Here is a 110,498-nt window from a genome sequence, read left to right on the forward strand (position 1 = left end):
AGTGTTCTGATTGTTTATTCTTATTATCAATGACAGTGGATTAATCTACGTTCTTTTAGCTTCAATATGAATGCTTGATCAAGACGTAACTTATCCATAGAACGTTGGAAGAGCTATTTAAAGTGAACTAAACGGGGTACGCATCGCGAGATGGAGTGTCAGCCGTTGCAAACAATTGAGATTTTAGCAATGTTCTTGTAATTACTGGTACCCAGCCGCTAGAAGGTACTAATGTACGTTCTTTAAACTTTAAATCTAATGCGTGACGAGAAAAAATGATGTCCGTTCAGCGGTGTATATGCGATCGAATTCTGTTAGGGTTGTCGCTCCATGAGGTAGCTGCGGTATTACGTTACAGGCATAATTAATTTTACTAATTCAGGGGTCCTGTACTATTGCGTCCATGCATTAAGTCCTGAGGAACATTTTGAGACTAATGACGTGCATTTTGAATTCTTAATTACTGAGATATTCGCATTTTTCTAACATTAAGAATTTTCACTCACCTGTCGGTATGATTTGGCTAGCAGTTTGAGCGATATGCCACGGGTGGCGCCACCGGTCCAAAAAAAAGTGGTACTCCGCAATTAAATGGGTTTTTACCAGTGTTTTGGGCGTTTATTGTTATTTTCAGTGACAGGGGATTATTCTACGTTCTTTAAGCTACACGTCGAGTGCTTTGTCGAGACGAATGCTGTCCATATAACGCCGTGAGACCTGTTCAACTATGAAGGAAACGAGGTGTGCTTGACGGGACCCAGTGACCTTCACGATCAACCTCGGCTTTTACGCACATAGATCAAATATAGAATTCCTACAAACAATCAACAAAGTATCCCACAACATTATTTTGAAGATGCGTGTATCCTAAAAAATTATGCAACAATGCATGGAATATTGAATGTACGTTAATAACACTTCCAAATACGTAACCGAAATAAAGATATGCAACAGTGCTGCGAAGACTAAATTGCCTTCCTTCAACTTCCTTGATAGGGCCCGAAATAAACGTATCTCTTAAATAATATTTATTCTTATGTTAAAATATATGCACAATAGATTAGGTGTTATTCACAATTAGGTATTTCTTTCTTCTTCTTTTTTCTTTTTCTTTCTTTTTGTTTTTTTGATTTACAAGTATGTATACGTAACGTGTATCTTTACAATTCGCAATGAGGTAAATCTAAATTATCAAAGACATTACGACTGAATAAGTTCGTAAGAATTGAATTCGAAATTGTCTAACTAATCGGCCTTGTCCCAGTTTTTACCGTCAAGAATCTGACACGAGTGATCACAGATCGCAGAACGTTGATTTGAATTCGCGTCAACGGATATAGAGAAAGATCTCTAGCGATAATAATATTCCGTTTACACCGTTAAGTCGTTTGACATCCGTTTAAATTACACTCTAGTACACGATTTACTCTCACCACTACGCGTACAAATTGGATATGAGACGGTCGATTCGCAGAAGCAAACGTGTGATTGCTTATTTTCTTTACATACAATTATTTAACGATCGCTCGCACGTTATCAAGGATTCCCTTTCGTTCAGTTATACTCGTAAAATATAGATTTACACCCCTCAGTTTCTCGCCTGTATCGTTTTTTGTGCATAGCCGTTTCTCTTCGGTTAGGTCCCCCGTCAACGAGTGGTCCGTGGTAACAGGCAAAACATCGTAAGCTTGGCGAACACAGATCGAAATGCCGGTTCCATTTTATCATTTAATAATCAACGTGCACAAACCGACTATGATTACGGATAGATCCAAGTGATTGTTGATTTCGATCTCTGTTAGAAAAGAATACTATATATATATTAACATGGACTGACAGTAGCGTGTATCAACAGAGGTTATTCTCAGAATGTCACTTGACGCCTTCTGGACAAATGTAAAACAGAAAAATGTCCAAAGATCGATTACCATATTTTAGGCCGGCTCGATAAAAACTATCAACGTGTAGATTCATAGAAGACCGATCTGAACCGGTTTTGTGAGTTGTTTGGAACGTAAGTTACGTGATGTAACCTTATACGACTTGTCCACTGACAAATGTGTCTTCTATTCACTATATACAAACACTGTTTGTATCCGGAATGTGGAAATTTCTGAATTCCTTCACCCTATGACACATTCCTCCCTTCTTTTTCACAGTAACCTTCTCGATATAATCGCGACTCTATAGACAAAAAATATCCATGGCAATGATTAAAAACCGTGACGATGGGGATGAGGATATAAAAACCAAAGTGTATATATAGGATTCCTGATTGTATATTATAATTTCTGAGTGGAGTTTGGGGACAAACCACGGAACACACTTCCAAAGAACGATCACGTTGTTGCCGACTACAATATCCCAATGATCGATCCACGATTTTACAAATTCAAGGGAGACGATGGTCTCCATGAACACTTACGAGAGCCTGAAAACGAACAGAGAAGCTGAATGTCGAGTACAACAGTCTTTTTTCGAATATTTGCGTTCGCCGATCGCACACAGATATGTACACCAGGCTAATTATATTAGATATACAAACGTAAGTATGTACACTGAACTTGATGATCAGGATGATTGAATTCCTATCTTGGGCCTGAACCAGTGACGGGCGATACACACTTTTCAATTCAAATATCGATATTTAATGTGACGATGTATTCCAGTATCGATACTTCATCCATAAATGTCAAAATTTCAATAAAATCGCTGTAACAGGTTGTAAGGTAAATGGACCGATCGCGAGCTTCCCATAAAGTTTGCGATCAATCGTTTTCGTTTCCATGCCTGTTATCTGAGAATCTGTCTCAGTAAATATCTGTTTAAATAAATGATTTAATTTAATGTTTGGATTTTCATTCATTCTAATTTAATTGCAAGTATCGATACTGATAATATCCATATTTTCGATACCAAATATCGGTACAATTCAAATGTATCGCCCACTTGATTTATGTACACGATCAACCCTTTCTGTCGTTCACAGAGAAAATACACATTTCTAATCGCAAATATATAATCGGCCCTCATCTCCTGTTTCTCCGTTTGTCGCCCCGCTTATTACGAAAATATATATCGACTATTTCGTATTTGAATATTGGCGACGTGTCAGATATCACGGGGATAATACTTAGTCGCTGATATAACAATAATCGCCGGAATTTTCGTTTCTCTGTCGCGGACTCGAAGTGTTTATTCGGTACCGTGAATCGTAGATTATAACCGATCGATCAGAATGACACAAAGTTGCCTCTGACTCGTGGTGATCCATGAAATGCTCGTCACAAGCGACCTGAATATACGTTTTTACCCTACAGTAAATCGTGACTTTTAAGGGTCATGACACTAAATGTTACGACTGTTACCGTAAAATGTGAAAACGTGCCTTAACTCACAGCAAGTCGAGTAGCGGTGTTATTTCCGTTATCGTATTTCGTATAAATAGTAAATATCGAACTGCGGGAGGGAGCGTTTACATGAGTTTTTTTTCTCGACGAAAAAACCACCGAGATTATTGGTCGTTCCGATCGTCGGGTAATGCAGGAAACATCATTTCTACGGATGAAATCAATCCTATTCCCTTTTGTAATCATGAATTTCGATCTGGACTGCATAGAACTTCGGTGTTCGTAAAGTGTTCACAGAGATGAACAATTACGTTGGATCATTCTTCGAGCATTTCCGACGATCGACTGGATTAATTCATATTGGTACCCACGGTTCGAGATAAAAACAGCTCCATCTCGAAGGACGGAGGATCCAGTCCTCGTTACACGTCTCGAGCTGATATATAATTTTTTATCTACAAATAGATCTCGATCTACTTTCTCGTGGATGAACGCAGAAGTGGACGAAAAGCGTCACGCAAAAAAGAATATCTTGAACGGAATATTGAAAGATCGTGGGTTCTCTTGGAACGTTGGCGAAACTTTTCGACGTAACGCGAATGGCAACCGCGACTAGAAGAATAGGGAAACAGAATTATGGAAACGAGCCGTAAATCCTAAAGAACATTGTTTCTTAAGACCGACTCAGAGGCTGGAGAGAACGCAAGCTATCTCCGGGGCGGTATACATAACCTACAAATAACAAATAGTCGAACCCTTACAAACAAGCATGTTCGTTTTCAAAATAAACAACGTTTCTAATCCTTTCGATTTGAATTCGAAGGGATCAGTGTCCGTCTCACCTTTTGCGCCCGTTTATATAGTTTCCTTTCCGTTAAAGAGTACCACGGAAGCGAAGAATTGTGTGGCTTGAAACGGTGCAATTACCGAGGGAAATATTAGTGGGATCTGGTGCAAACGGTGAAACGCAATGTCGCGGGGTGGACAGTGTGTATGACAAGAATGTTCTGCTTCTTCGCGTTGCCAATCGATTCGAGTTCTACGCGCGTGATCGGTAAGCGTTGAACGGGCAATTAAGAAACGTTAGTTCGATAGTGTCTTTAGGCTAAACTCCTGTACCGGTGTCGCCCCTCCAAGGCGAACCACGAAGAGCTTGTGCGCGTTGAATTTCCGCCCTTGAATGTCCTCAGAAAGGAGTGCTAAATTTGTTACTACTTTGTTTCCTTGATCCAGGCTGGATGTCGCGATGGTTCTCAAGATTCCTTTGGATTATAATAACTCTCTTGGATCTCCCCTGTCGTCCACTTTCGCCGGAGTTTCTTTTTCATTCGAGACTCTCTGATTGAAGGACTATAGGATACGCGATGTCGTTGGTGCTTCCCAGGGTGAATTCGAGCCTAGATTCGTCAGGTCGATCAACGGCTCGAAGAGGACACGGATGACGATTGACTCGGTTTGTCGTGATTCTATTGGAGCCTCGTGCTTCTTTCGGTTTTTTTACCCTAACAACGGTGATATTCGCTACAAGCTTTATTTCTCCGGTTGCTGACCGACACTGCCCGCCTGGAACCTGGGCAGGCAGAGACCGAATTTCGTTTCTATACCCGTGAAAATCGGCAGGGCTATCTGGTAGCCGCCTATGTGATCCGGATTCGTTGATCGTATCTCCTGCGCCACTCCAGTCGCTGGTATCTTTAGCTCTGATCCGGCAGGTCGTCTATAAACGACACATATTCCGTTATTATGCGTGTTCAACTTTATTTCGCGGAAACGTGAAGTACTTACGATCCTCCAAAGTCGACCACGAAGAGCCTCTGTAAGAGTTCGTAGGTGAAAAGTGTGACACCGAACTGGGGCGACGATCTAAAGACTCGTGCTGCAAAACGAGAAAAAAAGGATGGAATTTAGAACCCTTTCGATAATCGGCCGATATCCACACACATATTCGTGTTCTTTGTCCGAATAAAGATTTACGCGATGATACCATTTAAGAAATAAAACTTTGTTCGATGAGATGTTAATGGAGTTCACTGAACAATTCGGGGCACTGAGAACTTCCAAACACGATGACTGAGAGCAAATCACATGAGGAAAACGGAACACTGTTGGCGTGAAAAAAATCTCGTCGGGGGTTGAAAATTAGGAGGATAATGAGAGAAGGGGTGAGAGAACGAGAAAAACGAGAGAAAACATAGATGTCGACGTGGGAAACTGAAAATAGAAAAAACATACAAAACCACGAGAGAGACACTGGCAGGCAGAGAGAAAAAGAATGTACTCACTTAGAAGCAAGTTGTCAGGTCATATTGGAGGGGAAGAATAGTCGAAAGATGCGGCAGGGAGCCAATCCCCGCGCATGCAATCGACCAAATCAAAATATATTACTAACTCTCTTTGTATACAACTTAAAATATATTGTCCTGCATTTCTAATATCATATCTACCGCGAAGATACTCAAGAGAACGTATTCTCGGTCACCGAATATAATAGAATCTCATACCTGAAGCTCCCTTCCAGAACGCCCTGGCTCCTTCCTCTCTGTAAATTTTCTTCGCGCAGTCCAGCAGCCCGTTGTACGTCGTTTGGCCCTCTCTGGCTACCACCTGTGAGAATAAAAAAAAATACGTGAGTATAAATTAGGCGCATAGGTAGAATCTTTTGCTATTATTCGAATAGAATGGGCAAGTAGTCAAATGGGGAGGCAACGTACTTGCAATCTGGTTTTTATCACGTCCGCAGGAGTGACCATCGCTGCTGCAGGCACACCAGCGAGTGCACCAGCAACGAGAAGCGAAAGTGGTGTATTGTATCCTCCCTCGTCCGCCAATCGGGACTTCGTGTGAGCGTACATGGGGAAATAGATGGCGCTAAAGGGAATGTCTCGGAGGAAACAAGCCCTGGAACCCTGTAAAACGAGAGATATCATTTTATTGAATTTTAAGCCTTCAGTCCGTTACAATTAGACGGTTGTGTTCTTATATCTAGCTTTGGTATACTTTTCGCATAGAGAAATATAATATGCTCATCAAAATCGATGATTTGTCTTTGACAAGCTTACCTTGTACAACCCAAAAAGGCCAAGTTCTCTAACAACGGACCAAGCTCTGACTTTTTGGGCCCCGGCTATTTCACCGGCCACCTGCAACCGGATCTTAACGATCTCCAAGGGATTCGTGAATATCACCTGAGACCCTCCAGCCTGAAATATAACAAACGATGCTTGTCAGAAACTGTCTGACTTTTTGTATAGAGGTTAGAGAGGATAAAGGTGGTCCAGGGATCATGGGAATAAATTGTCTCGTCGATCACTTACACAGGCACCGGATATAATTTCCCCGAATAGAGGCAAATTTCCATTCTTATCCATGAACTTATCTCTAACGAAGTCGTTCACGGTCAGCTTGATCGCTTTCTCCGGCGCGACACCCATCAGCTGCGGCAGCAGACCTCTGTAAAGACCGAAGAAACCCTCGTGCCGGATTACCTGTCAAACGCAATACCACAGCTTCATGATTAACAATGCAGACGGTGTGTCGTGGCGAGACTTTTCGATTCCAACCTTTTTCAAGCAATCGAAGCTGTTTCGGTACATCAGCTCGCCGACCAGGGATCCGGTCCTCTGGTTCTGCATCCGCGTCTTCACCAGGTCGATCGGATAGACAGCTGTCGCGCCCACCGCTGAACAGAATATTCCTCTTGTCTAGTTCTTATATCGTATATACCTCTACCTTAATCGAGCCCTCCCTCTCCGCGAGGAGTTGCTCTATTTATGGGTACAAAGAGTGGGCCTAACCGTGCAGGGTGACTCGCGAAATTGGGGGAAGTCATGACCTTTTCGTTCGGTTACAGGTGAAATAGCGAAGAATACGTTTCTTTCTACTTGTTAATCCTGTTTGCAGTTCTAATAACACCCTAATTCTGAATGAGAAACCCTAGGCTAGAGGCATCAATGAAACAAAACGAGAAGGAAGCAACGTTTCTTCTTCAACAATTTCGCCCTGTCTACATCGTGTCACCCAATCGCGCGAATCCCTGCCGTGCAATGAATCTGCGATCCTAGAACTGTTTTCACGGCTGCAAAGGGTAAATGGTCGAATCAAGATCCCAAGGGGACGTACCTCCTCCGATAGAGCCGAGCACGAACCGATATCCGCTCTCGAGTATTTGCACGATCACACCTCGCTCGTCCGGACTCTGAAATAGATATAACAATGACTTTATCGAGGAACGGATATAAACACCGAATTGGTAACATTGTTTCCCCTATTGGGGAGGGTCTAAACTCTGGGATCCGACCGGCGTGAACCGTAGGTCTTCTCTCATTACCGATACCGCCTTGATCTCGGCTAGGCGTTTTGTAATTTGCTTGAAATACTGCTCAGGTGTCATAGCCACGAGATCATTGTATACAATTTTCCTGAAACCCGAGAAAATGCCTGCTGAATATAGGTGGATCGTGACGCGTCCGTGTGGGCATGAAAGCGTTGACGCGAAATTCGAGAGAGAAAATATGAATATATATGTATTATATGAAAAAATTAATATATATATATATGTTTCTTTTTTTTTTCATTGTCTCTTTGTATCCTATAAGAACGGGGAGAGGTTGAGTGTCTAGGGATGTTCGTTTAGTGGAACACGTCGATGGCACTGCGTCGAGCGATACTAAAAATACATCCTGGCGAACAAAGATCCTTAAAAACGTGTCCTTAAAGTCTGTCATAGCCGTTGAACATGGGGGTGAGTGAGTGAGTGATAGGGAGAAAATGAAACGGGGTGAATCGTTAGTGCCCACGGTGTGCAAATGTTTGCAAAATACCATCGTCCTACGATCGATTGTATACTGAAGAAAGTAGGTGAAGACAAAAATGGTGTTATCGATATATATATATATATACATATATGTACATACAAATACATTGAATTTGCAAAAGGAATGGGAATCGTTGAGTCTCTAAGGATCGACGGCAAACCATCGGAATTTAGAACAGAATCGTTTACAGGTGTTTCCTATTATATGGATACACACTGCTGATGCGAGGGTTTTATAGACAATTTTCTAAATTCGTTGTGCTCCGTGCGCTACGGAGACCCACGATATTCCCGTTGCTTTCGCGCGAGGCCAACAATATATATGCGGTTAGAACAAGAGTTATAGCACGTGAGGATTATTCTGGTAATACAAAGACGCACCCAAGCCGCGAATCTGCCTCGTCATCTTCCGTAGATCTGATCATATCCAGGCAGCGTAAACACGTAAACAAATACATTCAATGATGGGAACCTCGAGTGTCGCTCACTGAAGATCGGAAATAGTAATATGGAAAGCTTTTTTGTTTTCGGCGGGCGATTTAGACGATTAGAATTGATTTTGTCGCTCGTGTAATGGATGATGACGACGTGCTTGCTGGTGCAACGATAGCATTATTTACTCTGACTTTATATACATATCATTTGTTCGTATGTTTGCTTCTCGTTGACCAGGCCAGCGTGGACACACACAATTGCTTTTTATGAATTTCTTTTTCCGCTTGTCCGGGCAGGGGTTTTCTCGGCCCCGTTCCACGCGACCCTTTTCCCTCTGATCGATCGACGCTGAAGAGAACGAACTCGGTCTCGGAATCGGCGATACTCACCCAGTCTGATGCAGAAGGTCGCAAAGTTGAAAGAGAATGTCCACCTCTAGCGGCGTGATCTGCGACATCATTTGTGCGGAATGAAGGAACCTCTCTGAAAGCAGCATTACACACACACACACACACTGGTTATTACCCCTTCGAACTTTCATTTAACTTTCCCTAGAACTCTTCAAATATATACCTTTGGTGACTTCGTCGTATCTGTGACCATTCGTCGCGTTCAGGTAAATACGTTTTATCAGTTCCATATTATTCAGAAGGGAATTGAACGCCATGAAATACGGAAAGCTGACTTTCCTCCCGGACTGACCGATACTTGCCGCCTGTAACAACGTTATTCAATGCGCCATTCTCCTTAATAATGATCCCCCAGATAGTACATGATGCCTAATAACGCCTTAAACCTAAAATAGCCGTGAAATAGGCGTCTTTAAGGTGTCGTGTGCTATCTGGGTTTTATTTCAAACGGACGACACTTACAGCGACCAGGTTGTCCTTAACGTTCGGGGTCAATAGATGGCTCTTGATGCTTAGCATGATATCCTGGAAGTCTAAGGCGGAGATGAAACCCTGTCCTTCTTTATCGAACTTCTTAAAAGCCTCCGTCGCGTATTCTTCGTGGAAATCCTGAGCAATACAACAACGTCGAACGTTGATCAAAGAAGAATGCAAAGAGTGTCTGAAGGCACTTACGTGTAAGAACTGACTGAACTCGGCGTAGCTGATCAGCCTCTGCTTATCCTTCCCGAAATATAGTTTAATGAAACTACTGTCCATGTTGAAGGGCATCCTCTGATGAAGCTCCGTCTTCCGCATCACCTCAGCGAACTCCTCTGTAAACTCAAATACGGAATCAGACTGGTGTCTCCATCTCCGATTGTTTCACCATCTTTCCGTCGATGTAAACTCACCAAATGCAACCATTCCGTTTCCATTAGTGTCGAACAGCTGGAAGGCTGTCTTGTACAGGGCGTCCGGAACGCAGAGCAGCCCCTCGAATGCCTGGAACTCGGCGAACGATATGAGCCTGCAAGTTTACAATGGACGCAAGGTTAAGAATCATTTTTCAAGCGGTTAAAGATTAGGATTACTACTAACCCATCTTTGCTGGTGTCAACGATACCGGCGAGCAGGTTAACGGAGTCAGGATTATAGTCTGCATCGATGTAGAGGCCAAGATAGATTCGCACGAAGTCGGACGGGGTCATGAACCTCTCGCCATTCTTCTCTTGCGACGCGTACTGCAATTACCCGGGAAATTCGATTATACCAAAGCAAATAACGAGCGCACATAATTACGATCTTGTCGATGTTATAGTTATATATAGGACTGTTTACCTGATTAAATATTTCATGGAGGCGGTCAGTATTCGCACGCTTTAGATATCCGGAACCCTGGAAGCAGAAAACGAATGGTTGGTGTGTTGGAAAATGGCACAGTTGCGAGGGAAATAAATTGAAAATTTAAATTGAAACAAAATAAAATTATTTTTATACTGTTCCAGATTCCAATTCGAAAAATCGATCATTTGATTCGATTTTCTGCTGTTCGATTTTTCTGAGAATCGAGAATTGATATTTCTAAATGCCTTCCCTATTTAATAAGGATATGATCGATTAATGATTTTTCACGATTTTTCGATCGATTATTTGGTTTCAATTTTTTAAGATTCGACAATTGATTCGAGAATCGATTTCTTGAAGTAAATTGAACGTCCCTACTCCAGGCAAGTTCATAATTGGAGGGATCATAAGTTGTCGCAATAACGGTTGTGCTGTGCATTAGCACGGTGTGTGATATACAGTCCCGTCGTCGTGTCGAGGCGATTTTAATTTACGCCTATGAACCGCAGGGTTATCTGCGATACCGGTTTATCAGCCGCATGATACAAAAAATAAAAGGTTGCATCTACGTGCAGATATATTGCGCAATACATACTATGCGACAGAGATCGCTGGCAGAGAATTTCAACGAGCAATGAAATCAGCGCGTTGACGTGGCCAGCGCAGAATTGATACGAGCGTGCAATTACCGAGGAGGGGTCGCGCAGTTCAAAGTTCGAAGGCGCAGAGCGATTTAATCGAAGCCCCTGAACTTAACATTATAATTTCTCCAGGCATCTCTGACCGAGAGTCAATCAGGAACGATCAATCGAATTCATCAGGAATTAATCACTGCCTCACAGCTAAACGAAGTTACTCTTCCTTCGAGCACGTATCGAATACCACGTGCCCCGCTCACGTGATTCTCTCTCCCCGTTACAGGGAACATTTTCGCGGTCGCCAGTCGAGAGCGCAGAAAATAATACGAGAATGGTTACCGGGAGTACGATGCCAGCTTCACGAAGCCGATAACCCGTTACGCAAAAATAAAATCTTCCTCGAGCGAACTCGTCGATGAAGTCAGAGCGTGCAACGGCTTTACAACCTTGTCCGTTAAGTAGTGATGGTCCATACAGTATAGATATTCTGAGTATCGATACTTTTCAATTCTACCTATTATGCTTATATACTTAACCCATAAATATCGACATTTTGATACAATCGCTGCACTTGCTGTAACATAACAGGTCCTAAAGAAAAGTGGCCCAATCGCGAGCTTCCTATATGGTTGGTCGATTTTTTTTCCACACTATTACCTAAGAATACCCGCTTACATAAATGATTTATGTTCACTACTCCTTCTGTAATTGCAAGTATCGATACTCTGGGTCTGAATACGTATCGATACAATTCAAATGTATCGCCAACACTATCTGTCGAGGTCGAACGATACGTGTGCGCGAAATATTCGGGCGGAATATTGTTCCCCGACAATGTACTTTTACAGTGATAACCTCCGAGGTCACTTGATACGACCATGAAACGCGGAGAGACATGCACATACGTGGGTCGAGCCAGTAAATGGCGGCCCTCTTCTTATCGTGGAACGGGAGGCACGACGAGCTCTCGAAAAACGCACGAGACGGACATACCATCGCGGGATCCGTGCGATCCTGGTGTCACAGGGACGAGAGAAGAGGCGGCTGGGGTCCCAGGGGAATGGCAAAGGCCAAAGAGAACACAGTGGCGCGCGGTGGAATTCTTCCAGCGGGACACGGCGGCGTGGTGTCACGTGCTCCCGGAAGTAGGCATGCCGTGACAGCGGTCGCGTGCGTGCGGAATATGGGGGGACGAAGGGGAAGGTCGACCGAATGGCCTGAAATAAGGCGGTACGGTATGCGCGCGACGCACGTGTCCAATCGCGCGGTGGGAGGGGAGAGGGCAGTGCGGAGCGCGAGCCGTGTTACACGCGCGCGACACTCACCAGCGGACTGAATCGCGAGCTTACGCGAAAAAGAGGACGCTCCACCCCCCCGATGCCCCCAACTCCACCCCCCCGATGCCTCCAACTCCACCCCCCGCCCACCCCTCACCGACGCATCGCGGCGCGTCTGTCCCGAAACACTCGACGTTTTTCGCCCACTTTCTGCCGTCACTGGCGACACGACCGGTTTCCACCGCCGCTAACAAGAAGAATCCACAAAGTGTGTGCTGAGTTTCTTTCTTATCGGGAGATTAAAATTTAATCTTGAAGTTCTACCTTTTATTGGATTGAAATTTTTTTATTTATTTGTAAAAAAACTTAGGTCGCTTTTGTGAATGCCTGAAATTTGTACAATGCTTAGGGCGCAACCAGATGTACTATCCCCATTCGGAATGGAATATATGTATACATGTGTCAAGTGTTTCATAACGAAAGAAGTTTTTAACCTTCTAACGACAGCGTCTGGATCAATTTTCACCCAGAAGTTTCGAACTTCTGTTTAATAATCTTACAGGGAGAAATGCGTCAGTCCCTCGTAAAAGCGGAGGAGCAATAAAATATGCGCTTGACAGGTTTCACGCCCCCCTCTCCCTCCCAGTGGTGGGGATAACACCTGGACAATAATCGTGTAGAACAAGCCAGTTTATAATCGAGAGGTGTCTGCACACCCACATTATTCTTTCTCTCTGTTCTCCACATCAATCCAGTCGTCCATCTTCCCTTTCATCGATTCTGCTTCCAAAGAACTTTTATCTCGAGGCCTTTCGTGGACCCTGTACGTGTCTCCGTTTTCTCACTCCCCCCGCCCCTGTCGACTAGCTTTCATTTCCCCCGCAGAGTGGTCTTGCTCATTGTCAAGAGCAGGTATTTTTACGTATTTACCAGCGCGTGCCTTGGCGGCAGAGATGGCCAACCGGTTCAGACGCATAGCTTCCTGCATACGACGTTCATTTTGCAATAGGGGTTGTTACATAATCGGCGACAGTTACGAGCTCGAGACAGCTCGTTCCGATCGTGGATACACACGTGCCTGGTTATTTATCGATGATGGTTCGTTAGGCTCGACTCGCGCCGGCGTTCCCAATTAACACGCCGATACGAATCCATTGATCGAACTGACACGACTCGAGACTACGATGTTGCCTCGAAAGCCTGAGATTCACCACTTACAAATTCAGAGATTAGGTATTTATTTTGCAATCGTTTTGTACGAATATTTTGCACAAAAATATCTGAATTTCATAAAACGTTCGTTTCTTGCTCAGTGTCAGATAAGACAACAAACGCACGATTCACATTAATTTTGTTTAATTAGTGTGGCTGCTGGTGTCTCGTAACAAACAACCTATCTGTATTCAGCGATAATTAAAAGGAACGGTTGCGTAAGCCAACCAAGATGGAGGAAAAGCACTCCAAGGGAATTAAATTCCTTCTTCGAACGAGAAATTGCAAGGAGGAAGCAATTCCCTGTCCTCGTGGATTACAGCAGTGAGACTCATAATAACAATTGTTCCGCTCACGTGGTTAGCTGTTCCTTACATCAACTATTTATAAATATCTTAACCGACTAGGGCTTCGATAAACGGACTCGCGGGTGAGTGTCAAGGCTGTACGATGCAGAACATATCCCTTAAGTTCATGGATGCACTCTGTTTAAGTATCACTAAATTTGGAAAAACATTACACAATTATTCATAGTATAAAATATTAATGTCAAATAGTTCATCATCTAATGTTCTCATCTCATCTAAAATCTGATACTTATGGACGAGACTGTACATACGGGCCGTTTATTTTCAAACTGATATAATTCTACTTTTTCTTGTTCGTGTACGTTTTGCAATATTACTCACATGACTGGCACATTATCATTTTCTCGAAATTGAACTTTACACCACTTTCAAAACGAAGTGGTTATACATCAATGTCAATTAGTACGCTGAGCTAAATAACTGAATAATTTACACGTTAACGATATTTAACACATTCGTGACCCGCCATTTTGTTTGGACGCGGTTCTTCTCACATTTTTCAGAGTGCAATAGGTTCATCTTCTCATTTAACCACTAAAGAATTTATAAACGAGATAAATAATAATATAATCAGACATAAAATAAGTGAATATTTTGACGCTAGAACTATCAACGATAACCTATATCGATTTCTATTGGTTCGATATACATAACAAACTTCTGAAATTCTGTCTAAATATCGTACACAACTCGATGAAATCCAATTCGGCCAGGAGGCGCGAAACGAGCGAAAAGAAGAAGCAACAGGTGTCCTTTAGAGGTTAGGAAAGGAACAAAAGCGGCAGCGGATCATTCGACCCGAGTACGCAACCAAGGTTTGTCGAGACACGTCGAATTGGGTGGGAGAAACTTAAAAGGCATCCCGACGGCGGGTCTAATGCGGTTAAGGTACGTTTTCACGTGACAGTGAAAGTCATGACTTTCGTTGTTGTGGATTAGGGAAGAACCGATCCAAGTAAATACAAGTAAATCGATTTTTCCGTTTCGATATCTACTATTTTTATTATCGATAATTTGTTACGATATGTACTCGGTATCGAAACAAAGTACTCGTATCGAATGGAGCGAGGAATCGATATGAAAGCTAATGAATGTGAACAGGTGGTTGGCGTCCAAGTACAGGTTATATTACTTTGTTAATAAATGTCTGTATATTCATTTTCCTTCGATACAAGCAGGTATCGATACAATTCGAGATTGACGGTATCGATTTATCCCTAGACACGTGACACTGTACGGCAATGTAAACCAACACCATAACTCATAACATTTAGTGTCACGACCGTAAAAGTCACGACTTACTGTCACGTGAAAACGTACCTTTAAGGAGTTCCCTGGTTCGTAATCACGACGTATCCGATAGGATAATCCCGGCAACAACAAGATCACACGTTTACGTAATACCACCACGCGCGACCACGATCTACAAGCTCAATTAACATACACGCATACACACGTCGCTGCACGACGGATAATCTCTGTTCAGTTTTGTTATAACAATGCTCCAGTAACGTATATATTCGACAGACTAGCAGGCGATTAATGTTAATCAGGTACACTATCACTCAAAAATATTTCATCTAGGATGGATCGATATGGTACCATTAGCTTCACGTATTCAAATATATTCTAATATTTGTAATGTATTTCAATGAACAAACATCACTAGAATATTCATGGACATCCACTATCTTCACTGGGACAATAAATTTCCTCCGCGCGTAATTTTTAACATGGTTCGATAATACTATAAATCACTAGTGTGTATAGTAATCAGATGCAACGTATATCTGTGTCAATTTCTGCCTGGAGATACGAGAATCTACTGCACATCCGACTGGGTATATAGATACACCCAGCAATCAAACGCATTCCGGTCCCTCTTCCTCTAGATCACCGTTCCCCGCCTGTATCAAGTACTCCCCGCGAATCAAGACAATATTCCTCGACACTAAACTCCAACCAGGCCGTTAATTTAAATCACAGTGGACTCTTGACATATTGCCGCAGCTGTAGAAGAGTCAAATTCGCAGATGTGGCAATATATCGAGAGCCCCCTCTGTACTAAGTTCTCACGTCGTAGCCACCAACGCGTACGCAAGAGCTGGATCGTGGTGGTGGCGACGGCGTACGCAACGTGGTGGGAAATCGAATTTCTCTGTGCGTGAAAGTACGTGTGAAAGAGAAGTGTTTCACGTGGCAATATACAAACTCATCGTATTCCCCGTTGCGATGCATTCTCTTATCCGGTCTGTTTGACGATAACGTCACCACTCGATTCACGATACACACAGTAAAATAACGTTGCAACAAAAGGCATTAATATCACACAGAGAACAAGATCCTCGGCGACATGATCGATGGTGAAACGGGTAGAGAGGGCGCGGATCGTCTCCAGACACGGTGGAGTTGCCTCGGGGACGATCCAGACGTAACTGAGCGGCGCCACCGCACACCGACCGTTCTCCACACGCAACTGGTGCAAGTTCACGCGCGTCCTACGGAAGAGGAGGGGTAGAACCCGGAGAGGTCCCCGACCCGCTCTGCTCGCCAAAGGGAACCGTGTTACAGGAAGCCAAGAATCGCCTCTGAACAACAGAGATCCCTGGATCTCGAGCTGTTTGGACCGCCAAAATCGATAGTTCAACTCCAGATCAATCACGGGACCACTCTAGCTCGACCATAGGTACTGTCTTGTTCATTGGAGCGTCTGTAATACGGTTTTTCCACTCCAAATTCAACTTTTTCGAAATCATATCCAACCTTCTGCAATATTTGACATAAAAGAGTAATGGAGGAACATTTTAGAAAGATGCCTACAAAACGGGAAATTACGAATCACAACTTATCATAAATTATCCGTCCAACAATCAACGATCTAATTGCCCTTGTGATAATTTGAGTAGGTGATATCTACTGTTATTTGTGTAAGCAACGCTTAGATAGGAATTCATAGTAGAACTCTCATTTATTAAATATCTACAGTTTTCAAATATAAATCCCATACAAAATAAATTTGTGCATTACTATTACATGAATGTTTTATGTACACCTTTGTGTTACGAACAATAAAATTTTGAATTTCTTTACGATAAATTTACGTTTGATTTTATTCATTATTCCGAAAGCTGAAGTAAAACAATTTTAAAACTAACTCTATAGAAATACTTGATTTACCAAAGGGTGAATTTTACTTGCAAACGGGTGATTTTGATCCACGAAAAGTGAGCTTGGAGAGCAAAAACTGTATACAACGATGACTGGGTTAAGGCGAGTTTACACGGTGTTCACTTTTTTTGATCGATTCGATATAAAATTGAAAGGAATGGGAACGAGCGTGAATTACCATTTCTAGTTTGAGCACTGTGACAACGTTTTTCGTTGAATCAACCAACGTGAACACCGTTTACAGCGGAGAAGCTTCAAGATCCGGCAGCCAGACACCGCTGTACATACACTGCGGTGGTCGAATCGGTTCTACAACGGATTCCGGACGCGTTCGACCTGATTCTGGGACCGAGACACGACACTGCATCCGTGGGCTACGAAATCTCCCGATGGTAACCCAGATTTATAACTGCAGCTAGGCCAACAACTCCGATCCAACAAAATACTCAGGCCTAAATGATAACACTAAACTGCTGGACGAGAATTCATTTTAAATAATTCACTATATGGGTTACGTGACTTCTGGATCACTCTGTATATATTAGTCAAATGAATTACATTAATATGTGCGTTTTTTAAAATCAGTAGAAAGAAAAAGAGATTATAAAAGAATGACTTGCCATAATGATACAACATATATCGTAAATTTATTCATTATCCTTCATTTTTCCTCATTATTCCTTTACCTTATACCATGTAACTTGCATTTTTTTTTAATGTCGTTAATATAAAATGTACACAGGTTATATGAAGCGTGCAAAGAACTGTTATGTTCTCCACACCAATCAGAAACGATCACGATAAAATCACGAATCACTGTGAAAAATCACCGTGACAGAGAATCACTCGTGATTTACAAGTAACAGTTCACGCCATCTCTAAATTGATGATTTATCCCGTAGGCACCGCATGAGCAAATCGCCTTCACCGATTATTCATTTCTTTTCAGACGCAAGCATCGCGTATTATCAGTTAGGGTCTTTAATAATTCACCTGTTAATGTTTCTCCTGGCCGTTATCGAAAAACAAATCGTGATCCCTCGAAGCAAGCCTCGTGAAACGCAGAATATCGTATGGGTTCAACCGGAGAATAATGGCGTCGCTGAGATAATAATATCCGTATCCAGGCCTCGCGTACACGCCCGCGGAATTGGGTCAATGCGAAGGGAACACAGTCGGGATCGGGCTCGAGTCGTGCGGAAATCTCTCGTTATTTCGAAAATAAAAAAACAAACATACAAGAAGAAAATTATGACGCGCATACCCCACGTGGGTCAAGGTGAGAGTCCTCGATCCTCTGACGAGACCGACCGAGCGGAGACACGGTCCTAAGAACCACTGCACGGGTGATCAAACTATTTGATACATGTTTGGACACCTGACGAGATATTTGGGGCTATGCAAATAGAAATTGTGACGAAACGTTTGAACTGCCCAAACCGAGTTTGATCGTGACGACACGTCTGGACTGTCCAAACAGAGTTTACTCGCGGCGAGGTGACCAGACATTTTTCAAACGTTCGAAGCAGTTCAAACGCCCGGTCGACAACGGGTTTGAAGTCTTTGAACTCTTTAAAAAGTGTTTGGACGGTTCGAAAGATGTTTGGCTTCCTTAATCACGACCAAACGCTCTCTATATAGACTGTCCAAACTTCTCTTTCGATCGAATGAGGTCCAAACACGTTTGGACCTATCGTTACCAAGAGAACTGGGTTACCGTCAAACGGCACGCGGTGCGGTTTCGCACCGCAAAAGCGGCACAGACACGGTGTGCACTCGGAACGTGTATACCTTCCGGAAAGGACTGCGCGGTGGTTATCATAGGGGGGAGGTGGGCGAAATTGCGACTGAAATTCACCAGCGTCGAAGTCGAGATATGAAGTAGCGCCTTTAGGCACGTATCCAACGTAAACGTAATAATACGCGGCTGTGTCTTGCGCATAGAGAGTAAGAGGGGGACATGGAGCAAGTATTTATACTGATCCTGGTATAAATTCGGCTCTAGACTTCGATTACTGTCCCACATTTTTAACGAGACATCGATCGATACAGTGTTCCCTTAACCATAGGATACGTAACGTGGGTATTTTAATACCCACTTGAATATTTATTCTTAGACTTCTGTCTTGTGTAATGAAATAATCGTACGCGGCTTTGTGTACTTTTTCCTTGCGAATTCGTATCTACAGACTCCACTCGATTATCGTCCCGAACTCTGGTCCGCCCCAGGACAATAATCTTATAGGGGGAAATGCTTCAGACCCTCATAAATTCGTTTTTTTTTGCCCGAAGCCACAAAAGCGCAGGGGCAACAAAGTGTTGGGACCGTGGTGTTGATAACCCCCCTGGACAATAATCGTGTAGAACAAGCCTGACGATAATCAAGAGCAGTCTGTATTTGTAAGCTACTGTGGAACTTTTTCACCCACGATAGGTGAATCTGATTCATACGTATTAGGGTTAATTTCCAGTGCAACTGTACCTAACAAAAAGCAATCGAATGTTTTCAGGTTATATCTTTATCCGTCACTATCAATTGAATCCAAAATGGATTCTTACGACAAAACGTTGATCATCGTGAAATCGGAGGAAGTATCTTATGACGTCTCTCTCTCGTGGTTTCACCGAATTTCGGAGGAGCACAGAATTAGCTCGGCCCGAAAATCTCGCTGTATATTTTCAGGTCCACGCACATCGTTCTGGTAAATCGTGTCTTCACGGATTTCGCAACGTGCTTTCGGCTCTGGGGCCATTGACATCTAAGGCTCGCGATTAACACATCGAATTCACTCGAATATCTTCGAAATTATCAGTCTTTTATCGTGTGGTTGTCGATAACCACGATCTGGCCAATTCGAGACTTTTGCTCGGCTAACTATTAACGCGATTGTAATATTCGCTCGACGATTATACATCGATCGTGTTCGCAAGTGACGCATAGTGGTTTGGAAACTTTGTCAATTTTTCAAGTTTAATACTTTGAAAGACCGGTATTTTTCTATGAATTGATAACCCTCCGAGGCTTCGAAATCCACAGATATTTCTCCTTTCACGTGATTCATGTATACATGGTATTCAGATGATTTACTGTATGCATTTTGTATTACACTGTCATATAATATCAAGTCAAAGTTTATACAAATTTGAATCATGAAAAAACTGTTTAAAAGTAATAGACATCGGGGTTTTCTTTCATATGAAAGCTTACACGATTGTGAACAGGAGCATGTGTAAATTGCAAGTGCCAACCTCCTGTGCGACGTGCCAGGATGTGCAACTCGACACGAGATCGTCGTGAAAGAAACCGAATCGTTATCGTTACGCAGTCATGAACACGCTTATCTAAGGAAATATGTACGTAGGTATTCAGCTTGCGCAGCGAACATCTAACTACGGCAATGCGGTCGACTCTCGGCGACCTTGTCGAGTATTTCATTCTCTCTACCGAATCGATACACAACTTTTTCTCTACTTAAAATTACACACGGAATCTTGTCCACGATGATCCGTTGTCGCCGATTATCTTCGCTTGTTTCCCAAGAACTCCAAGCTACGACAACGTCCAGTTAGAAATTATCGGTAATCGGTGCGCAAATAGACGTTCGATCGTCGATCATATCAGTAGTTTACAGAAACATGCCGTGATTCGCGGAACTACATACGTAACCTCGAGTGGAAACAACGCGAAGAAACCGTTTGTTTGCTCGTAACCATCGATTCATCGGAAAATTGTATAGATCCTCTGGGGGCTTATCAGTCGACACGACGTTATTTCACGGTTCTGTTGGTCGTGAATGTCTCTCGGGGCCAAGAGAAATAAAGTAAAGGGGAACAACACGAAGGTCGTGGACACAGTTTTTCAATAGCGACTCGTGGACCGAGCTGTTTCGTCAGAGTGGAACTTGTTCTTTCTACGATAAGCTCACCGAGAATTGCAAAATCATGGACGATAGATAAGAACAGTGTTCGTTGGGGGCTCGAGAACATAATAAAAATCGGTAATGTAACAATCCAGTGAAGAAATATACGTAGGAAACCGGAACAAACTAATTTCCATCGCGTGTTGTTGTCCTCTACCGATTAGAAACTGTTTAACGTCTGATAAGGCCGCGGACCTGAACTGTTCGAAATATTTGTCGTGGAAAATTCCACGATCACGCCAATTAAGAGTACATTTTCATGTAAAATATGCCAGCAAGAATTTTTACTCCAAGTATTATAGTTTTTTTTTTAATCCAGGAAAATATTTACATGAAAGTGTGCCCTTAATGCAGTCGTCGACAGTTTTTTCCATTCCCATTTCACGCGTCTCGTCCGTATCGATCGGCAAACATACCGGTAATTCGATCTTAAAATTGGATTCGTTCAGGCAACGGGAATCGATTGGGTTATACTGGCCAGTATATTAATTGAAATTAATTATCTCCCCACTAAAGCGACACGCGTCCAAAGAGAGGCGTGGACTGAAAAGCAACAACTCGGTCTTCGAGAGTCAAGGTGCATTGAATAATAAGAGAGCATTAAGTCCTATTAAAGATGGAACTGGGTACAGGAAATTTGTTTACATCAATTTGTTGTTAATCTTCATTTCTCAAGCTGAAAAATAATAATTGAACTGAAGATTGGTCCTACCGCCACAGAAGTGTTTAGTTTAAAAGGAGGGTCTTCCCTCTCTCCCTCTTGTGACTCCAGCACCTTCCATTGGACATCGAGGGGCGGGAATGGGATTTGAAAATTACGACACACACGGACGGATTACCAGGTTCACATCACGGTCAAGGTGATCGTAAGTGGCTCCGTGGTCGGGTTGCGATTCCGATCGAACGTCTGCATTCGGCCCCTCTAAAATTAGGACACAGTTCAAACGATGATTCCGTGTTGTCATTTATATAACTTATGCGCCAAAATTCACGTAATTCTTGGCTCGATCCTCCTCCGAGTCTGGAATTCTTCTGTGAAATTCGAAAGTGCTTCACTGTATACACTTTCGAGCTAGGAAGAAAAGTTTCGAAGATCCCTACAAAATCGTACGATCGTTCAGGTTCAAAATCACCCCGATAAAGTCGAAGCAGGACCATAAATAACCTATCGAGACCCAAGGGAAAATCCTCTATCGACGATATACAGACAAATCAGTCCTAGTTCGTTTTGGATCATCGTGTAGATCCTAGACACAATTCCTGGTTACATAGAGGTATACATAGTATACATCGTGACGGACTTCCGGTGTAATCGGGGCCCACGTAGATAAATACATACATTCGCGAGAAAAGGGAGATCGAAGATATCGAGATCGAGAGTGGAGGGTTGGCGGTTCGAGTCCCGGTGACCTCGAAACGAAGACGCGGCCTCGGTTGGCCGGACGACATCGGGATCGATAGTCGCACACCGCCATTCGTGGGACACGTCCAACGCGATGATGCAAATGTTACTCGGCCAGTACCGTTCAGAGTCCTTCGAGATCAGGACGATACACGAGAAAAACCAGTTTCTCGATCCTGTCGTGATCTCGATCGACGGAACAGAAACATCTATACAATCTACAAGAGGGGAGGGGATAAGAAACAGTAAAACTTACCCACCTCTTGGCAGGATGCTCGAACGAGAAGCGAGTCCTTCAACATTCCCAGTGGCAGGAAGTTCAAACCAAAATCACTCCTGCACGAGTCAAAAACACGTCGTAACCGTGACGGTAGGGTTTTTTTGACCGTTCGTTCGTTCGTATGACGGAGTAAACGCCAACCTCACGGCGTCGCACTCCCTGCCCCCACACACACTCACACACCCACGCACGCACACACACACGCACACACGCATACACACAAGACCCCACAAACGCGCGCACCAAAAGAAAAACCGATGACACGAGATTCTTCGTTGTTGTTGATTCCAACGAACTTGGTGCAGCCGGCGCGACTCGACCTCACGAAACCGCGGTGTTCACTTGTGCACTTTGAAAACACTCTGCGGAACGGAAGCTGCCATGCCACTGTGCGCAAAACCGACGACTAACGCCATCTCGACGGGCGGCCGAGGAACATTGCAACCCGCCGCTCCGTGGTGGCGCCACCGACGCTTTGAACTGCGCGCCACATTTGATTTATCGATTGCATCGTTTCGAAGGTAAAAATGAATTTTTAATCGCGTGGACACCCGTTGTCTTGTTCGTTTCTTCCCATCGATAACATATCTCCCCCGTTACCTTGTTCGTGATCGGTAGTTTGAATCGGGTATGAGATTCGATAGTGACACGGTGAAAAGTGAATTCTTCGGAGTGTTAAATATTGTTGGCAAAAGAAATCGTTAAATTTCCAAGTTACGGATGAGTATTCAGGCATAATAATCACGGATAATTCACTCAATGGCTATTTCTTCTTATTATATTTGATAAGCTGCTTCGAAAATTGATATTATCAGTCTAGCCACTCTCGTTCGTAGACGCGAACGAACGTTGCGGTAGAATTCGAAAGGCTTTCTCTCTGAATCACGCTCAGGCCTTTACGTAGAGACGTAACGATGACAATTGTATGAATATTAAAAAGCGATCGTTCAAGAAGCCACGGTTGAATTGAAACCACGTTGAAATTGAATTTAACCGATCGATAAAGGGTTAATGGTAACGGTACTCTAGAAAAATCGAAACGGTCGGACATCTTGGATCTCGCGAGAGCTTTGTTTGCGCCAACTTCACATCACACGTCGCATTTCTCTGCTTTTTCGCGAGATTGTCGCTTCTCGTTCACTGTGTCTGTCCTGGATCCGAAACGAAAACAACGGTGTTCGCTTTTCCCTGGGGAAATTCGTTGCCGAGCGTAATTGGCGTGGACGAAACAGGAGCCACTTTTCGGTGAGTCAAATTCGTTGTACCGTGATTTTTTCCGGAATATTTCGCAGGAAACTGCGTCGTCGAGGAAACTGTCCTTAAACATGACTAACGTGTCCCGCATAGAAATTTCATGAACAGCACGGTTCTGTCGTTCTGTTATCACGCGATTAGACATTCTCGTGGTTGGCAAAGGACTTAGAAGCTATGACAACGCGTTTTTTCCAACGGTCTCTCGACGAGTTACGTCGAGAGCAACTTTACAAAGCTTTCCACGAAACTACTCTTGTCATCTCCACTTAGTGTAAATCATGTTTTCGAACATTGTTGCTAAGTAGGAGGAGTTGAGGTTGCTAATAGGAGAACGAAAAATGCTGAGATTCTTATCAGAAAAATTGCGGACGCAACGTACTATGTTTGCACGTTATTACCGAGGGTTCGGATGCATAGAGGCTGTTGAATTTTTGTCCCTGAATGATTGTTTTGTTCATAGAAGGGAACTCTAAAAGATTATTCACACTGTTCCTGTGGGATGAGTTATTGTTTTGATGAGAATTTCTTGGAATCATTAATATATTGGCTGGCTGTGGTACAGTCATCTTTGGTGTCTTATCTGAATGTGTGGATGTTGTGCAGTTGATTAATTCCTTGTGTATTTAAGTACTGAAAGTTCACAGATTAACAATATTCTATTGCATTGTATTGCAGAATATTTTTATTGTGCAGAGTGTACAATGCAATGATTGATACTTCGGTGGCAACTTCTAAAGGTCAATAGTTTCTCTCTGACCCTTGGAAAGCTTCTGTAGTTCTTGTCTTGCTTACCCTTGAGTACATTCTTTTCAATTTGGAATAAGTACCTTCCATTCTCAAATATTAACCCATTACATATAACATTAATTACGGGTATTCTTGTCTACCTTGTGTAATCACAATTCTTCACCGAGAAACAGTCAAACAGAGGTTAAATTCTAACATACAGAGAATCAGTTTCCCAGTTTTCTGTGATTCTGTGAAATATATTCTAACTCTGTAAAATTTCTTATTACAGAGTCTTGCATATGGTTTATGTATCATTAATTATGGCAGAAACTAAAGAATTCTATGATGACCTTGTTCCCTTTATGGGAAGACACGAGCTGTAGAATATAGATGAAAGCTGAACTGTTCGTCAAATACAGCAGATCCCACCAAGAACTACATTAAAATCAATCTCTAAGTAGACTACAAGACTTCTAATTGTTTCCCATTACTTAATTGCTCGAGTTCGTTCGTAGTACTTTCTAAAACATCATTCCATAAGATTCAGCTCTGGAAGGCTCTCCAGTAGCCAATGTGCGAGTTGCGATAATTTCATAACAGCCAGCGTTTTTTCATTACCAAACAGAACGTCAACGTTCCTTCTATATGGAGTTCGATTATGCGCGAGGAACAATGGTGTTCACCGAGCAATTAACATCGTCAACAGGGAACATCTAATTATATAAAGATTCACACAAAACAGATATCAATCATCTGATAATTGATGGGTCTTCTGGTGTTGAAAACACCCCAATCTTCGTACACAGTGTGTGTATAGTATAAATAGATTCCACTAGTCATTACGGACACATGTCGCGCAACATTGCGCAATAATCACTCAAAATTCCGTCCTTTTGCGCCACCGCGACGGTTCAATCCACCCCGAGAGTTCTTCGTGCCACACGCTCACGCCGCGTGTATATCTTTAGGAAGACAATGCGCAACACACACACGTGTTGCGGTAGGTCGGGGCTAGAAAATGTCGGTTAAAAGGCCAATGAAAGGGTCTAGGACAGCTTCGACGGCCATGGTTAATTTTAGAGACGCATATCGCTGCTGTTGGGTCCCTCCGCGCTCTGAACCCAACAAACTCGGAGGCGTTACTCCGAGTCATTTCGACTCGATCGCGTGTGATCCCTAGTCCACTGATGGATCCATGCTCGCTGATGAATTAATACGATAAATATAGATCTATAGGACGTTCGTGCATGGGACAAAGGGACAAAGAGGAACAATGGGCCCAAATTCTGACTCGTGAAGCGACAAAGGAACATTCCGTTTCATTTCAAACCAACAAGAATACTGGAGGGGGGCGGTTGTCCTTCTGTCGTGGACACAAACACACTGGGCGAAATCCTTTTTCCTCGATACATAAGTACATCGCTCACACTGCCCGAATATGTAAAACTGACGTCACACACCTCGCGAGAGCGCAAAAGGACGCCCACATTTTCTCTCTCTGTCCCTCCCTTTCTTCCCCCCACCTTCTCGTGTTCTTTTTCTGCGGAAAACTAAATCTACCAGGTATTGTTCGATGATCCTTAAACAGTTTTCGTGGAAAAAATACGATGAAAGGGAACTTTGTCGTCGATTTTTGGGGATCGAAGGACGAAGGACCAATTCTTTTGGAACAGTTTTGCGTGCATATACACGTTGGTCTACTGCGTAGGTCGGGGAGTTTTGTAAACGCGTTTGTCTCTCTTTCTCTCCGCGACTAATTCGCTAAAGACTGTACATTGGTCGCCCACGCGTTCTCGTTGGATTTTCCTTGACAAAAAAACTTCGTATGGACGCTATATGGATCGTTTGTGAAACGATTGGATCATCGTGGGTATCCATAGTTCTTCGTGCAATGGGTCAGTTTTGCCCTGATTTCGAAATATTTCGTCTAATCTAAACTGACCATAGCACTTGTATCGAAAGACTTATGAACAGGGCAACTGGGGTCCAAATGGTCCCAGCCAGTCTGTACGAATATTAACCCTTAATTGCGGTCAAATGAAAATCTTATATTACTTATTATATAACTGAATAGCTGTTTTGCAATAAAATATTCAAGGGGTATCGAACATCCCCAGTTCACTCTAACCCCGCCTGATTAATTTCTAGGTTAACAATTTCCTAATGGTTACAGAAAGTTACGAATGGTTAGTTTCCCTGGGTGAGAGAGAGAGTGGATGTTACACAAGAGGCTTCGTTTATCGACGCTGATAAACCAGATACGGCGTGACTAACTGTTTTAGTCATATTGATCGGTGGTGAGCCACCACGATCCGCAATCACCACATCGCACAGTGTGGTATAATCCCAATCCAGTTAGATTTCATTTTACAAAAAGTTGATACATATACATGTACATATTCTTTGTTTATACCAAATTTTAAGCAGTCTAGAATAAAAAATTGAAAACAAAAAAGTTCTGTGGAATAAGAAGACTAAACGTTTTTGTCTGAAACTTTAGTTTAGCTATATATGTAACATTTACAAATTACCACACTATGCGTTGCGAACCACGTATTTGCGTGTGTGGTGGAGCCTAGAAAGTCGCTCGGGAACCGTATCTGGCGGGTTTTGTTTAATCGATTGTAGACGTTGGCCCCCGCCTGTGTGACCATCGCGTTTCTTCCGCGGTTTCCGGCAGAAATCCGCCCAGCGGTTTCGTGACTAAATAAATCGCCTGGCGAGATGACGATGATGATGATGCGTCGTACTGGCAAACGGGAAGTGTCACGCTCGTGATACGTGTGCTGTGTGTCTCTGCACACGCCACCGCGGGAATTAATCATCGAGAAATACTCTAGGGATCGCGACGGCGAGACATAACCTCAAATTCTCCTCGCGATTTTCAACCTTCCGCAAGGCCTTCGATCGTGGACCCTTACTAAAACAAGACTCTAGTTTCCAGACGCTGTTCCTTCGGGAAATTGCTTAAAGTTGACATTGCATGTTTCCTGGGCTCTGGTGATCGAAACCGGAAGAATTTCGAGGTGTCCAAGTGCCTTGAATTTCTAGCTTATCCATAGGCCGTATCCATGACCTTCCAACTTATCCAACTTGTATACATATAGCTGGTCACGTTCGGTATCTATGATAAAGAGTATAGAATGAAACTTCGCTATTTTTCTCATCGATTAAACGTAGAATTTCTAATGTTTGTAATAATACTTCCTTTTCAATGAGTAGACACTTTTGTCAAACGATTATTAAGCTAGGATGACGCTACTAGGTACCGTTGGTTTTTCATTATTCGAATAAAGTTCTGCCCAACTCTGTCTTCCAAAGATACTTCTGACTTTATTCCTCTTATTCGATATCGATTGTTCCTTTTTTTCGTCTCAGAGCAGGAAGGTTCTTGGAATCCCTCGAGAAGCCCTTGTTCGCGATTTTCCAAGATATGTCGTTAAGGACAACGGTCTCGGGGGGAACAACACACGGATTCCCATAGTAGAACTGTTGGAAAACCGCCCACAACGACCCACGTCGCGATGATGACTGTGTGCTCCCGTCGCGCCTTTACCTGGGACATCGAAGAGCCGCGTGTAGGCTGCAAGCCAAAATCACCTCCGAAAGCTGCGTGACTCACCGATCTCGCGATCCTCCTCGCAATGAACGCACCGATTTATTATAAGCTACAGAGTGCTTCCTAATCCGTGGACCGACTGAACTTCGTTCAGTTCTATTAGTATACATGGTGTCCTTTTTGAACTCTGGAACAATGATGGAACTGTGGAATAAAGATGGAATATCTTCTAACTTAGGAGATATTCCTACTATAGCGATAGAATATTGAGAGATATCCCTAATATTCTAACTTAGGAAATATTCCATCGTTTCCAGTTAAGAAGGTACACCCCGTATAACTTATTGGTTCGGTTCCTAAAAAATTACTACATGTATACTAAATTATACCAGTATGTACATAAATACAGAAGGTAAGATTGGTTTATATACCAAACAAAACTAACAAAAGTACATTCTACACGATTCTTTAACCGTGTTATATGGGGTGTCGCCAGTATTTCGAGGTTAGGAAGTGGAGCGGTGGACTTGACGGAAGCCGGATTGCGGCATCGGTAGAACGTATCCTCGACCCGATCGAACGGAGGTGTTCCCGATCCGTGTCGTGTCGAGTATGGACATGATCGGTGTTCGCCTAGCAGGTCCTGTTCACCCAGTAACACAGAGTCGACGCGAACAGGTTCAGTTCGGACACAGTAACGAACTGAAATATCGTGACGAAACATAGGAATCCCTGACGTCTGTTCTTCTGCGGTTGTAATAGTCTCCAGAATGAGTCAAGGATCCATCGTGATTTTCTTCGAATTCGACGCAGATTATGATTCCTCAGGCCATAAATCTTCTGCTTTGGAAACGAACCTTAAAAAATATATATACAATTATAATCATTCAGTTCTTTCAATTAATTCTGGAGAAGTAATCTTGGGAACTGATCACTTTCCAAGTATTCGGGGAATCCTCTTCTTTATAATCATTCAGTTCCACTACTTAATCCTAGATATCGACGATTTTCTCTCAAGAGGGAAGGGAACTTGTGAACTATGTTTTCCACTCGAGGATTCAGGTATTGTTTCGGTGCAAGTGATTCAATGCATTCTATAGTTCCGTTGGAATGGAACGAGGCAGAATGCAAGCAAATTACTGCTGCTGTCCACTAGCGAGAGTGAGAGAGGGAGACGTAGAGCTAGGCTGAGGTGGGATAACGTAATGACCTCCACCTCCGTGTTTCGAACTATTTTCGATACACCGTCGCAGCTAACTTTAGCGTTTTCGGTTAGTCCAGTCTTTGACTTTCAGTTTTCCACCGTCGGACCACAGTCGCTCGTTGGCGCTCCTCCTCCGTTGTGTCTCATCGGCGAAAGATCTGCGCCAGTAAACGCGCAACCGGTTCCTACGCCGCGTGTTGTGTAGTTTGTACGCTTCCCCTGCTGGACCACACGATCATGCGTCGTTTCTGGATGGGTTTTCACGTTTCTGCCAGGTGGTGACTGCGACGATATGGCGAACAAGTTAGTGGTGTTTGCTGATCGGTGAATGGTTGAGAAAGATTCTTTCGTGAATGTGAGACACGTTATGGCGGTGTGTGTAAGTTTTGAGATTGGCGGAGTGAATAATTTGATATAATGAAAAATTCCATTTTCCCTCGATGGCAATTGATACACACGGGCACTCGATTGCGGCGCAGTTGAGAGCCTCCGAGAGATTCACGAGTGTTCCGCTATTTATACGCGATGCCGCGCGACTATTTTGAAAACAGAGGGTAAAATTAACCCGGTGGAATATATTTCTGACGTTCGCTGGAATTACTACATAGTGTGTACGGGGGCTATTTCGGAGGGCTGGCAACTAGTTCTTTTTGTCTTTTTTGCTGAAGCGTTGAATGGAGTGCAACGTGTTTTCGGGAGAACCTTTGGCGGTCTCCGTGTCTGTGGAAATACCTGGTGACACTGTGATACAGAATATTCGAGTATACTTCCTTAGTTAATTATAGTCGAATCCCTGTCGTAATTTCATCGCGAAGTCTATGATTGAAAGCTCCCTCGAGAAGTCTTCCAAGCAACAGGTGAGGGTCAGAGAAGTTTCGTCGACGGAGCTTTCGGTGAAAGTTCGTTCGGACATAGGTTCTGTCACCCTTCAGTTCTCCGAAGCGCATGGATGACATCACACACGCATGTTGTCTGTTCTTTGTGGGGAATGGCAAAACAAAGTCCTCTGTATCATGGTTCTTAACAACATCGATATTCAAGACGTTGTCGATGACTCACGATTACCCAGATGTGACAACCACGAAGGGCGCTAAAGGCTCGGAAGATTCGAATTAGTGATGGCGATACATTTGATTTCTATTGGTAATTGGTATCGATACGCATTGATACAATTGAAATGTAACCCCATCACTAATCGTCACATTAAATATCAATAGAAAATGTCGATATTTGAATTGAAAAGTATTGGTATTCGAAATATCGATACTGTATCGTTCATCACTAGTTCGAATGTTCAATCGAAACAAGCAAGCCAGATAGTTCTCAGAGGGGGAGCGCGTCGTCTGCGCTGCTGGCCTCTGCCAACCGAACGAAACTGGGCCTAGCCTCTTTGTAGTATTTTTCCCGCGTTTGTTCTATCGACTCGTTGTGGTCGTAGCGTGCCTGCCAATTGGCTCGCTAATTACGATAACTGTTCTCTCGCCATTGTTCGACAGGTGGTTGCCTAAGCCCTGAGATCCGAGAGCATAGTGTGTGTGAACGATATGGTGGACTACTACAAGGTACTCGAGGTGCAACGAACCGCCTCCAGCGGTGACATCAAAAAAGCGTAAGTGTCCATCGTCCACCCTGAAATAAGAAATAGAGGCTCTTTATAAAATCATTTCCCTTATTATTTTTCAATAATCGACAAAACTATTCGAAGTACTGGGAGAAATAGGCTTGATTATTTAGTTTCTAAACGGTGTGTCGAGGAAGGATTGAATGAATGGATTTTTAGTTCCCTACTTTGAACGACACTTCTGGCATCGTGCCAGAAAGCAAAACCTCTTCCTCCATCTCCACGCGTGTCACCACGGAGAGCCCATTTTTTCAGAAGTATTATATCCCATAAGTAGACTGCGGATGTTTATGCAAATATAGGATAAAAGACCCAATTACTGACACTTTAAGAAATAACACTGACATTATTGCATAATTTTTGTATTAACTGATCAAACACATAAGCTTTTATTTGTAATTATTATTTTTTAATACGTTTAATTGATAAAACAAATTTGACGTAACTTTCCGAACCTCTACTTTTGTTTAAAAATTCATTTATAAAATCCGCAGTCTACCCATAAGTGTTTCATATTGACCAGTCTGGATGTGCTCTCTGGTTCACAGGTACAGAAAATTGGCATTAAAATGGCATCCGGACAAGAACCCGGAGAACCTGGAAGAAGCGAACAAGAGGTTCAAAGAGATCTCCGAGGCGTACGAAGTGCTCTGCGATGGTAAGCTCCACCTTATGATGATGATGTCCTTCTCTTCGATACCGTCACGAACAAAGTTCCTGATCAGAACCATACAATAAGTTTATTATAATAAAGATTATTTTCGAAAAAGGTAGTAATAATTATTAACTATTTTGTAATTTATACGTAAAATTCAGTGGCTCAGGATGAGATACAGACATATGATTTAGGTCCGAAATTCCATCAGAAATTCCTCCCTTCGCACTTCTTACCTTAGAAGTTAAGCTCTAATTTAATTGTATTATTATTTCTGTATTTTTGTCAATACCAAATTAAAGATAAAACATAGACTTAATCGATAATACGTTGAAGAAATGGTGGTAGTTACTCTTAAGTGATCAAGATTTGTGTTCGTGACGGTACTCTCTGTGTGAGTGTGATCTCCTCCATCGGCGAGGCGTCACACGCGCATCACTCTAGGGTTAATTCGATACATCTTGGTCGTTTGGCGGGAGATCCTTACCCCCGATGCCAACATGAGATGAACGGACGGGGGAGAGCCTCCTCTGTGCTTGTCAGCAAAGCCGAATTTCGCATGAGCCTTTTCTTTCCACATGGTGGTCTCCAACTAGTACGACTTATTCTTGGACCGAGCAACGCGTGACTCGTGATCAAGCAGTTCGACCACCGAGATCTAGAACAGGGAATCGATCAGTTTTGTAATTTGGTGGTCGTGTTTCAAGGCCACGTACACAGAGGAGCTGCGAAGCAACAATGATTGGCACATTTTTAAATACATGTGCTTGTATATACTTGGTACTTTTTAAAATTAATGTTGAAAAATGATAGTGCAATTTGAGCGTTGTAAATGCGACTACGTAAGTAGGAAGTGATTGCGAAATCATACTCACAAAATTTTACTACTGCACCTATATCCAGTGTACAAAACTATTTTTAAAATATATAGGAATTAATAATAAGTTACGCTATAATCTTGAGGTGGCACTAATTGGGACATTTACCCTACGTCGTATGTGTCAAGTTTGTGAAAAAAAATATTGTACAAGTATATGGGGGCCTCAGTAAGGGTCTAAAAGAGCCTGCGGCTCGTGAATTGGCCACCCTGGGTATATTCTGTAACTGTAACAATATCAATTTAAAAACTACCATAAAAATAATAATGGTCGTTCGTACAGTAGAATGACTCGCAGCTCCCCATAGTGTCCTCAATTCTTGAGTTTCCTGTTTCAACGTCATCCGCTTGACAAGTTACCATTACCAGGGTGTAGTCGGAACTTGGTCAGCCATTCTTCTGTGCTCTCTCTCTGTATAGAGTCACGCGACAAAAAAAAACAGGAAACTAGAGAAGCAACCTAAACGGTGCGGTCTCAGCCGAGAGAGAGCATCGCTGTGTGTGATGATTAACGACAACGAACGACGACGACGACGAGTCGAGCTGTGGTGTGGGACCTGAAAAATAAATTCAATCAGAAATCTTTGTTTTTTCCGGACGATCTCTCAATGACCGTGTGTGTGCTCGGTGTCCAGATGCGAAGAGACGAACCTACGACCAACGATTGTATCAGAAGGCGTCGTCGAGGCCCGGCCGTGGATTCACCTGCCGGAATTACTTTGACTCTGCTTTCCATCGATTTTTCGGTACCATACAAAGAAAAAAAGAAAGACTTTGAGAGAGAGTGGCCACAGACGTTGTTTTCTATCATCTACCTATACTCTTTTTTTTTTTGGTTTTTCTTTATCCATTCTCACCATATCGGTTTGTTTCTTCTTTCTTTTTTTTTTCTTTTTTTTTCTTCCTGACCCCGGGAACACTTTAATCACGACTGCCTTCGATAATGTGGTTTCGATCAAACAGAGGATTAAGGAAGATTCTGATGGAGTTTCTCCGATGGTCATTCGCCCACGCGTCATTCCTCCATGGAAAAGACACATTTTTTTTTGTTTGCTTCTCTCTTTCACACGGTGTATGAGGCGCCCTTAATTTGCGAATAATAGTTGCCTGTACCTTGCTGCATACTTCTAACAATTGGCTTGATTGACTGACACACAGAAGGAGAGAACGACTTAGAGGAACACCCTGGAACTCCATCTGAAAAAATATTTCCAAAATTATTAGACGAGTCAATTAGATTTCCAAAATATATAAGAAGAAACCTAACCTGTACATAGTACTCGAATATAGTTCTGGATGATACTTCAAGGAATTGTGTAGGAGTATCCTAGTTTATATCCACAGTTGTTCTCTCTGCTATAAGGATTTTACTTGTTACGGTGAAGAATCATCGACTGACATTAGATACAGATCCATTCAGCAGTTACTCCACTAACAAATGGCAAGCCTTGCAGTACCTGCTTCTTGGAGTTTGGAGCATTCTAAAACATACCAAGCAAAAGAGCATTTCTCTTTCCCCTGTTGCATGAAAGACAATAACAACCGCAATGATATTTTTCTTGTACGTCTTACAGAAAAGAAGAGGCGAGTTTACGATCAGTATGGAAAGGAGGGTCTTCAAATGCCTGGCGGCAAGAGGCGACACCATGACGACTTTGATACACACTACACCAGCACCTTCGTATTCAGAGATCCAGCGGAAGTGTTCAGAGAATTCTTCGCCGATGCACCTTTCGCGGATTTATACAAAATGTCCAGTGGTAAGTAAACCCCAGAAGATTTACTACCAGGACACACACCTCCATTGAAGTGTGCACACCTTGTAGAGTAACAAAGCAACCAATGAATGTTTCCGTACGAATACAATATGATCCCGAGAAAAAAAAGAAACTTGTCGAGTGATTAACTGTGTGATAATAATAAAGATCGTTTTTTGTGTTGATCGAGAGAGATACATGTTGTGATTAACGGGGTGTTATTAATTTGTCCCAAAAGACCTCAATGGAGGATTCCACAGGCATAGCCATCCAAGCAGTAACAGCATCAGTACGTCCTTCCTCGATCCGTTTGGCATCGGTTTTTCACCGTTCAACAACCTTTTCGAAGGTGCACCGGGCCACTTCACCTCGTTCAACACGTTCACGACCTTCGGCGGGACCAGCGGCAGCGGCGGTGGTGGTTTCGGTGGCGGCGGCGCTGTAAAGAAAACAAGCACCTCGACTAGATTCATCAACGGCAAAAAGATCACCACCAAGAAGTGAGTGGAGTAGTGAGATGGCGATACATTCGAATTGTATCGATATTCGAAATATCAGTTTTGAAACAGCAGCGCATTGTGGCTGGCTTGTAACAGAGAATACAAAACTAATTGGAGAACGTATTTGTGTGATTTTTGTCAACAGGGTTTTCGAGAACGGCAAGGAGATCATAATGTCCTACGAGAACGATGTGCTGAAGTCGAAGACTGTGAACGGCGTGCCACAATCAATAACGTACAGTTAAATCAGATCTCTACAAAAAAAACCAAGACTCGCCCCGATCTACGCTCAGCAAATTGAGAAATATTCCTGTCGTCGTTCACGTCTGCGAGTAATATCTCTACGATTCTACAAAGACGTTGTTCCTGCTATTATCTACCTGACACACACACACACGCGCACACACACACACGCGCGCGCACACACACACACACACACACACACACACACACACACACACACACACACACACAGAGAGAGAGAGAGAGAGAGAGAGAGAGAGAGAGAGAGAGAGAGAGAGAATATAGAGAGAAAAGCGTGATCCGTTTATTCGACGAGTCGTCTCCGCGGCTATATTCTATGACACACCCTTTCTCGTCTTGTTCGTCCACTTTTCGTTCGAATTCCGTCCCAATGTTTCTGTTCCCTTTTTGTAAACTTCAGTGCCGCAAGTCGAAGCACACTCCTCCATGATCTATGTACACACATGATCATCCAGAGAGAGAAAATAATAATTAGACTGCGGAATTTATGCATTTATTACACACACACAACTTAGTGTGTTAAAAAGTTTAATAAATCCTGGTGGAAGTTTTCATATTGTTTGGAACGCGATCGAATCTTTCAGAAGATGAATACGAATCTGTTTCTATAAATATGTATCTGCATAGATTTCCACAGTCTAATGATAATACATGTTCCTTTATGCACACCATACACATATTCTTCTCATACCATACAGCAACGACAATAGAGTCAGCGATTACTCCGGCGCAATTCGATGACAGTGGATTATGGATCTCTTAGCTCGAGCGATCGAGGCAGTTGCAAACAAAAAAAAACACGAATTAACAGTTTCGAACAACCGAGCTTCCGTGTTCCCGTCACCGTTTCTCTCTCTGTTTTCACCACAGGTTTGACGAGTCGGCATCGACCAGTCGCCCGCGGACCGACAATTCCAGCAGCTCGACGATCGGTCACCAGAACACAAGAACGGTCCACGACGATCATCTGAAGGCTAGCCGAATAAAGACCCACCATCATCCGATTCTCACTAAGAAGCACACGGACAAGAGTAAGAGAAAATAGAGGCCCACCATATCTCTTGCAGCCTTTTTCTCTACGTTCATTTCTCTCTTCCGTTAAATCTTTTTTATTTCTTTCCGTTGGTCTCTTCATCTTTCCAATCAAACACACACATATACACCCAAGCACACGTTACATGCATATACATATGTGTACACCACTGCGAAGCCGATGTAAATTTCCGTTTCTTTTCCTGATTAACGTTGCTCTGCTTATTACTACTACGCTGTCGTTCAGAATAAGGGAACGTGTGTACGGTGTTGTGGTTCCCCACTCCCCCTCTCAGGAAGAAAAAGGCGAGCCTGCGCGAAGAAACGAAGTCCTCTGTTTTGTTAATTTAGCTATCGCAATCTGGTCAATTATATTTTCGGTTCCTTTCGATCAATAAAAACCGAGAAAAATTCGTTGTGAAGTTGTACTTGTTCGAGAAAAAAACTCTTGACAACACACTGTTTTCTTGGAGAGCGTCAAAATTAAACGAAGAGACTGTGCACCGTCATTTTTGTTTCTCTCCCAAGATAAACACCGCTTTTTCTCGTTTCTTAATCGAAAATTTGACACCGTTGAACATTTTGTATACGGTAAGTTTCGGTTTGTCCTAGTTTTATAGACGGCTAATCAGTTCATTATCTCATAAGTTATGTAATATTTGTATAAGTCGCGTCGAGAGAACTTTGGAAACATGCTGGGACTGAATGAATCGGACCTGTGGAAAGACCAATCATCACAGAGACGCGGATATAATTATATAATTATTTTAAAAACGTATCAATCGCAGCCATAACCAGTGCTCCTTTAAATTGTATGTCTCTTCGTGTACAATTTGTAACCGCGGTTGTTGTGTAGATTTAATTACTCGAATAAACACTCGACCATCCGATGGTGGACACTTTCCTTCCTCGTCATGATCGAACGTTCCACACGATATATGGATGATGAATTGATGATAAATGTGTTCCTCTTCTTTTTAGTCGAACCCCGGTAAAAGAAGGATACAGAGGGCTAAGGAGTTTTTCTGTTCTGTCGCGGAAACGTTTCCCTAAAAAACACATTTAAGTGTCGTAATCCTATTGTTTCTCTTAGGTAGTCTCTTGCGTATGTGTATATAATGATAAGAAAGAAATGTTAAACTTACGTGGAAAAAAAATACATGATTAATACACACTAACATCATCTCATTATTCTTGTGTTGATTCCAAAACCACCAGTGTACAGGTCGACATTGTTTTTTAAGACAGAGGAACGGGTCATGGGACCGGTTTCAGGACACGTGTGTACTGGTTTTATTTTAAGAAGTTTCTGTTTATTCTTCTTTTATTGAAAAAGCTTGTAATCCATGCAATGGATTCGCCTAATTCATTTGCAACTACAAACAAGTGACGCGAAAAAAATAGAAGAAAAAAGGAACGGTTGTTTTTTTTTATTACTTTTGTCATTATGCGCCGTGAAAAAGTATAAAAAAAGGTATCCTAAAGTGTATATATATCAAACCAACAACAGTGTAGTTGGAAACGATGAATCCACGATAACAGAATAAATTTAATTGTCATGGTATGAGATCTCTGGTTGATTTAACTGAATCATCAATTCCTCTGAGCATTGCTGGTTTTCAATACGTATTTGAATCGGTATAAAAAAAAGCATTTAAACGTTTTTCGCAATCATTGCAGTTTCATGTATGCAAAACGGATATGCATAATAATTGTACACCTCTGTGAAGTACACACACACACTTGGTAAGAAATTTCACCTTAAAAAAATACGGTAAAATATCTGTGGAAGGAGTACATAGTGCCCACACAACACGTTGGTGCAAAAAAAATCTTGTGCAAATGAGTTATTTCTTCCCGATTACGGCGATTACCTCATCCATCTTCTGAATGTACAGTTCCTTCGCGGTATCTTGACCCATGCCCGTCTTGCGATCCCAAGCATCCCATTTGGCTTTTGCTTTAAATTCTAACAAGCCCGGCCTCGCTGGAAAAAAATCAGTAGATACTAAAAAAGATTGAAACTATCTAAAAATACATGGAAATACTATCTTACCACAGGAACCATATTATTATTAGCTTTAAGTTATGTTTATGCATGGTCGTTAGTATTCATTTGTAATTAGAATTGCAAATAAAGATTTATTGCCTGCTATATTCGTACACATTGAAGTCAGTGCAAAGGTCAAACAGTTGAATGATGAATTCTATGCTTAATTCGATAATGTTTGAACACTTTCTACAATACAGGAACAAAACTAAACAGGACATATCAAGAGGATTAAGACTTATTTTACATACGTGTGTTACAATCCCCAACAATAGCCTGTTTATATAACGAGTACAGTTCAAGCAGGTCACTGTCCGAAGGTTGAGATTTCAGCTCCTTAGCTTCCTCTGCTGCTTTGTTGAATCTCTAGAGAACGAAGCAATAAATACCATGCATACATTGTCTTAGGTAAAATTATTAAATATAAATGAATAAACAAAGATAATACAGCTCCAATAAAGTCATTGATTGAGGAATACACTAAGTACAAAGGTCAAACTTACTTCGTCCAGAGACATTTTGCCAGATTTGTACAGAGATTCGTAGGACACACAGAAATTCACGTTGACCTCGAGGTGTTTTACACGAGACTGCTAAAATTTCGTCGGAATATCGTCGTTTAAATATCTCCCACTCTTCGCCTTCTTACCACGCGACGATGACTACGGATAACTTTAGGATACGAAGACCTTTCACAAATGAAAAAATCTATAATCGTTGTCTTATCATGGTGTGCATCGATAATTCCGTTAAAGTAATAATAAAAGCAACTACTACTGAGAGGAAGAAGTGCTATAAATCTATATAAATAAATTCAAAACGGTTGTCTATTTATTGCATTGAAGAACATAAAACGAACTGTTTTTTAGTGTCCTTCACTCATATACGACGCTTGGACAGTAATTACAGCAAAAGTTTAGATAATCTGTCTGTAAAACATGTAAATTTATAAGAAATATAGACATTTATCAAGAGGCCGAGAAAAGGCGATAGTTGATGACGTCATCACAAATTGTCACAAATTCGCGGCGTTAGGCACGTAATAAAAGGGTATCTGTATAAATCTTATTCATTTTCAAATTTGTTCTGAAATAATTTCAATATTAAGGATATACTTTGAAAAGAATTAACAAAAAATTAACCGTGATTATAACGAAACTTACAGAAATTCGAAGTAAGTCTATTATTTGTTCACGTTAGATTCCCTTAGCTTGGAATACAGCCATGGCGACTCAGACTGTTGCCATTGGCTGATTTTGAGACAAACAGGACTGTACCTTCTTCCAATAAATTTGAGCACAAAGCCCTTCTTTCCTATTCTTTAAAATAAAACATAATACTGAATCACCGTACCATAAAATTGGTGAACAATTCATTGAATTTCTTTAGTTCTCGATGAATAGCACAATAGTAGAGCAAACTTTCCCATAGCTCCATTTTTGATGCGACATGAATAAGTTTTATTTTTTAGCACTGTGGCTTTATTGTATATTTGAGGCCATCTCGAATACGAATAAACCTTAACAATTACTATACTATGGATTTTATGCTTTTAATTTTAATGGTGTTTAATAAAATTGACCAATCTGGGTGACTGCTGTGAAACCTGACTTACGTTAAGCTAAATTAATATAATCACGTCAAGTACCGTATTCGAAAGTATATATAATAAAATTGATATTCAACTGATTTCCCATTGCTATGACATTTAATAATTAATCGAAACCTTTTCCTATAAGTTGATAGTCCTCACAATCCAGGAAAATTAAGAACCCCTGCTCCAAACTGCCATTTTGTGATAGCTACCAAAGAATACCGATAGATGACAGTGGCAGCGGCGTAATCACTTCCACGTAAAAAATGGCGGACTGCAAGGGTGCGTTTTGTGATTCTTTTCCAAGTAAATAATAAACTGTTGATAAACCGTGCAGAATTACATGAAATATTAATAAATAACGATTTGTAAGGTGTTCTCGGTATCGAGTTTCCCTAAAAGTACCAGTGTTTCTCGAACCGTTTTAATATTTATTTGCATTGGTGTTGTTCGACAGATTGGCTAGCCAACATTGTTTGACAATCGTTCTAATTGTTTGTTTCGTGTTTTCTCTAGAGAGCAACGAAGAGACGAACAGGCCGTCTTATATTTTAAAGGTAGATCCACCGCAGGAACCGTCGACGGAATCGTCTAAAAATGCAACCAGCGGTAAATACATTCCGATGCTTTTTGCTTCAAATGTGTAACTGTTTTTTTTTGTAGCTTGTTGTACAGTGGTTTTGTTTTTTGTACGTGCTACGTAAATTAGGCTTACTTTATCTATCATTCACATCATTTCTTACCCGATACATAGGTTATAGTGTAGGAACTTGAATTCAGATTAAACTGTTGAATTGTTTCAGAAAAAATGGATATTCCTCCAACAGATAACGACACAGAGGAGTCATCATCCAGTTCTAACAAATCTCCCACGAAACCACATTGTAAGTTAATCTTTAACACTACTAAAATATATACATTGCAATCACAAATCATCAAAGTAACTCGTACACTTCGGTTGTAGACCCTATGTTAGCTGCTTCAAAGTTTGGCAATCAGTTCGGAAGCAATGATTTTACCAAATCCTTTGCTAATAAGAGAAAGACATCGATACTGAGGCCCTCTCAACTGGGAGCAGTGACAAACAGTCAACCCGCGAACAAATCATTTCTACAGCCAGCGAAATTCCAAAATCCGTTCGCAAAGGTCGCAGACAATTCCCCAGAGGAGAAGAACGAAACTACAGACGAGAACAAGAAGGTGGAAGATGCGGAGAAGGATCAGCAAATGGAAAAAGAAAAGGAGAAAGTAAAAGTGAACGAGAAAGAGACAGAAAAGGAGACAAAGACCGAAGAGAAACCTGCAGAAGATACACAGTGCAGGTTTCTGCCACTGGGTGTTAGCACAAAGGATAACGAAAGTAATAATGTAGATAACGCGGTAGGACCGTGTACCTCAGCACCCAGCTTCGTCTTCGGTCAGAACTTGAAGGAACGCGTGGTAGTGGCCAACGACACAGAGAGCTCGACGAATCCGGAGAGCGAAGAGAAGAACGAGGAGAGCACCAACGAGAACGGTTGTTCTTCTGAACTGTTGTTCTCGAACGCACCGGCAACGTGTCGTCCGACGACCAGACCGGGACTGACGTTAACTCAAGCTGCGCAGGAGTTAGAGGAGGCAAACCGCGCGAACAAACGGAAATACAGTGAGGTGACACCGTTGACCGGCGAGGAGGGGGAGACAAATGTTTTGCAGATAAACTGCAAACTGTTCGCGTTCGATAAGGCCAGCGGCGGTTGGCAGGAAAGGGGACGGGGCACGTTGCGATTGAACGACCGCGACGACGAGGAGTCCCGTTTGGTGGGCCGTACCGCGGGCACCCAGAGATTAATATTGAACACAAAAGTATGGCCTGGCATGACGGCGGAACGACCAGCGCCCAAGTCGTTGAGACTGACGGCGATGGACGTGCACGGGGACATACGGATCTTCATCGTTCAAGCGGCACCGAAGGAGATCGAGCAGCTGCACAATCTGTTGCAGCAACGACTGAAACGCGCGCAGGAACGCCAACCGAAGAAGGTCGCGGCCGATCACTGACGATCGTTCAATCATCCCCAGACAACCTTTGCTCTTTGTTACCGAGCACGGTCGCTGACGCGTGAGAAGAGTCGATGAAACGTTTCAAGCTATCAGGCCCTATCTAGTACACCGTGCGCAATAGAATGGCTATGATTTGTGCCTTCCCTTGAAAGTTTTTTTAGATCTTGATTCCGTGGGCAGAGGTGTGCCTGGGGTTTTTGTTTTTTTTCTAAGGCAGCAAGCAGAACGAAAACGAAATCGTAGCTCTTCTTTCACCCTTTATCTCGTACAGACGCATCGATGATCATTAATTCTGATTTTGCGGTTACGGAATATATACATATATAATATATATATGTATGCCTCTTCTAATCATTCCCAATTGATACAAGTTTTCTTTTTACATGGAATTTCGAGGCGTTTTTTCTTTTTCTTTTTTAATGAATGCGTTGGTCTACACGCGAGTCACTAGTTAGAGATTTTTGATAATAGCATAATATAGTTGATACCGACGAATCATGGAGGAAATAACACCGTAAAGGGGGAGGGGGGACTAATAGGAATCAGGAAAGCAGAGTAGCGTCTTACTTTTAACAGATTCTCTGCAAACGGGATTATCAGCAACATTTTGTCATAGCGATACTCGCGTTGATCTAGATTTCCATTTTTCCGATCGCGGTCATAGGAATAAAACGATATCTTTGTAAGAAAGCGTTGTTGTTAGTCTACCTTTATTTAACGCGCGTAGTTTGAAAACGACGAGGAGCTCGATGCACGTTACCCCTACCCGACCCGCCCACGTCAACGAGGAAAATCGATTCTGTTGCACACGCCCGTGAATCTTGTTCAACATTCTTGCGAGCACAACTAAAGAAATATAGAAACGAACGCGAACCACCCCGTGTCATCGCACGAACGAATATTGTGTAACTACTTGTACTTTAATTTGTAAATAGCGCCGGCAAAAAAGGACCGTAAGTAGGGGGTCTGGTTTTACTCGTCGGTGGGCAAACTTGAAAGGCTGTGTGTGTGTGCGTGAGTGTGTGTGTGTGTGTTCGGGGCCGCTCTCCTCTCTAACGATTTTGCTTAGCAATATTTATCAACATGCTACCCCGCGTGCGTACCGTGTGTCTCTTTATACGAGTTACCACCGCCTGTCAGGAGGGGGGCCACAGTCATGATAATCGTGATGACACGCAGGGAACTGAAGAAGAAAGAAAGAAAAACATTACTTAACGCTCTATCCACAGATACGATCCAGAGGTGACTACTCGTTTCTCTGTGTACCTTGCTACATACAGAACAGAACTACACTGTACACATCGTTAATTACAGAAAAATACAGACGTTTGCATAAAAATATTTACAATCAGCATTCATCCTTTTTTATAATTCCCTTTCAATCCAGGTTGCACTACGGTTGATATTCTGATTCGTCGTAAGATAATTTAACTAAAAAAAAAATGATAAATAGGTAAATTAAGATCCTATGTCGAATTCCTCCAGGCTGGAGGCCGCGCATCGACACCACCAGGCGATCTAGAATATTTTCCGCGCGCGGCGCTAGGGGGATCGATGGCGGGCGGCATTCAACAGGCTGATATTTATAGATTCGAGAGTTTCGCGCAAACCTACAACGTTTTAGGCGTCAAAATCCAGTTCCTGTGTCCGACAACACCGTTCCGATGATCCATGGGCCTCGATTCGCGTCCTGTGTGACCGGTACGCGCGCGATATCGCCGTGTCTGGAAGTCCCCGGTGAATCGAACAGAATATACTTATGTGTGTCCTCTATCCAAGAGACGTGCCGAGCTTGGCTGACGTTTACCAGCTACATTTGGTCGTGATACATCATCATCCCGTCGGGAGTAAAGACAATGAAACCGCGTCCACGAACGACGAAGATCGTCACGGATCTCAGACCACACGGGATTCCAAAAGGGGAGCGCAGTTTTCGTCGTACCGTCGTCCAAGTGGCCCCACCGTGTTGTTTCGACAACGTAACGTTTTCCACCTCCGCGAATTAGTCACCCTTCCGATTTGTCAAAGCCCGTGAGGGGAAGAGCGAGAGGGGAATACCAGTGTCGAGGCAGCAGCAGCGTGGATTTTTGATAGTCTACACCTTTTTTTAGATTGTCATCAAGGACAGGAGGGACAGGGGCCCTCTGTGTGTCTTCGAAAAGGCCGGTTGCCAACTTTCCGACTCGATGCTGATAGTTGTCCATCGCTCGCGAGGATTGCCAATGTTTTCTTCTACCTACTCCCCGGACGCTCCGTGTGTGTCGTACCTTTGAAAATATTCAACCGTTAATTCCTAGTTGACTGTTGTTTCTTTTTTTTTTTTTTATAAAAAGAGGGAACATGTGAATCGGAAATCAACGTGACCTGATCGAACGATGCCTATCGAGGTGTCCAAGCGAAGATGCTGCTGGCCGAATTCGAGCGTCGCGCGCCGGAAACTTGAAAAGTTAGGTTAGGCGGAACTTTTGAACGGTAGAAGGCATCGTACGCGTGTTAATGGACGACCAGGCGGTTTCAATGACAACGAACAAAGATTTATTGGCGTTGAAACCACGAGAGGAGTGAATATCAGAGTGCAAGATGATGTTCACCGGTGGCTCACACGCGAAGAGACGGAACGCAGGCGGCGGCTCCACCTCGAACCGGAAGTCCTCCGCGGCGGACCGTAGGAGCCCGCAAGCTCGCGTGGCCGCGGAAGGATACACATACAGGTGAGCCGCTCGGTACGTAAAGTCGAAGGGAATCGCAGTCATTTAAACAGAGGACAGAATAGAACATGTTTCCATTCGTAAACACGTTCACGAACACTACTGTCATTCAGGATGTGATGTCCTAATTACTGCCACCTTAAAATAGTAGCCTAACTTTATTTATTTATTGCACGCGTTGTTTAACTCAAAAATCGTCACAGTTTGGAAGATAATATTATTTAACATCGCTTTCGTTAACAAAAAATGTCTGACGCTCAAATCAAGTGTCCCAATTTAATAATAAAATTTTTTCTATGAAATTCTTTATAGGTCGTTATGTTTTTAGTAAATGAAATAAATGTAGTGACAATAATTGGGACATTTACTCCAGGTGTACCCATAAGTAATCGTTAACCCTCTAATGGTAAGGTGGGTTTTAAGGCCGTACTGAGTAAGGTGGGGTCGGATACGACCTGGACCTTACACTTTACAATTACAGGGTTAATGATAAAGAGAGAAAATAATTTTCCGCATCTAATATTCTCCTGTTATTCAGGACAACAACCCAGATAGCATATAACGCCTTGAAGACGTCCATTTTACGGCCATTTTAGGTTTAAGGCACCTTTAGCTGTCTTCAAGGCGTTATTGCGTGTCATGCGCTATCTGGGACTTTTCAACGCCTAAATAAGGAGGTTATACACGTTTTTAAGCCGAATCGTTCAATTTCAGGACACGGATTCCGATTCTGAACCCGGCAGACCTGCCGCCGTCTACGTCCAGCGGCAGGACATATGTGTACAAGACAAGGGTGCCTAGAAGGGACGTGACCTCGGCGCCACCGTCGCTGACACACGAGAACAACTTTAAGGGAGCGATCACAAGGCGAAGGGGCGCTGTGAAGCACAACAAGGTGCACGTTGTCAGGGGCCACAAACTGGTCGCAAAGTTCTTCCGGACGCCGACCTTCTGCGCCTTTTGCAAGGATTTTCTCTGGTAACTCTAACATTTGCTCTGGAAAAAATTCATTAACTTTTAAGCTATACTCAATAGATTATAATCTATCGTATCCGATCTCGAGAGTTTACTTATCTCTATAAATCCATTGGCGAACGAAGCTTGCGAAGACTCCCCCTAGTAAACACGCGAGTTTATCAAAATGTGGTCGGTGTCTAACGGCGCAGTTGGCCGCAGTTAACAGCGCACAGCCCATATATCCCGATTTATCATAAAACAGAGCGTCGGAACGGCGGTTCGATACAGAGACGTCTAAAAATAGTCGAGCATTATTCAAGTATCGGCCACTTCGCTCGCGAGTGTGTGTCCGTCGATTAATCTGTCTAAAGTGTGCCGTTTTTCTGTCGCAGGGGATTCGGGAAACAGGGCTACCAGTGCCAAGGTAAATATATACCTATACGTTCGAATGGTCCTTATGGCGGGAAAACTACCCTCCGAGACGACCGTTTGAAATCTAGTTAAAACTGGAAGGGTATGATATCCTGGGAACAAAAATTATTCCAATTAAATTTCGGAACATATGTGGGGCATTGTAAAATCGAGAAATCTCGGTTAAACTGGAAGAGTCTGATATCCTGAGACCAATTGATTAAAATTAAATTAAAAAAATTGTACCGAATACTGTAGAACCATAAAAGAAGTCTTGCTAGAGATATTAGAATCTATATGGTATTTTCTAGATCCACCAATCAAGTACAGCGTCTATATCAGCTTTCATAAAGAACATTAATTTAAAATCTCACTTTACGTGTCTGTTAATATATGTAATCTCACGTTTCAGCCTGTCAGACCGCGGTGCATAAGAAGTGCCACGACAAATTGTTAACCAAGTGTCCAGAGAGTGGCAGGGAATCCGAGAACACGATAGTAAGTATCCAATTGATCATAGATTCGTCCGCTGCAGTGGACCAACCATTTCCCTGTGGATATCCCGGCGGGAGGATCTCCGTCTTCCATTGGATTTAATCGAATATCGAGCAAAGGTTCCTCGAACGCGGCCGATCTACGCGGAAAGCGTAAAAGCCAGCGAATTCCGCTGGTGAGATTTGTTTATTTGCACAGCGTTGCAGCTCGTGCATCTCCGCGGGGTATAACGAGGGAGAAAGAGAGATCTAACACGGCTTCTGGATCGTTAGACGGTTCAAGATTTATATGAAACGCGTTAGCCTTCTATTTCCATTCACGATCCTCGAGTATCCACGTGGACGTGTTTGCTCTAGCGGAATTCTACCGGATTCTCAGTGTCCAGCTGGTCGAGGTCGTCGACGTTCAATTAGGAATTCTTCGACAGCAATTTTAGGCACCAGAAAAAGCCTGTAATTTATCAAAAGTTTCTGTAACTGTTCGAGTGAGCGTTTATCGTAGTGGTATTACTGGAAGATCGTCTCCTTAATATTGTCGATAATGTCACAGACCATGCTGGTTCTCTGATGGATCCTTCCAATTTGCCACTGTTTCTTCAACATTTTAATTCTTACCGATGCGTGTGTTCAATGGCAGTACTTGCGGGAGCGTTTCAAGGTAGATGTGCCTCACAGGTTTCGCACTCACACCTTCATGTCGCCAACATTCTGCGACCATTGCGGATCCATGTTGTACGGGCTGTTCCGTCAGGGTCTGAAATGCGACGGTAAGTCCAGAAAAGCTTGTCAATTATCTTGACGCGTTTTGAATAACGGGTAATTTTCGTTGATCTCGAGTTTCGTCGATAGACTTCCGAAAAATGTTGTAAATATTTCAAGCCAGACACGATTTAGCTACAATAAAAGATACCCAAAAGGTGTCAGTGTGAAATTCACTCGTTTCTCAAATGTGTGTATACAGTTACCGAAATATGAAATATTACTTAAACTCATTTGGTATTTCATCGAGACAATAAATTCACTCATCCCCTTCGTCTCGTCGCGTCGACTCGAATTTCAGACCAAAAAGTCACATGTCCATTTCTATATTAAATTGTCTATTCGTCCGAGAATAGAAACAGCGGTTTGTTCGACCGGCTATTTCCAAGTTTCTCTGTACAAGCAACAATAGAGAAAGAAGAATTTTGGCGCGGGGAACCACGAGTCCAACGCGAAACAACGCGAAACGATTCGTCAGCGTGCTTGCTATACGTATGTTTGTGTGTGTTTCGCATAAATTTCGCGTTTTACACGACCCGACTAGACAACACAACGCGAAACAGTACACAGTCTGGGCGTTTTCAGCTTGCTTATTTGTGTGAACGCTTCTGCATGCTGTATGAGGTTTTCAAACATTGGGAAAAATCAAACGCATCTTCTACAACACTAATTTCCATTCCAATGATTTGAAGAACACTGTCTACGACAATAGAAGAATACCGCTACAGTCCACTGAAAGTTCTGCCAATAATCAGAATTTCAAAATACCTCTAATGACTCCCCCTCTATTTGCTAAACAGAAACAATGTCTCTGTGTTCTTTCATTCGCGGATTTACGTAATCATGAGTAAACTGTCTTCCAGATATTTTAAAATAATTTTACAGGTGACAATTGTGGCACTCCCCTTGGACAATCCTAAATCTGCAACAGTCCTTTATACAGGCGTTTACGATCACAAGGTCCCTACGCAAATTCTACGATAATTACAATGTTCTTGGAGGCCTGACACCGTACACCCTACGTTAATGCATATGCACATATTCGTTTCGCAGAGACTGTACGGGTTATTAGAGTCCAGCTAGTATAGTTAGAGACGCTAGGAAGCCTCGTACACTAGACTTCTATTATTACACTGGGTCGCTGGCTTAGACTCAGTCGATGCTGGCTCCCTGAACCGCGGAGAACGTCTGCGCGAACACCTGAGAACGCGCGTTTCGCCGGCGGCGACTTCCAACGCGATTCAGTCGTCCTCGAGAACGGCGAACAGCCGTCCACCCGCGGTTCTGCTGTGTCCCCTAACACGTCGACTCACGACACACATACGTTTTTTTTTCCACACACGTGAGCACCAAATTGGATTGACACGATGCCCTACTACGGAGAGAGTCTGCCCTATTATTATGGCGGAGCCTTCGCCAACCACAGTTCGTTAATGACTGGAACACCTCGGTAAGCGACTCTTTAAATCCCCGTTCCCCCCTTTTTCTTCTTCTGCCCCTTCAATACCGCTATCCGATGCATCCCCTATGTCCTGGTCGGAGCAGAATACCTGAAAAAAGATCCTACTTAGTTTATCTTGTAAAATAATAGTAGGTAGAATAATGTATTTCTGTTTGGGGCACATAGGTTTGCCCCTTTCAGTTTTAATTCTGGCCTTTTCTTTTGTACCTTTCATTCCAGCAGAATATAGTACATATAGTTTTTATTTATCCTTATTGGCCATCCAGATTTAATTCTGGAATGTTCTTTTGTTACACTTCTGTATCTTTCATTTCATTAGAATATAGTATTGATAGTTCTCTTCATCCCTCTCCGTGGAATTATCCTGAAAAGGAAAATGTTTGTTGAAACATTCATCAGTCTCTTTGAAAGACATACCTTTAGTGCAGTACCTATGACATAATCCCAGAGGATGTCGTGTTAATTTATTTTCGTATTCTCTGTCAGACGTTCCAATTTGTTTTTCTTTCGGTGTGATACACACAACCTTAGAGCTCTGAATATTTCTTGAAACACTTCCACTAGCCGCTGTCAAGTGTCCCATGTATCTCTCGTTTAAGTAGAGTGTGTACAGTACTCGTTGTTCGGATACCAGGACCGACAGGCTTCTTGCCTTTGAAACATCGGTCTTTTCTTTGAATCCATACGAGTATCCTTCGTTTCGATCACTAAAACGCTAAACCATTCTTTTCCTCCATAAAGCTTCTATTTCCGTCCCTTTGTGCCGCGTACACCGAAATAACGTTCCAAGAACCGAGAAACATGCTTCCTTTCCTGATTTCTTTCGCTGTACATGGAAACTTCTCTCTTTCGTTCTATGTTGACGTTATGGGGCGGTAAAAAACTAGCGATGGCGATACATTCGAATTTGTATAGATATTATCGGTGTCGATACTTGCAATTAAATTAGAAGTAATGAAAATTCAAAAATGAAAATACTTGAATCATTTACGTATCAAAATTTCGATACTTATGGGTTAAGTATTGATACTGGAATGTATATCGTCACATTGAATATAATAGTAAAAACGTAATGAAAATAGTAGCTCTTGCGACAATGCAGGTTGGTCCACAATGTCCCTATTTATTCTATAGAAATTATTGAGAACAAAGCACAATTTGAGATATGCAGTTAAGTTTTGGAGAAGACAATTCCTCGAATATTCTATAATAAAACGTCCCTCCTTGGAATTTCTTGTTCTCCATCAATTTCTACAGAACAAACAGGTACGTTGGGGACACTCTGTATCATGATCTCGCAGTCTGGCCCGAGTCGAGGAGAAATTAGCGATCTTTCCTACAATTAGAATAACTCTGCTTGCTCGTTTACCAAGCAGTTCCGCGAGAGGTTTCCCCACACCGAGACATTTTGGCAAGCCGCGAATATGACATACGGTCCGTCAAATCGGGTAACTAATTAACGGAGAATGTAACCGCGGAGCGATTAATTCGGATAAATCACAGAGATTACACGGAACGTGGCGACGACGGTGGTGAATAGTCGTGAAAATCTGTATAATATTTAAAAATAGCCGCCCGAAGTCTGGACGAAAATGCAATCACCGCGTGATAAAAGCTTCGCCGCCTCCTAAACGCGTTGCTCTGCCAGAAAATATTCTGCGGAACACCGCAATTACGCGTCTGTGTAACTCTCCAAGCAGCCCGAGGAAGATTGATTGCGAACGAACAGTTTCTGCGCGACTGGCAGACAGGCCATTGAGACTGTTACACATGAAAAAAAGGGCAGAAACTGCCCCCCTCTTGAATATCATCGTCTCAATGGTAATTTTGTGCAACTGCAATGTTTTCATTGTTGTGAAATGTTTGTGACTCTACAATAGACTGACAAAGGGGATTCCTTTGTTTTCTGAGAAATTCAATTCTTGCAGTTTCACGACTTTATCGTTGGAACAACAATATCTTGCTTGCCATATTAAAAAGAAGTTAATAATTAAATAACCTCTTTTCTTACAATTTTGGACTAGCAGAAATACAAATTACAAAATTACTATTGACCACAGAGAAACGATGTTACGTTAGAATTAGTTTCTCCGAGCTTTCTTTTCATTCAAGGTATCTAGCCTATTGGCAGTAAAGGGTTGAAGCATTTCTGCAATGGTTCCTCTGTGTCAATACGCGCCACGTGTACCCATTAGTCGTCCGTGTTGTCATCGTGCATACATACACGTAGAATGACTCCATGAATCGAAGCCTGTCAATCATTCGTGACCATGACCGGGCCAGATCGAGAGCCATCGAGCACAGTCATACGTGTAACAAGTGTTCATTCTCGTTCTGCAACGTAATGCACCGCGAAAACAATCCTCTGGCATTGAAACAACGCGCGGACGGCTTATCAGAGGTAGTCCAAGTCCATTGCGTTCGCTATTGCGTCACTTAACAATGATTCTGTATCGTCGAATGACTTGCAACTACTTCTGAAAGGCTTGCTTGGTGAGCTCACGAGTTGACTGGCCGCAGAAACCGGATCGATCCTCAGACTTTCTTAAGAAAGAATAGATTCTTTAGTCTCTATAGATTAAATTGGGACGAAGTATCGCTTAAATTCGTTGAGAGAGAAGTTTCCACCAGTGATGGCGATATTAAGCTCGCGAATGGTACATTTTCGAATCAGGTGTATCGAAATTTCGATGGTTCTAGGTTGAGTATCGATACTGGAATGTATCGTTACATTAAATATTGATACGACACATTGATAATATGAATTGAAAAGTGTCGACATTCGAAATATCGATACTCTATCGACCATAACCAGTTTCCATGCGATTCAACGATAGAAATTGATTCACGAACTTCGCGTAGATCCTTTCATACACCATTGTCACGGTTCTCCCCGCATCTGTCGACGATCTCCGAGTCGCCGTTGAGCACTCTACGCCGTTACTCGCCGGTGACGGTGCCGACACGACCCAGACGTGTGATCGACACCGCGGACATCGATGTCTCGACGCCCAGGATCTCGTCCGGGGACGGTACCCATCAGCGTAACCGTTTGCGTCGCGATCGGCCGACCATCAAGATCAGATCGCAGGCTCTCAAGGACAATCCAGCGTTACGGGAGCACAACGAGAGACACGAGAAATCGGTGGGTGAATTACTGGTGGAGAAGTTCCTGATCAAGGACAAGAAGCTGGACGAGGCGGAGAAAGGTTTGCAGCTGTTCCATCAGGTCAGCCTGGCGCGTGACGAGGCGGTGCAGGAGCAGGAGCAACAGCAGCAGCAGCAGGATCCACAGCAGGTGAGCAACAAGATCACAAGACGGTTCACCAGACGACGATCCTCCGCTGATATCCAGTTGGATCCTGAACAGTTGGAGAGAGAGGTGGCCTACGCTCAGGTGCAGGCGAAGGTGCTGGACACACTGGTGGCGGAGGAACAGGCGGAGATCGAGAACGAGGTTCGTCGTGGGACACTGATCAAAAAAGGGACGATCGGCGGGCATAAGTCTGTTCCTGGTTTCTTCAGAACCGTGGACTCGGTGTCCCAGGTAGAGGAGGAGGATTCCACCGCGCAGAAGATGAGGAAGAGCCTGAAGAAGGTGAAGAAAAAGAAGAGGGGAACCGAGAAACCGCCTGACAATGATAACGAGAACGAAAGGGAACGCAGGTCCAGTACCTCCAGCGACGTTTCCGTTGATCTTCAGAGCAACGAGGAGAACAGGGAGAGAAAGCTTTCCAGGCCACAGGCGTATAAGATAGAGGCCAGCAACAGTGTCGGTGATTTCTCCACCGTTTGGGTGACCGCGGAACCGAGCATCAGCATCGAGCAGTTCAGGGAGAGCGTCAAGATACCGGTACCTAGGAAAATAAATGTCCATAAGACTGACAGCGCGGACGAGTCCGAGACCGAGGTCGTACTACCTGTGAAGAGGCCATATGTCAAGGACACCTCGAGGAACAGCGTGCACTACACGGTCAGAACTCCAACGGAGAACTTGAGGAACGATCCGATGAAGAGCCTGAAAACGGTGAGAAACGGTGTTACGGTGGAGAAGATGGAAGATAAACCTGAGAGTTCAGTTACCAAGGATGCTTCCAAAGATACGGTTCCAGAGCCAACGATGGAACCGAAAAGTCCTGAATTGAAACAGATCAAGACTGAACTTCCAAGCTCCCCAAAGTCTAAGACTCCATCGAAACTCAAACTAGATCAACCTGAGAGTCCAATTTACAAGGATCCTCCCAAATATAGGATCCCAGAGGGAACAAAGGAAGCAAAGAGTCCTGAAGTGAAACAGACCAAGACTGAACTTCCAAGCTCTCCAAAGTCTAAGACTCCATCGAAACTCAAACTAGATCAACCTGAGAGTCCAGTTTACAAGGATCCTCCCAAATATAGGATCCCAGAGGGAACAAAGGAAGCAAAGAGTCCTGAAGTGAAACAGACCAAGACTGAACTTCCAAGCTCCCCAAAGTCTAAGACTCCATCGAAACTCAAACTAGATCAACCTGAGAGTCCAGTTTACAAGGATCCTCCCAAATATAGGATCCCAGAGGGAACAAAGGAAGCAAAGAGTCCTGAAGTGAAACAGACCAAGACTGAACTTCCAAGCTCCCCAAAGTCTAAAACTCCATCAAAGGTCAAACAAGATAAACCCGAGAGTCCAGTTGCCAAAGAAACTCCCAAAAATAGGGTCCCAGAAGAAAAGAGTCCCGAAGTGAAACAGACACAAACTGAGCGAGACAAGAGCGTCCCAAGCTCTCCAAAGTCACCTTCCACGCCGAAGAAAGAGGACACCAGAGACGTTCCTAAATTAACCAAGAAAGATGCGCCCGATAAAGAAGTCACGGAGTCGACGACAGCCCCGACGATGAAGAAAGAAGAAGCAGCAGCCGCGCAAAAGAGGCCAGAGCTCTCGAGACCCAGAAAGCTCGGTGTCTCGGCCCCCGAGGAGTCCTCCCCGAAGACTAGCGTGCCGTCGAACGGCGTGACGCTAGCTGTTGACCCGTTCACGAGTGAAAACAGCGCCAACGTTACTACGACGACGTTGGTTCGTCTTCCATTGGCCGGGGACGGGCTGCCAAAACAGTCTAAAATTACTACGGATGAAAATAATGCCGTAGAAGCGCCAAAGCAAGCGTTACGCGAACCGGAGTACCTGGCAAACACGACGAAAACCGAGCGTGACGGGGACGACGTTGGTTCTCCGTTACCGGGAAATAGGGCGAACAAAGCCGTGACCTTGACTGCTGCCTCCGCCTCCCACAACGACGTGACTGGCGAGCCAGGTAATCGGGGAATCACCGAGGAAAATCGATCAGGAAAGAGTCCGCTCGATGACGCAACCGCGACGACCAAGAAGGTAACGAAGTCGACCTTGTTCACGGGTCCCAAGTGCGACACACAGACGAAAGAGGACATTGAAAAGACTTCTGAGGATGTTAAAGGTAAGAAGGGCTTGAGTGCTGTTAAGAACAATGATGGTTTTCGACTCCCCTTCAAGATCGCCAAGAAGACTGACACCGATAAAGGAGAGGAGAAAGTGTTGAAAAACGAAGAAGCTACACCGGGGAAGGAGTCTAAAATCCCTTGGAGGAACAAAGTGTCGAATAGTTCTACAGAAAGTGGGCCACGTCCGAATAGGAGTATCAGTGTGGATTCTAAAGCCAATGCCTTGAAGCAGACCACTTCCGTGGACGAGGCCAGGAAGATGCCGGTGGACAAGCAACAGTCGGTGAAGATGTTCGAGGGCTTGAACGGCGAGAGTGGAACGCTGTCGAAGAGCACATCGACGGAGTCGATCGACTTCTGGAGCGAGATCAAGGGCCCAGAAAGTCCACAGGTGGCGAAGGTGGCCAAGGGATTCAATTTCGTCGGTTCGAAGACTCTGGAATCGCGGCAGTCGGTCGAGGACCCCGGCGAGAAAGAAATGGACAAGAAAAAAGACTGGGATCCGAAAATAAGCGTCGCCGGTTCGCTGGTGCTCAGTAACATCTCCGTGATCGAGGAGGAGCAGAAAGCGGAGGAGGAGTCGTGCAAGTCCACCGCGGAGGAGAAAATGTCCAGCATAGAGTCTCCCAGGAAGGCACCTAAAAAGAAGAGAAATCTGTCAATAGCGATCAATCAAACGCCAAAGGACGCAACAGTGAAGAGGACTCCCCTGAGCAGAGAAGATTCCACAGCATCGACCATCTCCGCCAGATCGGTCGGCAGCACTCCAGACACCTCTGTGCCCGCCTCCGAAGTCTCCACCCCGGTCTTCGACGTTTCCCTGCCGTTGATCAACATCGTAGCGGCGACCACGCCAATCAGGACAGATTCTGAGTTCCTGGAAGAGGACGAGGATCAAAAAACTCCTACGAACGAGTGGCCAGGTAGTCTGCACAGAATCTCCAAGTGGACCAATCAAAGTGACCTCTCGAACGTCGACGACACGGAGAAGGACGTTACTCCAGTCCCGTCCAAGACTGTCAGCGTGGCCGCCACTCCGGAAGGTAGTCCGGAATCCTCTAAAAAGAAGAAAGTCGTCAGAAAAAAAAAATCCTCGACAACGAAGAAGAATTCCTCCAGTAAGAAGGACTCCAAGAAAGAGACCAAGGAGTCGAAGAAGAGCTCCACTAAGTCCCAGGACAGCCTGAAACCGCCAGAGTCCAAGACGTCCTCGAAGACCGCGGCGAAGAGCGCACCCACGCCGAAACCGATAGATCTCATCAGGATGTTCTATACCACGCCTACGGCACTGCTGACCGCGACGCCCAGAGATCTGTCCAAGGTTCGTCGAGCCAAGATAAAGAGACGGAAGCACCACTCGAGGACGCCCTCGGTAAGCAGCGACAGTACCGGAAGCACAACCAGCACCGCAACCACGGAGAGCAGCGGGTCCACCTGCACGGAGCTGGACGACGACCCGGACAAGAGGATGAACTCGACGAGGAGCAACGACTCCGGGTTCGACGGTTCGCCGAGGATATCGAGTACATACTTGTCCCGTCTTATATTTTTAGATACAGAATTCCTGCTTCTTTGTGTGTCTATGTGCCACGTTGCGTAACGTTTGGGGGCCTGCTTTTTGCGATTTCTGTTCGAATTCTGTTTACCACACTGGCAAATTCTGCAGAGATTTACCGCTGCCCGGTTATTCAAAACATACTTGCGCGAAATTGAGAGACAGACGATTCCAACGTCTCTTTGGTTGTTTGGAAAGATCTTGGTATTGATGTGGCCTGAAAGAATCGACGATTTCTATATTTTGTGGCTACGGGATTAGATGGAGATTTCTATCGTGTAACACAACCCTGTACCGTTTTTCTCTGTTTGCATGGTTTCGAGAGTAATGCTTGCATGTCTGCCTTGCCGACTTTAACGCGTACTCGAGATAATAATTCGACGGCTGACGTTCTTAACGAAGAGAAAAAAATGTTCAGTTGGACAGCACCCAATAACAACTTGTGTAATTGCACTGTACGGACGATATGATATGTTGGTTTGCTGATGGACTCGTGGTATGCTACCTGAAAAGTAATAATATATATGATTAGAAAATGGTAAAACCGTTGATCCATTTTGTTTTATTCTCACGGAAATTGCTGCCACAGTGTCAACGACACTGCGTTCGCCAATTTACTTACAGGCAGCGATTCGAGAATTCAAAGTACCTTTTCTCGGTCTTCTTGGCTTCGACACCTCGAGGGTCACACTTAGCGATAATTGGTGTTCAGTTCGAGTGGTATTTCCACACCAGAAACGGTCGAATTGTTTGTTTGCAACCGGCTAGATCAAGGACTGACGCACATGGTTCGGACAACGTGGCCCTATTTATAAGACGTGGCGCAGTTTCGTAACAATATATTCAAGGCTTTTCATAACGCCACTGACAGTGCAGAAACACGAATTTTCGAGACTAAATTTACCTGTTAGTAAAAAAACAACAAAACGCGATCGGCCAAAATAGAGACTGTTCCGATGGGAGACCGTTGTAGATTGGTCAAGAGTGCCATTTTGAATTTCTCGTGTAAATTGTATCGCGTGAAAGTTGTAATCTTTCCAAGTAACACCGCGGTTCCGCGTCAGTATCCAAGAAGCTCCGAGAGACGACAGTTACCCGTGATTCAAGGCGTGTCACAGAAGTAACGAAAACTGACAGAGAAGAGAAAATGACAAATCAATTGATCACGGTTCGAACAGATTGCGACATGGCGTGTCATAAGAAGTGCGAAAAGCTCACCGGGAATCTTTGCGGTTTGAATCAAAAGCTCGTGGCGGAGGCTTTGCAGTCGCTAAAGAGGGGTGAGTGAGCATTGAAAATCCACCGAGAGACGTTTGAAAATCTCTATTTGAAAGCTGCCCTAATCCAGTTGGAGACTCGAGGGGAATTTCAGGTTGTCTTGCGACTAGACAGCTTTACCATCTCGAATTTCTGTCATTGACTCACCTTCGTTTGTCAGTTTCCATTGACACTGTTGCTCCACACCACCTATTTACCAATTAAACGAATCGAATTACAGTGGACTCTTGACTACTTTGTAAAATTCTCGAAAGCGGCACTATACCGAGAGCCCCCTCTATGTCAAGTTATGCCGCCGTTGTTCCAAAACAACATGAATTTGTTGGATCGTGTTGCGTGCGCAACGTGGCGGGAAAGCGAGTTTCTGTGTCCGTGAAAGTGCATAAAAGAAGTGGTTGGCGCGGCAATATAGCAAGCCGCAGTATATCAAGAGTCCACTGTAATTATATTTTTGACAAAAGTAATTTTTCGTGGAAACGTACCTGTTTGGAACCGCGAAACTTTGGCTGGGACGGACGGCAGACTTGGCTAACGATTGTCGTGCGCGAGTGCATTCATCTATGACTACGGTAATCCTCCACGTGGCTGTCATAAATCCGTTCACGGGCCAGTAAATAATCTCCGCGGCCGATACACCTACCGTGGTGTACCCGCTGCGAAATCAGATTACCTCACTGTTAAATCGGTAACCGACGCTGCAAGCCGGCGATTCCTACCTGTCCCCCGATCGATCAATTATGTCAAGCTCTCTCCCAGAGTCCTCTGCGCGCGTCACACAGACGATCAGCTCTATTTTCGAAAAGTGTCAACCGGCCAAAATCACGCGCCCGGTGGAGTTGTTTTCTTCGTGCGCTGTAAACGACGATTAACGAGCTTATTAATTGAGGTTTTTGTGCGCAGGAACCGAAGTTCTCGTTAACACTGAAATATTAGGTGTGGGAAATTCATTCGGTGCGTTCGCGTAGGACCAGTTACGTGTCTCGATTTTGAATTCAAATACTTTCTACTCATTTCGCGGTTCTCGACCTTAACCGTCTCGAAACGTCACGTACTTTGGTAAAACACACGTTATGAGATAAACAAAAATTATAAAACACAACAGAACACACTCAACTTATCCACTGGGAACCGACATCTTCTTTTGAAAGAATCTTCCTGTCACGCCATTGAAAATAATGAATTCATTTGTAGATAAATATTGAATTCTGTGAAAAAAGGCACCGAATTAATTTTTACACCTAATATACATAAGGTTATTCCTTACATACTAATAAACAATGCATACCTTTCTACTAATGGTAACATAGTTTAAAGTGTAACGTGTTCGAGTACTACATAACAAAGTTTTCTGCGTGGAAAGTATTTAACGGATGAATTTCATGAACTAACGGTTTGATGTATAATTCACAGCACCCTCGCAATCGTCAGACACCCAGAGGAACTCCGACTCGTCAGACCATTTCCCAAGCGGTCGGATCACACCGCCAGCGACGAATCTGCCAAGATTCAAGAAATACGCCGTCACAGACTTCAATTTCCTCAAAGTAAGTCCATTGTAGCGAGGTTAGAGCTCGTTAACGGGTTTTACACGTGTAACGCTCATCTCTCTGCTAGCCAAAATGTTAAAAATGTCGCATGACAAGATGCTTTTACGACTGTTCCCAGTAGCGATGGCAATACACTTGAATTGCATCGATATTGGATGTCCAAATTTCGATTGTATCGAATTCAAATTCGATTCTATCGAAATGTCGATATTTATGGGTTATGTATTGATATTGGAATGTATATCGTCGCATTAAATATTGATAATTGAATTGAAAAGTATCAATATTAGAAATATCGATACTGTATCGCTATGAGTAGTTTCCAGAAGGCTGGAAAGAGCTTTCCTTGTTCCCCTGACTTTTCTCCGCATGTGGAAGGTTATTGTGTTCCGGGAAACTCGCGCCTTTAAAAAAAAAAAACGTTTTTAACTCGGTCGGTACCAAGAACCGGAGGAAAGTCAAAGAAACTACCGCTCTCGAGGGAGCGTCTTATCGCGAGAATCGCGCATCTCTAACTACCTGTAAATATAGTTTCCGGAAAATTTACGAGTCGCTTCCTGAAACTCGTTGGCTCGGCCCTCGACGAAAGCTAATACGGATCACATGCGTTCAGCATCGCGTGAATTAGCGATGGCGATACATTTGAATTGTGGATCGATATTTGGTATCGATACGCATTAATACCCAGAGTATGCACAGCGATTGTATAAAAATTTCGATATTTATGGGTTAAGTGTCGATACTGGAATATATCGTCACATTAAATATCGATATTTGAATTGAAATTTATCGATATTCGAAACATCGATTCGCAAACGATTCTCGCGGAATCAACGGGCTAACGTTCAATTTTCAAGTTTATGATAGAAAGGGAAGAATGACAGTGCCAGGAAGAAAATTCTCGCCCTCTTTCGTATTCGACAGACCGCGCCCGGTACAACATTTAAATCCAAATAACGATACTGGAAAATACGTTGTCTCGTTGTGTTCGAGCCAACGAGCGAAAATATTCGCGGGAATGTTTAAAAGTGACTAAATTTTGTACCGGTCCACCACCGCAAATAGATCACCCGAATTAGCACCACGCAACGGCATTATTTTTAACGGCCGGAGATAGTCTCACGTGTGCGGCACTCTCTCGCTTTAGACACATGAACTTTCCACCGTGTGCCGTTTCGGGCCCTTTCAGACCTGAATTTCCCTCCTCGTTGATAAAATCAGCTTCCCCGCGTGACGACTTTTGTTTTGACCAATATCATTCCTGAAAAATGCATAAAACTGTACGAAATGTCTGCAGGTTTTGGGAAAAGGCAGCTTTGGCAAGGTGCTGCTAGCCGAGCTACGAGGAACAGAATGCGTTTACGCGGTGAAATGCCTGAAGAAGGACGTGGTGCTCGAGGACGACGACGTGGAGTGCACGCTGATCGAGAGGAAAGTGCTGACGCTGGCCACCAGGCATCCGTACCTTTGCCACCTGTTCTGCACCTTCCAAACGGACTCCCACCTGTTCTTCGTGATGGAGTACCTAAACGGCGGCGATCTGATGTTCCACATTCAAAAGTCGGGCCGATTCTCCGAGACACGGGCTCGTTTCTACGCAGCGGAGATTTGGTCCGGCTTGAACTTTTTGCACAAGAAAGGCATAGTCTACAGAGACTTGAAATTGGACAATGTCCTCCTGGACTTCGAGGGCCACATCAGGATCGCGGACTTTGGCATGTGCAAGCTTCAGATATTCCTGGACAGGACAGCGGACACATTTTGCGGGACACCTGATTACATGGCTCCCGAGGTAGTTGAGATTATAGCACTCTTTCGTTACATAATCTCTTAGCTACGGTACCTTGATGTCATCCTCTTGAACTATCGTGGCTTACTTGTTTATCTGACGTTTAAAACCTTGTGCATTATGTATATTTATTAAATTTATGGCATCTGAAGCCATCAGCATGTAGACCATCGTACCGGCTTCGACACCAATTTCAACTTAGCGGATAAGTTTGATATAATGAGTACACGATATCTATACAAACTCATGGTCCACAGTATTAATGTAAGGAGGCAAACACTATTCTATGAACTGCAAGATAAGCCTAAAAAAAGAAGAAAACACAGCGAGAGAATTAACCAGTCCACGACAATCATTTCGGTGTTGTTCAAGGGGGTGGGGGTCAAAATACCTACATTCTAAATTTACGCAGCGCCGTTTGGCCAGGGTCTTGTTGTGCAAGGGTGTTGAGTCAACACGCGCGCGCACACACAGCGTATCAAAATAACAAAAATCCGTCGTTCTCCTCGAGTATTTATCCGTCGTGCACGGCGTTTCCGCATTGCAGATCATAAAGGGACTGAAATACAATCAGGCGGTTGACTGGTGGTCGTACGGCGTGCTGCTCTACGAGATGCTCACGGGACAGTCTCCGTTCTCCGGCTGCGACGAGGACGAGCTATTTTGGAGTATATGCAACGAACGGCCGTTCATACCCCGCTACCTGAGCCAAGACGCGACGGACATGCTTGTCTGCCTTTTGGAGAAAGACTCTGGGAAGAGGTTGCCCGGCCACGATATTGCCTATCACGCCTTCTTCCAGGTACAACCCTGCAAAACATTCACCGTTCTGTAATTGACCTTGTAACACAGATCTGTCCTTGTAATATAGATCTATCCTAGTACCATAGAGGTTTCCATTTATTCTGATACTTCTTTTGTTCCCCTCCAGTCGTTACCGTGGGACCGCCTGGAGAGGAGGCAGCTGGAGCCACCGTTCAAGCCAGCCCTGGAGCACACACTGGACACCAAGTACTTCGACACAGCGTTCACCGCTGAGAGGCCACGGTTGACACCTGTACCCGACCAGATCCTCACGTCCATGGACCAGGGTGTCTTCCGAGGATTCTCGTACACCAATCCGAACGCGACAGACTGAAACGTCGCGCGAATCGACTATACAAACTGTACAGTTCCACGCGTTGATAAAGCGTAATTCGACGTCGTGCTTTTCCAGTGATATCTACCAAAGGTTACCAGTCCCTCGGGACGCTGGACCACCTTGTTCCCCTGTCCTGGAACAGGAGCAGGAAGAGTTCAGTCGCCCCTTTTGCAGGGAAACGAGCGAACACAGTGTGTGAGTCGATAATGCTCTCGACACGACTTCATATGTCCCTCCGGAGCGGAAAAAAGCGATTGTGACACTCGTCACACGGCCCCTACGCGAGTAAAATGAAGCTGGTACACGAGACAATGTTCCTGAATCGCTTGTACTCGCGAGGCGTGAGCCGACACCGACGACATTGCTAGGTTTTTATAACGTAGAGCCCGCGTTTACGACGATAGAGCGCAGTTAGGCTATAGTGTCCCATGGAACATACAAGGGGAATCCAGTACTAGGAGCCTCCGAGCTCTGTACCTTCTTTTGTATGCGAATCTTCGCCAGGTATTGGACTTCCCTTGATGTTCCGTGGATTTTTTTCTTTTTTGTAAAACCTCGTTCACACCACGGAATCAATGTTCTGGGGGTAACAATGATCTTTGTTTCGAAATAAAAGTATGGACAATCTTTGGCACAGAGTACGGAATTATTCGCGATCCAGCTGGACACCCAGAGATCAAAGAAGAAGGGTCATAGGTGTAGGGATCGCGGAAGACACCCGAGACACGGCGTGTAAATTTCAAAGACGCATAATTACTCCGTCGGTTTATACTCGTGGCACACCGTCGCAACGCCGCGGTCAAGTTATTAATACTCGAGGAGGATAATTATTTCCGTCGCGATAGACACTGGTACTCGAGGGTCTTCCACCCGCGGACGACACCTTCTTCCTGTCTTCTCGCTGCTCCTTTTCCTCCAAGAGCAGCACGCGTTTAGTATGTGTGTTCTCGACTTTTTTTCTATTTCCATCGTGCGAACTCTCCTCCTACTTCTCCATCTCTTTCCATCCATCCGTTTCTCCTCTCCTCGGCCACACGGTTGGCTATCCCCGCTGCTGACTGCACGCTAACTTTAGCACACCGAGAAATTGGCAAACCACCACGTAAGTACGGCTGGCGGAGAGATGAAAGTGGCGGGCGCGCACGTCGAAACGCTTCTCCAGACTTTCCATGATTATTCTCACTAGTAACGGCGATGATACATTTGAACTGTATATCGATATTTACCCAGGAAAGTATAGATATTCGAAATACAATACTGTATCGCCCACGACTAATTCTGATCATCGAATGCGATGATAACGTGATCCAAAATTAAACGATCAATGGCTTCTTATCGACACCTGAAAGTGACGTGACTAGATTAGTACAAATCCAATTAAAGTAGACGGTATTATATATCATAAATTAAGGGGAAAAAAGAGATATCTAAAGTGGTAGTTAATGAGATAATTAACCGAGTAATTGATCCAATTGATTCACTTCGACACGGTTCAGTCATAGCGGGAAATTAATTGCCTCCCTCCCCAAGAGCATCGTAAGATCCCCTCCTAAAGCTCCTTAAACACAAATTGTTTATCTGTCTCTCATCTCGCGTGTTCCCCGTCAGAGACTATTTGAACATTAAACAGTTTTCTTTGAAACGTCGGCAGTCGGGAGAGCAAAGACGCTCTCGCGCGTCGCAGTGAAAGGTCAAAGGATGGAGAACGATGAAAGGTGGGCTTCTGCGAACCACAGAGATCGGATCTTGCCGGGGGGGGGGGGACTAAGAACGAGTGAGAAGATCCTAAGAGCGCGGCTAAACGGCTTGAAATTGAAACGACGAAGATTCAGATAGACGGAGAGCGAACACACGGTTGCAAAAAACCGCGAGTTAAGAGGTTCGGTCAATGGACCCTGAATCCGCTGCGTCTTCTTGCTCAATCCGCTACATTAACTTACTATTACTAACTACGATTCTGAAAAACTGACAGCAGACCACGGACCTGCGTAACATTCAGCCGATAAAAAGTTCACCCAACGTGAGTCTTTCAGAGCCGTTCTTTTGATACAGTGTACCATAAAAGGATTATCACTATAAATTCCCAGCTTAATTAGAAAATGTACAGAAGTGACAATTTCGCCTGTTACTAGTCACGTATGCCCAAAGAGATTGGGGACGCGAAAAAGATCCCCACTAGTTATCTACTCCACCCTGTATAATAGGCGGTAACTATAACATTAAATATCTCATAAACGAATGGTCATACGCGGCTGAAATAAATATCATTGGCTTCAGAATTCCCAGCACTATCACTCAGTGCTAAACCTTATTAACCCTAGATTACTAAACGATCGATAAAAATTACGACCTCGAACGTTGTTACGGTGTGTGCCAGTTGTGCTGAATAATTGCTGTCTTGATTTTCGCATTATTTTTACACCTGACTATCATAAATATTTACACCATAGGTTTCTATCTCAATAAAAATAATATTTCTCCAAAATATCACGTGTTTTCTTCCCCCTCGTAATTTTAATTACAATTATTAAATTAGTAACAATGTAAGTCACCGGATATTTTAATAATCCAGGGTTAAACAGTCAGCGTTACACCTGCGGGACCTCTCCTTTGTGAGCTACTGGAGAAAAAGAAACGAGTCGGTTCTACCACGTATCAACGGGCCGCGGACGTTCCAAGTCGCCGATCTGGCGACCTAAAAATAATAAGAGAATAACATGCAATCTTCGTCGCCTCGTTAAAATTAAGCGCGGCGGTCTCCGAACGTCTTACGCCCGCCGAACCCCTTCCCCGCAAGGAGACGTTTTACAGGATTCAAGAAGAGGGACAACACCGCAGCCGCGTAAAATCGTCGTCGAGACATTTAACGAGAAAACTGCAGAGTTGACTCCGACGGTAGAGCGTGCAACGGCTGTGCCTTACGCCCGCAGGGCCGCAACCGTCTGTGCGAGGGTGTCCCCCCGGTATAAATAGATATCCGCGTACGCACGTCGAGGATGCGGCCCTACATCGGCGAGCTATTTTCGACAGACGTCTCGCGTGCGCGCGCTTTACTCGTCACAGTTCTCCGTGCGCTCGTCAGTTTCAACGAGCTTCGTCCCGCCGCTCCTCACGACCCGTTCGAACAAAGACAGTGTGTGTTTACACCGCGAGCAAAAAGAGCCGGTGGTCGTCGTCGATTGTCACGGTTCACCGCTGCCAGCTGCTCCTCCAGCCATCCTCCTCCGTAGTGCACCCCCTGCGAAAATAGTTACCGATTAGTGCGACAAAGTAGAGCGTGCGTGTTCCAAAAAAATCAAAGCGATACCACACTCGACGAAAACTCGACCGGTGGAGAACCTCTTGAATCACGGTCGGTTCTCGAGATTATATACCATCTTAAAATAAATATACCCGATGCGCCAGTCGCTCTCTCGATTCCCGACACAGTGTTACGGACGGTGTGCCCGACATCTAGCACAGTCTCCGAAAAGGGATGCAAATTTGGTAGACCAACCGAGTTGCGAAGTCTCTCAGCGATGCGAATCAGTGTGACCGTGGACCCTAGAATATAGACAAAGTTAGAAGAGCAGTCTGCTGGCGCTCGAGAATGTTCAGCTCGTTGAGACTGACTACCATGCGATCGCACAAGAACAACCGTGCCAGGCCCGGAAGCGTGGCCACGTCCGCCAGTTCCGATTCGACCCGTGCCGCCGACGAGATCACACAGCAGTCCTATCATCCGCCCAGTTTCCTTCTGTTGGACGACCAAGATGGTCCTGTGTCACCTCCGTCGAGCGTGTCCTCGAAGGTCGCCCAGGTCAGGGTCGAACGCGAAGGCGGCAGCCTCGGGGTCACCCTCAGAGGCGGAGTCTCGAGGGCGTTGGTGGTCACCGGGGTGAAATCCGACGGGCCAGCGGCGAAAGAGGGGAGAGTCAGGCCCGGCGACAGGCTACTGGCGGTGGACGACACTGAACTTAGGGGTCTGACCCTGGCGGAGGCGCAGAGAGCGCTCAGGAGGAGCTCGGACGCGCCGGTTGCCTCCTTGACCATCGAGTACGATGTGGCCAACATGGAGGAGGCACGGGCCGCCACGTCTGGACCCCTACTGGTACAATTAGAGCGTGGTCTTTCAGGTAATACAATCCTGGATCGTACAATTAACATCCGTCGGTTCGACACAATCGAACGAACCCGGCTCGGTTACTCTATTAAAGACGCGAATACAATATTGCCGGCGGATAATTATAGATATATCCTGGGGTAACTAAATAAAGATTGTGGGCCAGAACTTCTGTAACTGTTTACTACGGTGTACACACTTCCATGAATCCGGTGCGCAAAGGGTTGGAGAGTCTATTTCTGACCCCCTCCCCCCCCCCCCCCAATTACACCCAGAGCTGCTTCGTGGCTCGTTAAAGCCGGCTGGAGCCAATAAAATCCCATCCGGTCGCAGTAAACACTGCGAAAACCGTTAAAGGGACCGCGTGGGCTCTGAGTCAATCGTACATTCGGTTAATATATCATGTACAATTCACAGGAGAGCTAGGATTGACAGTCAGAGAAACACCGAACGGAGTCTACATCGAGAGTCTACGGCCAGCCAGCACGGCGGACCGGTGTGGCGCATTGCAACCGGGGGACAAACTATTGGCCGTGGACGAGACCCCTGTTCAGGATGCTGTGACCGCGGCGAAGCTGCTGCGCAGTAACTTTGACAGTTCCCGAATCGCCAGGCTGCAGATCCTGCCCAGGCCACCGAGCGCCTCTCAGCGAACGGTCAAGAGGCGGGCCCAGCCTCAGGCCCAGCAAGTCACCAGTCAGACCCTTCAGACAAAAGAGAGCCTGACCGTTGTGCTGAGACCCGATCACAAGGGTTTTGGTCTGGCCTTGAAACCCGCGGAGGATCGTCTGAATTACGTGGTGAGCTTGTTGGAGGCTGGAGGACCGGCAGAGCGTAGCGGGGTTTTGCTACCCGGTGACAAAGTGTTGACCATCAATCGTAGGTTCCTGAGGGACCTGCAACCGCAGGAAGTGAACGGCATACTGGAGAACTCTCAAGTCGTGAGCATCAGATTTTCTTCGCGTGTGATGATCGTTATTAAGGATCGTAATCGTTGTTTCTTCTGTTCCCGTTGGTAGATCGAAATGGTGATCGAGTACAAGGCCGGTGGACCAGTCGTGCCCAGCTCAGGTGTGTTCACTGTCCGAGTAGCAAGACCAGTCGGCGGTCAGCCGGACGTTGGGCTGACGGTTAATGAAGACTTGATCATCACGGAGGTTCGTAAGGGGTCTCTGGCTTACAGGACCGGTAGCCTCGCGCCTGGCGACAGGTTACTAGCGATAGACGGACAGAAACTGGATCCGGGGGATCTTCGGCAAGCTGCGCAACTGTTACATCGACCGGGGAGCTCGGTGGTTGCTTTGACCGTCAGGAAACCGGATCCTGTCTCAGAGAACAGGTATTTACCATGATAACTCGCTGACGACATCGGTAGCGTTTAAGTAGACCGTGGATGTTCATCTCTTAACTTCGTTTCAATAAAGTTTAACACTATTGTTGTGTTATTCTTGACGTAGTAAATCTTCAGCTACAGAATTCCAAAGTCTGCTTCATTTTCATTTTTGTACATCAGTAACATTTTGATTTTCACGTAAACTTCTGTAGTCTACTAATAAGTGACACTTTCACACCTGAGTTATATGGACATTGTATACTTATAAAGCATAAAAGCTATTATTACCCTACACGGTCTTCTTCTGTGGTGCTTTATATGGTACTCAGGAGTTAATCGAGTGAGAAGTAGCGAGTATCGTAGAGAACTGTTATAGGGATTCTAGTATAGGAAGCGACACAACACAACAGTATTCCAGTGGGATTCTACGGCCAGCAAGAGGGAGTCTTCCAAGTGTGGATAGCGCTGTGGATTCCTGGGGAGAATTGGGCGAGAACAGTGGAACAGGTCCGGAGATTTTGAGACTGTGGGATACCGCTTCTGTAGACAGCGGCCAGCTGGATCTACCTATGCCGCCTTATCCTGGGTAACAGAAACATACATACAGTGGATCGGTCCAGGAGATATACATATACCTTCACGGACCGAATTCCTGATCAGAACCCAATTCCTGATCAGTTTAGTATATAAATATCATATAATAAGTTTATTACAATTAAAGTTTGTTTCCCAAAAAATTACTAAATAATTATTAACAATTTGAAATTTATAATTGGGTCCGTAACGGTACACAGGAAATAGTTGTGGTTGATTTCAAGTAATTCACACTTTGTTATTGTCTTTCAGGTCACAGGAACGTAACAGTACGGACAGACAGCAGCAGATAGTTCACGTGTCGCTGCACAAGGATCCGGTGTACGAGGACTTTGGATTTTCAGTGTCGGATGGACTGTACGAGCGTGGAGTTTACATAAACCGTCTGCGACCTGGTGGACCCTGTGACGGTGTTCTGCGACCATACGACAGGATTCTGCGAGTGAACGAGGCCAACACCGAGGACTGTGACTGTTGTCTGGCCGTTCCACTGATCGCCGCAGCCGGTCCACGTTTAGATCTGACCATTGCTAGACCAGTCTCTCCTAATATCATAAAAACTCTGTAAGTCAAGGGATTAGGGCGGCATTCTGGTACGATGGGTACTAAGTAGTGATGAGCGATACAGTATAGATACTTTTCAATTGAGATCACAAGCTTCTCAGAAAGTTTACGATTAATCTGTATCGATACAATTCAAATGTATCGCCATCACTAGTACCGAGAGGAATAGTGGACGATGTATCTAGTATATATTTTTGTACACACCTGTATTTTATTTATAAAAATAAATGTATAGATTGCTTTCAGCTAGAACATTTTCTCCTGAATATACACACAGTCCCAGCACACACTTGATTAAAAACATATTTCTAACCCTTTAACGGATATACACTGAGTGGACGTCGCAACGGAACGGTAATTTTTTTAACAGATACTTGTTCGTGTGATTGGTTACCGTAAACCTCGGAGCATTGCAAAGTAAAGTATTCTCTCACACAAGCGGTTACTGTATCTCGTGTTACCTTACAAGAACAGTAGGGCTCGCGAAACCGGATCGCGACACTCTATAGCGGAATAACTTCGTGTTGTCTCAATCGTATTTTCTTTTCACGTAACAGGCTACATGAAGCTAAGATAGTAAAATGTAATACCTAATCAATACTATGCAAATTCGATCACTGGCTCGATATCGAATAGACACGAGCACTGAAACCGGACTAATCCATTTCGCTTTTGTTATCGGGGCATGTAATAGGAATGTCATCGGATCAGCCTGAATGCTAATTGACCCAGCAATTAGCTGTAAACAGAGTTAAATAATTTTCCCACCTTACCAGCAGGTCTACTATTCTTGCGAGAAGCAAGAGCAATGTCAATGTAATACTAGAAAAAAATACAAAAACAGAAACAGGCTAACCAGGCAAATTACAGCTTTGTGCAGAATAATTAATAAAATATATGTACTTATGTGTATATATGTATATACACATATATAAATATTTTGTCATCATACGAGCTTTCATCTGTACATCCCTCGTAACGTGTTATATAGTATGTTCTAGACAACGCATTAACCCTTTCCAATTTCTACAATCGGTATAAATAAACAACCGATTACATTGCCATGACTGAAACGTCATGTTCTGGAAGAAAAAGAAGGAACTAGCATTGCCGTTACGATTTTTATCGTAATATGACGGAAGAGATGTATCGCTCTCTTTTTCCAACCGTTGATCGTACTTTGCTTTATTGTAGCATAATACCCCGGAAATAGCCAGTGTCATACCCAACACGTTCACCCACGTCACTGGGTTCGCGAGCACGAACAACGTCACCGCGATGACAAATATACGCTTACTTGCGCTGGCCACCGCGTAAGTTAAAGGAGTAACGATAGACAGTACCGAGAACGCAATGATATTTTGAAGCCAGTTCAACACACCGTCTAAGAATAACAGGCCTAATATGTAGTAACTTAAATTTGGAGACCCGTGTATAACCGGGTCGTATATTAGCCTTCTCAGATCATATATTATCCAAATGGGAGAGAATAGAATTAACGCTAGACGACCTAGAACATGTAGAAGCCTCAAGTGGTGTATTCCTGTATCGTGCAACACCTGAAAACAACAATACAGATTTATACATGCGAAAAGTTAATACAACAATATTATACATTCGAAATATACTGCTATTACCTTCTTGGAATAAATATTTTGCAAAGAGAATGCCATGGTAGATGCTAAGGCACTCAGAAGACCTATCATGTTGAAACTCAGTTCTGTTAGGGTAGCAACAGCCACACCGACGACAATTGGAACCAAGCTAAGGTACACCTTCCATGTTTGTTTCTCCTTCAGTATTATTCTTGACAGGAAGACCGTGAAGAAGGGCATTGTAGCCTTTACTGGGACAGAGCCAAACTTCAGTTAACATATGAGATTAATAAATCTAAAAATAAGTAACACGACTCTTCAAACATTACATAGTAATTACTGTGCCATTATCACTGAAATCTATTAATTAACAAATCTTATCATTATCAACTCAACTGTCAGTCAATGGGGTCTTTACTTAAATCCTTCTCTAATGATCTTTATCACAGTTATATATCAGATAAAATCTTGATCCAAATGCGCAATAATGCATCTGCCAAATATCATGACAAACGGAACATTCTCTCTATAGGACGAAACACAGTGGGAAGAAACGAAAACAGATGTGTCATCGGATCATTGTTATCGTAGTCGAACTTAAAAGCAGACGCGACTAACAAACGAAGCTCCGAGAATTTTATTTTCAAAACGCGGGCAACCGTACACGTGACCGTCAAAGTAACGTTCGTTCGTTCCTTGTTGTTGTTGTTTCATACCAGTATGGGCATACGAGACGGGCACTTTCCAGATGCTGACGTGGCTGAACACGTTTGCCACAAATTTTCCCAGCGCGAGCGGCACGATCAGTCGCAGGTAATAGCCCCATGGAATATCGGACGAGTACTTTCGGACGCCCCACAGGTTGAACAACGGACCGGAGTAAATGGTGATGGAGGTTAACTGGACCATGGTCACTGTCAACGGGTAGGGGAACTCCGAGAGCAGCATTTTGCCCACTACGTTGCTGGTGCTCGAGATTATGTACCATAGCGCGCACAAAAACAACACCGTTAACACCTCCCGCCTGTTTCGACGGTCGTTCATGATTGCACAAACAAACCTCTGAGAAACTTTTCCGTTTCTCGCTTTCTCACTCCATACGTGTGTTAACCGCCGGTCGAAACAGCACTCAAAACTCACACCACCGAGTACTATATATCAACGGCCACTCCGATCCGACCTGCTCCGACCGATAGAATTCGAATAACCTCTGGTATTCCCCCTTTCCACTAGCGCCATCGCCTTCCTCAAGCGATCGTGAAGACTTGACGGATTTCTCAGAGATTAACCTACAAACCGACAGTGTCCAGCTGCAATGGATGTTCTTAATTATGCCGTAGTATTTAATGATATATAAACATATCGAAAACCGAATAACCGTGAAACATTGGTATTATAAAATTGATTCGAACGTAATGAAGGTTTCAAAAAAATACGTGGTGCCATCTACGATAGAAAGGTAAAGCTACTACCCAATTAGTACCATACAGTTAATGTTAGATGTCACTGCTGTATCATCTCTGGGCGCATGATTTAAAAATTGGAATATTAATTAAAGAATTATGCTAAACGCTTGGTTCATTGGTGTTAAATGATTCACTGAAAATTGCTGCAGTGATATTATTCAACTGTAACAGCAATTTATGAAGTTTTTGTAATGAACAATGGCATGGTGGAGCTATCTAATGATAAAATAAGGCATTAATTGGTCAATAAGTTGAATCTTTCATTGTGGATATCGCCATAACTATGATACAGTTTCTATATTTGCAATGCAAATGCACCAGAATAAAGGCAGTACAATTTCCATTATTCACCTAGAGAAGCTAATAATAAAACAGTTAATAAGAAAACTGATAACAGTTTGTTTAAAAATATATTATTCGCAGAATATATGATAAATAAATATTTACATTTGGTTTACCTTTGATAGTGATGCGTGCGAAGCACCATCGAAGGTTTTCCATCAATGCTGCAAACTTTAGAAATTAATTATTTGCAAACATTTATAATGTGAATTATGGCAATATCGGGATGTATCTTGGAAAATCTACGTAACTTATACATAAAAAATAATTGTCCTATCTTGGAACTGGCTACAGTAATTATTCAATGAAAGTTAATTTTAGATTCTTCTAGGGATAAGAACTATGTTTAAGTATTTCACTTTGCTATATAGGCAGCAATGTATTCCCCACATAGGGATGTCCCGTTTCGCAAAACATTTCGCGGTGATTCCTATTGTGATTTTGAAACAATATTGGTTCACGTTTCTAATTTTCAAACGAATCATGATTTCAATGGTTTGAAATACTACTATTATTTATAATACGCGCAAAGATAGATATGTAACGCGTACATGGAATATATAAACTGATAATAAATTGTTCACTTGGTTGCAGGTTACAGACACAATACTCCAAAATATAGCAACGTGAATTCTGTGATTCCCTACCTTTCCGCGGCCCCACAAGTTTTATCATTTGATTGTGAGGTTTTGGAGGAGTGCCATTCTCAAATGGATTCAGTGTCTCCACCCCCAGCTAAGAAGTTGCGCAAATTAACAGTTAAGGACATTGACATTCCACTGTTAGAATGCAGACGGGAATTTACATTGCCACAACAATTTCCCAGCAAGGTGATGTATATGAAACCAATATGTAATTTGTTTGCACCTAAGAATTTAAATAGTGTATCAAGCAGGGAAATGTTAATGACAAACAATGTAAAAAAAATAAGGATAATGACACAGAATGGCAAAGATCTAGGGGAAGTTAAGCTGAAACTTTTGTCTCCAGACTTATTAGACAAAACTGTTGCTTATAAAAAATTGAATGTAAACAATAAAGTGAACATGCCTGTAACACTTTCATTTGAATCTTCGAGAAAAGCAGATAAATCACCACAGACACAGGAAATTCCATTTTCTTCCAAGAAGATACTTCTCGATATTAATAATGAGAAATGTAATGCAGAAAATTTAAGAAAGAAACTAGTCCAGAATCCATCTACTTTAACTATACCTTTAAATAATATTAGCTTGAATGATAATGCACAGGATAAAAAAGTATTTGTATCAAGCAAGAATCATTGCGATTGTGTACACAATATTCAAGCAACAAATAATGGTATTCCAAAGTATGTGAAAGTACAGAAGAATAAGATCATAATACCACCAAACATGGTAAACAGTTCAAATTTACTGACAAAGAAGAATGGCGATTTTAATGGTGCAAAGGAGTCTGTACCAAAAGAGAGTGCATTAGAAACATCGACAGCAAACGTCAGTGTCTTAAAGAGACCTACACTGAAAATTAACACATTAGAAATACCTATAAGAAAAGTGAATCCATTATCATTGAAACTCACCAAACTAGAAAATAGGCCAGAAGAACCGGTGTTGAAGACTGCATTGAATAGCAATAAGTTTAAGGAGCATTTGCCTTTAGTACAATCGAAATTTCCTGTAATAAAGTGTGAAAAGCTTACACTACCGAACAACAGAGTTAATATTAACAACATAGATAAAGGTGTTGCTGTAATGGACAGTAACAAACAAAATTCTGTTTCTGACAGCAAGATCATTGAGGGGAGTGATGAAAGTAACAAAAATTTAAACACTACAAGACTTTCCAGTAGTACAGATCTAAACGAAAATACTCCAATGAATACAAGAGATTTTGGAGTGCAAGTAGCACGCGAGACAATTACTCAGATTAATCATCGAAACAAACTGAATTTGGAGAATACAATTCATGGTGAAGACATTGATCATTCTCAGGGAAAAGACTGCAATTCATTGTCTACATTTAATAATGTATATCCGACCTCTGAAAGTACGGTTAGTAGTACAAATAATGGTAAAGACATAGACAGTAATGAGGCGAAACAACAGAAACAGGACAACTGGAATATAATCAAAGAAGCGTTAATCAGCGTGAAAGACGAAGAACTTCGAGCTAAGGCATTACAAGCTCTCGCGGATTGTGGTATAGGCATAGCAAAGCATATTCCGATTACTCCGCCTGAAATCTTGAAAACGGTACATGATTCTCAGATTCAAACTGATGTTTTTGGGCTTCTAGATTCAAAAAGTTTCGTTCTAGTAAAGGAAGACATGCCTACTTTACAAAGAATAAAACAAACGGAGCAGTCTGCGGCAAATCCGATGATTAACATAAACACATCGCCAAAACCTACCGTAACATACTATAATAATATCGATAACGATTACCTTTTACCAGAAATGTGTTCACTGCCTTTCGAAGATGATCTCAGCGAAATCGAGGATAACCTAAGTAAGTTGTTCAATGGAAACGAAGATGCCAATAGAGTCAAACAAATGTTAGCAACGCCACATCCATTGTTCAAAAAAGTTAGTTCGCAGTTAAAAAATGATTTTGAATCAATGCATCGGTGGGACAGTGATGGAATGCTTAGTATACATAGAGCGGTGGTGGATGATAATCTTCACGAAGTACAAAGACTATTATTTGTGTTAAAAGCATCTAAAATGAGCATTGATGTATTAACTAACGATGGAATGGTAAGCTCGTTAAATTTATTTAATCTACCACAATGAGAATTCAATAACTAAAGTGTAATTTTTATTCCAGACATGTTTGGAGTTAGCAGTCAAGTCTAATGCATCTAAAGAAATAGTGCAGCTGTTATTGGAAACTGGAGCAAAGCCAGTTTCATTAGAACCCATACACGAATCTGCAATAATCATAGCTAGTAAATTGTCCTCTCCTTTATTGCCTATGCTGTTACAACATGTTGAAAATTGTGTCCTATTGAATAAGGTAGACTCTATAGGTGAGTATCGAATATAGATTCGTGATGTAAAAAAATCGGTTCGTATTAATTAATTTATTAACTCATTTTCTAATATGTTTACATAGGTTTCGCTCCGTTACACTATTGTGCACTGTACGATAATTTGGAGGGAGTCAACGCTTTATTGAAAACTAGTGTCAACGTAAACTTAAAAGATAATCGTTCGGGAAGAACCGCCTTCTTTCATGCTCTCGAACAAAATCACATATCGGTGGCGCAAGTACTGTTGGCACACGGCGCTATCGCGGGTATACCGAATTTCTCGGGACAGTCTGTACTGACTTTAGTAGAGGAAATGAACAACTTTTCGTTGAAAGTAGCATTAAAAAAAATACTTTAATTCTATTTAATTTTTAAATTTATTATTACTAGGTACTTTAGATTATTTGGGTAAATAATAAGTATGACCTGAAACATCACAACAGCTAGTCTCTCGAGTATTGATACGTTTCTCTAAATCAGTTGATTTCTCTGTACTTATCTGAGTAAAATTCGTGCAGCAGAGAAGAGAATGTTTAGCATAATAGAGTTATTGAAATTGCAAATATCGAAAAAAAAAAAACTACTGACCGCTATAATGACAGAACTTTCTGTACAAATTGTATAAACCAGTCTCATAGTTACAACAGAATAGTATTTCGATTACTACAGAATTTATAACTAAAATCACGTAATCGTAATATGTTCTGTATTGTACTAATTTAAAAATGGTAAATATTGCATTTAAAATGTACAGCTGCGTTGATACACGGCTATATATTATGTTTTTTGTGTATTTGTGATATCTGTTTTTTGTTTATTTTGTCACAATTCTGTTGGAACTGTCCAGATAGTATATCACGCCTTGAAAACACCCATTTTACAGCTACTTTAGGTGTAAGGCACCTTCTGTATCCCAAAATGGTATTTCTTGACAACGAAAGCAACACAGCATGGACATCACCATAGCTAATCGTTACAAGTATTATAATTATTTTTTATTTTATCACGGAGGACATCAATCTGTTCTTAACACGATCAATCATTGAGATCATTTTTAAACTACAAACTTACTGCTGAGCCTGAGTGTCGGCAAGTTTGTGTTAATAAACACACCATACAATGGTAAATTGTACATAAAATTACGTAATTATAAGTACGTAAGATTAAACTAATTAAATCAATAATATTTTGTATACAGTAACGTTCTTTTCTTTCACACATCGCATGTGTATGTTGAAATAAATATTATACACAAAACGAAATTAAGCAATTGTAAATTCTTCCCATAATCTCTTTTATTTTTCATACTGTCTTAGCGTCAATTTTTCTTTTCCTTTCATAAATAAGAGAATAAAATCGTTTGAATTAGATATCACAGGTACATAATGGAGGGGGAAAGACAATAGAAATGTTTATTAGCGCCCTCTACGGCAAAACACTCAAGCTACTAGCCAATTAGTATCAATTTTTGACGCTAGATGGTGAGACCATCGAGTAGGTCCACTTACCTGTCGGTAATATGTGTTTACCAGTTTGAGCGTTTTGTCACGGATGGTGCCACCTGTGCGTGAGAAAGTGAGGTCATAGAATCCCCGGGCATACGTAAGAGACCCTATGTGTGTGAGATCGACGTACGTGGAATCGAATCTTTAATAAGAATATACTTTATAAAAAAACATAATTCGAATTTTAACATGAACTTTTGACACATAAATACACACTTGAAAGTATGTAGGATTGAAAAGTTTGAATACAATCTCTGGCCTTGAATTACATTTAACGAGGTAGACGTCATCGTTCGAAGGCGTTAGCGCATCTATGTGTTTTTCACTCTTCGGTTATGCACCTGTTACAAAATGTCCGCGAGTTTTGTAGACTGAAAGCTCATATGCGTGCGGAGGTTAAAATCGAGCTCAGTTTCGCCTATCGGAGCTTTACGGTTGCATCGGGTTCTCATGGATCTAGAGAGCAGACGGAAGAGTTCCGATAAAAGGTCAGTCTTTTCGGAACAATTATCCGCACCAATGAAACGCACGCTTTTATTCCGTTAAATTTTGTTTTGTTTGGTTGCGCAGCTTCGACACGGACGATGATTCTGATTATGCCATGATAAAACGCATCAAAATGGAACCCGAAGCTATGTTGTCGCAGGAAGATGATATAATGGCTCAACTGCAACAGGAGAGCTCCGATTTGGAAGTAGAACCTAGCTTTGCCTTAGAAGGCACCGCAAACGGAGACGATTGCAATGAGGGTGTTCTAATGCAACACATGGACATACGAGAGCCTCTATCTACACTGAGAAACTTGTTGGAACAAAGATTAGGAGTTGAATTAACAGACTATTCATTTTGGTTGCAAGATGCTCAGATGGTAAACAAATGCACAATGTATGTTTTATGTTTGATGATATTATTGTTCTACTCGTACATGTTCCCCTAGTTAGAGAGTCATAAAAATTTGGTGGATCAATGTGTGCAAGGGGAAGGACTGGTCCAAGTGAATGTCCAAATAAAAGCAACACAAAGACGTATCAACATAGTGGATGTTCTGAAGCCTGCAGAAGATTACATTGAATTGGCAGAGAATAGCAGTACGTATTAATATATATTATATTCTATTGTTTGAATTTAATTACGACAGATTTGGTTTGTCAGCAGCTACACCAGTTAATGAAGACAGTAAAAGAAATGTTATAAGATGGATGGTTGATCCACAATACAAGAAAGAACAGGTAAATTCTTTGACAAGAACAGGTTTAGATAGTTTCAACCGAAATCTTATGCAGAAATGAATTACAGGAACGTTTAAAAATCCCCGCCGATCCGAAGGAATGGACACAGACCCATGTAAGACATTGGCTTCAGTGGGCGGTTAGACAGTTTAATTTGGCTTCTGTGAGACTAGCTGACTGGAATATTACAGGCCAACAGTTGTGTAATCTTACGCTCGAGGAGTTTCAGACTAAAGTGCCTCTTGATCCAGGAGAGGTATTCTGGACTCATTTAGAATTGCTTCGGAAATGTAAATTCGTTGGTATGTTTTTAACTCGTTGCACGAATCTATTCATCAGTCATTTATTTCACGAATAATCTTACTGAATACGTTCTCGCAGCTGTCGTGCAGAAAGATCCACCAGAGTCTCCAACAGAGAATAACGTAGACAAGTCCATGAAAGTTCGAAGTCAGAAAGCTACGAAAACAAGACCTGTGGTGAATCAGCAGGCGCGTGTGGTCACAGTCCCTATCGACACTATCGATACCACGCCGATTGCGATAGCAACCTCCAGCCGTTCGGTCAACAGCGGCCAAATACAATTGTGGCAATTTCTATTAGAGCTGTTGACCGATCGAGAACACAGAGGAGCTATTCAGTGGGTGGGAGCCGAGGGGGAGTTCAAGTTAAACCAACCAGAAGCCGTTGCTCAGCTCTGGGGAGCTAGAAAGAATAAACCTTCTATGAATTATGAAAAACTGAGCAGGGCACTACGTTATTACTACGACGGGGACATGATCTCCAAAGTTCATGGAAAGAGATTCGTGTACAAATTTGTGTGTGATCTGAAGCAAGTTTTAGGCTATTCAGCCGCTGAGTTGAGTCGGTTGGTAGAGGAGGGCAGAAGATATTTCTGATCCGATATTTTTCTATTGTTGCTGCGATCTTTATCGTACTTCCAGAGTATTTTGCATCGACCATTGTATATATCCAGTGGAAATTATACGGTTACTGTTGAGACAATCGAATGTACATCGAAATATACAGGTTAATACAAAAATCAGTTATATTTCCTTTAATTATTTATCCTTTCTCCCGTTCAAGTGTATGTACTAAATTGTTCTTTCTTTCTACGAGAAGTAACGTCGATAAAGTGACAATTTTTGTTACCGTTTCCGATACGTATGTATGTAGTTCCGAAATCTGTCGCTAGGGAAACACGTGACAAAACACAGGTAAATTGTTTTATGCTCGATCGTAATGTATTTGTAATTATTTGCTCAGAATATAGAGAGTAAAATAGGGACACACCGCAGATTTTCAGGTTTGAATCATTCTGTATTCTTTTCGTGAAACTTTATAATTTTTCCAAGATGCAGTGCACGCGCAGCGGAGGAAAGAACCTTCGAAATATATCGAGTCTCCTCGACTTCGTCGTCGTTTAAAGGGAGCGTCGACGTATCCGGCCGTTCTTTTATTTTTTTTATCTCTGATGGTAGGACTGACTTTTGATCGGCAAAAGGCAGCACTTATCGCCAATACCAGAGAATCTAGCCTGTGAGATATCGGTCGCGACGTCACAAGTTAGGGTCTCAGGGGACCGGCGACGCGGCAGGCTTTACAATCAGCCCGCCCGCCATTGCCTTTTTTTCTTTCATTTTCATTTGCTCCCGTTCACCCTCTCATCACCAACCAGACACACACACACGCACACACCGATTCGTGCACGCAATCTTACATTCTCGATCGTTTTTTCTGTCATTCTCCCTAAGAGGATCCACCACCGTGTACCCTCCTTTTTGCGATCTCATAACCAGAGCCTTTTCGTGGTTTTAAAACGTTACATCTTGCATCGAACATGTATTCGACCCGTCATCGTTCTGCGATCGCGATACTAACAAGGAAAATTCGTGATTGGAACCAAAGCTTTTTCTTTTTTCTTTTCAGGGCATTATGTAAATAGCCCTAGTGAGGGATGAATTTGGATTTAGAAGATCATTCGAACCACAAAAGGTATGATTTTACGAGATAGCATTAGTGTTTGGCGATACAGTAACAATATTTCGAATATCGATACTTTTCAATTCAAATATTGATATTTTGTATCGATACTTAATGTCAAGATATACATTCCAATATCGATACTTAACCCATAAATATCGACAATTTCGATACAATCACTGCGCATTTACCGTAAGGAAAATAGACCAATCGCGAGCTTCCCATAAAGATTACGATTGATCGATTTCTTGCGTACACTGTTACCCAAGAGGAATTTGTCTTAGTAAATATCTGCTTAAATAAATGATTTATTTTCATTTTTGGATTTTCATTACTTCTAATTTAATTGCAAGTATCGTTATCCCGATAATATCAATACTTTATTGCCGATATACATGCGTGTATCGATACTCTGTGTATCAATACGTATCGATAGCAAATATCGATACAATTCAAATGTATCGCCATCACTATCAGATCTCGTGTGTCCGCAGCTTAGTGTACGATTTACATGGACGAATGACAAAACACTCAACAGTTTCGAGACTCAAGTGTGAACCAAAGAAGATTTATGGTGGTAGATCACCTTAATTCTTCCTTTCAACCGTTTCCACGCTATCACATCTCGCGAGATCACGTCGACATAACGGGCCGTTTCTCCGTGTCTTCTCGATGACAATCATCCTCGGGACGATGAACCGTTGAGGCGTCGACGACCGGGAAAGTTAGCAAGTTGTACAGTGGACTTCGTATCTCGCGAATTTCTATTCCCTACTATACAACCTACTACCTCACCCAGGCGTCGTCGCTAATATCCTCTTCTTCGTACTAATCGTTTCGGGCCATGTACGCAGTATGCTTTTAACGCTCTGAACAACGAGCATTTAGGTTAGCCGCGTTACAAAACTGGTATCACTTGCCAAGTATCACAGTAGAACTCCATTTTACTTGAACTCATAAAGCAACAAGATGATCACCAGGGTTGGTGGTGGGAGAAAATTTCATTTAAATGGAGCTCTACTGTTCTATTATATTATGCCATAATTAGACCATGGATTGTTTGCAACAGAAGCAATGAAATTATTAATTAGAAGAATCCTCAATAGCCATCTCCAGTCATATGGAATTCGAGGTCGCGTAGAGGAGGACACAGATCACTCTCTGAAAAATGGAAAGACCTGAACGAGAAGAGCTCTAGATCCGTCGATAAACCGGAAGTGGCCGTCGCGGGTATTCAGGAGGGCAGAGAGGTTTTTCAAGGAGAAGGAAGAGGTTCCGTCGAGAAAGCTTAAATGCTGGCCTGACTACATGTACCGGTAGATAGGAGCTTGCGGTATACATATAAGAAAGCCCACAAGTTCGGATCTACGGGTTAGTATCATCAAGTATAGCTGATATAACCGCTATCTCTCTGGCTAAGTCCACGATGCTCTTCCGCTTCTTCTTCTTCTTCTTCTCCAGGTACGAAGACTACATAGAATCACTGTATCTGAAACTGAACAAAAGACAATTTCAGACATCATCAACTTTTGCACAATTAGAGTAGTATACTACGTGTATGTAGTGATGGCGATACATTTGAATTGTATCGAAATTTCGATATTTATAGGTTAAGTATCGATAATCGAATTGAAAAGTATCGATGCTCAAAATATCGATATTCAAAATATTGATACTGTATTGCCCATCACTATGTTTATGTGTTTTTTTTATTCTTCCAGTTACTGCACCCTCATTGTGTCCCATACCCCACCATGGTACCATCAGACAGACGGATTGAGATGTAATCCTGATCAGGGAGTATAGCCCTAGTTCAAGGTATACACCAGAGGGCCGACATTCTTCATCAATGAGAAAGTTTCGGTTCTGATTCGCAAGGGTTGCCCACGGTGGAGAGTTTCTCACGCATGGTCCCTGGCTGGCCACGCCGCTGCCGGTGTAGAGATCAGAAGGGCACAGAAAAAGAGGGATCCAGCAAGAAACAAGAAGACCACGACGACGACGACGAGGAGGAGAAAGAGGAGGAGGAGGAGGAAGAAGAAGAAGAAGAAGAGCAAGAAGAGTACAAGAGTGCGGGGATAGAGTAGGTAGACTCCGGGCGTTGTAAAAATCCCCTTGGCTGCTCGCTCGCTCGCTTGCTCTGTAGACAGTTGAATGGCCTCAGTGTGCGCGCGGCTATTCTCGCGCCGGCGGCCCTAAGGGATGTTAGGCACCGTTTCCAACTGACCGATTACGGCACGCAGCCTAGACCTTTCCTCCCCTGTACGTTCCAATTATCTTCGCTTGACTTTTGAGCCATCAGCACCTGAAGCGTGCCATATATTAACGCTATTGAACATCATTTTTACTGTGGTCGATCTCTCGCCGGTATCGATCGTGGGCCTTAATGGACAGTGATCACAGCAATGTTTTCTATTTTTCTGTCTGTACTAGCCATGGTGACACATTTGAATTCTATCGATACGTATTGATACCCAGAGTATCGGTACACACATGTGCATCGGGAATAAAATATCCATATTATCGGTATCGATACTTTAACTTAAATTAGAACTAACGAAAATCGGAAAAATGAAAATGAATCATTTATTTAAGTTAATATTTACTAGGGACAAATATTCTCAGGTAACAGTGTGCAGAAGAAATCGACCAATCGCAAATTTTATGGAAAGCTCGCGATTGGTCTATTTTTCTTGCGCAACCTGTTACGTTAGGGCAAATGCAGAAATTGTATCGAAATTTCGATATTTATCTGTCAAGTACCGATACTGGAATGTATATCGTTACATTAAATACCGATAGACAATATCAATACTTGAATTGAAAAGTATCGATATTCGAAATATCGATACTGCATCATCCATTACTACTCTGCACAGACGGTGAGAACGATTCTAATGTTTCATCGAGAGGATCGCTCGCTCGCTGTGAACGAGTCTTAAAGGTCTGGACACGAGGCAGCAGCAGCAGCACCGAGAAGCTCCAGTCTTCCCCCCGGCTCGATTAGCCGGCGATTGTCCCCCTGGCCTCTCCACCTACGACAAGAAACAAAGGATAACTTTAGTTACTGGTCAAGTAAAACTTCATACATCGAGTCGTACGAGTTTCCACCTAGCTGGACGCAATTAAGTGATACATCCGACAGTTCTTTCAGACCTGCACGATTGTGTGCACATTGGACAAAGACAATACCGAGCGTATGGGGCCAAGAGGGTGGATGAGTTACACAGGGAGTAAGAGTCACGAGAACTGTAAAAATAGGAAAGATAAGAGGATCTCGCCGCTGGCCTGCCCCCCTCTCTTCTAGCTCCGTTTTTCTTCCCAGTAGAATAGAAAACTGCAAGAGAAAGAGACACGGAGAAGGAAAAAAAAGGCAGGAAGTTGAGCGAACCGAAGAGAAAGGAAGAGAAGGGAATAGATGTGAAGTGGAAGGAAGGGAAGCAGCTATAACCTGGACAGGGAGACGCGCGGGGGCAGAGACGTAATCACAGGGGCGTTGAATTAGGGAAGCATCCGAGGGAGTAGTGGGGAATCGAGGGACCTCAGGGGCAGGGGGGAGTCGACGGTGGAGGACTGGGGTCACCGCCATATTATATTTAGCAAGACACACAGCCGTGTGAATGAACTGCATACATATCCCAGGGACACGAACGGTTTCGCGGGATATTTTCGAAAATTGTATTCCAAAAAAAAAAACACGATTGTGTTTTTGATAAACCAAATAGAGGCTAACTGTCTTCAGCACACTACTATTCATAAGTATTAGGACACACTTGTCGAATATCCGGTAAATGTCACAATGAAGTACGAAATTACTGACTAAATTGACATTTCTCATAAAAAATAAGTGGACATTTTTGACAGAAACATTTGTGTACAAATATACACATATAAAAGGGGTACCTTTGGGAGTCTAAAGGTTGAAGCTCGATGGATAACGTTTATGAAGTAATAAACGTGGCCCAAGATATATAACCTCTACGAAACATCACATTCTCTTCATACAGACCAGGTGTCCTAATACTTATGTCCAGAGTTCAACCACTGAGGTCCACCAAAGTGGAATATCCTCTTGCTAGGGCAGACCAATCTTTCTCGAGTCTTCGAAATCCCACAGTTTCTACTGTTTCAGTGATCTAAACCACCAGGGTGCTTTTTCATTTCCAAATGTATGTACTTGGCAGAGTTGGACATAATTCTGTTCGAATAATACATAGTGACAAGCAGCAGTATCTAAGGACGTCATTCTAAACTTCAAACAGTTAATGACATTAAATAATTGTTTGCAAAATGTCGACTCCTTCAAGAAGAAATATTACTTTATCATAAAAGTTGAAATTTCCTCGTCTGAACGATTAAAAATGACTCTAGATAATGAATTTTCCATCTTTGGGAGAATAACCTCTCAAAATGGCGTACCTCGTGTGCCTTGGAACTTTAAACATGTGATATAAAATAATTTATCTACGATGATGCTGATCAAGAATATATCGCCTAAGAGTTAATACGTATTTTTCTACATTCAAGCATGCACTGCAAAATCCAGATTGGCAGTTAACTGACGCGGACAGAGCACGGGGTCGTGACGTGACACGTCCGGTGAATGCAAGCCGCGACACATGTTCCGATAAATGTCCATTGTTCCTGGCGTGCGTTACCCCATAAACAATGCGGCCCGTTCCGGGAGGAACTCCAAGCGACGGGGCAATTTCAGTGGGCCCTGATGCTAATTTTACGGATCGTGTAGAAATTCCGGACACGCGTGTGCGTCCAGAAAATTCATCGAAATTATCGTTAAAATTTTTACAGAATCGCTGAATTGGCCGTCACCTTGAGCCACTGTAGAAGGATCGACAAACAGAAATGTTTCATACGAGAGAATCCAGAAACTCGACCGTGATTCGCGCAAGGAATGCGTATCGCGGCGCTTCACGACACGCACCGGACACGTCACGGTCCGGCTCGCCGAAAGATGAACCACCACCGCCCGCCATGACTAGTTTTTCCTTTTTCTTTTTCATTCGCAAACGCGTGTCGCAGGCTCTGGGTTAAATTCCGATTATCACTGTTTAACAAATTTTACCTCTTTCTCGTTTTTGTTACCTCCAATAGGCGTTCTAGATAGAAACACAACACATCTCCAAAGTTGAAAATTTTCAAGTTGTTTTTTTCAAAAACTGGACGTGCTGGGGAAAAACGGTTTGCAGATACGAATTCGGCTTGTAAATATTTATCGGAGCGGCCCATTAACGGTTACGAGGTGGGAAAAAAGTTAAATTGTATTAGGCGCGTATTTTCGAACCAGAATTTTAATGGCGATTTCGTTCCCATTATCCTAGGGACCATCGGAAGACACGGGGTATATCGCCATGGTTACACACAAGACACAGAGAGAGAAAGAGAGGATGGATTTTCTCCGTGGACCGTAAGAAGTCCGGGAAGAAAGAAAGACCGCCGGAGGAATCGGGCCGAAGAAAGGAAGAGAAACGTCCCCATAGCAACACGGGAGAGAACCGAGGCTCGGTTGCCCGTAAAACCGACTGCACGCGTGTAGTATACATGGTGTAGCGGAAATATGGGGGAAAGAGAATCTGGTCATCTTTGAGGATAGAAACTGTCGCAATAGAAGACAGTACCTAGTTAAACTGTACTTTGTACTTGGGCTCAAATAATGCTGATGGCGAACTTTGGTCATCGTAGTTTCGAGGATAGAAGTGGTAACAATAGAATAGAGTACTTGTATTCGTTTCGTCTGAAACTGTATTCTAGACCTGGGTCCGAAGTAAGGTTGTACTACCGATCGACCAGCCATGAAAATTCTCAGGGACCATGAACATTTCCAGGAGGTAGGTACACCATGTATACGCTGTGAAGGTAACACGAAACCTGGTTTCGGATAGCGTATACTCTGTACACATGAGCCTTAATGGACACAGAAGCTAATTGCAACGGAGGTGCGCACAAAATAGGGTCACGACGATCAATTCGACCCGATTGAAAATGTATTGTGATGCTCGGGTGCCTCACGGAACAGGTGGACCAGGCCTCCATCTTGGATCCCTCTGGTGCGGGTTTCTCGCGGAGAATGTTTCCATCGAGATGGGCCGAAACACGGCGAAAGAGGGTTCCTTTCCGAAAAACTACGAAGGAGACGAAGGGAAGAACCGGAGGATCGAAGGGAAGCCAGAGGGACATTACCATGGTCCATTTGAATATCCTGGCGATGCTTGTGCGTCGGCAGACAAACTGGTCAATCCTGTCCTGCGGGGACGAGAACCGCGAACCGAAGGAAAAAGGACTAGGCTTGGAGGTGTATATTCGCCTTTGCATCGTGGTGCCTGGAGATGCCTCGGGTTGGACCAATGGCGATGCATTTGGCTGTACAGTTCGCAGGCGTGAGCAGACTGCTGAGATTCAACGAAACATAAATCTTCGTGGATCGATGTATAGAAGTGTGGGGTCCTGGGGAAGATTGATTCTATACCCTACCAAGGAGTATACACATAGGAATCCCTAGATCCTATTAGGGGAGCAAACCATTTCTACTAGACTATAGTAGCAGTCATTTGTACTAGATTATATAAAAAGGAAATAACTGTTGGATGTATACCCTCCAATAGTCTTTCATTTTTATATTTTCATTTACCTACCGATGATCTCCGAGTGTACTTTTATCAGTACTAGAGTTACATCCTACTTGGGGGCATCAGATTGTTTTAATCTGTGATTCTGTTATGGGTTCCTAACACTGGCAAGTCTGTCGGACCATCTAGCAGTAGTTTAAACCGACGGTAAATCTACAGGTACAGCCCAGGTGTGATAAGTCTTGGTCTGCTCTGAGTTGGGTACCAAAGAGATAAAATATCCCTAAAATCAACCAGGTCGTGGCTGAACAGCATTCCAAACGCGAGTATACACTTGAATAATGTTGCGTAGAATAAATAATAACGGTGAAATCGAACCAGAAGTAAAACTTGAACATTTTCAGGTCGAAATGACAGGAGAGCTCGTGGACCAGAGGGAACTGTACACGCTTTGCGGCTAAACACAGAGAAGAGAGACGCAGCGAGAGAGGGGAAGGGCTGAATGAAAGCAGGAGGGTGGGGAGAGAGAGAGAGAAGGGGGCTGAGAAGAGGATAGAAAAAAGGGACACCATAGCTCGATTTAGTACTCCCATACGACTATTCCCCGCCCACCACATAGAGCAAACCGGCCAATCGCCGACACGCGTTCTACTAGAGACCGCCGGCTAGATCGAACGCACGCTGTGCTGCACTCTCTCTCTCCCTCTCCACCTCACTGCTCACGAATTGCAGGCCTGGGTTCACTGGGATGGGGATGGAGCTCTCTCTCTCCCTCTCCCGCCGTTGTGTATGTGTGTATATGTATACCAGCGGCGGTGCCCTCTCGCGAGGAGAACCTAGGCCAGCCCGCCGGTTCGATACCCCCTGTGTGACTTTTTAAACTGACCCACGGTTTCGCGCGCTTTTTCAACCGATCGAATACGCGTCGCCTGTCGTTCATGGCTACACCGTGGTTAACAGAGACTGAAGGTACGTGTACACGTTTATCATGTGACAGTAAATCGTGACTTTTCACAGTCATGATTAGACTGCGAAAGTTTATGTAAACGCATATTTTGGAGAAATGGATTTAAGAAACGTTGACGGAAGTATGTTTCATTATTAGAGGATTTCAAAAACATATTCTTTTATTTGGTATACTTTTGCATACTTTTGGTCGTACAGTGTCAAAATTGTTCTGTCTCAAAATCGGCGAAAAACAGTTTTGCTTGTTGTTTCAGAATGAACGTTAAACAACAGAAAGAATTGCGAATATAGAAAGGGAAAAGAATTGTGATCGGAAGTCTAATCTTGCTATTTTTGTTTTGTTTTTTCAATCATACGTTAACTCGATGAACGTCGATGGAGAGAGCGACGGTGACCCACGGCCGGCCGATATTGAATTATCTCGCGGTGAAACGACGGGGATCACACCGATAGACGGAAGTTTATCAGGGAAAGAAGACCATGGTATAAACCGTTCCACGTTGTTATCTTTTGCTCGGTTACTTTCGTATCCTGTGCGGACGGTCGCGTCGAAAAGTCGCCGTGAACCTAAGGTTCACCGGCGAATTTTCCACTCCATTAAGTGCACTAATCAGTGTACATACACCATCGTTTTCTTTTTCGAAGACAAAACAATACATATAACTCTGCACGGAGTTAAAAGAATATTAGGTATTCTAGTAGTATTTTATACCCACTTGAATATTCATTCCTAGATTTTTTTCTTGTAAAATCAAAATAATTGCGCGTAGCTTTGTGTATTTCTTCCTTAAGAATTCGTATGTGTAATAATGACTTCTCAAGCTTAATAATAGAATAGAGTGAACTATCCAGTAATTGATTGCATGCCAGTGAATTACCATTAGGCAAAGAAATGCAAATTATAAATTTAAAAATTGTTAAATATTTATAAATGAGGCGTAGATGCACTTTTAATATCCCCTACTTACTTTAATAACCCCTTTCGTAGGGTTAAGTGATAACTAGTCAGCGGATTTTATGCATTTATAGCAGATAGGTTTCTCTAAAATACAGTAAAAGACAAAACAAAGTTTCTGTTTCATTCTTAACCTAGTGCAATATTTAAGGGAAGAAAGAAATTCCTACTTTTATTCTTGTCTTCGTGAACTACTTCAGAAAATATCATTTTGCATAAAAATTCGCAATTTAGTGATCACAAATTGATTTCCCTCGAAACTCGTAAAGTTTCCTTGTATTTCATCCCCGCCCCCCCTCCCCCGATGGCATGTTTGCGGGCGCTTGTTTCTATCTCTGTTTTTCGCGTCACGTGGCTGGTTAGATCGATCGAATCGACGGGCGCCGACCGAAAGGAGAGGAGAGGAGAGAAAACAAAACAGAGGAAAAAATTCAAGCTCGTCTGGAAGACTGATAAATGCGCGGGAATCGGAGATTTATCGGCGTGCTCTTGGCCATATTCCGGCGCATTGTCGTTTAGCGAGCGATAACTTCTTATCGGTGTATCCCGAAAAGAAGCAATCGTCATGATGCAGGTCCCTAACTAGATGATTCTGTAACAAACTTTCGCATAGTGGAACGAAATTCGATCCTGGAAATTCCTTTCACTATCTGGTCTTGTCGATTACGAAAGCCTGAACGGGGTTAAAAACTGAACCTCGTGGTTACGTTCTCGGTCCCTCTTCCGTAACCAAGATGGCGGCTGTACCGTTTGGGTTTGAATGTTTGTCCCAGGAGAAATTTATAATTTAATATAATAGTAATTTAATATAATATTATAATATAATAGTTGATATGCATTGGAGTCTAGAAAGCTGGGAACCAGTTCGTGAGATTGTTACAAGCGAATTGCTACCAGAAAATGGTACTCAAACTCTTCTGCAGTAGAACTAATTCGACCTAAACCGAACTTTAATAATCATTTGTACTTTTTCTTACAGGAATTCAAAGTATAACCCAAATAGTCCGAAGAAACATTGAACTGGTTCCAGAAAATGGTCGACAAGGGTTCCTTCGCAACGGAAATTCTCCACGTTTCCGGAGTTTCTCACGGGTCGAACGTAAGAAAGAACGTAGGAGAGCTTGCTATGTAGAGCGACGAAAACTTTAAGGGAGGACGGTTCAAGGAAGGGACAGCGAACCGAAAAAAAAACACACACACACGAGCGACTGAGATCAATACCTCAGCGGTGCAATGCACTCGCGCGGGGCGCTCCTCGTTGCAGCCCGCGCGATTGTTCACCGGCAAAAAACGTGCGCGGCTGCCATTCGAAAACAATGGTAACACCTCTACGACGACCTGTCTGTACGTAGCAGAAATATTGGCAAATTTTTTATCTAGATAAAAAGTGTTTCGAATAACCTAATAAAAGATACAAAAAATTTGATGAAAAGAATTATTTTAATCATGGTATTTCGCCATATTCAATTGATCAACCGTGGAAATTCCAATTTTTCATAACAAAGTAATGATTTCTTCTTTAACAAGTAGATACGCTTTGAGAACAATTATCTAATCTTCTTAACTATTTCAAGATCAGGAGGACCATACTGCTGCTTTTCGTTGTGTATTATTCGATTATAAAATTCTGCCCAATTCTGGTATATACCTAATACACTACATACTGTTCAAAAATCTCATAAGCACACCTCATTTCGTTTTACAAGCTGAACAATTAAGCGATTGATTCTTGGCCCATATGTACATACTGTATTTCTCACACGTCCATAACGGTAACGATAACAGTATTCGTCTGTTTCTAGTGTTGGATCGTTAAGAAAATGGTTTCTGTGAGATCTCCTTGGCCCTGAAGAAGACTCTAATTACATCGAAATAATCTGGGGACGAAAGATACAATGGACGTCAGAAGAGACGATCGAGAATCGATTCAGTGTTGGACGTCGAACAGCAACAAGAATCACGCGGGGATTGGAAACGAGAGGGTGAAGACTAAAGATGGCGTCCAACTACTTCTGAATCACGAGTGATCTCGTTTGCCCTTAATCACGGTGATTTTTTATGATCGTTTCTGAACGGTGTGGAGAACACAACAATAGTTCTTGCACGCGTGAGTATAACCTATATATTTTATATTAACGACACCGAAACAAAAATGCAAGTTACATCGTATAAAGTAAAGGAACAATGAGGAATAAAGTTTAGCGAATCATTCTTTGTTTTCTACTCATTCTCAATAACGCGAATAGTAATGCAGACTTAATTTTCCAATCGTAATGAATATGTGTGTTTTTTTTAAGGATCAAGAGTTACGGCCACAGTGAGCAAATTCACTCTACGGTCGTGAATGAAGTTGAATCACGATCGTGATTCTGCGATCACCGTGATAAAATCACTGTTGGCGATTTTGCCCACCATCTCTAGCCGAAGACAGGGAGAGCGAAAACACGGAAACGGAAACTAGTTCCGGGCACGAGATCAATACCTAAGTTGTGCAACAGACTGTCTGGCGCAAGCCTTGTGCGTTGCGTGTGGCACCGTGCGCGCGTGCAACGCCTCCACCTCTCTTGGTTGCAACACCACCACCGCGCCAGGGTGCAACGTGCAATGCCACCACGATTATTCCTACCTCTATCTCTCTCTGTGGCGTGACACGGGCACACCACGACGCCGTACGCCCCTACTAGCCTCGTCTAGCTGCCTATTGGCCAGGTCAGTATCGCTGGTCACCACAAACCATAGATCACAAAGAGATTACTAATTCCAATTACGTAATCGAACTTTTATACACTCGAACTACCCTCTGAATATACGTTAAAATTCGAAAAAAAGAAAATGAAAACACGGGGAAAGAGATCGAGTCTCGTTGGGAGATTTGGGAATCTGCCATCTTTTCTTCGGAAGATGGCGATTGTCACGAAGCGTTGACACTTATAGAGAAAAAAAATGGCGAACAAGGACCTGACTGCTGGAGGGAAAATAGGAAAATGATGGCATTACTAAACGGAATTTCGATTAATAAAACGTGTATTATAGTCAGGGCAGGATTAAGAACATCACAGAGGTCTTGAGCACTTAAAAGATTTTAGTGCCCTTGAAAGAATTTCGTCATACCTTTGTCATCAATTTTGTCTGTTTAAAAACAGACTATTTTTATGCAAAAAAAATGTTTACGTATCCTCAATATGGGTACATCAAGAGTTTATGCGTATTATGTATATGTTTTTAAAAAGATATGTTGAATTTGGTCTATGGTTAGTCTAGCAATGGAAAATTTCCGTGTTATTATGCTTAATGGTTAAAAGTCATGCGTAATAAAATTCAATGTTATTTTGTTTAGTGGTTAATTCAGCCCTGATTATAGTGGGTTTGGAGCAATAAAATTCCAATCGACGCGCGACACCAGTTCTGGTTTTTCGCTTATCTACATCCGGATGTCGTATCTTTTCTGTTTTTTTCTTACGGTTAATACCATCGGCGATAGAGTTCGATTCGAACGAATTTCGTCGCGATTAGAACGTCACCTGGCATTGACACTGAGACACCGTGGGTCTCGTAGCGCATGGGTACCATCTGGCAATTGGCGTGTCTAGGCTAGGCGTAATTCCCTTCCAAAATATTCAAATTGCCCCGCTATTGTAGATTAAAAATAAGTATTTTGCATTTTCACAGAAACAAATACCAATTTTGTGAAGAAATACAGTGGATTGGTAAACCTAATCGTTGGTATCCAGAGAAGGGTGGAATGGCAACAAACCCCCCTGGAACAGTAGGACGCGTCTCTTATTATTGCCAATATGGCGGATGTGTATCCTATCTACGACAGGCTCTCGACGTCTTCATTGTTATCTCGTCGACAATTTCCCGAGCACAGTGTGTCCGAGAACTGTTTACAGAAACAAAGCAATGCCAATGCCCGCCGTGATAAGGGGGAGGAACACACTCAATGGAATATCACGGTCACCACTTCGAGAATTCAAACAAGAGCAATAATACGCTTCTACGCGTCCAGAGCATTATAAAAATGATCCAAGCGATAAACGATGAATAATATTGAACGATAAAAGGTATCTAATCGATTTCTATGTTGGTCATTCCAGGACCGGAAGTTCACGTTAATTCGCAATCCATACGCGAGCAATTAACAAGAAGGTGACAGTTAATCTCTGTTTCTCTCTCGAAAACACGTCCATGTATATGTGTTTTGTGGCATCGATGTACAGGGTGGACCACGAAACACGATCAGCATAATTATTCTACTGCTAGCTATTCGATCGAAAATTCTTTTGGCTAGTATAACACGATTCAAGAACAGCTTCAAGATGATTGCGCCAAATTCTTCTGTCAACCCGTTTTCCCCCAGAGTATTCAAGGTCACCTTCAGTCTTTTTTCACAGACAAACCTATCATTCTTTTACGTCCGTCTTTCAACGAATACTAAGACAAGTTATTGTTATGTAGACACATTAAGAAAATATCATTTACCTGAATCGAAACGATATTCAAAATGGTGTCCATCAGCTGCACCACACTCGCGTAAACGGTTAAGAAACGACTGTGCCTAATTCTATTTATAACGTCTGGAGCGATGGTGAGCCAAGCAAAAAAAATGTTCGAACAGCTACCAGTGGAATAATCTAAGCTGATCACGGTTTCGTGGTTCACCCTGTATATACATACAATTCACCGAGAGTAACATCTCTCTCTCTCTCTCTCTCTCTTTGCACAGTGTTCGGGATCTGTCAAAAGCCCTGTGCGCGCATGCGTGTGTCGACCGCCGCGAAACGCAGAGGGGTGGGGGTTAGGGGGGTTAGGAGAGGGACACGAAACAACAGGGGATGTCATTGACCCCGGGGGCCGCATGTATGTATCCAGCGCGACAGAGAGAGAGGTGAAGGTTAATTTTATCGCTCGACGGCGAAAAATACTTCCTTCCTACTACCCCCCTCATGGTCGCTGGGATTTCATGGCAAAAAAAAAAAAGAAAGAAAGAAAAGACGAAGAAACACTAATCGAAGATCAAGAACCGAGGTGGTGTAGCTATATGTAACGTGTTTCTTCGACGGGAAACAGAAGGCGGCCCCGACCCCTTTAATCGCGGACCCATAAATAATGCATAAATACCGTTGATAATCCCCGTGGCTAGCATCACCCCGAGGTTCATGAAACGATAGACAACTCTATTATGGCGAACAAATGCGATCTTATTTCAGACAGACGTCTTCTCCTGAGGACCAAACGAAAATCAAATCGAAAATTTGACCCTTGTGCTTGTGAAGTTGAATATCAGTGGTGGGTTCGGTAAGACATTGACTGGAAGGTTCATGATATTGAATAAACGAAACGGAGCCGATAGATTACGATTTTCCGATGGTTAAACGATTGTCGTCGCTTCAATTGGGTACCGTAAAATGCAAAGCAATTGGTGGGACTCGTGGACAAATTAAGTGAACTTCCAGCTGTCTCGATTCGAATGAAAATTCGACTGAACGAATGGTACACTGCGGATATTTATGGATTTATAACACATTGAATTTGCCTAAACATCCGCAGTCTAGTTGCTACCAACGCAGTCAAGCCTCTAGTGCAAAATAAAAAAGTCTAACCCATTTTAATTCTTAGATATCGATAATACACAAAGCTGACACAACACTAACAAGGCAGGAGTAGGCGCAGCAAAGGTCGGTGCAACGGAATTTCCTCGGAAACCAACAAATTTTCGTGGGGATCGGTGCGTAGAGAAGGTTGGTAGTATTGATTCCGATTGCAAAAGAGGAATATCCTGATACAGTTCCCTCGAGAACGATCGCCATCGTCTCCGAGGAAAAGCCGTCCAGGTGTGGCCCACGGAAGAAAAGGGCACGAAAACTGTTCCACTCGATAACCACGTGCACACCACCCACGAGAATACATACTAGAGGCTAATGTAATTCACACCGATCGTTTATTACCGAGGCCAGAATGGGGCGACCGCAGGTAATGGAAAAACGATCTCTCGGCGAAACGCCGCGACCGCAGAGAATTCGCAAAGGTGAACGAACCAATAGTAATCGGAAAAATGGAAAATAAAAACAAACAGTCCCCTTCTCGACACTCGGTTTTGTACACATTTTTCACAAACGTTGACAAAATCACTGATACCAACACACTTCCTAACCACAGATAAGGAAAAAACGTCCTGTAGAAAACAGAAGATCGTCGACGGTACACAATGTTCAAGGGCGAACAGGAATTTAAGAATTGCACTAAAGAATAACGAAAGACAGATGACGAAATTTTCGTAAAATTTACTATTCGAAGAAAACCCTGAGTAATTTGGAGAAATAATATTTTCATTGAAACCTTTTGGCACAAATCTTTGGAACAATTACACTTTGGAAGAACTACAGTTTCAAAATTAATTGAAATAATTGAGGAGTACAGCCAGGACAAGCGTTAACATCGTGTAAGAATTTCATATTTTTAGATCGTAATTCTCACGACACTTTTGTAATCTAGGGTTAACACATTATCTACCGGTTGCTATTTAAAGGCTCGGTAGAACCAACGATCGACAGCCAAGCAACCATTATATTATTAAACAGACCGATTAGTACACCAGTACAGTAAACAGTAGGAAATTACATTCACCCTCAGGGTTACTAACCCTGATCCATGGGTAATATTTTGTTTTTAACACTTTTGTTTTTTATCCAAATCCGAGCATCTGCTTAACTACTGTTTACTCTCTTTTTATTGTGTCCACAGGGGGACTGTCCCAGTGGTGGGAATAACGCTGTTTCTAGTGTCGCATTCATCGAGGAATCGCTGTAATAGCCTACCGGTCGATAAAGCGCAAACTGCCACAATTCCACGTTTGTCCGTCACTTACCACTCTGAAAACCCGCGTATATACACCTTGGATCGCAGGCGTCCGTGTAAACGTCCAGCCAAAACGTACAAATATATCCACGGGGCTCTCCCGGAAGCCTCACAGGATAACACTTTGAGGACACACGAATACTCTGCGTCACTGCACCACCCACCACCGATCACAAAATCCGCGGAAAGACACACGACGACGCACAGGCAGCTCTCGTATCGGGAGGGGCGGAGAGAGAGGGGGAGAGGCGAATCGTAGAGCCCTGGAAGCACTGTGTGGCGGCACTCGGGGGGCTGGCTGGTAGAATAGGCGCGCACGTCACTGGTTTTAGCTGAATATATCCAGAAAATGGTACACACGATGTATGTACGTCCACGAAGTGTTCCGCGCCGGTTTCCTTGAGAAAATGAGCCGGTTCCGACAGCGGCTCGGGGGGTAGAAGGGAGGGGACAGTTTTCGGGGGAGAATGCGAGCGGGAATTGATAGGTGCGGAGAGGCTTGGTAGCCGCGGCGGATTGGATCGGAGGTGGGTCTCGAGGGGAACGACGAGGAACGGAGGGGGCTCTGTCTCTCACTCTCTCTCTCTCACTCTTGATAGAGGGCAAAGAACTCGACCGGCTGGAGCGGCGCGCGGAGCCGAAGTCCCCGAGCCGAAGACGATTCTTAACCCTTTGGTCCGCTCGACCGTGCTGTATATACACATATATGTATATATATATATATATATATATATATATATAGGGTGTCCCCTGTACGATCAAACTACAAGAAACGAGTTGTTACAGTAAATCATCGATGAGTATTTGAAGGCACCCTGGGACTAGATCAGTAAGCTATCGTAACAATTACTACACCTTGAATTCGCGAGTTTCGGGAAATCGAGATGTGTCCGGGCTGTGGTGAATAATCACCGTCTTAATTCTCTATTGTTTTGAAGTCTGTATTTTTCGAAATTACATGTTCCCTGTCAGTTGTAACTTTTACGAATGATCAGTGATAACTGTAAGTCACAGGATCGTTCCGTGATCCAGGGTTAAAAAGTCAGCGTAACACCTGCGGACCTCTTCGTCTCATAGAAAAATCATCGTTGATTTACTGTATATATACTTCAAATACGACGTCAAGGTCAACTTTATAGAATAAGTTATAGGTTATTGTTCGGTTAATACACTGACACACGGCGAGACCACTGTGACTGAGTATTTGTCACGAAACTATATATAATCTTGACACACTGTAGAGCTTTGACCGTAAAGGGTCGAACAACCCCATGTGGTAAAAGGATTTTACTTACTCGAGGAAAGGGGGAGGGGGTTAGTTGAGACACAAATTCGGAGGTGAACACACACTCGAAAAAGAAGGACAGAGAGCAGAATTCGACGAGGAGAGGGGGAGAGACGGAGCCGGCCGAGAAGCGAGCTTGTTCGGTGACAGCGACAGACTGCGTGTCCGTGGGACGCCGGGTGAACCATCGAGCGAAATCCGTGGACGGTGGAACGCGCGAGGCGGACAGACGGGCGGGCGGAACGGAGGAACACGGGACCGAGCTTGCCGGTCTGCGTATGCTCTTGCACCTTCGCGCGGGGCACGACAATGATCGCGACACGGGGTGCATTCTAGTGATGGCGGATACATTTGAATTTTTTATCGATATTTCGTAACGTATATGTATTAGTATCCAAAGTATCGATACACATGTACATCGGGAATAAAATATCGATACTGGAATAGGATAAATGTCTCAATTACTGCCACCTTTAGATTGCAGTGTCACTGGTAAAGTGAAATAAATAAAGTGGCAGTATTAGGTACACTGGCAGTAATTAGGACATTTACCCTGCATCGTCACATTAAATATCAATATTTCAATTAAAAAATATCGATACTGTATCGCTTATCACTAGTGCATCCGTGATCGGGACGCGTTCTTGGTCCCATTGTCTCTGCCTGCCTGCTAATTCACCCCTTCAGGAGGGTAGAGGAACGGCGGAGTGTCACTCTAGTTTACCCTGAACAGAAAGATGTCGTTGACTATATGCACATGGGAATATTCTGTGGTACACTTAACACACCTTTGGAACCGTAGATACAAATTGTAGCGTGTAATCGACTCTCATTCTCACTCGGGAATCGTCACACGTTTCCCGAGGACCCACCACGTCCTTAAGGTTTCCTAACCTCTCACGATCCTTATGACGTCCTTAACATTGGCCTGAATCGTAAACGTAGAATCGTAGTTCAGTCGAATCCTATCCAGGGTCTACATACTGGAACGGCCGAATGAATGATTCGAGGATCCTACCAAATGGGGTTAGAACGTTGTCCTTGAGGACATCTACCCCTACACCAGGAGAGTGCATAGTCATTGTTGCTCACCTGCGGAAAACAACAAGACAGAGATCAGAATGACACGATCTCACCTCCCGGGTTGTTTCTACGGTAAGATCCTGTCGAACGGGATTTCCGATACCAACACCCCCGTGGAAGGGAGAATCCGTTCTCATTCTACTTCCGGACGAGGTCGAGGCACCTCGTGCGGAAAAACCGAACGACGGGGTCAGACGGCCGGGTTCAGTGACACGGAGAGAATTTGCTTTTCCGCGGGGGTGGAAAGTCGGGGTAGGAAGGGAAGGGGGCGGAGCAAAGAGAGAGAGAGAGAGAGAGAGAGAGACGGGGGTGGATCGACGATGACCAGAGAGTTGGAGGGGGGAAGGAGAACCACCGACAGGGTAAACGTACTTACACGCTGGCACGAATTCGCCGGCGAACAGAACCGAATGTTCCTAGGTTGCGGAGACTCGAGACTGTCTCTCGGGCGCACATGGCCCCCAAGTCCTCTCTGTCCCTCTCTCTCTTTTTCTCTGCAACGTCTAGTGCTCGCAGACACCCTGTCTCCCTCTTTCTCTTGCTCCCTCACCTTCCCCGCCCCTCCACCCCCCTCAGCCGGTGGTCCGTATCGTTCCGTCTCTGTTTCTCCCAGCTCTGCCTTGTGCGAAATTCACTGCCAGTGGCGTAACCAGCAAGGGATCCACAAGCCCTCTCTCTCTCTCTGTCCTTCGGCGGCTGGTTATACAGGGTGTCACAAAATAGCTTCGACTCCCGGAAATGAAGGGTTCCTGGGATGATTCGAAACAACTTTTTCCTTAGCGAAAATGTTATCAGAGGCTTTGTCAACGAGATATTAACGGAAAACACCGACCAATCAGAGCACGGCCGGGAGAATCGCGAAAATCTGCGACTTCCTCCCTCTGATTAGGACGATTAGAGGATCTGGGCCTGGGGTGCAGGACCTCTGGGGGGACCTACGAGGATTCCTCTAGGGTCCCTTCGTTGATTTTATTTTCTGCAGAATTCACGGACCAGTTCCTCTCTGCCGGAATCTTTATCTCTCTCTCTCTCTCTCCCTCTCTCTCTCTGCATATGCGCGTGGAGAGCAGCAATATACAGTGACTCACACATTCGTTCACAAATCATCTGAAATAATAATTGGGTGTCAAAACTTTTATACAATTTCTATTTATACAGGGTGTCCCAACTAACGTTCAATATCTCACTTGTTTTTGAAGGTACAAAAATGTGAAGGGACAATGTTGTTTGGTTAGAAGTTTATAGGTCATTGGTGCTTTTTAAGGAGGACCACATATTTTTATCATCGTGGCGTAATACACAGTTGAGGTCAGGACCAATCCTATTGGACTGAGTTCATTAACTATAGTAGTGTGACCTTTATCTGGCCTTGAGTACGAAAAATCGCAAAAAATAAATGTGTCGAAGTTGATGGACATCACTTTGAACATTTATTAAATAATTTTTCTGAAAATCAAAAGTGAGATATTTCAGATGGAACACCCTGTATATTTTTGTTATCATATTTGTGTTTTAATTTCGAAATAAAATTCGCATTCTGCTAGGTAGAAATTCGGTCAAATGAGAGGTAGGACAGCCTTTCGTGAACAAAACTTTCAAGTCACTGTATGCATGGTACATACATACACAGAGCCCGGGGAGCACGTTCGCACGAGAGCTTGAAAAGTGCAACGGACGATATCTCTCGCCGATGGGTCTGGACCGCCATACGTATGTACATACACGCGTGTTTGTGAGGGCGTTGAAGGCCGAGAGAGCATGGCGGCGTGGCCAGTTTTCTGGACGGTTCTCTCCTCTGCCTCCGCCAATTTTCTTTTCTCCGCCAGGCAATCTTCATCTCTCCTCCGAACGCCCTTTTTGCTTCCCCCTTGTTTCGCAGGTCGATCTCGAAAAAGGGAACCTGACCGATCCAGAGAAGGAATTGAGTCACGGAATATATAACCGAACATTAAATATTTCATAAACTAATGGCCATATAAAACAAATATCATTGGCTCCAAAATTCCAAGCTACTCATTAAAAAATCAGCGTTAAACCTGGAGTTCTCGTTGTCACTGTCGTGGAGCCTTTAAACACTCATGGAGGATTTACTGTACGTGTCCCAGTTGACGTTTGAATTCGATCGAACGTTGATCTACACGCGCCACAGCAAGGTCTAATCGGCCATGAAGATCACCAGGCAAAGGATCATAGAGCGTGTAGGTATATACCAGCCTTGGTCTCCGAGTATGCTTAAATATTTGTCGTCACAGGCTTCATTACTCTCGAAAGGTTGATCAAGGGGGGTCGGCTGCGTGAAGGCACAGAGAGCCCAGGAGTCAATAAGCGCACACCCGTGGACCAAGTGTTGGCGAAGGTGTAGCGCGCCCCCCGAGTGTCAGCGCCGGAACCTTCCCTCGTATGAGTGAATATTGCTCAATTGAGCCTGGGCAGAGAGAGACAGACGGATAGAACGTTTCGGGGCTGAGCACCGAGATCTCTCGATCACGCTTCGGTGCAACGTTCCAGGCCATTGTTCCCTGTGTTTCAAGTATGCATGTATCTCGAGCAATTACACGAGCCATCTCTCTCTTTCTCTCTCTCACACTGCTAGATCGGGCGAAGCACAGGGCCAAATTGAAGATCAATCGTCCGTAATTTCTCGGGGGTCATCCATACACACTGTAGCTTCCCAAACTTTCTTGGCTCGGCACATTTTCAACGTTCCTTTTTGTTTAAAGCCCCCTTAAAAATATACAAGTGTAGTTGTGAGTGTAATCTTTGAATCCTAAAAAGATAGATTGAAAATAAAGAAAATAAACTAGAACACCAGCCTACTTCGGGAATGTATGATATACACCCAGAAAACACCACCGCCATCAGCCTCCGCAGTATACGAAAAGGGCGTTGAATTTGTACAGACCAGCATACCAACCACGTGACTGTAGTTGCAACTGCAAGCAAAACCGACATTTCGTATGCAGCAACCCGTAATACATAATATTCATTCTTTCCCCGCTGCATCGTTGCTCCCCTCCTCGACCACGCTGTTCGACACTGTCACGGATAATCGAGGGTGAAAGAGCGAGAAAGGGAGAGACATAGTAGGGGAAGAAGAAGAGAAGGGTGGAGGGGGAGCGAGTGCAGTTCTCGCGATCCAGCGTGCGTTGCACTCAGCACGAAAAAACATCGTCCAGGCGGGCCGAGGGAAGGAGGAGGTGGAGGAGGAGGTGGTGGTGGAGGTCTCTCTTCGTGCATCTCCGGCCCGAGTCGGAGCTTATATTGATCACGAGAGAGTGCACGATATTCGAGAATACATTATACGCGGACTCTAGCCTAGCCGGACCGTCTATAGTTGCGCGGAGTATAGGCGGCCCAGGCCGCTGCACTCTACGCTCCCCTCTTTCTCCTTCTGACATCCCCCTCCTTCCCCCACCCCTTTGATTATTAGCCTGTCCTTGTTCACCTCTGTTCACTCCCCTGTTCCTCCTCCCCTCCCTGAAGACAGTCTGCAGCTCTGTCTAGCGATGGACGGGGCTCCATCCGGCCTGTTGCGAGCTGCTTCCTCGTGGTCAATTTCTCTAGCCGTTGCGAATCACTTCAAACGGCGAGATAAGTGGACGCTGATCCTTCCTGATAATGTAAGTTTCCCGGTTGTTTTTATTTTTTTGTAGAAGTGGAGAGTTAGTTGTCCTCTGTCTTCAGGGCTCGATAACCGTTTCCAGGTAGGTGTGTCTTCGAAGTCTGTGATAGGGATTAGGATGTGTAAGACAGGCGTCGGAGAAGTGCATGTAAGTGACAAGGGGAAAGAAACGGTACTGTATGGAATTTATGGTACATATATGGCGTTAGGAAACCCTCATTCGAGATATTTTTAGATTTAATGTTTTTTGCGTGTGTCTATCAATCCGATCAGATAAAACGTGTTACAGTAAATCATCGATGAGTGTTTGGACGCTCCACTGAATGTTCAGATGTCATCCCCACCACCGAGCGCTTGACTGGTTCCACGGGGAACCCCAGTGGTGGGGATGACACCTGAACACTCAGTGGAGCGTCCAAACACTCATCGATGATTTACTGTAACACGTTTTATGTAACCGGACTACTAGACACGTAAAACTTGAAATAAAATAATACCTCAAAAACCAAGGCCCATTCTGAAGAAACCCATGAGAGTTTTCGAATACAATTTAGAAACTAGTGGATATAGAACAATGAAGAACTAGAACGACGATATGTGTACTCTGATCTTCACATAGTGCCGTTCCAATACCGATTTCCACATGCTTGGCCTTCCCCTCTCGTAAGGGAAGCTTTCACGATTACTTGTACAGCATCTTGACGCACAGATACCTTCCAAGGGTCAAATCCACGGGCAAATAGGAACACGGAACGCGTTTAACCCATCGCTACCTCGCTCGATTCTCCCTCTCGTACGTGCACAGCTAGACTGCTCGATCTCTTTCCCGTTCCACAACGCCTCGTCTTCTTTTTTTTCTTCGTCGAATATAGTTGCACCACCGTCTCTCTGTGTTCTCCCATCTCTCTTCGTCTCTCACTCCCTTCGTCCGCCGCTACACACATTGTCTTCCCTCCAGAGCTAGCTCTCCTCTTTGTCATATACACCCCCGCCCCGGTGTATCTCTTGCGTGTGTGCACCGCCGTTCTTTTTCTCTCGCACGAAGCCTCCTCTGCTGCCCCCCTCCCTCTAAGTCCCTCTCTCTCTTTCTGCCCTCGCCACCCCCGCCGGAGGGCCGATCGTGTCTCGACGACCAGCCGATCTTCCCGCTCCGACCGCTGATGTTTGGCAAACGGCACTAGGGATGTTCGATTCACTTTGAAAAATCGATCCTTGATTCGAATCATGAGAACCGATTCTCTTGAAAAATCGAAATCAAAGAATCGATTTTGGGAAAATTGATCTGAAAATCGTAAAGAAAGTACTAGTATGTATATTCTCGAAAAATACGAATATGAAACAATGTTTTAAATAGTAGTTGCATGGTTTCGTGGGGGTATAAAAAATATAGTATTCCATTTGAAAATTCGAATGTGACCTTCACAGGACTCTAGCACATTACCCCAAGGTCAACTAATTATCATCACGATATGTCCCTCAATGATATCACACCCATTTCATCTGACATAATTTTACTACTTACAGAAATAATCTCACGTGAGTACACTTAAAACGGACATACCGTATACATATACATATGTATACCTGCTATCCCAGCCAAGTCCAATACACAAGTTGCTTCTCTCAGGGGTTGCTATTAAGGTTCTGCAACTTCGACGTCGGGATGTATTAGGCAGCTGGAAGGAGAGAGAGAGGGCAGAGGTCAGAAAGTTATTAGAACACACACCTTCCCCATAGTTGAATCTCTTCGCAGACTCTGTCCAGCGGGGCATTAAAATCCAGAAGGTTCCTCTGCTGTAGCATCATCCCCCGGAGTGCTCCCCCCCCCCCATCACGTTACTGCTCGTACTGCCGCGGTGGAGACGCGCGGTAGACACGAATGGAGGGGAGAGAACGGAACAGGCGAGGGAAACGTGCAAGGGAGGGGGGAGGGGGGACACCACAGCGGGTATGCACGCGGTAAGGGGCAAGGGAGAGAGAGGACCTTGGCCTTTTCGCGGAGCAAAAATAAAACCTGTTGACACCGAAGCCCCGCGGACGCAAAGGAACTTGTTGTCTCTCTCTCTCTCTCTCTCTCTCTCTTTCTCCCCCTTCGAGTCCTTCCCCCCAGCAACGTGTGCTCCCTCCCTCGAAGCCTCTGTTTCCCCAAACTCTGTTAAGTATGTATCTTCTGCAGACGGGGTGGCGTTGCACCAGAAAAATTGTTCACCTTGTGGATTCTCTATTTTGTGTCCCCTCCTGTTGCAGGTATGGGGGGTTAAGATCGAGAAAGTCTGGGTTAAATTCGTACAGGACCAAAAGGAACAGATAGAACGGTGAATTTGTATTCTGGCATCGTCCACGACGTGAAATCGACGGCCCCGCAACTGGATACTTCGTGAATGTTAGGAGACAGAGGCAGGACGATCTTGGACAGGATCGATGATTTACTGTATATCGGCACTATGTGTACCAAAACGATCCACTTGGATACTTCGTGGTCCCAGTTGTGTAAAGTGAAGGTGCATCCGTGTTCCCTTGTCGCCTTTCTCCTCGATTCACTGATTGCAATCCTCTCGATCTCTTTCGTTCTCGCCGAGTCATTAACAGACGGACTGAGAGTGAAACAACCGCATCAAGTTCGGTATACTCACACGGTCGTTTCCCGATGCAACAGCGTATAATCTTCGTCGCAAAATTCGCATCGTATTACGCGTCCCGATACTATTCAGAAAACCAAGTGTATATAGACTGTGTCTTTTAAGTTGTCACATGGAAATATCACAAAGATAAAAAGTATTTTAGACAAAAGTTGTTTGATTTCGAGGGAGACAGAGAATGACATTTAGTTTTCATCTGATGAACGTTTTGAAGGTCTTTTGAAAGTCAACTTCGTTTTTTTATATAGACACATATAGTTTTTTAAACAGATCATTAATCCATGAAAAAAAGTAACCAACTTTTGTCTGAAACGTTCATTCATTTTTACTATTTTTAATTTCTTTATCCGTTTAAATAAATGAAGAAATATATATATGTACATACATACATATATGCACACACGGTGCAGTAATACCGGTTGAATGCACGCGGTGTTCTCTCTCCCTCTCTCTATGCCTGTTTCCCTTCGGGGGCCGTCGCTAGGCTGCCAGAGTATGTGTATATATATAGGCACGTTTGCGCTTGTGTGTAAACACAACGAGGACGCACGCTTGAGCGTGCACCTTGGCTCGACTAGACGACTAAGAGACGACCACGGAGCCAGAGAACCGAGGCCCTCCGGCAACCTCAGCGTCGTCTAGCTCTCTGCAGACACAACGGAAAGAAAAGAAAAGAAATGAAAAGAAAAAGAATACACGATGCAGAGAACGTATCTACGGGAGTGCGTCGTCGTCGTTCTTTCGGGGTAAATCGGACGCGGTTTCGCGGGGCAGAGAACACCTGCGCGACACACAAAGAAAGACAAAGCACGCAGGTGTGTGCAACCTAAAGATGGGCGATACAGTATCGATACTTTTCAATTCAATTATCGTTATTTTGTATTGATACTTAATTTGATGGTATACATTCGATAGTTAACCCATAATTATCGAAATTCCGATACGTAACGTAACAGGTTGGTCTATTTTCCTTAAGATCTGTTACACGTTACGGCAAATGCGCAGCGATTGTATCGAAACTGTTGATATTTACAGCTTAAATATCGATACTGGAATTTATATCGTCACATTAAATATCGATACATAATATCGATATTTGAATTGAAAAGTATCGATACTCGAAATATCGATACAGTACCGCCCATTCACAACTGGTAGCGATTAATCGCCGAGAACGGAATCTGCGAGGCGTATTAGCGACGCTGAAGAATCATGGAGTGCACAAACCGCGTGGTGCACACCGCACGTCGACCATTTAGGGGGACGACGACGACGACGGTGGGAGAAAGGGTCGGCCCCGGTATCGGAAAAATCCTCGGTTCAGAGTGCAGCCAATGGTAGGCCAGGTGGTGGGCACACCGATGAAAAACCTTCTCGCGGGAAAGGGCCACGCCTGTCATGGTTCCCCGAGACCTTAATGGAGACCCCCGGCTTAGGGGCTGTCCTCTCGGTGCATCTGCATCCGGGGAATTAAAACTTCTTGGGTTCCCTGTGCATACATGTATTCTTGATCGTGCAGTGGTCCTCCTTCTTCTTCCATCGATTTTCTATCGCACACGTATGCTTCGAGTCCTCCGTAAATATAGTGTCCACTTCCTCCAGAATACCTCCGTCCCCATTATCGTCTCTTTGAATCCCCGATCGAACGACGGAGAAATGCCGTTCCCGGGCCGCGAAAGTGGCGAAGGGATAAGGAGAACAACACACCTAAGACAAAGAGGAACTGAAGAAGAAAAAGAGAGAAAACCACGGGGTGGAAGAAAAGGGAGAGACAGAGAAAGAGAGAACCTTGGCCCAGAGGCCTACTGTAGCGCTGGCTGGCTGCAGCAGTCCCGGTCGTCTGTCCTCGCACACACCGTGTGTGTGTGTGTGTGTGCCTCTACCATTCATGTGGGAAACACACCCTGTTGTGGGGTTGGGCCACAACAGCAAACGCTTGGAAAAATTTCTCTCTCTCTCTCTCTCTCTCTCTCTTTGTGGATGCACCGAAATGGCCCCGCCCCACAGAGCGTGGGGAGAGAAAAGTATGTGCATATGTACATATGTAGTTGATCATCGGCTGCAATGTCCGCCAGGAGAGAGAGATAGAGTGCTTTGGAAACCGGGGAAGAAGTGGTCTGTCTCTCCGTGGCCTTAGGGACTCATCAGAGAATGCAAAGCAGCGCGCGCAGTTGCACAAAGCGGCCAGGCGATGATCGGGCTGTGTCTACCAGTGGCAGAGAAAAGGGTGTACACATTATTCTACTGGTCTCTACACCGTTTCGATCGTACACCACGGAATAAATAAGTAAACGCTGTACGTTAAATCACTAGATAAAAGAGACGGTAGAATTACCGTGGACCCACCACTGGCAATTGTAAATGGACGTTCTCTCTGTCCAGGGTGCATAAACAGGGAATATAAACGACCTTGAGAGGTTCAACGATCGCTTGTAGCACACTTGGCGGGCACGGTAGACCGGTCACGATAAACGAAACACCCTGTACACACATCCTGTATCTATCGGGACACCGTTGTCGGTTCGTTGGTACGTCAGGTCGCCGCTCCCTGAGAGATCACTGCCCTCGCACGCACACCCGGTGCGCCTTCTCTCGTTCCTTCAGCCAGTCGACGTCGTTTGTCCCACCACCAGACCACCACCACCTCGTCGACGGGAGCCCAGGGACGTACCGCGAGATACGCGGGGCCTGCGGCGAACAACACGCGTGAAACCGTTCGCCTCGGTGGTATACAAGCGCACCGGTGTTCTGATCGTTACAAAACGATGGGTACACGAGAACCAGCGGTGGAACGGAAGGAAATAGTGTTATAGAAACAGACAATTATGGTATCGTGTACCTAAAAGCTGGCCAGACTTCCGTTCAAAAGTTTGGATTTGTCAATTGAAAATTGATATTTCTCGAGTGTGTCACAGAGTCCCAGAGTTTTGAACCAAAGCCTGACAGTGTCTACGAGGAATAAATACCTGATGGATCCCGTGTGATGTCTGGGGCGTCGCGAGAGAGTGTCATTCCCATCGCTACGGATCGGGCCTTCCCTCCCTCGAGTTCCGAATCACGGTAGGACACCATCGAGAGCTGTCTCTCTCGACGATCCAGACGGTAACGATCACTCGCGAGAGAGAACCGCTGGCTGAACTGCACCAGCGAGTGGTGGTCGATGAACGTGCACTTTGGTGTCACACGGCGACTGTCCACCTCGCGAAATCCTGGTACACAGACTAGAGTGAGTGTGTGTGCGTGTGCGTGTGAACCCGATCGCTTGAAACCCTCTTCTTTTCGCGGGAGAAGAAACGAGGGATTCGGATAGACCCCTCTTCGTGTGTAGTGTATAGTTCTCTTTCGAGACGAGGAGGCACGTGTGCCTACGTGTATGCAGAGGGAACACACACTACGACACCCGGGTTAACGTGTGCACACGTACACACGAAGGGAACACGAGAGAGACGTGCACGAACCGGCGACGAGACGACGATTCCATTCTCCCGGTGGCATGCGTGGCAACCAGATGAACCGGCGCAACGTCGCCATCTGTATCGCGGATTTAACAGCAGAAATCCCGCGAATTGACCGACGATTACAGTCCTCCACTCCTGCTCTCGTCACGATGGAGGGGGACTGAACACGCTTGCGCAATTCATTCTTATCGCTGGATTGATGCATCGTCGGTAGACTGTCGTATTTCTTGACATATTTTACTGATTGCCTACGATCTCGGGAATCGTGTATCCCTGTAATTGAAAAGCACCGTAAAGTTTGTATAGCAGCAATAGGTATTAAGAACTCAGATTTACCATATCCCTGTATAGATGCGTTCCCTCAGACTTCGTCGAATAAACTCGATAAATATATATTGAATGTGTTTGATAGGGCGTTGTATAACCGAGAATAAACCTTACATGTAATTCTATATACAGCCCATGCACGATGTCTTCTACTTGAAAATCGCGCCATTCGATGGTCAACAATTAACCTGAAGACACGTTTTATCAAAATATTAGAAATTCATACAATACACGAATGTAAATGTTGCTCTTACGTGTTCACTATGCCCATTGGAAAGATTCTTATCAGTAATATTCATTACTACAGTAGTATCAACGAATATTTCAATAGTCTGTCTAACGAATCTTGGTAATGCGAACTGTGGCACGATCTATCATCTAAAATAACGCTATTCAATGTATTCAAATGGGCAAAATACGTGAAAACAGGGACTAATGATTGACTCTGTCATTGTACAAATGTTTAATGTAACGATATCTTTTTATGTCAAGCAATATCATACCTCGATTGTTGCATTTTATAGCACTTTGTAAAACGCCCCGCCAACGGATATCAAAAAGACTGTAAACGATCTAGCGGTGGAATGGTAGAACTGAACCCCCCTCCATCATCCCAATTCAACTTCAATAATGTTAAAACAATGCATAATTAAAGATTAAAATAAACACCTATTATCTAAATTGTGTTCACTTTACGCTTTAGTCACAATATTGTGCATTACATCCATTGATAACGACGTTTTCAATTAATGAGACCTAACCGCCACGATATAGAATTCGTGGGGTCATGCGACCCCAAGCAAGTCCTACAAAGTGCTCTGTGGCGCCATCTGCGGAAAACAGTTCAAGCTTGTACCCAAAGAATTCAGCAGTTGTATCGCTAGATGGTGTAAATCATACAATTTTACAGATACTACACTCTGTAGCACTTAATTAGAAATCTCGAACTAATTGGCTACAAAATCTGAAGATTAGAGAAAGTAGATTAATACCCTCCATCAATTAAGAAATAATTACCAGAAGATTGTCCTTAAAGTCATAAGTGTTTACAACGGTTGTTACTGTATTGTCATGCTCTCGGCGCTTAGTTCACGTTTGAACGTCTCTTATTACGTTATACGGACAGGTATTGTCTTGACTGACCATTAGATTTGAAGCTTAGGAAACGTTGATTAATCCCCTTATATTGATAATAACAATAAATTAGTAGAACACTGTCAAAAACGCATTTAATTACAGAATACCACTATTTTATTGACCGGTGGCGCCATCCGTAGAAAATAGCTGAAACTGGTAGCGAAATCATACCGACAGGTAAGTGAAAATTCCTAAGGACAGAAAATTGCTAATATTTCAATAATTAGGCGCTCAAAATTATCGTCCTTGGTCTTAAATTATTCCCTACGATCCAATACATCGATTTAATATAGCAGAACCCCATAATCGAAAGACTTATTTTTCTTAGTGTTGTTAGTGTTGAGAGAAATAATGTGTTCGATTACCAGGTTTTGTGATATCAAATCGATGCATTGGATCGCAGAGAATATTTTGAGACCAACGACGCTCATTTTGAGCGCATAATTCCTGAGATATTCGCATTTTCCCAACCGTATTAATTTTCACTCACCTGTCGGTATGATTTGGCTAACAGTTTGAGCGAATTGCCACGGGTGGTGCCACCGTTCAAAAAAATAGTGGTACTCCGCGATTAAATGCGATTTTAACAGTGTTCCGGTCGTTTATTGTTATTATCAATAACAGTGGATTAATCTATGCACTTTCAGCTACAAATTGAGTGCTTCAGCTAAACGAAAGCTGTCCGTATAACGGTGTAAGAGCTGTGCAAAGTGAACTAACCGGGGTACGCATGGCGAGATACAGTGTCAACCGTTGCAAATAAAGTGCGATTTTAACAGTGTTCTGGTCGTTTATTGTTATTGCCACAGACTGGAGATTAATCTACGTTCTTTCAGCTACAAGTCGAGTGCTTGGTCAAGACGAATCAGCTGTTTTAGGGTACGAATCTATATTCTTTAAACTTCGAATGGCATGCATGACGAAGAAAAGTGTTGCCTGTTTAGTGGTTATGTAATTGACACATATTTCGATCGGATTTACACTGCTAAACGAGCATCAGTTTTCCTCGTCATGGATTACATTGGAAGTTTGAAGAACGCAGATTAGTACTCTCTAGCAGGTGGGAACTAGTAATTACAAGAACATTGTTAAAATCTCAATTGTTTGCAACGGTTGACACTCTATCACGCGATGCGTACCCCGTTTAGTTCACTTTAAATAGCTCTTCCAACGTTCTATGGACAGGTTACGTCTTGATCAAGCATTCAGTTTGAAGCTAAAAGAACGTAGATTAATCTGCTGTCATTGAAAATAACAATAAACAACCAGAACACTGTTAAAATCGCATTTAATCGCGGAATACCACTACTATTTTCAATGACAGTGGATTAATCTACGTTCTTTTAGCTTCAAACTGAATGCTTGATCAAGACGTAACTTGTCCATAGAACGTTGGAAGAGCTATTTAAAGTGAACTAAACGGGCTACGCATCGCGAGATACAGTGTCAACCGTTACAAATAAATGTGATTTTAACAATGTTCTTGTAATTACCGGTTTTCAGCCGCTAGAAAGTACTAATGTACGTTCTTTAAACTTCGAATGTAATGCGTGATGAAGGAAAATGATGACCGTTCAGCGGTGTAAATGCAATCGAAATCAGTTGCAATTTGAGTTGCCGCTCCATAAAGGTCAACGTTAATACAGGTATAAATAATTGTACTAATTCTGGGGCTTTGCAGTATTGGGTCGATGCATTCAGTCCTCAGGAATAATTTGAAACTAATAGTGTTCATTTTGAACGCTTAATTACTGAGTTATTCGCATTTTTCCATCACTATAAATTTTCACTCACCTGTCGGTATGATTTAGCTACCAGTTTCAGCGAATTGCCGCGGATGGCGCCACCAGCCAAAAAGTAGTGGTATTCTGTGAATAAATGCGATTTTAACAGTGTTCTACTAATTTATTGTTATTATCAATATAAGGGGATTAATCTACGTTCTTTAAGCTACAAATCTATTGTATGAAGAAGAAAAATTATGTGCGTTTGACGGTGTAAATGCGACCGAAACCTATAGCAACGACGAATGGTTCCCGCTATTACCATAAAGATCTGTGTTAATACAGGCAACAATCATTTTAATTATGGGGTTTTTACGTATTGGGTCCTTAGGAATAATTGTAAAATAATCAGTAATCACAATTCTATAAAATGTTTCAATATGCAATGAATTGCATAATGAAATTATGCCAGGCATCTAATTGAAAAAGTACAGCATCGCTGCTGTTTCATACAACGAAATAAAACCAATGGAATTGATTTTTAACCACAATTCTTTATTCTGAATACCAATAAATTTACTAAGTTTTTGGAGATTTTCATTGAATTATTGAAATCAATTTTTCGCGAGCAATGTCCTCTCAGCGAGTTTCCAACGCAATCTCCATTAATATCAGCGATACTATGTTCTATTCGGGGAAAGAAGAGACACGTGACACAGCAATTTCGTTGAATCTATGGAAAAAAAAAAAGGATATTTCCTTCGTTCGTCTTTTCCCTTAATCTTTGTTACTTTTATTGGAATGTAATGCGTATAATAATATATTTATGTGTATATATATATAT

At 43.4% G+C, this 110,498-nt stretch overlaps 10 protein-coding genes across 21 annotated transcripts in view; 6 read left to right on the top strand and 4 right to left on the bottom strand.

Annotated features, from left to right (window-relative positions):
* Positions 1–4,140: 4,140 nt before the first annotated feature.
* On the bottom strand, positions 4,141–16,361 carry LOC107192672 (calcium-binding mitochondrial carrier protein Aralar1). 2 transcript variants are annotated; one of them, XM_015581990.1, is made up of 17 exons: positions 16,041–16,361; positions 10,329–10,385; positions 10,089–10,231; positions 9,902–10,017; positions 9,684–9,823; positions 9,471–9,617; positions 9,172–9,313; positions 8,988–9,081; positions 7,678–7,768; positions 7,470–7,545; positions 6,911–7,029; positions 6,665–6,835; positions 6,410–6,550; positions 6,062–6,256; positions 5,852–5,954; positions 5,136–5,226; positions 4,141–5,067 (listed from the first exon to the last, which is right to left on the bottom strand). In XM_015581990.1, the coding sequence occupies exons 1-17, from the start codon at positions 16,065–16,067 to the stop codon at positions 4,881–4,883; spliced, it is 2,040 nt and encodes a 679-aa protein (XP_015437476.1). In that variant the 5' UTR covers positions 16,068–16,361; the 3' UTR covers positions 4,141–4,880. The 2 variants fall into 2 exon arrangements, with proteins under 2 accessions (XP_015437476.1, XP_015437478.1); XM_015581992.1 differs by lacking the exon at positions 16,041–16,361 and adding an exon at positions 11,966–12,243.
* A 7,331-nt stretch (positions 16,362–23,692) lies between these two features.
* Positions 23,693–36,446, top strand: LOC107192670 (dnaJ homolog subfamily B member 6-like). 4 transcript variants are annotated; one of them, XM_015581986.1, is made up of 8 exons: positions 23,693–23,844; positions 30,842–30,954; positions 31,515–31,624; positions 33,134–33,244; positions 34,073–34,258; positions 34,494–34,755; positions 34,901–34,990; positions 35,890–36,446. In XM_015581986.1, the coding sequence occupies exons 2-8, from the start codon at positions 30,890–30,892 to the stop codon at positions 36,062–36,064; spliced, it is 999 nt and encodes a 332-aa protein (XP_015437472.1). In that variant the 5' UTR covers positions 23,693–23,844; positions 30,842–30,889; the 3' UTR covers positions 36,065–36,446. The 4 variants fall into 4 exon arrangements, with proteins under 4 accessions (XP_015437472.1, XP_015437475.1, XP_015437473.1 ...); XM_015581987.1 differs by lacking the exon at positions 23,693–23,844 and adding an exon at positions 29,569–29,648; XM_015581988.1 differs by lacking the exon at positions 23,693–23,844 and adding an exon at positions 29,706–29,724.
* An 891-nt stretch (positions 36,447–37,337) lies between these two features.
* Positions 37,338–39,339, bottom strand: LOC107192697 (putative acyl-CoA-binding protein). Its single transcript, XM_015582018.1, has 4 exons — positions 39,265–39,339; positions 38,605–38,790; positions 38,353–38,467; positions 37,338–38,038 (listed from the first exon to the last, which is right to left on the bottom strand). The coding sequence occupies exons 2-4, from the start codon at positions 38,617–38,619 to the stop codon at positions 37,899–37,901; spliced, it is 270 nt and encodes an 89-aa protein (XP_015437504.1). The 5' UTR covers positions 38,620–38,790; positions 39,265–39,339; the 3' UTR covers positions 37,338–37,898.
* Positions 39,340–39,924: 585 nt separating this feature from the next.
* On the top strand, positions 39,925–43,059 carry LOC107192676 (ran-binding protein 3). The gene is made up of 4 exons (XM_015581996.1): positions 39,925–39,977; positions 40,212–40,304; positions 40,499–40,579; positions 40,660–43,059. Exons 1-4 carry the CDS (start codon positions 39,962–39,964, stop codon positions 41,733–41,735), a joined length of 1,266 nt encoding a protein of 421 aa, XP_015437482.1. The 5' UTR covers positions 39,925–39,961; the 3' UTR covers positions 41,736–43,059.
* Positions 43,060–48,318: 5,259 nt separating this feature from the next.
* On the top strand, positions 48,319–61,926 carry LOC107192716 (nascent polypeptide-associated complex subunit alpha, muscle-specific form-like). 2 transcript variants are annotated; one of them, XM_015582040.1, is made up of 7 exons: positions 48,319–48,517; positions 51,392–51,827; positions 51,900–55,503; positions 58,224–58,357; positions 59,658–60,152; positions 60,697–60,951; positions 61,081–61,926. In XM_015582040.1, the coding sequence occupies exons 1-7, from the start codon at positions 48,435–48,437 to the stop codon at positions 61,285–61,287; spliced, it is 5,214 nt and encodes a 1,737-aa protein (XP_015437526.1). In that variant the 5' UTR covers positions 48,319–48,434; the 3' UTR covers positions 61,288–61,926. The 2 variants fall into 2 exon arrangements, with proteins under 2 accessions (XP_015437526.1, XP_015437525.1); XM_015582039.1 differs by having other exon boundaries at positions 51,392–55,503.
* A 2,413-nt stretch (positions 61,927–64,339) lies between these two features.
* LOC107192678 (glutamate receptor-interacting protein 2-like) lies at positions 64,340–68,941 on the top strand. The gene is made up of 5 exons (XM_015581998.1): positions 64,340–65,405; positions 65,810–66,333; positions 66,412–66,731; positions 67,102–67,311; positions 67,572–68,941. Exons 1-5 carry the CDS (start codon positions 64,880–64,882, stop codon positions 67,885–67,887), a joined length of 1,896 nt encoding a protein of 631 aa, XP_015437484.1. The 5' UTR covers positions 64,340–64,879; the 3' UTR covers positions 67,888–68,941.
* On the bottom strand, positions 68,695–70,693 carry LOC107192653 (solute carrier family 35 member E1 homolog). Its single transcript, XM_015581967.1, has 4 exons — positions 70,195–70,693; positions 69,521–69,729; positions 68,941–69,442; positions 68,695–68,705 (listed from the first exon to the last, which is right to left on the bottom strand). The coding sequence occupies exons 1-4, from the start codon at positions 70,520–70,522 to the stop codon at positions 68,695–68,697; spliced, it is 1,050 nt and encodes a 349-aa protein (XP_015437453.1). The 5' UTR covers positions 70,523–70,693.
* A 1,008-nt stretch (positions 70,694–71,701) lies between these two features.
* Positions 71,702–74,657, top strand: LOC107192654. Its single transcript, XM_015581969.1, has 4 exons — positions 71,702–71,781; positions 71,881–74,024; positions 74,095–74,296; positions 74,383–74,657. Exons 2-4 carry the CDS (start codon positions 71,997–71,999, stop codon positions 74,655–74,657), a joined length of 2,505 nt encoding a protein of 834 aa, XP_015437455.1. The 5' UTR covers positions 71,702–71,781; positions 71,881–71,996.
* A 1,489-nt stretch (positions 74,658–76,146) lies between these two features.
* On the top strand, positions 76,147–78,072 carry LOC107192692 (DNA-binding protein Ets97D). Of its 2 annotated transcripts, none has more exons than XM_015582011.1 (6): positions 76,147–76,292; positions 76,375–76,672; positions 76,742–76,892; positions 76,957–77,033; positions 77,101–77,335; positions 77,415–78,072. In XM_015582011.1, the coding sequence occupies exons 1-6, from the start codon at positions 76,255–76,257 to the stop codon at positions 77,930–77,932; spliced, it is 1,317 nt and encodes a 438-aa protein (XP_015437497.1). In that variant the 5' UTR covers positions 76,147–76,254; the 3' UTR covers positions 77,933–78,072. The 2 variants fall into 2 exon arrangements, with proteins under 2 accessions (XP_015437497.1, XP_015437498.1); XM_015582012.1 differs by having other exon boundaries at positions 76,960–77,033.
* Positions 78,073–110,243: 32,171 nt separating this feature from the next.
* LOC107192719 (uncharacterized transmembrane protein DDB_G0289901-like) overlaps positions 110,244–110,498 on the bottom strand; it is a 15,665-nt gene continuing 15,410 nt past the window's right edge. For 4 of the 6 annotated variants that reach the window (XR_001516308.1, XR_001516306.1, XR_001516309.1 and 1 more), the window contains exon 9: positions 110,244–110,387. The gene's annotated coding sequence lies outside the window, so the exon portion shown is untranslated. The remainder of the gene's footprint in view (positions 110,388–110,498) is intronic. The other 2 variants (XR_001516310.1, XR_001516311.1) reach the window with 2 other exon arrangements.

The sequence above is a fragment of the Dufourea novaeangliae genome, unplaced genomic scaffold, assembly GCF_001272555.1.
Source record: "Dufourea novaeangliae isolate 0120121106 unplaced genomic scaffold, ASM127255v1 scaffold392, whole genome shotgun sequence".
Classification (NCBI taxonomy): domain Eukaryota; kingdom Metazoa; phylum Arthropoda; class Insecta; order Hymenoptera; family Halictidae; genus Dufourea; species Dufourea novaeangliae.

Bases quoted from the DNA above. Each gene is read 5' to 3' on its own strand.
- LOC107192670 (XM_015581986.1), top strand. From the start codon at position 30,890: ATGGTGGACTACTACAAGGTACTCGAGGTGCAACGAACCGCCTCCAGC. The intron at 31,625-33,133 runs GTAAGCTCCACC...CTCGGTGTCCAG, and splicing joins GTACGAAGTGCTCTGCGATG to ATGCGAAGAGACGAACCTAC. The intron at 34,259-34,493 runs GTAAGTAAACCC...TTGTCCCAAAAG, and splicing joins TTTATACAAAATGTCCAGTG to ACCTCAATGGAGGATTCCAC.
- LOC107192716 (XM_015582039.1), top strand. From the start codon at position 48,435: ATGCCCTACTACGGAGAGAGTCTGCCCTATTATTATGGCGGAGCCTTC. The intron at 48,518-51,391 runs GTAAGCGACTCT...AACTTCGCGTAG, and splicing joins TTAATGACTGGAACACCTCG to ATCCTTTCATACACCATTGT. The intron at 58,358-59,657 runs GTAAGTCCATTG...AAATGTCTGCAG, and splicing joins CAGACTTCAATTTCCTCAAA to GTTTTGGGAAAAGGCAGCTT.
- LOC107192672 (XM_015581990.1), bottom strand. From the start codon at position 16,067: ATGCATCGCAACGGGGAATACGATGAG. The intron at 9,314-9,470 runs GTAAGTGTCGTC...ACGTTGTTACAG, and splicing joins TTAAGGACAACCTGGTCGCT to GCGGCAAGTATCGGTCAGTC. The intron at 6,836-6,910 runs GTTGGAATCGAA...TGCGTTTGACAG, and splicing joins GCTTCGATTGCTTGAAAAAG to GTAATCCGGCACGAGGGTTT.
- LOC107192653 (XM_015581967.1), bottom strand. From the start codon at position 70,522: ATGAACGACCGTCGAAACAGGCGGGAGGTGTTAACGGTGTTGTTTTTG. The intron at 69,730-70,194 runs GTATGAAACAAC...GCTCTGTCCCAG, and splicing joins CGTCTCGTATGCCCATACTG to TAAAGGCTACAATGCCCTTC. The intron at 69,443-69,520 runs GTAATAGCAGTA...TGTTGTTTTCAG, and splicing joins AAAATATTTATTCCAAGAAG to GTGTTGCACGATACAGGAAT.
- LOC107192692 (XM_015582011.1), top strand. From the start codon at position 76,255: ATGGATCTAGAGAGCAGACGGAAGAGTTCCGATAAAAG. The intron at 76,673-76,741 runs GTAAACAAATGC...ATGTTCCCCTAG, and splicing joins GGTTGCAAGATGCTCAGATG to TTAGAGAGTCATAAAAATTT. The intron at 76,893-76,956 runs GTACGTATTAAT...TTGGTTTGTCAG, and splicing joins TGAATTGGCAGAGAATAGCA to CAGCTACACCAGTTAATGAA.
- LOC107192654 (XM_015581969.1), top strand. From the start codon at position 71,997: ATGGATTCAGTGTCTCCACCCCCAGCTAAGAAGTTGCGCAAATTAACA. The intron at 74,025-74,094 runs GTAAGCTCGTTA...TTTTTATTCCAG, and splicing joins TATTAACTAACGATGGAATG to ACATGTTTGGAGTTAGCAGT. The intron at 74,297-74,382 runs GTGAGTATCGAA...ATGTTTACATAG, and splicing joins GAATAAGGTAGACTCTATAG to GTTTCGCTCCGTTACACTAT.
- LOC107192697 (XM_015582018.1), bottom strand. The intron at 38,039-38,352 runs GTATGTAAAATA...ATTTTTTTCCAG, and splicing joins TGTTGGGGATTGTAACACAC to CGAGGCCGGGCTTGTTAGAA.
- LOC107192678 (XM_015581998.1), top strand. From the start codon at position 64,880: ATGTTCAGCTCGTTGAGACTGACTACCATGCGATCGCACAAGAACAAC. The intron at 66,732-67,101 runs GTATTTACCATG...GAACTGTTATAG, and splicing joins GATCCTGTCTCAGAGAACAG to GGATTCTAGTATAGGAAGCG. The intron at 67,312-67,571 runs GTAACAGAAACA...ATTGTCTTTCAG, and splicing joins CCTATGCCGCCTTATCCTGG to GTCACAGGAACGTAACAGTA.
- LOC107192676 (XM_015581996.1), top strand. The intron at 40,305-40,498 runs GTAAATACATTC...GAATTGTTTCAG, and splicing joins GTCTAAAAATGCAACCAGCG to AAAAAATGGATATTCCTCCA. The intron at 40,580-40,659 runs GTAAGTTAATCT...CTTCGGTTGTAG, and splicing joins ATCTCCCACGAAACCACATT to ACCCTATGTTAGCTGCTTCA.